The sequence below is a fragment of the Zingiber officinale genome, chromosome 2A (assembly GCF_018446385.1).
Source record: "Zingiber officinale cultivar Zhangliang chromosome 2A, Zo_v1.1, whole genome shotgun sequence".
NCBI classification, from domain to species: Eukaryota; Viridiplantae; Streptophyta; class Magnoliopsida; order Zingiberales; family Zingiberaceae; genus Zingiber; species Zingiber officinale.
In genome coordinates this window covers 94435946-94580124 of record NC_055988.1, presented here as the reverse complement: position 1 = coordinate 94580124, position 144179 = coordinate 94435946, and the positions used below count along the sequence as shown (strand labels likewise).

The 144179-nt window shown below is 37.7% G+C and overlaps 6 protein-coding genes across 15 annotated transcripts; 5 read left to right on the top strand and 1 right to left on the bottom strand.

Annotated features, from left to right (window-relative positions):
* The first annotated feature begins 50311 nt into the window (after nt 1-50311).
* LOC122041589 (GTP-binding protein OBGC, chloroplastic-like) lies at nt 50312-75392 on the top strand. 6 transcript variants are annotated; one of them, XR_006129014.1, is made up of 8 exons: nt 50312-51589; nt 52923-53196; nt 53982-54273; nt 54771-54930; nt 55654-55762; nt 55982-56090; nt 74140-74247; nt 74385-74423. XR_006129014.1 is itself a non-coding variant. In XM_042601328.1 (7 exons), the coding sequence occupies exons 1-6, from the start codon at nt 50352-50354 to the stop codon at nt 56072-56074; spliced, it is 2166 nt and encodes a 721-aa protein (XP_042457262.1). In that variant the 5' UTR covers nt 50312-50351; the 3' UTR covers nt 56075-56090; nt 75275-75392. The 6 variants fall into 6 exon arrangements, 4 of the variants coding, with proteins under 4 accessions (XP_042457262.1, XP_042457260.1, XP_042457261.1 ...); XR_006129015.1 differs by having other exon boundaries at nt 74364-74423; XM_042601328.1 differs by lacking the exons at nt 74140-74247; nt 74385-74423 and adding an exon at nt 75275-75392.
* On the top strand, nt 74779-76654 carry LOC122041590 (bidirectional sugar transporter SWEET12-like). The gene is made up of 5 exons (XM_042601330.1): nt 74779-75196; nt 75275-75519; nt 75608-75769; nt 75999-76118; nt 76189-76654. Exons 1-5 carry the CDS (start codon nt 75145-75147, stop codon nt 76363-76365), a joined length of 756 nt encoding a protein of 251 aa, XP_042457264.1. The 5' UTR covers nt 74779-75144; the 3' UTR covers nt 76366-76654.
* An 838-nt stretch (nt 76655-77492) lies between these two features.
* LOC122043815 (ARM REPEAT PROTEIN INTERACTING WITH ABF2-like) lies at nt 77493-92450 on the top strand. Its single transcript, XM_042604391.1, has 35 exons — nt 77493-77877; nt 77998-78170; nt 79056-79228; nt 79313-79433; nt 79531-79605; nt 80945-81039; nt 81419-81494; nt 81612-81719; nt 82319-82447; nt 82546-82614; nt 82695-82754; nt 82883-83006; nt 83113-83252; nt 83990-84053; nt 84181-84260; nt 84400-84466; nt 84792-85088; nt 85209-85381; nt 86266-86438; nt 86523-86643; nt 86741-86815; nt 88155-88249; nt 88629-88704; nt 88822-88929; nt 89529-89657; nt 89756-89824; nt 89905-89964; nt 90093-90216; nt 90323-90462; nt 91188-91251; nt 91379-91458; nt 91598-91662; nt 91731-91848; nt 91925-92049; nt 92125-92450. The coding sequence occupies exons 1-35, from the start codon at nt 77595-77597 to the stop codon at nt 92213-92215; spliced, it is 4020 nt and encodes a 1339-aa protein (XP_042460325.1). The 5' UTR covers nt 77493-77594; the 3' UTR covers nt 92216-92450.
* Nucleotides 92451-93078: 628 nt separating this feature from the next.
* On the top strand, nt 93079-96704 carry LOC122041588 (uncharacterized isomerase BH0283-like). Of its 5 annotated transcripts, none has more exons than XR_006129012.1 (6): nt 93079-93264; nt 93351-93581; nt 95357-95665; nt 95819-95980; nt 96071-96385; nt 96467-96532. XR_006129012.1 is itself a non-coding variant. In XM_042601322.1 (6 exons), the coding sequence occupies exons 1-6, from the start codon at nt 93097-93099 to the stop codon at nt 96572-96574; spliced, it is 1062 nt and encodes a 353-aa protein (XP_042457256.1). In that variant the 5' UTR covers nt 93079-93096; the 3' UTR covers nt 96575-96704. The 5 variants fall into 5 exon arrangements, 3 of the variants coding, with proteins under 3 accessions (XP_042457256.1, XP_042457259.1, XP_042457258.1); XM_042601322.1 differs by having other exon boundaries at nt 96302-96385; nt 96467-96704; XR_006129013.1 differs by having other exon boundaries at nt 93108-93274.
* Nucleotides 96705-97355: 651 nt separating this feature from the next.
* On the top strand, nt 97356-101406 carry LOC122041587 (serine incorporator 3-like). The gene is made up of 6 exons (XM_042601321.1): nt 97356-97694; nt 99133-99372; nt 99932-100043; nt 100131-100305; nt 100441-100681; nt 100867-101406. Exons 1-6 carry the CDS (start codon nt 97511-97513, stop codon nt 101172-101174), a joined length of 1260 nt encoding a protein of 419 aa, XP_042457255.1. The 5' UTR covers nt 97356-97510; the 3' UTR covers nt 101175-101406.
* Nucleotides 101407-101432: 26 nt separating this feature from the next.
* LOC122041586 (pentatricopeptide repeat-containing protein At3g62890-like) lies at nt 101433-104334 on the bottom strand. The gene is made up of 2 exons (XM_042601320.1): nt 104062-104334; nt 101433-103986 (listed from the first exon to the last, which is right to left on the bottom strand). The coding sequence occupies exon 2, from the start codon at nt 103885-103887 to the stop codon at nt 101497-101499; it is 2391 nt and encodes a 796-aa protein (XP_042457254.1). The 5' UTR covers nt 103888-103986; nt 104062-104334; the 3' UTR covers nt 101433-101496.
* Nucleotides 104335-144179: the final 39845 nt, after the last annotated feature.

Sequence of the window (144179 nt, the reverse complement as noted above, 5' to 3'; positions counted from 1 at the left end):
TCTGTGAGTATCCAGAGGTATTTCCAGAAGAGCTACCTGGACTACCTCCCAACAGAGAAGTGGAGTTTGAGATTGAACTGGTTCCTGGTACCGGTCCAATTTCAAAAGCTCCATATCGCATGTCTCCAGCAGAGCTAAAAGAGTTACAAGAGCAACTTCAGGAGCTACTTGACAAGGGCTTCATTCGCCCTAGTCACTCACCATGGGGAGCTCCTGTGTTGTTTGTCAAAAAGAAGGATGGATCTATGCGAATGTGCATAGATTATAGAGCTCTGAATCAAGTGACCATCAAGAACAAGTATCCACTACCCAGGATCGATGATTTATTTGATCAATTGAAAGGGGAAACAATGTTCTCCAAGATAGATCTGCGCTCTGGGTACCATCAGTTGAAAGTGAAGGAGAGTGATATACCCAGAACAACTTTCAGGACCAGATACGGGCACTACGAATTCGTAGTCATGCCTTTTGGTGTGACTAATGCACCTGCAGTCTTCATGGACTTGATGAATAGAGTGTTCAGAGAATACCTTGACAAGTTTGTCATTGTGTTCATCGACGACATTCTAGTCTATTCCAGAACTTCAGAGGAGCATGACACGCACTTGAGAATAGTCCTGCAGACCCTTCAGCAAAAGCAGCTCTATGCTAAATTCTCAAAGTGCGAGTTCTGGTTGGAGCAGGTGGCGTTTCTAGGTCACATCGTTTCTAAAGAAGGCATTCAAGTGGATCCAGCTAAAGTAGAAGCGGTCAGCAATTGGAAGAGACCCCAGAATGCCAGAGAGATCAGAAGCTTCCTTGGTTTAGCTGGGTATTACAGGAAATTCGTGGAAGACTTTTCCCGAATAGCCTCTCCACTTACAGCCCTCACCAGGAAGAACAAGAAGTTTGAATGGTCAGACAAATGTGAGCAGAGTTTTCAAGAACTCAAGAAGAGACTGACCAGTGCTCCCATTCTGACTGTTCCAGAGAGTGACAAGAGTTTTGACATCTACAGTGATGCTTCCAAGATGGGCTTAGGAGCTGTACTCATGCAGGAAGGAAAAGTTATAGCTTATGCTTCCAGACAACTCAAAGACTACGAGAAGAACTATCCCACTCATGATCTAGAGCTGGCAGCTGTGGTCTTTGCATTGAAACTCTGGCGACACTACTTGTATGGAGTCCAGTGCAGAATTTTCACAGACCATAAAAGTCTTAAGTACTTCTTTACTCAGAAGGACTTAAACATGAGACAGCGTAGGTGGTTAGAGTTGGTCAAAGATTATGACTGTGAAATCCTCTATCATCCAGGTAAAGCTAATAAAGTGGCAGATGCACTAAGCAGAAAGTCCAGTGCATCCCTGATGTCCTTGTCATCATTAGCCCTGCCACTGCAGAAGGAGTTGTCAGGTTTTGGACTTGAGATTATTTATGGGCAACTCTCTGCATTGACTCTAGAGTCAACCCTGCTTGAGGATATACAGAAGAAGCAAAGTGAAGATTCAGATATCCAAAAGATCAAGCAAGGGATACGAGAAGTAGAAAATTTCGAATTTCGAGTATCAGACAGTGGAATTCTTTATCAGGGAAGTCGTCTTTGTGTTCCCAATGATGAAGAGCTGAGAAAGAAAATTTTAGAAGAAGCTCACAATACACCGTACTCTATGCATCCTGGATCCACCAAGATGTATCAAGATCTGAAACAGAGGTTCTGGTGGTCTGGACTCAAAAGAGATGTAGCTAAATATGTCAGTACCTGCCTGACATGCCAGAGAGTCAAAGCAGAACACCAGAGACCAGGAGGGATGCTACAACCTCTTTCTATACCAGAGTGGAAGTGGGAAGACATCTCTATGGATTTCATAACAGGTCTCCCAAGAACTACGAATGGATATGATGCAATATGGGTAATAGTGGATAGATTGACCAAGTCTGCCCATTTTCTAGCCATCAAGGTGTCTCACTCTATAGAGCAGTTGGCACAGCTGTATGCTAAAGAGGTGATCAGACTTCACGGAGTTCCCAAATCTATTGTTTCTGATAGAGATGAGCGCTTCACCTCTCACTTCTGGGAATGTATTCAGACTGCACTAGGCACCAAACTCAAGTTCAGCACAGCTTTCCATCCTCAGACTGATGGACAGACAAAGCGAGTAAACCAGATTCTAGAAGATATGCTCAGAGCTTGTGCACTAGATTTCAAGGGAAGTTGGTGCAAGTTCCTGTGCTTAGCTGAATTTGCCTACAACAACAGCTATCAGGCCACCATCAAGATGGCTCCTTACGAGGCGTTGTATGGCAGGAAATGCAGATCACCCATTTGCTGGCAAGAAGTAGGTGAAAGGAAAGAAATGGAAGTAGAGCTGGGCATTCAGACAGAGCTGATTCGGACAGAGAATTGAGACTGCCCAGAGTAGACAGAAGAGTTATGCTGACACACGTCGTAGGCCATTGGAATTTCAAGTAGGAGATTCAGTTTTTCTCAAAGTTGCTCCTATGAAGGGAGTGATGAGATTTGGCAAGAAGGGCAAATTAAGTCCTCGCTATGTAGGACCTTACCTGATTACAGACAGGATTGGGAAGGTAGCTTACAAGCTGGAATTACCACAAGACATGTCAGCAATACACCATGTGTTTCATGTCTCCATGTTAAAGAAGTGCCTCCATGACCCTAGCCAAGTGATTGAGCCTCAGTCGGTGCAGATCCAAGAGGATCTTAGTTTTGAGAGTAGACCTACACAGATAGTGGACAGAGCAGTCAAGAGACTAAGAAGCAAAGAAGTACCACTAGTGAAGGTCGTCTGGCAGAACCAGAAGCACGAGGAAGTCACTTGGGAGCGGGAGGACAGTATGAGACAGAAATATCCGGAACTATTCAAAGTTCGAGGACGAACTTTTTATAAGGTATGGGGAATTGTAACAACCCAATTTTCCATATTTCCAGTTCCAAATGTCCATAAAAATATTTGGAAATACTTTTAAAATATTCTAGAGATTTTTAGGAATTTTTAGAGTATTTTTACGTAATTTTTGGAGGTCGTTTGATATTTTTACAAAACGAAAGGAAGTTGACAAAAAAATTTGTCAAAACCGAAGCTCGAACCCACGACCTCGGGTTGGACTGACCCAACCGGACACGGCTCAACCAGCTGAGCTACATGGGCTTTGTTAACTAAGTATGGGGAGAAATAAATTAAAACATAGTTGGAATCGGATTAAAACTAGGTTATAAAGGGTTAAGTGTTGTTCCCGTGACCTAAACCAAAACTTTCCTCTCCTTTTCTCTCCCGACGGCGCGATTCTTCTTCCTCGGGCGAAAAGGGGGTGACGGCGCTAGGGCTCGTTTCCGGTGGCCGGCGAGGACTTCTCTTCGGGAGTTATTCGCGGATTCGTGGTCTCCTCGTCAAGGAGAACACGCGGATAGGAAAGGATAGCCGAAACCTTCACCTCATCCGAACCCTAGATCTCTTTCTCCGGTTGTAAGTCCAAGAACCCATTGTAAGTGCTTCTCACCTGTGGTAGGAGTAGCTCTCGGGTTTTATTTTGTGTTTTGTTGTAAGATGAACAACAGTAGCCTTTCATCATAGTATGTGGTTTCGGATTTTGACCTTGATCTAGCAAATTGGTTTAGGTTTTTTTTGGTTTAAATCTGTTGATGTTTTTTTAGTGCATGGGCAGAAGTTTTTTTTTGGGATTTTCCTTGATTACCACAGCATGCTAATTAGATGGATTACCTCACATTTCAAGCATGATTAAGTAGTTAGATTTTTCCTTCAAGTTACAGTATGATTAAGGGTCTGTTAAGATTCAAAATGGGGTAGTTTTTACAACTTGTTGTGGGGAAAACTGTTACTGCCGTGAGCTGATTAAAAGTTGTCCTTATGACCCTGTATTCTCCTTTTAGTGGCTGTGGAATTCTGTTGAATTCGGTTTGAACATATCCTGTTACATTTCAGTGATATAGTTGTTCTTTTTTTAAATTATTGTGGAGTTTTGTTTGAATATGTACTGGTTAATATTTTTATATCAGTGTCATATAGTTTAGAATCTCTTGTATGCTGAATAAATGAGAGAAGTACAAGTAAAGCAATACTAAGTCACAATCTGATCCTAAATTTCAGAATTTAGAATCAAAGCACACTAAGTGCTTAAATAAATGCCAAGGCATTTTATTAGAAGAAGTATTTAAAGAAGGATATAAAGAAAAGTATTTTACTTTTAAAGGGCATGTACCGGACACAAGGTCCAAGGGATGGGCTCCAAGTTGCCCCTAGACATAAGGTCTAGAAGTGTCTTAATGGTTTTGGGATTAGCTACCTCAATTCTCATTAAGAAAGGCGCGCAAAGTGGTACAATGCCGGGCCCAAGTAAAGTTGAATATTATTTTAAAGTATAAAAGTATTAATTTGGAAACAAATAGAACAAGTTCCTTTATCTAAGTTGCAAATTCTAGCAAGTTAAATTGTTGTTTCCTTTAGAGATGCATGATGTAGTTTTATTTGCTATTTTTCATGTGGAGCGTGTATTCTCTGCTTTCTTTTATGCTTATGCATTCCTTATCGAGTTTTGTGAGTAGAAAGCACTTACTAAGCTTTTAGCTTATAGATACTACCTTTCCTCCTACTGCAGATATAGATAAAAATAAAGGAAAAGCTAAAGTGGTATAGAAGAAGGCGACAAGGAGACGTTGATGGTGTGTGTGTGGTGGCTGTTATGGAAGCTTGGGATTCTTGCTGAAATGTTATACCTGCTAGTGGTCTTTTAATTTCTGCAAAAAGGGAATTGTTTTGAAATGCTAAGATGTGTCTTAAATTGCTTCATTTATGTGTTAGAATCAATAAATTGGTAAATTCATATGCTCAGTACTTCTTATCACTGTTGGAATGTTAATTCTGCTGGGATTATTCGGATTGTTAGATGCTCAGTATGTTTTGAGTGCATGCTAGTATTCTGTGAGAGTTTTGTTTTATGAATGGAGTTGCATATGAAGTTCGGTTTTTTTTTAAATGCTCAGTAGTCTTATGTGAATGCTACTATTCTATATGAGGTTGCTTTAATGGAAAACTGTCACATGATTAACTTCTGTTGTAGTGAAATTATTCCACATGCAGTGAGTAGTATATATGAATAGCTAGTAAATTCTTATGTTTGCTGGAAATCACAATCCGCCGTGAACTAGTGTGTTTGTGCTGTTCGGTTTTGTTTGAAATGAATGAGCAGTAGATTTAATTAATTTCCTTTAATTTCTGTTAAAATGTAGAAATGTTATACTGGTTGATACACTCAATTGCATGTTTAATCTTGTATAAAAAGAAATGAACAAGAAAGAAAGATAAAGAAAAAAAAAATATCTAGAAATTTTATGCTGCTATTTAGAGGCATGTTCTGATATGTGATATGTTTCAAAAATTTAAAGTATCTCTAGTGTTAAAGTAAGTAGTACAAGTTAGGTGTAGTTATCAGTATCAGTAGCGGTCACCCTCAGGGTAATAGTAAGGAGTGTGGTCGCTACAAAAACGAGGAGTTAAAATTAACCTTAACAACATCTTGTCTATTAGAAGATTTCGACAAGATAAAAATTGAAAATAAAAAATTGAAGGTAGAAATAGAAAAGTTTAAAATTTTTGCATGCTCACATGTTCAACAAGTTAGAAATTATGAAGGACTAAATTGACATTTTAGATATTATAAAGGTTAAATTAGAAAATTATCATCCAAATATATCTCTAAGAAATTTTTGATTAATCTTGTTGAAACGAATTTATATTGGGTTCCAAAATCGTACCTAAATTAAAAAAAAAATTGCATGCCCTATTTTTAATTGAATTAATTTTTTTAATTGTATAATGCCATCAAATAAATTTCTTTGCATGATTTCTTTTAAAAATTAATTAGAATTTAATTTTTTTTCAAGAAAGAGGATTTTATTACTCATTTAGAGAAAATTTTTTTGATCGTTAGAATTATTTTTCTATGATTTCTTTTTAAAAATTATATTTTTCAATTTAAAAATATTTTGCAGTGCTATTATTTGAAAATAATTTTTCCATCTAAAATAATTTTTCTTAATTTTTTTTTATTGTTGTATCATATTATATGAATTTTCTAACCAATATATAATTTTTTAATATTTCATAGAGTTATTTTTGAAAAAAATATTTTTTTGAAAGATTATCATCGTCTCTATCCATGGAAAAAAATTTAATTTTTTTTACCATTATAGAATTTTATTTGAATTATTTATCCAAATGTTAACTCTTAATATTAAAAATTCTTTAAAAGTTAGGTATTGAAAATTTATTGTTTCTACAATAGTACTCACTCTAATATATTCTCAAAAAAAATTCAAAATTTTTTTAGCTTTAAAATTATTTTAAGCATTTTTTTAAAAAAAATTAGATCTCGTCGAGGAAAAGAATTTATTACTGCGTAAATTCATTTCAATTTTTCATGAAAATTTTATCTCTACTTTAGATATGTCTATTAAAGTGTTATAAAAATTTTCAAAATTTTCCAATAAATAAAAATATTTTCTTCAAATTATTTTACAGATTTAAAAAAATCCAAATTTTCAAATTTTAAAGCTCTTAATTTTTCTGGATGATAGTAGTTTTATCCCTTAAACTCTGTGTTAAATTTATATCATGAAATACCTCTATTTTTAATGTGATCAAAAGGGAAGAATTATAGATTAAGTCTAGAGGAGGGTATATTTTAATTTTTATAATTTTTTTAAAATTGTAATTTATGTACTTGCTATTTTCTGTTAATTGGTTTTGGTTTAGCCTAACTTAACATGAGGTTGTTCACATCAAAAAGAGAGAGATTGTAAATATCCTGTGGTAGTTTTGATGTGATCAACCAAGTTAAGTTAAGTCCTATTGTGGTTTGATTTTTATGTCTAAGTGTGCAGGAACTTAGGAGCACAAGAAGTCAAAGGAAAGACGCAGCTAGCGAGAAGGACAGTATGGGAGAGAGTTGACAGGCTTGGTGCTTTCGAGGGATGAGGCATTGCGGAAGAATACGGTGGTGGACAAGAAGGAGGTGTGCGGTGTTTCCAAGGGACAAGAAGTCGGAGCGCAAGGTTGCTCGAGAAGGTCAGAAAATGAGTTCAGGTGAGCCCTGTTCTGGATGGCCGAAATCATCCAAGCGAGCGGAGTCGGAGCGGAAGCCGGACAAAAAGTCAACTTGCTGTTGACTATGGTTAGGGTAACTGGACCACTTCGGTGTCGAGGGCGCCCTCGATTGTGGATCAGGTTTAAGTGGGTCCGGACACCCGAAGTGGGCCCAAGCACCCGGACCAGAAAGTTTATCGAGACGCCACCTGTTGCGATCTTGTGCAATGTGGATAAAGTTCTATCCAGATCTAGGCATATGGAACCTTTCCGGACACCCCAATCAGGGTTATAAATACAATACTGATCTTAGTAGCTAAAAACAACACTTGTAAACGATATACTTTCAGTTTGGCTTTGTAATTCAGTGCTTTTACTTCTGTAAGAGGTTTCTCCGCCCAAAGAAGACTTTAGTGAGATTTTCAATGTCTTGGATTAGCAATCTCCTAATTGTTGGTGTAATCGACCCAAGTTTTGATCGGTATGATCATGATTTTGATGTGTGTGTCAAAGAGTTTAAGTTAGGCTTTCATATGTGTTTAATATGTGTTTGAGTTTTGCAGGACTTGGTGAAACACATGAGGAACTTGGTGCGGCCAAGATTGGAAAGCTCATCCAAGGGCTCAGATCCTTGAGTCGATGAAGGATGGTGTGGAAGACATCCGAGGGACCGCCGAACGAGGAGCAATGGAGTGGAGCTGAGGGAAGCGGACTTCTATTGGTTGGTCCTAGGAAGATCGTACCAGTTCCACTGTATAAAAATTTTGTACAAGTCCTGAACATTTCCTAACAACCTATTGTGTTCTTTAGAAATTAAATTCGGAATCGCAAACGGAACTTAACATTATTGATTCCAAATTTAACTTATCTGTTCTTAATGGTTTAGACTTGGATCGCAAACGATGCTTAACATTATTGATCCAAATCCACCTATGTTATAAATTTAATTAAATATTAATTTCTATAATTGGCTTCCAGGATTGCATGGCGAGACACTAGGCCTTCTTGAGTATGGGATCATCCACTATGTCTAAACAAAGCCTTTTAAAGAAACCTAATATTTAATTTCCTTATATAACTCTAGATTTAACCAAAAAGAACAATCGAATAACAAATTCAAAAAAATAAAACAAAAGAAACACGACTTCAAATATCTAATTCAAAAATCTAGAATCACTAAGCTCTTGTGTTTGGAATTCATACAAAGAAAACTAGTATGATGCAGAAAATAATTACTAGTTATACCTTTCTTTTTAAGCAATAACCTCTTGATCTTCTACCGTATTCCTCTTCTTATCTCGGACATTGTGTGGACAACGATCTACCAAGATGAGAACCACCAAGCCTCCTTTCTTCTAGCAAGATTCGGCCACCAACCAATAAGCTCTAAGGGATGCAAGAGCAAAGCCTCATTTCTCTCCTTCTTCTCCAAGCTAGAATTGGCCACCAAAAAACCCTCTAGTATTGATGTCGCCGACCACCAAGGAAAAAGAGAAAAGGAGAAGAGCAAGGACTAGGGCCGGCCACCACCAAAGAAGAGAAGGAGGAAAATAGAATAGAGTTGTATCTCATGAAGACACCCCTTCCCTCTCTTTTATAATCCTTGGTCTTGGCAAATAAGGAAAATTTAAATAAAACTTCCTTATTTTCTTTGCCATGAAAAGGAAAATTTAATTGATTAAAACCAATTTCCTTTTGTTATATTAAGTGGTCGGCCACCTCATAGCTCCAAGCAAGGAAAGTTTTAATAACACAAGAATTAAAACTTCCTAATTTGCTTCCGAAATTTTAATAAAAATTTCTCTAATAATTTTTCCCTTCATGGTTAGTTGTAAAAGGAAATTTTATAAATTAAAATCTCTCTATTAAAACATGTGGTTGATTTCCAAAAAGGAAAGTTTTCTCTAAAATTAAAATCTTCCTTTCAATCTACAAATAAGGAAAGATATCAAATCTTTTCTTAATCTTTTGTAGAAACTTATAAAAGGAAATATTTAATTTTAAAACTCTCTTTTAAATCATGAATATGGTTACAAAGAAGGAAAGTTTTGTCAAAAATTAAAATCTTCCTTTTAACTACAAATAAGGAAAGATATCAAATCTTTCACTTAATCTTTTGTAGAAGAAAAGATTTAAATTTTAAACTCTCTTTTAAAACCATGATATCCACATAAGAAAAGATTTTAAATAAAATCCTTTTTATTTTTCTAGAGGTCGGCCACCTAAGCTTGGGATCCAAGCTTTGGCCGACCACCTTAAATTGGCTCCACCCTTAGCTTTGGCCGACCCTAGCTTGGGATCCAAGCTAGCTTGGCCGGCCACCTCAAGGTGGGTAAAAAGGTGGGTATGCGGTGGGTATAATTCTCTATATTCAAGAGACTACGATAGGGATCAAGAGGAGGAATTGGTTTTGATCTCTCGATGAAAATAAGCTTCCCGTGTTCGCCCCGAGCACCCAACTTAATTTCATCAATAATAATTCATACCACTAAAGAATTATTATTGAACTACCGCACCAATCCCAAATTACATTTTGGGCTCCTTTATTATGAGTGTGTTAGACTCACTGTGTTTAAGATATCAAATGTCCACTAATTAAATGAGTTACTAACAACTCTCTTTAATTAATATCTTAGTCCAAGAGTAGTACCACTTAACCTTATTGTCATGTCGGACTAAGTCCACCTGCAGGGTTTAACATGACAATCCTTATGAGCTCCTCTTGGGGATATTATCAACCTAGATTTCTAGGACACAGTTTCCTTCTATAATCAACAATACACACTATAAGTAATATCATTTTCCAACTTATCGGGCCTTTTGATTTATCGAGTTAAATCTCACCCTTTGATAAGTTAAAGAAATGAATACTAAATATATATGCTTGTTATTATATTAGGATTAAGAGCACACACTTCCATAACAACTAAGGTCTTATTCTTTTATTAAGTTAGCACAAAAAGAACTTACCTTAAATGGTCTCATAGTGTACTAATGTAATTTCATAGTTAAGATAAACTAATACCAAATTACACTACGACTATTCCAATGGTTTGTTCCTATCCATCTTAGTCGTGAGCTACTGTTTATAATTTATAAAGAACCGATAACATGATCTTCTGTGTGTGACACCACACACCATGTTATCTACAATATAAATTAATTGAACAACTATACTTAACATATAAATGTAGATATTTTTGACCAATGTGATTCTTTATTTCAAAATAAATATTTACAAAAGCTAGGTTTTTAGTATACACTCTAACAATCTCCCACTTATATTAAAAGACTAAGCTGCCATATCTGCTGCCATACATCTGATTCTCATCCCCTCCACATGCCGATCAAAAGCTTTCACCGGAAGGGCCTTAGTGAAAGGATCTGCCAGGTTATCTGTTGATGCAATCTTGGCGACGACAACTTCTCCTCGCTTGACGATGTCTTGTATCAGGTGGTACTTACGCTCTATATGTTTGCTTGCCTTATGGGCTCGTGGTTCCTTTGAGTTTGCAACTGCGCCGCTATTATTACAATAAATTGTGATGATTTTAGGCAAACCAGGAATCACATCTAAGTCCATTGCGAAGTTCCTAAGCCATACAACTTCTTTGGCTGCCTCAGAAGCTGCCACATACTCAACTTCCATGGTTGAGTCTGAAACGCATTTCTGCTTAACACTCCTCCATGCAATGGATCCACCTCCTAAAGTAAACACATAGCTGTTGGAACCCCAAGGTTGTTTTGGTGTGATCAACAAGTTAAGTTAGGTCCTGTTTGTTTCTAACCTTGTGTCTAAGTGTGCAGGAGCTTAGGAGCACAGGTACTCGAGCGGAAGACGCAGCTAGCGAGAAGGACGGCACGCTGTGCGTCCGAGGGACGAGGCGCTGCGGAAGAGTACACCGGCGGACGAGAAGGAAGTGCGCGCGATGGTTCCAAGGTACGAAAGCCGGAGCGGAAGATTGCTCGGGGAGCAAGAGACGCAGCTAGCGAGAAGGTCGACGACCGAGGGACGAAGACTGCGGATGAGTACGCTGGCGGACGAGAAGGAAACACGCGGTAATTCTGAGGGACGAGAAGCCGGAGGGAAGCACGCTCGAGAAGACCGGAAGTTAGGTTCGGGTGAGCCCTTTTTCCGGAAGGCAGAGATCACCCAAACGAGCGGATCCGGAGCGGAAGAACCGGACCGAGGCGGGACTGAACCAGAGAAGCGGTCCCGGATAAAAAAGTCAACTGTTGAGGTCCGGGGCGCCCGGAACTGACCGGGGCGCCCGGACCCCTCCGGGGCGCCCGGAACCCTTCCGGGCGCCCGGAACAGTAATTTTGACCAGATCGAGAATTATCTCGATCTGAACGTTGGGGGATAAATTTTATCCCCCCCAGGGCGCCCGGAACCCTTCCAGGCGCCCCGACCAAGGCTATAAATATAGCCTTGGTCCAGAAGCTTTGAATCAGTTCAGAAATTGTAAACAACACTTGTGTGCTTCCACTGCTTTGATTAGCTTCCTTCTTTTTGTGCCTACACTGCTGTAAACGAGGCTTCTCCGCCTGAAGGAGTTCTTAGTGCAATCATCGTCCTTGGATTAACAACCTTCCCGGTTGTAACCAAGTCAAATCCGGTGCCTTGTTTTTATGCTTTATTTTCTGCTTAATCTATTTTTCAAGTGTTAGCTTAATTGTTCGAGAAAGGGTTGTGTTTAATTCAGGGCTATTCAACCCCCCCCCTTCTAGCCGGCCCAACGGTCCTACAAGTGGTATCAGAGCCGAGGCGCTTCAGGAGGACTAACCGCCGAACGAAGCAACGAAATGGCTAGACCAAGCATCCACCCGCTGAAATACGAAGGGGATTTCACCACATGGAAAAAACTGATGCAGGTATTTCTTAAAACCGATATTGAACTATTTTTAATGATGAAATTTGGCTTTGAAGCTCCAGAGGACAAGGAAATAGATAAATGGACAAAAAGGAGCAGGCTGACTTCGTGGCGAACGGCAAAGCAGAGTACCATCTGCTAAGCGTCAACAGGATCGGTAAATACAACTCGGCAAAGGAACTTTGGGAAAAGTTCCTCGAGCTGCACGAAGGGACGTCCGAAGCCAAGCTCGCCAGAAGAGATCTGCTTCGGAATCAGCTCACAAACCTGCGACTTGGGGAAGACGAGACAATCGCACATCTGCACTCCAGAATTAAAGAAATAATCACCGGACTCACGAATCTCGGAGAAGAGGTAAGTAACCGAGATTCGCTCAGGTACGCGTTAAATTCATTTCCGAGAAATTCAAAATGGACATCACTAGTAGATGCTTTTTACATTTCTAAGGACTTAGAAAAAATTTCATTAGAAGAATTTTTTTCAACATTTGAAGTCCATGAGTCAAGATGTGCAGGGATGAAGGAGCCCAAGAACAACGTCGCCCTCAAAGCTTCGAGAGACGAACCTGAGTCGGAATCCTCTCTCGACGACGAGGAAATGGTAATGATGGTAAGAAGATTCAAGAAACTTTGTAAATCTAGATCTACTAACCATCCGCAGGGGAAGAAGAAAAGGATGATCCGCTGCTACCACTGCGACGAAGAAGGGCACGTCAAGGACAACTGCCCCAAGCTGAAGAACAAAGACAAGGAGAAGGGAAAGAAGCCTATCCAGAAACGAAAGGCCCTGAAAGCGACGTGGGACGATACGTCGTCCGAATCGGAAGTCGAAGCATTCTCCGGACTCGCACTGATGGCGAGCCATCAAGACGACGACTGCGATTCAAGCTCTTCCGAAATGAGCATCGAGAGCATCGATGAAGGGGGAGACACGTCGGAAGAAAGCAGCAGCTCAGGGGGAGAAACGGACAACGAGATCGACAAGGTAAGTCAGGTACGATCTCTTCCTCCCGATAAAATGTTTAAGTTCGTTAAACTTTTAACAAAAGACTGCTGCAAATTAGAAAGTGAAAATAAAAATTTAAAAGTAATTCTAGCTAAGTCTTGTCTCTTAGAAGAATTAGATAAATTAAAATTGAAAAATGAAAAATTGGAATTCGAAAATCAAAATTTGAAAATTCAAATAGATAACTTAAAGAACTATGCATGTTCATCTAAAATCAGTTTTAGAAGATTTAATAATTTAAATTGGTACTTTAAATATCACCCGGGACAAATCAGGAACATCTCAAGAAAACATGTCCCTAAAAACCTTTTAGTTAATCCAGTAGGTTGGAACCTGTATTGGGTTCCTAAATCATGCTTAAATTAATTTTAAAATTAAAATTAGCGCTTTAAGTGAGAGAATTAAACAAATAATTTCTTTATGAGGCTTTGTCTAAGGAAGTGGTTGTTGCTCCAATAACCAAGAAGGCCTAGTGCCTCGCCACGACCTGGAAGCCAAAATATTGAAATAAATATTTAATTAACTTACTAATGAAGCATTAATACAAGAATTAATTAATGCTCGAAAAAGGTTATTCAAAACATTTTATTTCAAATTAGAAATTTACTTAGAATTTTTTTTATATATTCTCAAAAATCATTTTTGTAAGTTAAGAATCTTTCTAAACAAGAAATCTCAGCTTAAATGACTTAGAAAAATTTTCTAAATTTCTTAAAAACTTAGAAATTTTTTTTACTTTTTCTAAGCATTTAACCCTTAGATTGTTTTTTTTGGAACCCCATTTTTTGTGATCAAAGGGGGAGAAGGGAAAGTATAAGTCTAGGGGGAGGTAGATAGATTTAATTTGATTTTTTCCTTTCTCTATCTTTTTGCACTTAAATTAAAAATTAAGTTAATTTACTTAATGTTATTTAATTTCTATTTTTAGCCCTAGCTTAACTTGGGTTGATCACACCAAAAAGGGGGAGATTGTTGGAACCCCAAGGTTGTTTTGGTGTGATCAACAAGTTAAGTTAGGTCCTGTTTGTTTCTAACCTTTTGTCTAAGTGTGCAGGAGCTTAGGAGCACAGGTACTCGAGCGGAAGACGCAGCTAGCGAGAAGGACGGCACGCTGTGCGTCCGAGGGACGAGGCGCTGCGGAAGAGTACACCGGCGGACGAGAAGGAAGTGCGCGCGATGGTTCCAAGGTACGAAAGCCGGAGCGGAAGATTGCTCGGGGAGCAAAAGACGCAGCTAGCGAGAAGGTCGACGACCGAGGGACGAAGACTGCGGATGAGTACGCTGGCGGACGAGAAGGAAACACGCGGTAATTCTGAGGGACGAGAAGCCGGAGGGAAGCATGCTCGAGAAGACCGGAAGTTGGGTTCGGGTGAGCCCTTTTTCCGGAAGGCAGAGATCACCCAAACGAGCGGATCCGGAGCGGAAGAACCGGACCGAGGCGGGACTGAACCAGAGAAGCGGTCCCGGATAAAAAAGTCAACTGTGTTGACTTTCGGGGTCTGGGGCGCCCGGAACCCTTCCGGGCGCCCGGAACAGTAATTTTGACCAGATCGAGAATTATCTCGATCTGAACGTTGGGGGATAAATTTTATCCCCCCCAGGGTGCCCGGAACCCTTCCAGGCGCCCCGACCAAGGCTATAAATATAGCCTTGGTCCAGAAGCTTTGAATCAGTTCAGAAATTGTAAACAACACTTGTGTGCTTCCACTGCTTTGATTAGCTTCCTTCTTTTTGTGCCTACACTGCTGTAAACGAGGCTTCTCCGCCTGAAGGAGTTCTTAGTGCAATCATCGTCCTTGGATTAACAACCTTCCCAGTTGTAACCAAGTCAAATCCGGTGCCTTGTTTTTATGCTTTATTTTCTGCTTAATCTAATTTTCAAGTGTTAGCTTAATTGTTCGAGAAAGGGTTGTGTTTAATTCAGGGCTATTCAACCCCCCCCCCTTCTAGCCGGCCCAACGGTCCTACAATAGCCTGATGTAGACTTACTATTGTCCCTATCTGATTGGAAGTCTGAATCCTTGTAACCCACAGGGAGCAAATCATCTGCTTGGTAAACTAGCATATAATCTCTAGTCCTTCTCAAGTACTTCAATATATGTTTTACAACAGTCCAATGTCCTTGTCCAGAGCTACTTTGATATCTGCTAACCATGCCCACGGTAAAACAGATATCCGGTCTCGTACACAGTATTGCATATATTAGGCTTCCCATAGCCGAAGCATAAGGAACTGCCTTCATGTCCTCTATCTCCTTTGATGTCTTCAAAGACATCTCTTTAGATAGAGCTACTCCATGCTGAAAAGGTAAGAAACATTTCTTGGAGTTTTGCATGCTAAAACGAGCAAGGATTGTATCTATATATGAAACTTGAGATAGGCACAACATCCTTTTCTTGCGATCCCTTATGACTTTGATCCCAAGAATGTGTGCACATTCTCCTAAGTCCTTCATATCGAATTGTTTGGACAACCACACCCTTACGTTCGATAACACCTTAACATTGTTGCCAATTAATAAAATGTCATCTACGTATAGTACAAGAAATACCACCACGTTTCCTAGGGATATCAAAAATAAACCCGACCCGACGACCCATCCCGAGTCGACCCGAAAAAAATCGGGTTCGGGTTGGGCATTTTCGGGTTCAGGTCGGGTTCGGGTTGGAGGGTTGGAGAGTAAAAAAGTTTCGGGTTGGGTCGGGTCGGGTTCGGGTTGACCCGGGTTGACTTAAATATAGGGTTTTGTGGATTTTTTTGGGGTTAAATCAAATTTTATTTTAAAAATTTAGATGTTTTTATGTATATTAATATCATGTTTGTATGATAATGATGGAGTATTGAGATAAAAGTGAAGAATTATAGGGAAAATAGTCCAAAAAAGTCGTTTTGAATCGGATTTTCGGATTATATAGGTCGGGTTCGGGTTGATCGGGTTGGTCGGGTTCGTGTTCGGGTTGAGGTGTTTTGGGTTGAACTTGGGTTCGGGTTGGGTTCGGGTTGGGTTAAAAAAAAACTCAACCCGACCCAACCCGACCCACCCGAATTGACACCCCTAGCATTTCCGTTACACTTCTTGTATATACAAGACTCATCCGGACACTGAATAAATCCATATGACTGGATTACTTCGTTAAACCAGATGTTCCAAGATCTTGAAGCTTGCTTCAGTCCATAAATGGACCGATTGAGGTTGCACACTAGATGCTCTTTGCCTTTTTCAATGAACCCCTCTGGTTGCTTCATATGGATGTTTTCTTCAAGACTTCCGTTAAGGAAAGCTATCTTGGCATCCATTTGTCAAACCTCATAATCCATATGAGCGGCAATGGATAAGAGTATCCGGATAGACTTAAGCATAACTACCGGTGAAAAGGTCTCCTCATAATTGATTCCCTCTTTCTGAGTATACCCTTTCGCAACAAGCCTTACTTTGAAGGTTTCTACCTTCTCGTCTGTCCCTCTTTTCCTTTTGTAGATCCACTTGCATCCAATGGCTTTTACACCGTTTGGTGGTTCTACAAGCTCCCAGACTTTATTAGAATACATAGATTCTATTTCAGAATTCATCGCCTTTTGCCAAGATACTGCATCTTTATCTTGGAGTGTTTCCTCATATGTCCGGGGATCAGGTTCATGTTTACCCGGGATCAAGTCCGAAGACTCTCCCAAAAATATGAATCTCTCAGGTTGCCTCACAACCCTCCCACTACGACGAGACACTGTTTGTAACTGTGCATCATTTGTGACACGTGTTGCAGTTTCTTGTGGTACTTCATCTTGTACTGTTGGTACTAAAGTAGACGTGCCCTCTCTAATTTCTTCTAGAGCAATTTCACTCATGGGCTTATGGTTCATTACATAATCTTCTTCTGAAAATCGAGCATTGGTGCTAACAATGATTTTCTAATTTTTAGGATTATAAAACAAACCACCTTTCGTTCCCTTAGGATATCCCACAAGCAGACAAACTTCTGTACGTGATTCCAACTTGTCAGTATCTCCCTTCAGCACATGTGTTGGACTACCCCATATCCGGATATGACTCAGACTAAGCTTATGCCCATTCCACAATTCCATAGGAGTTGAAGGAACTATTTTAGAAGGTACCATATTCAGAATGTACACTGTTGTTTCCAAAGCATATCCCCAAAACGTATTTGGTAATTCTTAATAACTCATCATCGATCTAACCATTTCCATAAGAGTCCTATTCCTTCTTTCTACCACACCATTTTGTTGGGGTGTACTAGGTGCAGACAATTGGGATTGAATCCCGGCTTCTGATAAGTAATTCCTAAACTCTCCAAAAAGGTATTCGCCACCACGGTCAGACCGTAGTGTCTTGATACTTTTACCAAGACGTTTCTCCACATCAACCCTATATTTTTGAACTTATCAAAGCATTCAGACTTGCGGCGCATCAAGTAAATGTATCCGTATCTTGAATAATCGTCTATGAAAGAGACAAAATATTCATAACCACCTCTTGCCTAGATAGACATAGGACCACACAAATCAGAATGAACCAGTTCTAACACATCTTTGGCTCTATACCCCTTGGCCTTAAAAGGTCTCTTGGTCATTTTTCCTTCCAAGCAAGATTCACATGTTGGAAAAATTTTCAACACTAATGAACCCAAGAGTACATCGCCTATAAGCCTTTGAATCCTATTTAAGTTAATATGACCGAGCCTTAAATGCCAAAGATATGTTTGGTTCATCTCCGAAGGTTCCTTTCTCTTATTGGAATTAGAAGATGTGTTATTAATTTTCATTTGTTGTTTTGTGGGAGAAATTGGATTTAAAGTATATAAATTGCCAACCAATGCACCAGAACAGATAATAACCCTATTTTTCTTTATAACCACATTGTTATTAAAAAAATAGAATATCCATCCAAATACAGTTTAGAAACTGAAATTAAATTCTTTCTAAAACTGGGTACATAAAGACAATTTCTTAAAATCAAACTTCTATTTCTATCAAAAGATAAGTAGACGTCTCCCACTGCGATAGCCGCCGCCTTAATAGCATTACCGATGTAGACTGTTATTTCTCCTTCAAATAGTCGTCGGGTTTCCTTGAACCCTGCAAAGAGTTGCAGACATGATCAGTGGCTCCCGTATCTACACACCAGGTGCTGGTAGATAACACCGCTAAACATGTTTCAACTACTAGAGAATGAGATATACCTTTATTGTTCTCTTTCCTATGAGGACAGTCTACTTTCCAATGTCCAGTCTGCTTGCAGATCAAGCACTTGCCCTTTGGTTTCTTCATTCCAGCTTTAGGTCCAATACCTAGAGATCTATTCACTTTCTTTGCTGAGCCAACTTGTTTCTTCTTCTTCTTGCCTTTCGACTTAGAAGAGGAAACATTTTCAGCAAAGTGAATCTGAGAACTATGACCAAATATTCCTTCTGCTGTCTGAAGTTATGTCAGAAGTTCCGCCAACGTATACTCTCTTTTGTTCATGTTATAGTTCAGGCGGAACTACTCAAAACTTCTGGGTAGCGTTTGGAGAATTATATCGACCTGGGTTTCCCCATCGATTTCTCCTCCAAGGACTTGTATTTCGTTCAGATAAGCCATCATTTTGAGGATATGATCCCTTACGGGTGTCCCCTCAGACATGCTGGTTGTCATTAACTTTCTCATTGCCTCTTGCCTAGCAGTCCGACTCTGGTGCCCAAAGAGTTCTTTGGGATTGTTCATTATATTATAAGTCGTTGGTAAATCTTGATGTTGATGTTGCAATACATTTGACATTGAAGTCAAAATGTAACACCGTGCCATCTCATCTGCTTTTACCCATTTCTTATGAGCCTCAATCTCCTCTTCACTAGAATCACTATTAGACACATTAGAGCAGACCTCCAACAGTACAAACTTATAGCCTTTAGCAGTTAGGACAATGTCCAGGTTTCTTTTCCAATCTATATAATTGGGACCAGTAAGTTTGTTCTCTTTCAATATAATGGCCAGTGGATTGAAAGTCATCCTAAAAATCACAAAACAAACTTTAGTCAAGACTCTAAATTTAGAATAATATTGATTCCTCAAACAATACTATTTAAATTTACCAACACCTCAAAACACCGTGAATTTTGCATGCCACGTTAGTGTGGACGTATACAAATTCAACATTTGTAAGAGAAGGGTCTTACCCATTAATTTTATTATCTTGTCATTCTAACTTTATGACAAATAAAATTAATAGTTGGTTTTCCTTTGGTCACGCAAAACAATAGCAGTGACTCCGTTGGGGAGGATACTATTGAATGTGTCTAAGTGTATACCATTACTGAATACTTAGTCCATTAACTAGGATTGTGCCCCTTCAGTTGGAGAAGATCACACGCTCCTAAATAATTTCTTATAACCATCCATAAAGGAAGTTTTATCTAGTGATCTGCAATAAACCTATCCGTTGTGGAGGGAGGCACTCAGAGCCAACACGCAAGCTTGTTGCATCACTTACAAATCAGTAATAGAGACCGTGGAATTTATTTAAAAATCCCGCTCCCACTTAGTTATTTAAGGTGAGAAATTTTAACCTAGCAAGCACACATCACACACACTACAGTAAATAAAAGTAATAAATATGGAAATTAATTTTTCAACTATTATGGTATTTTCCATCACTGTCCTTCGCGTGCTGCCAGCTCTAGGGTTCATACTGTCGAGTCCATCGAGCTTCCTTTTCTGCTGCGCTTCTGGTCCTAAAAAATACCACTCCTTACAAGGATACGATCCGCGACAAAAATAGAATTTTACATATATCGATCCTATATTCCACAAAGGAATGTACATGTAATCTAGATCGAAACAAAAATATAAAATCCTAAAACTAATACAGCTCCTGCTATATGTAATATATACAATCATGCACACAAAAAAATGCCCTTGACATGTCCAAAGGTCCAAACTCATATAATATCTATAAGCCATAATAGTTGGAGCCTGCGACTACAGAGTTAGCACATCCTACTATTATCCTGCCTAAATTATGTATGACATGTGCATAATTAAACTGAAAACCAAACACACAGAGGTAAACCCTAGCTCTGATACCAATTGTTAGTTGGTCCTAGGAAGATCGTACCAGTTCCACTGTATAAAAATTTTGTACAAGTCCTAAACCTTTCCTAACAACCTATTGTGTTCTTTAGAAATTAAATTCGGAATCGCAAACGGAACTTAACATTATTGATTCCAAATTTAACTTATCTATTCTTAATGGTTTAGACTTGGATCGCAAACGATGCTTAACATTATTGATCCAAATCCACCTATGTTATAAATTCAATTAAATATTAATTTCTATAATTAGCTTCCAGGACTGCATGGCGAGGCACTAGGCCTTCTTGGGTATGAGATCATCCACCACCGCCTAGACAAAGCCTTTTAAAGAAACCTAATATTTAATTTCCTTATATAACTCTAGGTTTAACAAAAAAGAACAATCGAATCACAAATTTGAAAAAACAAAACAAAAAAAACACAACTTCGAATATCTAATCCAAAAATCTAGAATCACTAGCCTCTTGTGTTTGGAATTCATACAAAGAAAACTGTGATGCGGAAAACAATTACTAGTTATACCTTTCTTTGTAAGCAATAACCTCTTGATCTTCTACCGTATTCCTCTTCTTATCTCGGACATTGTGTGGGCAACGATCTACCGCCTCATTTCTCTCCTTTTTCTCCAAGCTAGAACCGGCCACCAAAAAACCCTCTAGTATTGATGTCGTCGGCAACCAAGGAAAAAGAGAAAAGGAGAAGAGCAAGGACTAGGGCCGGCCACCACCAAAGAAGAGAGGGAGGAAAATAGAATATAGTTGTATCTCATGAAGGCACCCCTCCCTCTCTTTTATAATCCTTGGTATTGGAAAATAAGGAAAATTTAAATAAAACTTTCTTATTTTCTTTGTCATGAAAAGGAAAATTTAATTGATTAAAACCAATTTCCTTTTCTTATATTAAGTGACCAGCCACCTCATAGCTCCAAGCCAGGAAAGTTTTAATAACACAAGAATTAAAACTTCCTAATTTGCTTCCGAAATTTTAATAAAAATTTCTCTAATAATTTTTCCCTTCATGATTGGTTATAAAAGGAAATTTTATAAATTAAAATCTTTCTATTAAAACATGTGGATGATTTCCAAAAAGAAAAGTTTTCTCTAAAATTAAAATCTTCCTTTCGATCTACAAATAAGGAAAGATATCAAATCTTTTCTTAATCTTTTGTAGAAACTTATAAAAGGAAATATTTAATTTTAAAACTCTCTTTTAAATCATGAGCATGGTTACAAAGAAGGAAAGTTTTATCAAAAATTAAAATCTTCCTTTTAACTATAAATAAGGAAAGATATCAAATCTTCACTTAATCTTTTGTAGAAGGAAAGATTTAAATTTTAAACTCTCTTTTAAAACCATGATATCCACATAAGAAAAGATTTTAAATAAAATTCCTTTTATTTTTCTAGTGACAGCCACCTAAGCTTGGGATCCAAGCTTTGGTCGACCACCTTAAATTGGCTCCACCCTTAGCTTTGGTCGGCCCTAGCTTGGGCTCCAAGCTAGCTTGGTCGGCCACCTCAAGGTGGGTATGCGGTGGGTATAATTCTCTATATTCAAGAGGCTACGATAGGGACCGAGAGGAGGAATTGATTTTGGTTTCCCGATGAAAATAAGCTTCCCGTGTTCGCTCCGAACACCCAACTTAATGTCATCAATAATAATTCATACCACTAAAGAATTATTATTGAATTACCGCACCAATCCCAAATTATATTTTGGGCTCCTTTATTATGAGTGTGTTAGTCTCCCTGTGTTTAAGATGTCAAATGTCCACTAATTAAATGAGTTACTAACAACTCTCTTTAATTAATATCTTAGTCTAAGAGTAGTACCACTCAACCTTATTGTCATGTCGGACTAAGTCCACCTGCAGGATTTAACATGACAATTCTTATGAGCTCCTCTTGGGGACATTATCAACCTAGATTTCTAGGACACAGTTTCCTTCTATAATCAACAATACACACTATAAGTAATATCATTTTCCAACTTATCGGGCCTTTTGATTTATCGAGCTAAATCTCACCCTTTGATAAGTTAAAGAAATGAATACTAAATATATGTGATTGTTATTATATTAGGATTAAGAGCACATACTTCCATAACAACTAAGGTCTTATTCTTTTATTAAGTCAGCACAAAAAGAACTTACCTTAAATGGTCCTGCTCAATACACTCAGAGTGTACTAGTGTAATTTCATAGTTAAGATAAACTAATACCAAATTACACTACGACTATTCCAATGGTTTGTTCCTATCCATCTTAGTCGTGAGTTACTGTTTATAATTTATAAAGAACCGATAACATGATCTTCTGTGTGTGACACCACACACCATGTTATCTACAATATAAATTAATTGAACAACTATACTTAGCATATAAATGTAGACATTTTTACCAATATGATTCTTTATTTCAAAATAAATGTTTACAAAAGCTAGGCTTTTAGTATACATTCTAACAACTTCAAGGCAATGTGAAGGATGACACAGAGAGGAGTCGCGGGCTCGAGTGCATCTGAGGGGCGAACGCTGAGGAAGAGGGCTTCAAAGGCGACTCCGGAGAGGATGAGTGGGAGTGAATGTAAGGTACCAGTCGACTGGTACTTGGACCAGTCAACTGGTCCAAATTCACAGAAAGCACAGAATGCTTCTATGCTCTTCGGCTAAGAGGACCAGTCGACTGGTCCCATGACCAGTCGACTGGTACATAGCCGTTGGTAGAAGATAGCTTCTGCAAAGAGCCGTTGGCTGTGTCTAACGGCTACATCAGTCGACTGGTGCATGGACCAATCGACTAATGTCGGGTTGAGTTGATTTGTTGATCAACTCTCTCCACTTATAAAAGAGGAGCTTTGGGGCATGAAGAAGACTACTCGTGCTTATTGAATAACTCCTAAGTCATTGCCCAAAGCTTCCAAGCCATGCTTTTTTTCCTATTCTTAATCTCCATCTTGTAAAAGAAGAAGAGTGATTTGTGAGAGGTTGTACTCCACTGAGAAGGAGTAAGCTCTAGCCAGAGATTGCCGGGGATTGATCCACTGAAGAATCAAGGGTTCATCCACCTCAAGGACACGCCGTGGAGTAGGAGGAAGCAATCTCCGAACCACGTAAAGGATTGTGTTAGCGTTTGTATTCTTGCTTATCTTTATTGTTTTAGTTTTTGTATTCCCGCTTACGTAAACTAACCTTGTAGAAAAGAATCGAAAGTTGGGGTGACCTAGCTATCCAACCCCCCTTCAAGTCGTCCACCGATCCCCTACACTGATTGCAAACTAAGTACAAAATCTGCCTCTTCCTTTTTAATTTGCTTTTTAATTTTGTTTATGCAAGTATTTGTTAAATTAGCTTGAAAAGTTAAGAAAGGATTGCATTTTTATTTTCAGGCAATTCACCTCCCTCTTACCGATCGCAAGGGACTAATAATTTGAATTAACAATTTACAATCTATTCAACACCTTCTCGTCGGTCCACCCGATCTAATAAGTAGAATCAGAGTCCAACCGTCTTAGAAAGACTAATCGCTGACTAAAACAACAAGAAAGATGGTCAGTTTAAGAATCCACTCACCAAAGTTCCAGGAAGAGTTCACGCTTTAGAAATGTAAAATTGAGGTATTTTTTAAAACATTTTGAAATATTGTTAATTATTAAATATGGTTTTGAGATATCGAAGGATGAGAACGGAGAAGAAAAGGAAGAGCACCAATGGAAGAAGAAGCATCAAATCAAATTCATGGCAAACGGAAAGGTTGAGTTCCATCTTATAAGCATGATATTGCCCCAAGAAGTCAACTAGATCAGCGCCTACAAGTCTGCCAAAGAATTTTGGGAGAAGTTCTTAGAGCTGCATGAAGAAACCTTAAAGGCCAAGCTACCAAAACGATATTTGCTCATAAATCAGCTGAGCAACCTCTGGATGGAAAATGGAAAAAAGGTGACACAACTACATGCCAGATTGAAGGAGATAATCAACAGACTCAACAACTTTGGAGAAATGGTAACAAATAGGGATTCACTAATGTACGCATAAAATGCATTTCCAAGACTCCCGAAATGGACATCGATTATAAACTTCTATTACATCTCCAAGGACCTCGAGGTAAGTAATTTAAAAAATTTGGTGTTAACTTTAGAACTTCATGAATCTCAATGTACAAGTCTAAGAAAAGAACAAGACCTGAATCAGAACCTATCGCTTAAAGCTAAGAAGAACTAGATTCAGAGTTATCCCTTAATGAAGATCAGGAGGCTTATATGGTAAGAAAAATGAATTAATTTTTTAAAACTAATGGGTATGAAAAGAAACAGGTGATAAAAGCTACTTCGGAGGAAAAAGAATAGAAAAATAAGATGCTACAACTGTGACAAAAAAGGCACATCAAGGACAACTACCTCAGATCGAAGAATAAAGAAAAGAAAAGGACAAAAGGTTCAAGCAAAAGAATCTCAAAGTAACATAGAGCGAGTCATCATCAGAAGTGTCCGAGACTGAGGAATATATCGGACTAGTACTAATGGCTAACTACCAAGAAGTAGACGATGAAAGTGCTTCAAAAGAAAGAAACAATGAAGGGGGAGTCTCAAACGACGAATCTGACATGGTAAGTGAGGTAAAAAATTTACCCTCAGAACAAATGTATGATGTAATAAAAATATTATCTAGATCTTTATGCAAATCTAGGAGCAAGTTTCTTGAATTAAGAAAAGAAAAATTAATAGCAGAAACAAAATTGGAAAAATGCATGATTAGGACTAGAAATGGTCAAAAATAAACTAAAAAAAAAATTAAAAGATTAAATAGAAATGTTTAAAAAAGATTTTGCATAGTCAAATTCAATTTTTTTTATCAATTTCAAATTTTAGATATTCTAAAGGACTAAATTAGTATTTGAGAAACATAAGGGTTAAATTATAAATATTTCAATAAATAATATTTCAAAAAAATTCTTGATATATTCGGTAAATAGGAAAATCTGTATTGGGTTCTCAAATCATTTTTAACCTATTAAATTATCATTATTTGCATACTCAAAATTAATTTGTTTGAATTATTAATATTTTTGACAAAATTAATTTTTTAAACTTTCTATTTAATTTTCTTCTGATTTAATTTTTTGTGATAAATAAATATATTAGCAGAAAATTTTTTACAAATTTTCTGACCATTACATAAATTTTTATGATTTTTTACCAAAAATTAAATTTTTAAAATTAAAAAATTTAGGAGAATGATTTTTGAAAAACTTGATTTTTCTGTAGATAATAATTTTATTTTGGATGTTTAGAAAAATTAGCAAGTTGTTTTAATGTAGAATTCTATTTTTAAGAATTTAATTTCAAACATAACTATTTTTTGTTAAAAAATATTTATTTTGAATATAAGAAAAATAATTTTCTCATGATTTTTTTATAATCAATTTGATTATATGATTATGTTTGCTAATAACATATTTTTTTTAGTATTTTTCAACAAATATTTTTTAAAAAAATATTTATGATAAATCTGATGTTTAATTCTTAAAAAGTATTTTATTTATAAATTAATTACGGTAAAAATACACAACCTTAGGTCACCCGTGTACATCCCCTAGAAAAATTTCCTTTTTCAAATCGTTCTCTGCTAATTTTCATTTGTTTTATATTTTTTTATGTGATCAAAGAAGGAGAGTAGTGTTAAATTAAGGGAAGAACTTAATTACAAAACACTTATGTTATATAATTGTTTTTAATTATTTTTTCATATATAACTTCTTGTTTGTTTAACCCTAACTTTAACTCGGGTTGATGTACATTAAAAAAAAAAGAGATTGTAAATATCCTGGGTTAGTTTTGATGTTGATGAACTGAGTTAAGTTAGGTTATGTGTATTTGATGTCATGTGTCTAAGTGTGCATGAACTTAGGAACACAAGAAGTCGAGCAGAAGACGCAGCGAGTGAGAAAGATGGCTCGGGAAGGGAGTCAATGAGCTCGGTGCATCCGAGGGACGAGAAATTACATAAGAATACACTAGTGGAGTAAAAAGGACTCGCACGATGCATTTGAGGGACGAAAAGCCAAGAGGAAATCTGCTCGAGGATAAGGTCAGAGTTGGGTTCAGGTGAGCTCAACTTCGGATGATCGAATCATCATCCAGGCGAGCAAAACAAAGAGTCGAAGAATGGTCAGCTATTATGGTTAACCATTCAAGGCGCCTCCATTGACTGGAGGCACCCTAATGACTCAAAGCGCCTCAATTATCTTGAGGAACCTCGGAATCCAGACACTAGAGGCGCCTCAGATGGCCATGAGTCATTGCGGTCTTGCGGAGCGGATAAATAGTGGAGTCCATAGCATGTTAGAACAGTTGAATGTTGGTCATAATAAGGATAGAGTTTATCCAATTAGAGGTGTCTCCAAGCGTTTGAGGTCCTTCGAAGTGCCATGTTAGCAACAGTCACTTTCGACCAGGAGATTATAAATAGAGTAACACACTTTGTATTAACTTCTGTAATCTTGTTTTGAACTTCCAACTACTATACGGGGCTACTCCGCCTTCGTTAAAGAAGAATCTTAATAATGCTTTCCAAAGTATTGGATTAATTGTTGGTGCGGTTAGTACTAATGGTCTAACTCAAGTTTTGATGAATGACAAAATATGTTAAAGTTAGTTTTCTTATTATCTAACACTATGATCGAGTGTGCAGGAGAAGCCCAGACAGGTCGACTAACTGACCTGTTGTCTGGCACGAAGCCCATCTAGGTCGACGGGCCGACCGAATAGCTAGCATGTGTTGGTTGCTACTCGGAAAACCTATAGGTTCCACTGTACAAAAATTTTGTACAAAGGTCTGAACCTTTTCCTAGCTACCATGTGTTCTTTTAAATTAAATTTTGGATCGCCTGCAGAACTTAACACGTTTGATCCAAAACTTAATCTATTTGTTCTTTTAGGTTTTGACTTGGATCTCCTGCGGAACTTTACACGTTCGACCCAAGTCTCCTTAAGTTATTAATTCCATTAAATATTAATTTCCATAATTGGTTCCCAGTACTGACGTGGCGAGGCACATGACCTTCTTGGATATGGGAGCAACCACCACCGACTAGACAAAACCTTTTATAGAAAGCTAATATTTAATTTCCTAAAATAACTTTAGGTTAACCAAAGAGAACAATCAAATCACAAGGAAAAGAAAAACAAAAGAACACAGCATCGAAAAAACATATTCGAAATTCTAGAACGTAAGCATCTTGTATTTGGTATTATTTCCATAAATAACTAGCATGATGCGGAAATAAAAATTACTAGTTATACCTTGTAGAAAAACCTCTTGATCTTCTACCGTATTCCTCTTCTAACCTCGGACGTTGTGTGGGCAATGATCTACCGAGATGAGAAACCACCAACCACCTTCTTCTCCTCCAAGCAAGGTTCGGCCACAAAGGAAAACTTCACCAAGGAGAAAAACCAAAATACTAACCAAGCTCCAAGAGATGCTAGCTTTCTCTCCTTCTTCTTCTTCTTCTCCAAGTAGTATCCGGCCACCACAAGAGCTCCAAGGGGGAGAGAGAGGTTCGGCCACCACAAGAGGAAGAGAGGGAGAGGATGGCCGGCCACACCAAGGAACAAAAGAGGGAGAGAAATAATAGATGTTGTTATCTCATGAAGGCACCCTCACCCCTTCTTTTATATTCCTTGGCCTAGGCAAATTAGGAAATTTAATTGCAATAAAATTTCCTCAATTTCCTTGACATGATTTAATTGAGAAAAATAAAATAAAATTTCCCAATTAAATCTACATTGGCCGGCCACATCATTGGAGAACAAATTGGACAAGTTTCAATCAACAATTAAAACTTCCTAATTTGTTTCCGGAAATTTTAAAATTAAAATTTCTCTTTAAAAATCTCTACATGGTTAATAAAAGAAATTTCTATAATTTTAATTTTACAACATGTGAATAATTTTTAAAGATAAAATAAAATATCTCACCAATCTACAAATAAGGAAAGAGATCTAATCTCTTTCTTTAATCTTTTGTAAATTTTACAAGAGAGATAATTTAATTTAAATTCTCTTTAATAAATTATTTCTTCCACATAATAAAAATTAAAATTAAAATTCTTTTTAATTTATTTTGGCCGGCCCTACTAGCTTGGGTTCAAGCTAGGGCCGGCCACCCAATCTTATACCTAGGCCGGCCCTAGCTTGTTCCCAAGCTAGCTTGGCCGACCCCTACGGTGGGTATGAAGGTGGGTATAGGTGGGTATAGTCCTCTATAATTAAGAGGCTACGATAGTGACCGAGAGAAGGAATTGGTTTTGGTCTCCCGATAAAATTAAGCATCCCGTGTTCGCCCCGAACACACAACTTATTTTTATCAATGATAATTCATTCCACTAGAGAACTATCATTGAACTACCGCACCAATCCCAAATTACATTTTTGGGCTCCTTCTTATTATAAGTGTGTTAGTCTCCCTGTGTTTAAGATATCGAATGTCCACTAATTAAGTGAGTTACTGACAACTCATTTAATTAATATCTTAGTCCAAGAGTAGTACCACTCAACCTTATCGTCATGTCGGACTAAGTCCACCTGCAGGGTTTAACATGACAATCCTTATGAGCTCCTCTTGGGGATATTATCAACCTAGTATCTCTAGGACACAGTTTCCTTCTATAATCAACAACACACACTATAAGTGATACCATTTTCCAACTTATCGGGCTTATTGATTCATCGAACTAAATCTCACCCATTGATAAATTGAAGAAATAAATATCAAATATATGTGCTTGTTATTATTTTAGGATTAAGAGCACACACTTCCATAATAACCGAGGTCTTTGTTTCTTTATAAAATCAGTATAAAAGAAACGACCTCAAATGGTCCTACCTAATACACTCTAAGTGTACTAGTGTAATTATACAGTCAAGATAAACTGATACCTAATTACACTACGACCTTCTAATGGTTTGTTCCTTTCCATTTTGGTCGTGAGCTACTGTTTATAATTTATAAGGTACTGATAACATTATCTTCTGCATATGACACCACATGCTATGTTATCTACAATATAAATTAATTGAACAACTACAAACAAATGTAGATGATTTGACCAAATGTGATTCTTTATTCAAGACAAATGTTTACAAAAGCTTAGGCTTTCAGTATACACTCCAACAATCTCCCACTTATACTAATGACTAAGCTGCCATATCTTCTACCATACATCTGATTCCCATTCCCTCCACATACCGATCAAAAGCTTTCGCCGGAAGGGCCTTAGTGAAAGGATCTGCCAGGTTATCCGCTGATGCAATCTTGGCGATGACAACTTCTCCTCGCTTCACGATATCTCATATCAGGTGGTACTTGCGCTCTATATGTTTACTTGCTTTATGAGCTCGTGGTTCCTTCGAGTTTGCAACTGCACCGCTATTATCACAATAAATTGTGATAATTTTGGGCAAACCAGGAATCACATCTAAGTCCATTAGAAAGTTCCTGAGCCATACTGCTTCTTTAGCTGCCTCAGAGGCTGCTACATACTCAGCTTCCATGGTTGAGTCCGATACGCATTTCTGCTTAACACTCCTCCATGAAATGGCTCCACCTCCTAAAGTAAACACATAGCCTGATGTAGACTTACTATTGTCCCTATCTGATTGGAAATCTGAATCCGTGTAACCCACAGGGATCAAATCGTCTGCTTGGAAAATTAGCATATAATCTCTAGTCTTTCTCAGGTACCTTAATATATGCTTTACTGCAGTACAATGTCCTTGTCCAGGGTTACTCTGATATCTGCTGACCATGCCCACGGCAAAACAAATATCAGGTCTCGTACATAGCATTGCATACATAAGGCTTCCTACAGCCGAAGCATAAGGAACTGCTTTCATGTCTTCTATCTCCTTTGATGTCTTCGGAGACATCTCTTTAGATAGAGTTATTCCATGCCTAAAAGGTAAGAAACCTTTCTTGGAATCCTGCATACTAAAACGAGCAAGGATTGTATCTATATATGAAGCTTGGGACAGACAACATTCTTTTCTTGCGATCCCTTATCACTTTGATCCCAAGAATGTGTGCACACTCTCCTAAGTCCTTTATATCAAATTGTTTGGACAACCATACCCTTACGTCTGATAATACCTTGACATTGTTGCCAATTAACAAAATATCATCTACGTATAGTACAAAAATACCACCACGTTTCCGTTACACTTCTTGTATACACAAGACTCATCCGGACACTGAATAAATCCATACGACTGGATTACTTCATTAAACCAGATGTTCCAAGACTTGAAGCTTGCTTCAGTCCATAAATGGACCGATTGAGCTTGCACACTAGATGCTCTTTGCCTTTTTCAATGAACCCTTCTGGTTGCTTCATATGAATGTTCTCTTCAAGACTTCCATTAAGGAAAGCTGTCTTGACATCCATTTGCCAAATCTCATAATCCATATGAGCAGCAATGGATAAGAGTATCAGGATAGACTTAAGCATGGCTACCGGTGAAAAGGTCTCCCCATAATCGATTCCCTCTTTCTGAGTGTACCCTTTCGCAACAAGCCTAGCTTTGAAGGTCTCTACCTTCCCGTCTGTCCCTCTTTTCCTTTTGTAGATCCACTTGCATCCAACGGCTTTTACACCATCAGGTGGTTCTACAAGCTCCCAGACCTTATTAGAGTACATAGACTCTATTTCAGAATTCATTGCCTTTTGCCAAGATGTTGCATCTAAATCTTGGAGTGCTTCGTCGTATGTTCGTGGATCAAGTTCATGTTTACCCGGGATCAAGTCCGAAGACTCTCCCAAAAACATGAATCTTTCAGGCTGCCTTACAACCCTCCCACTACGACGAGGCACTGTCTGTGGTTGTGTATCATGTGTGACACGTGTTGCAGTCTCTTGTGGTACTTCATCTTATACTGTTGGTACTGAAGTAGACATGTCCTCTCTAAGTTCTTCTAAAACAACTTTGCTACTGGGCTTGTGATCCATTATATAGTCTTCTTCTAAAAACTGGGCATTGGTGCTAACAATGACCTTCTGGTCTTTAGGACTATAAAATAAACCACCTTTCGTTCCTTTGGGATATCCTACAAACACGCGAACTTCTGTACGGGATTCTAACTTATCAGCATCTGGTTTCAGCACATGTGCTGGACTACCCCAAATCCGAATATGTTTTAGACTGGGCTTTCGCCCATTCCACAATTCTATGGGAGTAGAAGAAACTGATTTAGAAGGTACTAAGTTCAGAACATATACTGCTGTTTCCAGAGCATATCCCCAAAACGAATTTGGTAATTCTGAATAACTCATCATTGATCTAACCATCTCCATAAGAGTCCTATTCCTTCGTTCTGCCACACCATTCTGTTGGGGTGTACCAGGTGCGGACAGTTGGGATTGAATCCCGGCCTCTGATAAGTAATTCCTAAACTCTCCTAAGAGGTATTCGCCACCACGATCTGACCGTAGTGTCTTGATACTTTTACCTAGTCATTTCTCCACATCAGCCTTGTATTCTTTGAACTTATCAAAGCACTCGGACTTGCGGCGCATTAGGTAAATGTATCCATATCTTGAATAATCGTCTATGAAAGAGACAAAATATTCAAAACCTCCTCTTGCCTGGACAGACATAGGACCACACAAATCAGAGTGAACCAATTCTAACACTTCTTTGGCTCTATACCCCTTGGCCTTGAACGGCCTCTTGGTCATTTTACCTTCCAAGCAAGATTCACAAGTTGGAAAATTTTCCAACTCAAATGAACTCAAAAGTCCATCGGCTATAAGCCTCTGAATCCTACTTAAGTTAATATGACCAAGCCTTAGATGCCAAAGATATGCTTGGTTCATCTCCGAATTTTTTCTTATTAGAGTTAGAAGATGAGTTATAAATTTCCATGTTTTGCTTTGTGGAAGAAATTGGATTTAAAGTATACAAATTGCCAACTAATGCACCAGAACAGATAATCACTTTATTTCTTTTAATAACTACATCGTTACTGAAAGAAACTGAATATCCATCTAAAAACAGTTTAGAAACTGAAATTAAATTCTTTCTAAAATTGGGTACATAAAGATAATTTCTTAAAATCAATTTTCTATTTCTACTAAAAGATAAGTAGACGTCTCCCACTGCAACAGCTGCCACCTTAGTAGCATTGCTCATGTAGACGGTAATTTCTCCTTCAGATAGTCGTCGGGTTTCCTGGAACCCCTGCAAGGAATTGCAGACATGATCAGTGGTTCCCGTATCTACACACCAGGTGCTGGTAGATAACACCGCTAAGCATGTTTCAACAACTAGAGTATGAGATATACCTTTGTTTTGGTTCCTACGAGGACAGTCCGCATTCCAATGTCCTGCCTGCTTACAGATGAAGCACTTGCCCTTCGGCTTCTTCATTCCAGCTTTAAATCCCGTACTCTGAGATTTATTCACTTTCTTTGCTGAACCAGCTTGTTTCTTCTTCTTCTTTCCTTTCGGTTTAGAAGTAGAACCATTTTCAGCATAGTGAATTTGAGCATTGTGACGAAATAATCCTTCTGCTGCTTGAAGTTCTGTTAGTAGTTCCGCTAATGAATAAACCCTCTTATTCATATTATAGTTCAGGCGAAACTGCTCAAAACTTCTAGGTAGCGTTTGGAGGATCATATCGATCTAGGTTTCCCCATCAATTTCTCCTCCAAGGATCTGTATCTCGTTCAGATAAGTCATCATCTTTAGGATATGATCTCTTACAGGAGTACCCTCTTGCATGGTGGCTGTCATTATCTTTCTCATGGCTTCTTGCCTAGAAGCCCTATCCTGATGACCAAAGAGTTCCTTGAGATTGTTCATAATATCATATGCTGTTAGTAAATCTTGATGCTGATGTTGCAATACATTTGACATTGAAGCCAAAATGTAACACCGCGCCATCTCATCTACTTTTACCCATTTCCTATGATATTCAATCTCCTCTTGGGTAGATTCACCAGTAGGTGCATCAGGGCATTGCTCAGTCAGTACAAATTTATAGCTTTCAGCAGTAAGAACAATGTCCAGGTTTCTTTTCCAATCTATGTAGTTTGGTCCAGTAAGTCTATTCTGTTGAAGTATGATGGACAGTGGGTTGAAAGACATCCTAAGAATCACAAATAACTTTTGGTCAGAACTCTAAATTTAGAATAATATTGATTCCTCAAACAATACTATTTTAAATTAACCAACACCTCAAAACACCATGAATTTTGTATGCCACGTTAGTGTGGACGTATACAAATTCAACATTTGTAAAAGGAGGGTTTTATCCCATTAATTTTATTATCTTGTCAACCTAACTTTTTGACAAATAAAATTAATAGTTGGTGTCTTTTGGTCACACAAATAATAGCAGTGACTCCGATGGGGAGGATACTATTAGATGTGTCTAAGTGTATACCATTACTTGACACTAAGTTCATTAATAAGATTATGCCCCTTTCGTTGTGGAAGATCACACGCTCTTAATTAACTTCCTATAGTCATCCAAAAATGGAAGTCTGTTCTAGTGATCCACAAACAAGCTCATCCGTTATGGAGGAAGGCACTCAGAGCCAACGCGCAAGCTTGTTTGCATCACTTACAAACCAGTAATGGAGACCATGGGATTTATTTAAAAATCCCTCTCCCACTTAGTTATTTATAAATGAGGAATTTTAACTATGCTAGCCTACTAAAACTTGTAAACTAACATGCACACATAGCATAATATAAAAGCAATAAATAGAAAATTTAATTTTCAACTATTATGGCTTTTATCACTAATTGTCCTCCGTGTGTTGTCATCCCTAGCTGCTGCCATATTTGGCCTATTGCATCCATCTTGCTCCTAGTTCCGCTGCGCCTCTGGTCCTTAGAAGGTTCCACACTTTGCAAGATTCGATCCGCGACATAAATAGAATTTTACATTTTGATCCTATATTACATAAAAGGAATGTACATGTATCTAGATCAAAAATAAAATCCTAATAAAACTAAATACAGCTCCTGCTGTATTTTAATACAATCATGCACACACAGATAAATGCCCTTGACATGTCCAAGGGTCCAATCACACACATAATAACTAAAAGCCATAATAGTTGGATCCTGCATCCACAAAGTTAGCACATCCTACTATTAACCTGCCTAAATTATGTATGACATGTGCATAATTAAACTAATACCAAATACACAGAGGCAAAACCTCGCTCTGATACCAATTGTTGGTTGCTACTCGGAAAACCTATAGGTTCCACTGTACAAAAATTTTGTACAAAGGTCTGAACATTTTCCTAGCTACCATGTGTTCTTTTAAATTAAATTTTGGATCGCCTGCGGAACTTAACACATTTGATCCAAAACTTAATCTATTTGTTCTTTTAGGTTTTGACTTGGATCTCATGCGGAACTTTACACGTTCGACCCAAGTCTCCTTAAGTTATTAATTCCATTAAATATTAATTTCCATAATTGGTTCCCAGTACTGACATGGCGAGGCACATGGCCTTCTTGGATATGGGAGCAACCACCACCGACTAGACAAAACCTTTTATAGAAAGCTAATATTTAATTTCCTAAAATAACTTTAGGTTAACCAAAGAGAACAATCAAATCACAAGGAAAAGAAAAAACAAAAGAACACAACATCGAAAAAACATATTCGAAATTCTAGAACGTAAGCCTCTTGTATTTGGTATTATTTCCATAAATAACTAGCATGAAGCGGAAATAAAAATTACTAGTTATACCTTGTAGAAAAATCTCTTGATCTTCTACCGTATTCCTCTTCTAACCTCGGACGTTGTGTGGGCAACGATCTACCGAGATGAGAAACCACCAACCACCTTCTTCTCCTCCAAGCAAGGTTCGGCCACAAAGGAAAACTTCACCAAGGAGAAAAACCAAAATACTAACCAAGCTCCAAGAGATGCTAGCTTTCTCTCCTTCTTCTTCTTCTTCTCCAAGTAGTATCCGACCACCACAAGAGCTCCAAGGGGGAGAGAGAGGTTCGGCCACCACAAGAGGAAGAGAGGGAGAGGATGGTCGGCCACACCAAGGAACAAAAGAGGGAGAGAAATAATAGATGTTGTTATCTCATGAAGGCACCCTCACCTCTTCTTTTATATTCCTTGGCCTAGGCAAATTAGAAAATTTAATTGCAATAAAATTTCCTCAATTTCCTTGACATGATTTAATTGAGAAAAATAAAATAAAATTTCCCAATTAAATCTACATTGGCCGGCCACATCATTGGAGAACAAATTGGACAAGTTTCAATCAACAATTAAAACTTCCTAATTTGTTTCCGGAAATTTTAAAATTAAAATTTCTCTTTAAAAATCTCTACATGGTTAATAAAAGAAATTTCTATAATTTTAATTTTACAACATGTGAATAATTTTTAAAGAGAAAATAAAATATCTCACCAATCTACAAATAAGGAAAGAGATCTAATCTCTTTCTTTAATCTTTTGTAAATTTTACAAGAGAGATAATTTAATTTAAATTCTCTTTAATAAATTATTTCTTTCATATAATAAAAATAAAAATAAAAATTCTTTTTAATTTATTTTGGCCGGCCCTACTAGCTTGGGTTCAAGCTAGGGTCGGCCACCCAATCTTATACCTAGGCCGGCCCTAGCTTGTTCCCAAGCTAGCTTGGCCGGCCCCTATTGGGTGGGTATAGAAGGTGGGTATAGGTGGGTATAGAACTCTATAAATAAGAGGCTACGATAGGGACCGAGAGAAGGAATTGGTTTTGGTCTCCCGATAAAATTAAGCATCCCGTGTTCGCCCCGAACACACAACTTATTTTTATCAATGATAATTCATTCCACTAGAGAACTATCATTGAACTACCGCAGCAATCCCAAATTACATTTTTGGGCTCCTTCTTATTATAAGTGTGTTAGTCTCCCTGTGTTTAAGATATCGAATGTCCACTAATTAAGTGAGTTACTGACAACTCATTTAATTAATATCTTAGTCCAAGAGTAGTACCACTCAACCTTATCGTCATGTCGGACTAAGTCCACCTGCAGGGTTTAACATGACAATCCTTATGAGCTCCTCTTGGGGATATTATCAACCTAGTATCTCTAGGACACAGTTTCCTTCTATAATCAACAACACACACTATAAGTGATACCATTTTCCAACTTATCGGGCTTATTGATTCATCGAACTAAATCTCACCTATTGATAAATTAAAGAAATAAATATCAAATATATGTGCTTGTTATTATATTAAGATTAAGAGCACGCACTTCCATAATAACCGAGGTCTTTGTTTCTTTATAAAATCAGTATAAAAGAAACAACCTCAAATGGTCCTACTCAATACACTCTAAGTGTACTAGTGTAATTATACAGTCAAGATAAACTGATATCTAATTACACTACGACCTTCTAATGGTTTGTTCCTTTCCATTTTGGTCGTGAGCTATTGTTTATAATTTATAAGGTACTGATAACATTATCTTCTGCATATGACACCACATGCTATGTTATCTACAATATAAATTAATTGAACAATTACAAACAAATGTAGATGATTTGACCAAATGTGATTCTTTATTCAAGACAAATGTTTACAAAAGCTTAGGCTTTCAGTATACACTCCAACAGCATGAAGTTCAAACGGGTCAATGGGCTGACCGGACGTTTGGCATTAAGTCCAGCTAGGTTAACGGGCTGACCGGATAGCTGGCACAAAGTCCAGACGGGTCGAAGGTCTGACTGGACTAGGGATATAATCGAGCCGAGCCGAACTCTTGGATGTTTGAGTTTGGCTCGTTTATAATCGAGTCGAGCTCGAGCTTTATTTAACGAATATATTCATGACTTACGAGCTTATTCCAACTTTTATCGAGCCTAAACGAGTTTAATAAATATAAATTATAAATTTAAATATTCATTAAAAACTAAATTATATATTTTTAAAAAAATATAATATTCTTGTTAAAATTTATAATTTTATTCTAATAAATAAATTTAATATATTTGTTTATATTTTTCATAAGTAGAGTGTAAAATCTATAAATTCAATATCAAAATTATTATTATTTTTATTTAAAAGTTGATTCATGAGCTTAACGAACATGTTCACGAGCTAACGAGCCGGATATTGTGAAGCTTGAGCTTGGTTTGTTTATCTTAACGAGCCTCATTAAACGAGCTCAAACGAGCTTTTATCGAATCGAGCTTCGAATAGATCACAAGCGGCTTGGCTCATTTACATCTCTAGACCGGACGTCTGGCAGGTAAGTGAAGGTAAGTCACTGGAAGAGAGTGACTGTGAGGACGCATTCCCGAGAAGGGAACTTAGGCACCGATCCGACTTAGAACCATTTCGGAACTCTAAGTCGAGATCTTGACTAGATTCCGGTCTCGGAAAGACGAAATCTAAGTTATACTCTACTTGTTAAACTTAAACTGTGCTAACATCTTGTTTTACAGGATATATATATCATATGTTTGCCTCCAGACTAACGTTTTCTTGCAGGAAGGAAGCTGCTGGAAAACTGGGGTCCGGGCGCTCGGGATGGTTCCGGGCACCCGAGAGGGATCCGGGCGCCCGGGAGGCGAAATTCTATCCCAACGTCGCCTCGTCAAGTGGAGCTCACTAATTGGCTTGACTACGTCACATCCAGGGCACCCTAAAGGTTTCAGGCGCCCCGAACCTCATATATAAGGAGGGTCAAGGCTGGAGTCAGAAACACAACTCTCAATTCGATCTCTGGTACTCCTGCGACGCTACTGACAACGCTCTGCTTTTTCATTCTTCATTTTTGTCAGTATTATTTTCTTTATTAGCGTTTGTGTATTTTAAATTGTAAACATTTTCAAATTGCTAGTGAATTGCCCATCGAAAGCACCCTCGTGTGCGGGCCTTGGAGTAGGAGTTGACACAAACTCCGAACCAAGTAAAAAAACTACTTGTGTCACTTCTTTTTTGTTCATTCTTTTTCCACTGTGCACTTACTCTATGAATTTTTTTTTAATTCGATATTCACCCCCCCCCTCTATCGAACGCTTACGATCCAACAAGTGTTGGGGTTGCAAGGTTGCAAACATAGTCCCACATTGAAAACACATGGGAAAGATCATGAGTTTATAAGAGAAAAAGATATCTCCATTGGCATGAGGCATTTTGGGTAAAGCCCAAGAGCAAAACCATGAGGACTTAGGCCTAAAGTGGACAATATCATGCCATTGTGGAGAGATCTAAATTCTTTTCGATCCAATAATTAGTATCAAAGCCCAGATTGCCAAAAGGTTTAACCGTCGACTGTGCAATATTAACCTCGAACAAAGAAAGTGGAAGCTGGGGGCTCCTATGTTCGGATCAAGAGGACCAAACACCAGGCAGGAAGTCCTAGTAGGTCGGGTGGACCGAGGGGTAGGAAGACCTGGTGGGTCGAGGATCAGACGTGGGAAGCCTGTGGTCCTTTGTTTGAGGGGGGATTGTTGGGGTTGCAAACATAGTCCCACATTGAAAATACATGAGAAAGATCATGAGTTTATAAGAGAAAAAGATATCTCCATTGGCATGAGGCCTTTTGGGTAGAGCCCAAGAGCAAAACCATGAGGACTTAGGCCCAAAGTGGACAATATCATGTCATTGTGGAGATATCTAAATTCTTTTCGATCCAACATTAACAACCATCCAAGTTGTAACAAGTAAACCTTCGCTTCTTATTTTAATTTATGTTATTGTTGTTTTTAATTAATTAATTTGCCCTTGCTAAATAGAAAGCAAGAGAAATTTAAATTAACAATTTACAGGATATTTACCCCCTCTAGTTGATTCATTTGATTCAACACTAACAACTAACTTATACAATTGTAAAAGCTAGATGCTAGCTTCTACAACATGTAGAATCTAACAACTAGCTTCTATAACATGTAGAAGCTAGTTGCTAGCTTCTATGACAATGACTTTATATTATTTTGATTTTACTTATTTGAGTGATGATGTGGTTAAAATAACATTTTAATAAGCAAAAATGATTAGGATTCCATGACATTTACTACATTTCAAATAAATATTATCTAATCACGATAGTCTGTGTAGAAGTTAGCATATAACTTATACAACATGTAGAAACTAGTTGATGTCTTCTATAATATGTAGAAACTAGTTGATGATTTCTATAATGTGTAGAAGCTGGTTGCTAGCTTCTACAACGATGACTTTATATTATTTTGATTTTATTTTTCTAAGTAATAACTTAATTAAAATAATGTTTTAACAAGCAAACCAAACGATAGGGACCCTATGACACTCACTACATTTCAAATGAACATAATTTAATCATAATCGAGCTTATAGAAGTTAGCATGTAACTTCTACAATGTATAGCAACTACCTGACAACTTTTGCACATTGTGTTAGGATTGTCGTACTCGGCTAGAGAGGGGGGGGTGTGAATAGCCGCCCCAAATCGTTCGTTTCTTTCTACAAATCAAGGTTAGCGCAGCGGAAATAAACAATAGAAATGACAACGGAGAATAGCAAACCTCAAACTCGTCGATGTAACGAGGTTCGGAGATGAAACTCCTACTCCTCGGCGTGTCCGTAAGGTGGACGAAGCCTATCAATCCGTCGGTGGATGAGTCCCCGGAAAACCGGCTAATAAGAACACTCCTTCTGGGTGGAGAAACCTCGCCACAGAAACTTCTTGCAACAGCAAGAAAGGTGTACAAAAATACAGCACAAAATAGAAGACAATATGAATGTACAAAACAAAGCTTGCCTACTGTTCTTGTCGACTGGAATCCGAAGCAGCAACTTCAGGAAACTCATAGCAGCAGCTGATCAGTCGAGGAAAGCTCACCTGAAGCTTCAAGAAGGAGCGAGCTCAGCAAAGCTCAAATCACAGCAGTGAAGAGGAAGAAGCAGAAGCTTCGGAGAGAAGTAGGACTGTAGAAAGCCCTCGATCTCCTTTTATAACCTGCGCAAAGAAGACAACGAAGAAGACGGAGATAGCCGTTGTCACTCACAACGACTATACCTGGACCGATCAGGCTCCACCCTGATCGGTCCAGGGTGCTGCTGATCAGTCATGGGGACCGATCAGGCTCTATGCTGATCGGTCCCCAGACCGATCAGAACGCTTACAGAGAGTTGCCTGCGTACCCTGATCGGTCCAGGGACCGATCAGCACCCTTTTCTCCCAAACTTCTTGCCTTCTGATCGTTGTTTCCTGATCGGTCTGCAGACCGATCAGATAACACTCAGTAGGCTACTGTTTGGTTACTGATCGGTCACCAGACCGATCCAGATACCCAGTGTATCACTGGATCGATCCACTGATCGATCCAGAGCTTGGTTTTTGCCTAAACCAAGTCCCAAGCCTTCCAAACCAACATCCAGTCAACCTTGACCTGTTGGTACATCATGCTTAGCATCCGGTCACTTCCTTGACCTGCTAAGACTCCCCACCAAGTGTCCGGTCAATCCCTTTGACCCACTTGACCTTCTCAACACCAGATATCCGATCATCCTTGATCCATCTAGATTTTTCCTTGCCCGGCTTCACTCACCAGGACTTTCACCTAGCTTCACTCACTAGGATTTTCACCTGGCTTCACTCACCAGGATTTCTAATCTGCCTGGCTTCACTCACCAGGAATTTTCCGTCTGCTTGGCTTCACTCACCAGGGTTTTCACAACTGCCTGGCTTCACTCACCAGGACTTTCCCACTGCCTGGCTTCACTCACCAGGACTTTCCACATCCAGTCCAGAGAACGAGCTACCGAGCCCTCTCTGACCACAGTTCGGAGAACGAGCTACCGAGCCCTCTCCGACTTCCATCTGGTCCAGAGAACGAGCTCCCAAGCCCTCTCTGACCTAATCCGGAGAACGAGCTACCGAGCCCCCTCCGACTTCCACTTCCGGTCCAGAGAACGAGCTACCGAGCCCTCTCTGACCTAGTCCGGAGAATGAGCTACTGAGCCCTCTCCGACTTCCACTTGCCAAGTTCCCATACTTGGACTTCTCCGTGCCAAGTCTCCATACTTGGACTTTCTCCCGTGCCAAGCTCCCTGCTTGGACTTTTCCGAGTCAGGTCAACTCACCTCGGGTCAACCAGGTCAACCTTAACCAAGGGTTGCACCCACAACCTCCCAAGTTTCTGTTCTTGTCAAACATCAAGATACTACTTGAGTCAGGTCAATTCGAGTCAGGTCAACCAGGTCAACCTTGACCTAAGGTTGCACCAACAATCTCCAATCAAAATACAACTCTTTTGTTCTTGTCAAACATCAAAATACAACTCGAGTCAGGTCAACTCGAGTCGGGTCAACCAGGTCAACCTTGACCTAAGGTTGCACCAACAATCTCCCCCTTTTTAATGTTTGACAATACCTTTAAGTTAGGCTAATCCAATAGCCTCAACTTTCCTCATGCCACTAGGTAATGAAACATAAGTTACAACCTTACATTCTCCTTCTAAGAAGGCAACCTCCTTCTTAGATAATGAAGGCCTAACTTAAACCCTTCATTCTCCCCCTATTGGCACACATCAACAAACTCTCCCCCTGAAGAGTAAGTTATCGTTGTTCACAACTTCACTCGTCGTGATCAACAAACTCTCCCACTAACTCTAATGTTCTTCCTTGAACATTCTCTAGACATTCTCCCCCTTTTTGACACACATCAAAAGGAGTGAATCAAGGTCAAGAGTTTCTTCCTAATGAAAGTCCCATACCTTTCATTGAAACCCTTAATTCCCCCCTTGATACTAAATTCAACAATCAACTTAGTGATAATCCCATATCACTCATCCTAAAAAATTTCGACGAGTAAAAACGCCCCTAAAAGTCAACTCCTCCTTGACTAATAGGTAAAACTCCCCCTAAAGGTCAACTCCCCCTTGACCATTGCACCAACAATGTCTTGGAGAGTTTCAAACCTTTAGAAATCCAAAACACCAACTCCCAGCTGAAATTTCAGACAAAAGGTCGAAATTCAGCAGGTTGGCACGCCCTGATCGGTCACCAGACCGATCAGGCTCCCTCTGGATCGGTCACAGTGACCGATCCAGGCTCCCCTGGACCGATCAGAAACCCTTCTGATCGGTCCACAAACCTCTGATAAGTTCTGATTTCTCTCCACGAAATTCAGAAACCTCTAGAAAATTACAGAAAATTACAAAAATTGTGAAATTTTGAGGATACATTCCTCATAACATATACTATCATGGAAAAATAGTTTTCTATGAAAATAACTTCCATTTTTTAATCTTGATACAAAGTTCAAAAGTCTTTGAAATAGCTCAAAGTTAACTCATATTTGTATCACTTTGCTCAATGATGAGAGCTATCACTAGAAAAGCTTCATCAAGGTTTTTCAAATTAATTTTAAAATGATTTTAAACCCTTTAATTTAGGACCACAATCTTTGGGCTAAATGTACATGACTTGTACATAAGCTTTCCCTATGATCCCTAATTAGAATTAGGCTCATCTAGGTACAAGAACTATGCACCTTGATCCTAACTCACAATCTTAATATCTCACACACATCTAAGGTGTATCAAACACATCCAAGTCAATTTTGATGTGAGATATGTGTTGGTTGCTACTCGGAAAACCTATAGGTTCCACTGTACAAAAATTTTGTACAAAGGTCTAAACCTTTTCCTAGCTACCATGTGTTCTTTTAAATTAAATTTTGGATCGCCTGCGGAACTTAACACGTTTGATCCAAAACTTAATCGATCTATTTGTTCTTTTAGGTTTTGACTTGGATCTCCTGTGGAACTTTACACGTTCGACCCAAGTCTCCTTAAGTTATTAATTCCATTAAATATTAATTTCCATAATTGGTTCCCAGTACTGACGTGGCGAGGCACATGACCTTCTTGGATATGGGAGCAACCACCACCGACTAGACAAAACCTTTTATAGAAAGCTAATATTTAATTTCCTAAAATAACTTTAGGTTAACCAAAGAGAACAATAAAATCACAAGGAAAAGAAAAAACAAAAGAACACAGCATCGAAAAAAACATATTCGAAATTCTAGAACGTAAGCCTCTTGTATTTGGTATTATTTTCATAAATAACTAGCATGATGCGGAAATAAAAATTACTAGTTATACCTTGTAGAAAAACCTCTTGATCTTCTACCGTATTCCTCTTCTAACCTCGGACGTTGTGTGGGCAACAATCTACCGAGATGAGAAACCACCAACCACCTTCTTCTCCTCCAAGCAAGGTTCGGCCACAAAGGAAAACTTCACCAAGGAGAAAAACAAAAATACTAACCAAGCTCCAAGAGATGCTAGCTTTCTCTCCTTCTTCTTCTTCTTCTCCAAGTAGTATCCGGCCACCACAAGAGCTCCAAGGGGGAGAGAGAGGTTCGGCCACCACAAGAGGAAGAGAGGGAGAGGATGGTCGGCCACACCAAGGAACAAAAGAGGGAGAGAAATAATAGATGTTGTTATCTCATGAAGGCACCCTCACCCCTTCTTTTATATTCCTTGACCTAGGCAAATTAGAAAATTTAATTGCAATAAAATTTCCTCAATTTCCTTGACATGATTTAATTGAGAAAAATAAAATAAAATTTCCCAATTAAATCTACATTGGCCGGCCACATCATTGGAGAACAAATTGGACAAGTTTCAATCAACAATTAAAACTTCCTAATTTGTTTCCGGAAATTTTAAAATTAAAATTTCTCTTTAAAAATCTATACATGGTTAATAAAAGAAATTTCTATAATTTTAATTTTACAACATGTGAATAATTTTTAAAGATAAAATAAAATATTTCACCAATCTACAAATAAGGAAAGAGATATAATCTCTTTCTTTAATCTTTTGTAAATTTTACAAGAGATAATTTAATTTAAATTCTCTTTAATAAATTATTTCTTCCACATAATAAAAATTAAAATTAAAATTCTTTTTAATTTATTTTGGCCGGCCCTACTAGCTTGGGTTCAAGCTAGGGCCGGCCACCCAATCTTATACCTAGGCCGGCCCTAGCTTGTTCCCAAGCTAGCTTGGCCGGCCCCTATTGGGTGGGTATAGAAGGTGGGTATAGGTGGGTATAGAACTCTATAAATAAGAGGCTACGATAGGGACCGAGAGGAGGAATTGGTTTTGGTCTCCCGATAAAATTAAGCATCCCGTGTTCGCCCCGAACACACAACTTATTTTTATCAATGATAATTCATTCCACTAGAGAACTATCATTGAACTACCGCACCAATCCCAAATTACATTTTTGGGCTCCTTCTTATTATAAGTGTGTTAGTCTCCCTGTGTTTAAGATATCGAATGTCCACTAATTAAGTGAGTTACTGACAACTCATTTAATTAATATCTTAGTCCAAGAGTAGTACCACTCAACCTTATCGTCATGTCGGACTAAATCCACCTGCAGGGTTTAACATGACAATCCTTATGAGCTCCTCTTGGGGACATTATCAACCTAGTATCTCTAGGACATAGTTTCCTTCTATAATCAACGACACACACTATAAGTGATACCATTTCCCAACTTATCGGGCTTATTGATTCATCGAACTAAATCTCACCCATTGATAAATTAAAGAAATAAATATCAAATATATGTGCTTGTTATTATATTAGGATTAAGAGCACACACTTCCATAATAACCGAGGTCTTTGTTTCTTTATAAAATCAGTATAAAAGAAACGACCTCAAATGGTCCTACTCAATACACTCTAAGTGTACTAGTGTAATTATACAGTCAAGATAAACTGATACCTAATTACACTACGACCTTCTAATGGTTTGTTCCTTTCCATTTTGGTCGTGAGCTACTGTTTATAATTTATAAGGTACTGATAACATTATCTTCTGCATATGACACCACATGCTATGTTATCTACAATATAAATTAATTGAACAACTACAAACAAATGTAGATGATTTGACCAAATGTGATTCTTTATTCAAGACAAATGTTTACAAAAGCTTAGGCTTTCAGTATACACTCCAACAATATGGGTTTAGGTTAGCTTAATCTAAGTTCTCATGCATTTTTCTAAATAACAATTTGATCTCCATATCAAATTGTGTTTTAGTTCTTAAATCAATCTCATTGATCATTAATGCACAAGATGATGACATGGCATATAGCAAACAATATATGGCAAATAACATGTCAAGGTATAGAAAATACCTAATTCTACCTTTAGTTGCCATTTTTGATAATTTTGATCATTTTGCCATAAATTCTATATTCCTAAGTGTAATAGACCTAAAATCATATCCTCAAGACTTTTAGATCACTGTGTGCCAACTAGATTGACTCTAGAAAATTCCTCAAATGTGGTTGGCACATTCTAATCACCTTAGGAATAATTGTTAATTTCATTTTCAAGGCTTGATTATCCCTTGAAAATTCCTCAAATGCCACCTTTTGCTATGAATAGATTAACTATCTATCCAAATAAGGTTGGCATACTCTAATCCATCTAGCGTGATGGAATCACGCTCCTAGGAACCCAATACCTATTGGAGCTCATTGGGTTCACTAAATATTCACTAGGGATGACTTCCCTAGCAACCCTCCTAATGACCCTCCTAGGCTTTAAAGCCTTGGTCATTTGGGACTCATCAAGATCAACTCTAGGGGTGACTCCCCTTGTGACCTTGGTGATGGTCTTCCTAGCCCTAGATTTTGTTCCATAATCGAATGGAACATTATGATAAGTGGGCTTGACCACTTGGGACTTAGGTTTGTGACCCAAACCTTTCTTGTCCTTGGACATTGGTTTTTGACCCTTAAACCCTAGAGACAAATCCTTAAGATCCTTTTCTAGAGAGTCAAGTCTTGACCTCAAGACTAGATTTTCTTTTTCTAATACCTCAAGCTTTAATTTATCCTTATTCTTTGAGGTACTCCTAGGCATATGTCTAGTAGTTTTGGGATTCCTATCTAGGTTTCCCTTAGCCTTAGATGGGTTAATTCTAGGGTTGACATTTCTAGTATTATCCTTATCTAGGTTAACATGTTTGGCTCCTAAGCTCATGTATTGGTTCCTAAAGTTAACATGCTTATCATTCTTGACAATAGCAATAAGGCTACTAGCATGCATCCTACTAGAATTGCAAGAGTGTGCCTTAGAGATTACCTTAGGGTTTGCCCTAGCTCCCCCTATACATGTGCTCGATCTCTTGTCCTTGTGAGGTTGCCTCCCCCTCGGACATTGGCTCCTATAGTGTCCCCTTCGCTTGCATTGGAAGCACACCACGTGCTCCTTGCCCTTGCATATCGGGACTCCGGCTTCCTTGACTTTTGGTGCCGGTGGAGTCTTCCTAATCCTCCTTGGACAGTTACTCTTGTAATGTCCATACTCCATACACTGAAAGCACATTATGTGTAATTTATTTGAAATTGAAGTGCTTGAGTTACCTAGGGTTGAGGATGGATGAAGACTTTCTTCTTCATCCCTTCCGGAGGTAGAAGCTTCTTCCTCTTGCTCCATTCTTGAAGAAGAACTCTCCTCGTCTTCTTCCTTAGATGTTGAGTAGCCCTCAACTTCTAATTCCTCTCCTCCATGATGTGAACTCCTTGGCTCACTTGACTCCTCTTCATGGCTTGAAGTGGAGTTCCCCTCATGGAACTTAGCCAAGTTGTTCCACAACTCCTTGGCATTGTTGTATCCACCTATCTTACATAGAATGTCATTAGGTAATGAGAATTCAAATACTTTCATTACCTCATTGTTGATTGTGGAATGGTGGATTTGTTCCCTTGTCCACTTCTTCTTCTCGAGTGGTTTTCCTTCCTTATCCATTGGAGGCTTGAAACCTAATTGAACACAACTCCAATTTTCAAGGTTAGTCATAAGAAAATACCTCATTCTTACCTTCCAATACGCGAAGTCGTCGCGGTCATAGAAAGGTGGAATGGTGATGTCTTCTCCGAGTTGATCCATCTCTAGCTTGTGCTCCCTCGGGTGTTAATCCGTCGAAGAGCAACCTTGCTCTGATACCACTTGTTAGGATCGTCGTACTTGGCTAGAGAGGGGGGGTGTGAATAGCCGCCCCAAATCGTTCGTTTCTTTCTACAAATCAAGGTTAGCACAGCGAAAATAAACAATAGAAATGACAACGGAGAATAGCAAACCTCAAACTCGTCGATGTAACGAGGTTCGGAGATGAAACTCCTACTCCTCGGCGTGTCCGTAAGGTGGACGAAGCCTATCAATCCGTCGGTGGATGAGTCCCCGGAAAATCGGCTAATAAGAACACTCATTCTGGGTGGAGAAACCTCGCCACAGAAACTTCTTGCAACAGCAAGAAAGGTGTACAAAAATACAGCACAAAACAGAAGACAATATGAATGTACAAAACAAAGCTTGCCTACTGTTCTTGTCGACTGGAATCCGAAGCAGCAACTTCAGGAAACTCATAGCAGCAGCTGATCAGTCGAGGAAAGCTCACCTGAAGCTTCAAGAAGGAGCGAGCTCAGCAAAGCTCAAATCACAGCAGTGAAGAGGAAGAAGCAGAAGCTTCGGAGAGAAGTAGGACTGTAGAAAGCCCTCGATCTCCTTTTATAACCTGCGCAAAGAAGACAACGAAGAAGACGGAGATAGCCGTTGTCACTCACAACGACTATACCTGGACCGATCAGGCTCCACCCTGATCGGTCCAGGGTGCTGCTGATCGGTCATGGGGACCGATCAGGCTCTATGCTGATCGGTCCCCAGACCGATCAGAACGCTTACAGAGAGTTGTCTGCGTACCCTGATCGGTCCCGGGGACCGATCAGAGCTCCCTCTGATCGGTCCAGGGACCGATCAGCACCCTTTTCTCCCAAACTTCTTGCCTTCTGATCGTTGTTTCCTGATCGGTCTGCAGACCGATCAGATAACACTCAGTAGGCTACTGTTTGGTTACTGATCGGTCACCAGACCGATCCAGATACCCAGTGTATCACTGGATCGATCCACTGATCGATCCAGAGCTTGGTTTTTGCCCAAACCAAGTCCCAAGCCTTCCAAACCAACATCCGGTCAACCTTGACCTGTTGGTACATCATGCTTAGCATCCGGTCACTTCCTTGACCTGCTAAGACTCCCCACCAAGTGTCCGGTCAATCCCTTTGACCCACTTGACCTTCTCAACACCAGATGTCCGATCATCCTTGATCCATCTAGATTTTTCCTTGCCCGGCTTCACTCACCAAGACTTTCACCTAGCTTCAATCACTAGGATTTTCACCTGGCTTCACTCACCAGGATTTCCAATCTGCCTGGCTTCACTCACCAGGACTTTTCCGTCTGCCTGGCTTCACTCACCAGGGTTTTCACAACTGCCTGGCTTCACTCACCAGGACTTTCCCACTGCCTGGCTTCACTCACCAGGACTTTCCCACTGCCTGGCTTCACTCACCAGGACTTTCCACATCCGGTCCAGAGAACGAGCTACCGAGCCCTCTCTGACCACAGTTCGGAGAACGAGCTACCGAGCCCTCTCCGACTTCCATCCGGTCCAGAGAACGAGCTCCCGAGCCCTCTCCGACCTAGTCCGGAGAACGAGCTACCGAGCCCTCTCCGACTTCCACTTCCGGTCCAGAGAACGAGCTACCGAGCCCTCTCTGACCTAGTCCGGAGAACGAGCTACCGAGCCCTCTCCGACTTCCACTTGCCAAGTTCCCATACTTGGACTTCTCCGTGCCAAGTCTCCATACTTGGACTTTCTCCCGTGCCAAGCTCCCTGCTTGGACTTTTCCGGTGCCAAGCTCCCTGCTTGGACTTTTCCGAGTCAGGTCAACTCACCTCGGGTCAACCAGGTCAACCTTGACCAAGGGTTGCACCCACAACCTCCCAAGTTTCTGTTCTTGTCAAACATCAAGATACTACTTGAGTCAGGTCAATTCGAGTCAGGTCAACCAGGTCAACCTTGACCTAAGGTTGCACCAACAATCTCCCATCAAAATACAACTCTTTTGTTCTTGTCAAACATCAAAATACAACTCGAGTCAGGTCAACTCGAGTCGGGTCAACCAGGTCAACCTTGACCTAAGGTTGCACCAACACATTGTAGAAGTTAGCTGGTAGTTTCTAAATTTAGGGATATTTTTTAAATAAAATCATGAGAGATATAGAAGGGTGCTCATTTGATTTTTTAGAAAAGGGATATTAATTTAATATTTTTATTTATTTGGGACATCCTTTTCATTTTTGTGCATGGACATTTTTTTAATTTTCAACCCTTTTATTTTTTTTTAAATATATGTATATATATGGGAAAATTTGCATACAATCCCCAATCAGGAACAAAATTTTACATGCAGTCCTCATTGATAAAATTCTTTATTTCTACTCCCTAGTCAAACATGATGGACAATAATTTATCTAATTATCTCTGATATTTTTAGGTATAAAAAGTAAAAAAAATAAGTATAATTCTTCTTAAATTCAGCGCATTAAACTATAATATAGTGTATTTTCTATCAAATTAAACAATAATATAGTGTATTTTATATCAAATTAAACATGACTCTTTTTCCACCTCAATTGAATGAAAAATCTACTAGATTTTTTTTTAAATGATGCTTAATTGGATGAAAAATATACTATATTTTCTTTAAATGATGTTGAATTTAGGAGGAATTCTATTAAGTAGAAAAAAAATCGTGCTCAATTTGATAGAAAATATACTCGATTATAGCTTAAAGTGCTGAATTTAATAAGAATTATACCCATTTTTGGAATTTTTTGTACCTAAAAAATATGAGGGGTAATTTTGATAGAAAATATACTCAATTCTAGTTTAAAGTGCTGAATTTAAAAGAAATTATACTCATTTTTGGACTTTTTATACCTAAAAAAATCTGAGGGACAATTAAAAAGTTATGCTCAATTTGATAGAAAATATACTCAATTATAGTTTAAAGTGTTAAATTTAATAGGAATTATAGTTATTTTTAGACTTTTGTACCTAAAAAATATGAGGAGCAATTTTGATAGAAAATATACTCGATTTTTTGTTTAAAGTGCTAAATTTGAGGGGTAATTCGATAATGATATTTGCATAAAAGAGTTGAAGCAAATAAAACTTTGCAGGTAGAGAGTGAAAAGTTAAAATTATGATAGGAGATTTTTCTCTAATTTATATCTATATAAATTCAATAAAAAGTAATATCATAAATACTTTTTAGAAATTAAATGTATTTTATTATTTTTTTTGAAAATAAAAATAGAGTATAACATCATCACTCTCGCTTCCACAATTCAACCTCTCGTGCCTTGTGGCTATAAAACGATCAATGGCGTCCGCCGTCTTCGCTCTCTCTTCCCTCCGTCTTCGACCCATCGCTGCTGCCGGAGCTCGACCAAACGACAGAAACTCTAGGAGAACTTCTCGGCCCAACCCTAACCTCAAGTACCGCAAGCCCCCCGACACGCCTCCCTCCTACCGCTCCGCTGGCGGCGCTGGGGAAGCTACCACTTACACTCGGCTCCCTCCCAAGGACGATTTCTCCGGGGACCCTTCCGTCTCTGGGATCTCCTCGATCGGGGAGATCAGGTTGCGAGAGTCGCCGGTTCCAGCCTTGGACTCCGCTAAGAAGCAGCATTCCGATCGCAATCGCCGTGGAAGGCAAGAGAAGGACAGAGGTTCCAACTTTGTGGAGGACATTGACGAAGAAGAAGAAGAAGAAGAAGAAGAAGGGCAAGAGCTTGAGGAGTTTGGGGGGTTCGATTTCAATCCCAATTCCATCTTCGATCCATCCCTCGGTCCGCCCCAATTAATTTCGAGAGAGACGAAGGGTCAACGGGAAAAGAATCGTGCCCAGAATTTGACCTCCAATTCAAGCAGGAACATCTATGGTGTGGGTGTTACGGAAGAGACTGACGACGAAGATTTTTTGGATTTTGAGTCGCCGGATGATGAGGTGATTTTGGCATATGAATCCAGTCCTCCCGAAATTGAGGCATCGGGGCTGGAGTTGGACATGCAAGCCGATGGAGAAATGCAGGATTTTTTTGACGGGGAGGAAGAATTTGGAGAGGAGGAAGTGAAGGAGAAGGGGATTCCTGCGATTATGAGGTGCTTTGATCGGGCAAAAATATATGTTAAGGCCGGGGATGGAGGGAATGGAGTTGTGGCATTCCGGCGTGAGAAATTCGTCCCTCTTGGTGGTCCATCTGGAGGAGACGGAGGGAAGGGAGGAAACGTGTATGTGGAGGTTGATGGCGCAATGAATTCCTTGTTGCCATTTCGTAAAAATGTGCACTTCAGGGCTGGGAGAGGTGGGCATGGCAAGGGAAGCAAGCAGGTTGGAGCAAAGGGGGAGGATGTCGTCGTGAAGGTGGCACCTGGAACAGTGATCAGAGAGGCCTTCAAAGGCGGCATGCAAGGTGAGGTTTTGCTCGAGCTAATGCTTCCTGGGCAGCGGGCACTTCTGTTGCCTGGGGGGAGGGGTGGGAGAGGTAATGCATCATTCAAATCAGGAACTAATAAAATACCCAAGATTGCTGAAAATGGAGAAGAGGGTGCTGAAATGTGAGTGCCTACTTTTCCTCTCATGTTTTATAATTTTTTTTTTAATTTTGGACTTCAATTAAATATATTGCTCCATCTCTGAATAAGAAAAAATTCTCAGTGATAGACTCTCAAATAAGTCGACCTAGCATTTTTCAACTGTGGGTTGGATAAAATCTTGAATAGACTGCAAGTTAAATTCTGTGCAGCTTCTAGTTCTTTTGTTTGAAAAAAATACACCTTACTTAAGTCAGTTCCAACATATCTTGGCCTATTCATGAGATGGTTAATTATGCACTGCAAGTGTTTTTCATAGTATTCAGTATTCCTTTGTGTGGTCAAATACTTATAGATGTGATATTTGTCTTTATTTGTGAAAAAATTTGGAAGGGTCTTAATTTTTGGCAGGAATTAGATCGTTATGATGATTCTTAGGAATTAGGATGCACTTTCTTTCACTATGATTGATCGTCTTGAAGTAACATGGTCAAATAAAGAGACAACATTCTGTTTTGACAATTAATCTTATTTGCCTATTAGGATTTAGATGTGAGGTAAATATCAACGTGAATGGTTCTATTATAATATCATTACTTGTATTAAATAAAAGATGATCTATCTACTATAGCCGCACTCCAGCATAGAATATTGGATAAATCAATTCTGACTTATAATCTAATTCTTATTTTCGGATGTGCTGAAACAAATCACTTGGTGTCATTGACTTATACCAGGAATCAGTCATGTGGGTATTAGATGAGGCTTGCAACTCCACTAAGATACTAAAATTACTTGGACAAAATTGTGAGGGACTCAAATAACTGATAAATCCCTGCACTGATCTAATTGGCAAAGTAGGTTTTCGTCTAGGCTGTTGATATGGCCATCAAGACTTGTGATATAACATATATTATTGAGAAAGAAAAGTCTTTCCATTTCATGTATTAGATGAATGACTTCAACTTGGCAAATCAAATGAATAGTTCTAATCAAACTAAGAAAAATTGAACGATGATAATACATGATCTCCATTGTAAAATTATGTTCTAAAATAAATAGGTTGATATAACTGTTTGAATCAGATGAAAAAACTCAAAAAACTGATCGTGTCGGACTACTTGTATTACAACTCCTTGCTTGGTTATTGGCTATCTATCATGTGAATAAGCTCCCACTCTTGAAGAATTGATGTGAGGCAATAAACTGCTAGAGCAGATTAGATTTTCTTTTTTAAAAACATAGGCTAGGCATCTTCCTTTAGAAACCAGTTTAATGAAGTTAGTTTCCTTCTTTGTGTGATTTTTTTTGTTCCGCCGAGATTCTTAAATTGGTTAGGTAACAAAATATACTTCAGGTGGTTGGATCTGGAACTAAAGCTGGTAGCTGATGTTGGAATTGTGGGCGCTCCAAATGCTGGAAAAAGCACACTTTTAAGTGCTATAAGTGCTGCTCAGCCAACCATTGCTAATTATCCCTTCACAACTTTGCTTCCAAATTTGGGAGTGGTTTCATTAGATTTTGATGCCACCATGATTGTTGCTGATCTACCTGGTTTGCTTGAAGGTGCCCACAGGGGCTTTGGCTTAGGCCATGAATTCCTAAGACACACTGAAAGGTGTTCTGTCCTGGTAAGAATTCAAAGTTTAGCCACCCAGTTACTGTCACATGAACTTGGGAATTCTATTTAGGGGATTTTGTAACTTGCATATTGTTGGGTCATTCATTCTTTTTTTGCTTTCTACAAGATAATTTGCTTCACTGCATGATCTATAATTTTATTACATTGAAGCATCGATGAATATGTGAAATTTCCTTGTAATGCAATATTGACATGTATAATGTGTTTTACTCTATCCTTTTAATCCATTTCTAGAAAAGTGATGGCCATATATTATACATTCTCAATATTTCATTTCTTGCTGAGAAAAGTTCGTTATGCTGTCAGACAGTTTTTCTGACTCTCCTTTATGCATAACTATGGAAGATTGAATATATCTCTTTTAGTCTTTTCAATCTTGTGTCTCTTATGATTCCTTTCCCTTAAGTTTCAGTTATGCAGTACGATGCAGTATGGTGCACTGAACCTTTTCATTTTCAGTAAACAAAGGGTGTCCAAATGTGTTAATAGGGTGATTTCTTGTAAGGTGGTTGACTTTTTGGATATGTCTCAGTAGTTAATTCTTGGAGGCTCTTTGTGATAGTTGAGTTGGTAGCTGGTTAGTTATTTGTGCTTCAATTAAGATTCCTTTTGTTAATCATCCTATAGTCCTTCATGTCTGATTTTTTTAGTTAGTAAGAATTTAATTTGTAGTTTCACTGACCAATTTAGCGTATTAACTGTTGCTTCTAGAAGTATATGTATAATCTACTTTTATGAGTACCTAAGAAACTTCTGTGTTTTCTGGATCCTCAGGTGCATGTTGTTGATGGTTCAGGGCAGCAGCCTGTGTATGAATTTGAGGCAGTTAGATTGGAACTGGAATTATTTAGCCCAGAACTTGCTGATAAGCCATACATTGTCGTGTATAATAAAATGGATCTTCCAGAAGCATATGAGAGATGGAGCACATTCAAGGAACACCTACAAGCTCATGGTATCCTACCTTTATCTATGAGTGCAATGAATAGGCAAGGGACACAAGGTGTTATCAATGATGCCTATGGTCTTCTACAAAAAGAAAGGAAACAAAAGGAGGAACTTGAAGGTGATTATTTTACCATAGTTTACTTTCTAGTTCATACTTTGGCATTTTGTGGGGCCGTGCATTTTTTTAAGTCGTATGTTAATTAGACATGCATCATTTAGAAAAGTTCACACTCGCATTGCCTTGCTTCTTCAATAAGAAACCTGTCGCTAACTTATGTGTCTCTATGTGCATATTGTTTTTGCATTTCCAATGTGAGACTTTTCTTCATCATAAAATTACTGGCACTGAGAGATGCAATAATGATTTAGGTAGTCATTAGGATAATGCATAGTTTCTTGTAGTAATGGCAATGTATAAGTACATAATGTGTAATGGTCCTAATTATGTCTAGAGCAGATGAGTTCATCGGCCAAGTGTTTCTATTTTCATGTTGTTGTTGTTGTTGTTCAGCCACCTGATGCTGTTATTGAGCCCTCTATTTTGTAGATTTTTATTTGCAAGGTGAAGCTCACTTTTACATTGTCTACCTTTTTTGTTGCGACTTGATGCTGCAGATTGGACTGGTCCATTTAATCTAAATCATGTTGCGGATACAATACAAAAGGAAAGAAGCTCTTCCATGAACGACTTCCAAATTGTTCATGATAGCAACTCCAATATATGGCATGTTGAAGGAGCTGGATTAAGACGTTTTGTTCAAATGACAAATTGGCAGTATGTCTTCTTGGATTCATTATTATCGTATGGTATAACAAATTTATCTTCTGGTTATATAAAGTATTCTTCTTGGATAGAAGAATCCAGAATGAATAGAACGGCTCTGTTTGACCAAAGAAACATTAAAAAATTTCCTCAACTGGTAAGTTTCATAAAAAAATCTTGTTAACTAGGCAGGATTGCAGATTGCAAGAAGATTCAAACAGCATTAACAAGTTTCATAATTCATTGTGCATTATAAGCAAAAGTCCACTTTCCTATGTTTGGGCATAAATATTTTTATCCTTTTGAAACAATGCAGAAAATTAGACAAATAATGAAAGGTCTTTAGATTCAAATTAGCAAAAAGCTAAAAGAGACTAGATAAGCACACCTTGAGAAGTTTTTAAGAGGATACAATAAATAATGTACATTCGTCTCAGAAAGAAAATTAGCCATTGCATTGCATTGTTGAAGCTGACTATGAGTTCCTTAATAAGGTTTATGATACTGCTTATTTGTATAGACATTCTTAGTTGGTCATGGTGCATCATCAAGGTTTTCATATCAGCCTGGGGAATATAACATTGTATATTTGATACCACCTTACCTTCTGTGGAAGAATGCTTCACGTTGAGATTTTTTATTTTTTTTTTATTTTGGATAGGGAGGTTACAAGAATTACATAAATAATAGATCGCACTGTTGGATATCTGACAATTTTCAACATGATGGGGACAGATATTCTGAATCTTTGAGAAGATTCCGGCACGTTTTGGAGGCATGTGGTGTTTACAAATCTTTACTCAAACAAGGTGTCAAAGAAGGCGACACAGTTATTGTGTCCGGGGTATGGTTTTAAATCCTTCCAGTCATTTCACTTTTACTTTGGTAATGGTGATACGTCCAAAACTCAGCAAGTAGTAAAATCTAAAAAAAAAATCCTTTCAATTTGAACTTGATTACATGCTTCATGGAATTGTGTAATTTCATTAATTGATTTAACCTAATACTTCTTCGATTTTTGTTGGCGATCTGTTTTTTTCCTACAAATTTGCCCCTTTCAAAGATGGAGATGGTATGGCATAATGAGGCCGAGAAGAATAATCTGCCAGGCACGAGAAAACATGCAACTGGTTCTGTAAAATGGCCGCTTTGTTAGTGGAGTATGCAATATGGTATGCCGAAGATTCAATTTCTAATTAAATCACCAAATTTTTCTTTATTACAAAACTTGTTCATTGTTTGAATCTTTGATTGATAGGCTTTCTATAAATTCAGTTTGGTTTCTAAGAAATGCTTGATTGGTTACACATACTTTATAATTGGACTTCTTCGATGGAATCAAAATCTAAGAAACCCAAATTTGTTGTTTATTTTATGTTTCCTCATGACTTATCTTTGTAGAATCCATACAGTTTGTACTAAGTATTCTAGATAAATAATATCTCCCAATTTCGTTATCAGTTTGCATTTCACTCAATTTGAGAGATGTAATCCGGTCATGTTCTAGATATTATTCTTCGGTAATTGCCTGAATATGGCTCCTATAGTTCCCAAATGCCCTCAAATGCTATGACAGTATTTTAAGACAAATTTATCTGTCAGTAGAAATTCTTCCACCCCAGCCCTAAACCCTAAAACCCTAAATCATGGCCGAAGTGCAATTTGCCACCTCAGCCCTTGTAAGTAGATGACATTGTGAAAGCTGAGAAAACATAAATGACAAACTAGAGCTTGTATTAGCAATCTGAGGCGGAATTGTCAGCGTAAAATGGTCTTGATTATCACTAATGGAGATTGTACATAGTATATAACTAGGAAGTGGAGCTGTGACTGAATTACAATGAATGTCTTGGCTTGCCAAGATTTTTGATGGGGTCGGGTCCGAGTGGTTATTGACTCTACTCTCAAGGGAGGGCATGCACTATGCACGCTTGATTCAATTCAAATCTTGAGAATCTTACTTGAAGTGTGATCAAGTCCCAAGAGATGATGATTAATTATGGAGAAATTTATGACAAAGATTAATTCATGATTAAAGTGTAAACTAGAAATGTTTTGCAAGCAAGAGGAAGAACAAAATAATGTAAACTAGATCTTTTTAGTGATTACAACCCGGTTGTCTATTTTACTTTATAATTAGTTTACTAAATCCTCTTTGCCAAATTTGGAATATAATACAAGATATGCTCCTTCTCCGAAGGGCCACATTTCTAGTATGAAAGAAGGATTGGATATTCTAACCTTGGCTTTAGTCTAAGAGGGTGTTTGGTTGGTGGGTTTGGGAATGAGAGAATGGAATGATAGTAAAAGATAGTGTTTGGATTGTCGGTTTGGGAATGACAATTTGGGTATGATTTCTAGACTTATGGAATCAACCAAACCCATATAAGTGTGTGTTTCCTATTAAGGAAAAAAATAAAAATAAAAGTGCAAGAAAGATTTCTCCAACAACACTTTTCCTTTGATTTCTTTGGAGGAAATAAGAGAAGGAAGAAAAAAATTAGAGAAATCTTTCTTCAGTTTTTTTTTCCTATTTTGTTTCTATCTAATTTGGGTGTAAACACTAATTTTCACATGCAATAGAGCTCAAATTCAATATTAAACTAGTTAAAATTATTTTATCTTTGCAAATATATTTTTGATTAATATTTTTAATAAATAAAATTTTAAATTTTAAGTTATTTTTTGAAAAAAAATCCTAGCTATTTCCTTCCTTTATAAGAAACAGAGCCTAAGAGATCTTTATACTCTTAGCAAAGGAATACTTAAGAAAAAAGGGAAAAATGAGTCTGCTGCTTTTCATGCTTAAAAAAAGATGCAGCCCTGCCCTCACTAATGCCTTCACTTGTATTTCACCAAGACTCTTCTTTACCTTCATCATCATTCACAAAAAAACAAAAGAGAATACAATTACAAGAGGAAAAAATATTATCCCATCTTGAGTTTGAGACTCAGCTGTGACGTATTGTGACGAATTTTCCCCTCAATGGGTAGCGAATTCAAGAGCACTAGCTATTAGGATGAGCCTCCACGCGCGCCTCCCCGATTTATCCAAGTGATTGTTGGTGCAATTTGCACTAATGATCTAACTCATATTTTGATGAATGACAAGGTGATTAAAGTTAGAGTGTTTTGTGATCTAATTGTTTTACCAAGTGTGCAGGAGTTGACGGGTCCGAAGAACCTGATACCAAGCTGAAATTCAGCTAAGTCCGCATGACCCGATAGTTGGTGGGAAGTCTAGATAGGTCTACGGGGTCCAATATCTGGCGGGAGGTCCGGTTGGATCCACGGGACCTGATAATCGGTTGAAGTCCAGATGGGTCTGCGGGGCCTAACAACTGGCGGGAAGACCTGGTGGGTCAAAGGCAAGTCAAGCGACTGTAAATGGTAAGGGAAGGTAAGCAACTGCAGAGAGATCCGGTGAGGACACGTTCCCGTTTGAGGGAACTGTAGGCGTCGATTCAACTTAGGTCCATTTGGAAAACCTAAGTTGAGATCTTGACTAGATCCTGGTTTCGGGGAGACAAGATCTAATTACTACTCTCATTTTATTAATATTGTGTTAACTCTGTTTTGCAGGATAAATATATTTTTATTTGCTTGGACTAACTCCTTTTTGTAGGAATTCAAAGGTTGAAGAAAGGGAGTCTAAGCATTCGGAAGGGATCCGGGTGCTCGGACCGCCTGTGTGGGTGCCGCAGGCACCTTGGCAGGCGCCCGGACCAGAAAAGTTATCCCGAAGCTGAGTTGGAGCGCAACGACTGGTTGAACCCACGTCAACGGTCCAGCGCCTAGAAGTGGATAAACTTTGCGGATGAAGTTTCGACAAGAGATCGCCACGTCAGCAATGGTCCAAGCGCCCATAGGGGTTCTAGGCGCCTGGAATGGACATATATAAGGGCCTTCGACCAACAGCTTCAGAATATTAACTACTACAAGTTTCATTCTTACGTGCTGCTCCGAAAAGACTCCGACGATATCGAAAGGTTACTCCGAAGTTCAAAGAACGAGTGATTCCAATTTCCTTTATGTTTGTCGGTAACAACTAATTTAGTTCTTGTACTTAATATTTATAACTAATTATTCAAACTGATAGTAATTGCCTAACGAAAGCGATCGACGATCGTGAGCCTTGGTGTAGAAGTTGTTACAAGCTCCGAACTAAATAAAACTATCTGTGTTAGCGTGGTTTTCTGTTTTCGTTATTCAGCTGTGTAACTCATTTTAATTCGCAATTTTTAAAAAATGCTATTCACCCCCTCTAGCGTATTTACGATCTTACAAGTGGTATTAGAGCGAGACCGTTCTGAATTGGTGTAACCACCAATCGAGCAGGGGATTCCTTTACGCTTTTCATTTTTTCCCTCCAAATTTTTTTCATTGAAAAATTCTCGTTTTTCTTCCGTTTTCAAATTTTCACGGGTCAGAACTGGTAAAATATCTCATTTGGTAAAATTTGTCATAATATTTTTTATTATTATTATTTTATTATTTTTTTGAAATTGGTGAAACACTCTTATTTTTTTATCTCCTACACTACTTACCCCAAGACAAAGTTTTGGAAATTGCTTCTTGTTTATATTTTTTTGTAAGTATGGCAATGTCTCATTAAGAAGGATGAAGCATCCATGAACCACCATCATATAAGATGTACAAGAGGCACGAATTTAATTTGTGGAGGATGCAGATGGAAAGCTTCATCCTTATGAACGACTTCGATGGAGACATGACACTGAGACGATCAACCCAAAACACAGAAGCCAACAGAAAGATAATAAATTCAATTGTAAAATTATAACCTAATGAAATCACATGTAGAATTGGAGAACACCGAGATGCTTATGACTTCTGGACTTGTCTGACCAAGCTTCATGAGGAGCTGATGGAGTTAGCGGATCAAGTCAAAAGCGAATCCAGACTCGAGTTCAACTCAACGGAGAAGCTTACTGAATTAGGGGTTGTGCTTGAGGTAAGTCCAATTTACCAAAATACCCTTATCAACAGTGATTTACATAATATACATGATAAATTAGATATTATTTCTTGTAGTAAATTAGATAATGTTTTGCATGACAAATTAGACTTAAAAATTTTAAATGAAACTAAACATTTAATTAATAATTCAGAAAATAAAACTATTAATTCTGAAAAATTAATTATTTCCGAAAACTATGAAAATTTAGATTTAATAAATCCAACAAATTCAAATTTAAATATAACCAAGCCTTATCCCACTAGGTGGGGTCAAATTTTCACTGGTCAGAACTGGTAAAATATCTCATTTGGTAAAATTTGTCATAATATTTATTATTATTATTATTTTATTATTTTTTTGAAATTGGTGAAACACCCTTATTTTTTTATCTCCTACACTACTTATCCCAAGACAAAGTTTTGGAAATTGCTTTTTGTTTATATTTTTTTGTAAGTATGGCAATGTCTCATTAAGAAGGATGAAGCATCCATGAACCACCATCATATGAGATGTACAAGAGGCACGAATTTAATTTGTGGAGGATGCAGATGGAAAGCTTCATCCTTATGAACGACTTCGATGGAGACATGACACTGAGACGATCAACCCAAAACACAGAAGCCAACAGAAAGATAATAAATTCAATTGTAAAATTATAACCTAATGAAATCACATGTAGAATTGGAGAACACCGAGATGCTTATGACTTCTGGACTTGTCTGACCAAGCTTCATGAGGAGCTGATGGAGTTAGAGGATCAAGTCAAAAGCGAATCCAGACTCGAGTTCAACTCAATGGAGAAGCTTACTGAATTAGGGGTTGTGCTTGAGGTAAGTCCAATTTACCAAAATACCCTTATCAACAGTGATTTACATAATATACATGATAAATTAGATATTATTTCTTGTAGTAAATTAGATAATGTTTTGCATGACAAATTAGACTTAAAAATTTTAAATGAAACTAAACATTTAATTAATAATTCAGAAAATAAAACTATTAATTCTGAAAAATTAATTATTTCCGAAAACTATGAAAATTTAGATTTAATAAATCCAACAAATTCAAATTTAAATATAACCAAGCCTTATCCCACTAGGTGGGGTCAAATTTTCACTGGTCAGAACTGGTAAAATATCTCATTTGGTAAAATTTGTCATAATATTTTTTATTATTATTATTTTATTATTTTTTTGAAATTGGTGAAACACCCTTATTTTTTTATCTCCTACACTACTTATCCCAAGACAAAGTTTTGGAAATTGCTTTTTGTTTATATTTTTTTGTAAGTATGGCAATGTCTCATTAAGAAGGATGAAGCATCCATGAACCACCATCATATGAGATGTACAAGAGGCACGAATTTAATTTGTAGAGGATGCAGATGGAAAGCTTCATCCTTATGAACGACTTCGATGGAGACATGACACTGAGACGATCAACCCAAAACACAGAAGCCAACAGAAAGATAATAAATTCAATTGTAAAATTATAACCTAATGAAATCACATGTAGAATTGGAGAACACCGAGATGCTTATGACTTCTGGACTTGTCTGACCAAGCTTCATGAGGAGCTGATGGAGTTAGAAGATCAAGTCAAAAGCGAATCCAGACTCGAGTTCAACTCAACGGAGAAGCTTACTGAATTAGGGATTGTGCTTGAGGTAAGTCCAATTTACCAAAATACCCTTATCAACAGTGATTTACATAATATACATGATAAATTAGATATTATTTCTTGTAGTAAATTAGATAATGTTTTGCATGACAAATTAGATTTAAAAATTTTAAATGAAACTAAACATTTATTAATAATTCAGAAAATAAAACAATTAATTCTGAAAAATTAATTATTTCCGAAAACTATGAAAATTTAGATTTAATAAATCCAACAAATTCAAATTTAAATATAACCAAGCCTTATCCCACTAGGTGGGGTCGGCTATATGAATCCTTTTACTTTATTGAGCTCTATCTCCTAGTATATCATCATTTATACTTAAATAAATTTTATTTTATTGTTGCTAATCAAGTTTTTTTTAGTCTTCCTCTTTCTCGTTTGATATGCGTGTTTGTCATAGTTTCACATCGCTTAACTGGAACATTTATAAAAAAATTGTTCATCTAAGTACATGCCTGGACCATCTTAAATGTGTCTCTTGGAGTTTTCCCTCAATATATGCAACTCCGACTTTCTCTCTAATGCTCTTATTTTTTTATTTTATCCATCCTCGAACATTCATCTTAACATCCTCATCTTTGCAACTCTCATCTTTTGCTCATGTGCTCGAATTATAGTTCAACATTCAGCTCTATATAACATAACAGGTCTAACTGCGGTTTTATAGAACTTTCGTTTAAGTTTTAGAGGTAATTTACGGTCACATAAAACATTCGACACTTCTCTCCATTTCAACTGCTTGTATTCTATGTAAGACATCTCTCTCAATCCCTCCATCGTTTTGCAAAAATGATCCTAAATATTTAAAGTTCTCGGTTCTGGGCAACTCGTCCTCTCGTATCTTAACAATTATCTTATTACTTCTAATATTGTTAAACTTAAATTCAATATATTTTGTCTTCAATTTACTAAGCATAAAACCCTGCCCTTCTAGTGTTTCCAGCCAAGATTCTAGTTTAGCATTTGCTTATTCACTTATTTCATCTACCAAAACAATATTATCTGCAAGCAACATGCACCATGGTACTGTGTTTTGAATGTGTCAGTTTATCCATAATTAGTGTAAAAACATAGGGACTTAGAGCTGATCCTTGATGTAACCCTATCTTTATTGGAAATACTTCAGTTACTCCGTCTAAAGTCTTTACTTTGGTTGTTACATCCTCATATATATTCTTAATTAGTTCAATATGTGTTACGCTAACACCTCTCTTTTCTAGAATTCTCTATAATTTCTCTTGGACTTTATCATAAGTTTTTTCTAAGTCAATGAATATCATATGTAGATCTTGTTTTTGCTCTCGATATTTTTCAATTAATTGTCTAAGAAGATGTATAGCTTCTATTGTCGACCTTCTAGGCATGAACCCAAATTGATTTTCGGTCATGGTCTCATTCCTTAATTTTTTTTCTATTACTTTTTCCCAAAATTTCATGGTATGATTCATTAGTTTAATACCTTTATAGTTTGCACAATTTTTTATGTCTCCCTTTTTCTTATATAAGGGAACTAGAGTACTTATCCTCCATTGATTTCGTTTTCAATATCATGTTAAATAATTTTGTGAGTTATTCAATACCTTGTTTCCCTAGGCACTTCCATACTTCTATCGGAATATCATCTGGTCCAATGACTTTTCCATTGTGCATCCTATTTAAAGTTTGTTCTACTTCTGAACTAGCTATTATTTTCAACTTTAATATCATCTTATCCCATGTTGTATTAGAGTCATCATATATTTCACCTAATGCTTGTACTTCTATCTTCTCCTTAAATATATTTTGCTTCACATCCTTTAACTTCCACCACTTAATTTTAGGAGTTGTATTTATTTTCTGTAACGACCCGCCTTCTACTACTAGGCTATAAGGCGAATCGCTACAGTTGTACTGTGCTAAACTATACTGTGCGGAAAGCTGGGCTAATTAAAATTTTACTCTACTATAACTAAGACAGCTGATAAGAAAGGTCTAAAGACCTCCTTTGCTGGTGTACATGTGCTAAAGAGGGGAAACTAAACATCCCAACTTAGCTAGGGACTCATAATTTACTTCCCTGTCGATCGATCCACGGATCGATCGGACCTCTGATCGTCCCGGATCGGTCGGCAGACCGATCCAGGTATGTCTGATCGGTCGGCAGACCGATCCAGAACCCTGGAATTCTCCTAAGGCATTGGATCGGTCGGTGACCGATCCAGTATGTCTGGATCGGTCGGCGACCGATCCAGAACTGAATTCTCCGGTTATCGATATTGATCGGTCGGTGACCGATCCGGAGAATCTGATAGAGCATATCAGATCCGTCGGATCGGTCGGCCGATCGATGCACGATCGAGCTCGATCGGTGCGGAGATCGATCGAGTCCGATTCGCCGAAAATCGACTTGACACTTTGGCGTGCCAAAATACAATCTAACGACTACCTACTGCATAATAAACTATTCTAACAACATGTAATTAACATTCTAACATGATTACTGACATTTTAAAACATTCTTTCATAGTTCAATGCGTTCCAAATCTAAATTGCATGAAAATGAAAGTATCAAAACTAATAAGCTGAAAGTGCTGAACGTAAATGCTAACGAGTTCTAATGCATAATTAAAACTTGTTAGATCCCTGAGATCTTTCATTCCAGTTCCACACACACATCCTCATCTGCATTGACCTCCAGCCTCCACTGCTAATCCACTTTTCTTTTACCGGTATCTGCAGTATAAGAAAAGTAGTATCTGTAAGCTAACGAGCTTAGTAAGAAACCATCTACCTCACAAAATCATGCAACGATGCGGTTATGATTTGAAAACATGCTATTCGAAAATATTTTGAACAGGCTAGCATGGCATGGCATACAATCATAGAAACATGGCATACTGAACAAGTCATGGCATAGCATACAACTAATCATAAAGCTAACATAGAGAACTGAACTGAAACATAATACTGAGCTAAACTAAACTAAACTGAAGCTGAAATCAACTCAACTAACATAACTGCTTTCGAGTTTGAAAACCAGTACATAATAAGTGAAAATAATAAACATCTTTTTGGGCCCGATATTGTACCACATACGCATCCCTACTAGACCGGGGTTGCAAGTCCGAATTTAGTAGGGTTACTAGGTTGTCCGAACCTAGGGACGACTGTGGAGTCCAACCCAATGGATATCTAATCCAATACAGTGCCAAATAAAATACTGAAATAGCTAATACATGCTTTTCATACTATTCCTAGGTTATCGAACCTAGAGCTAGGTTATCTAAACCTAGAGGCGTCGGGAGCCCACCCATTGGATATCTAATCCATATAAGCTGAAATAAACTGAAAATACTGAATAGATACCTCTAAAGTATCTAACTGAGCTGTTACAAATGCCTATGGTGCATTTTTACTAAACTAGCTATTTTATCGAACACCTGGGATGCTCTAACTCTTCTTCCTATTAGGGAGACCACCTCTAGGCACCCGACAACATCTAACCTCCTATCTGAAGAGGGAAGACATGCCCGGCCCATCTAAAGGTGCTCAACTAAGTCCCTAATCTGCGAAGAGAGTTAAATACACCCTAGATATCGATAAAAATCCGCATACATCCTAACTAAAGTATAAAAACTCAACCGGAAGCTATTATACTGCAGGTGAGGGGTTTCTTACCTCTTGATCGTAATTTCTTACGATTCTATTCGCTAGAACTCCGGTGGAGATGATCCTCTCGACGATCCGATCACGTCTTCGCGTTCCTCTCGCGGAGAAGAACCTCTTTCGTGTTGGAGTCGTCGCCGGAAGATGAACCTAGGGACCTTGGGCTAGGGCGCCGAGAGAAGGAGGAGGAAAGAAGAGGCGGCGTGAGGTTTTGGGAGAGGAGAAAAAGTGGCGTGAGGTTTTGGTTGAGAGATTTCCAAACCAAAACTAAGTTAAAATAAACCAAACCCACTTGAACCTCCTATTTATATTAAGTGGTAATTTCCGCCCAAACCTAACATAAATATTATTGAATCCCTTTCCTTTCAGCACGGCCCTGCTGGGTTCACTGGTTTCTAACATTATCCGTAAACCGTAGGTCTCGGGTTCAATTCCCGCTTAGGCCGTTTTACGATTCTATTTATTTTTGCTACTTCCGCTACTCGGAAAATTCCGGAAAAATATCTAAAAACTCCAGAAAAATCATAGAATAATTCTAAAATAAATTCGGGAATTTTTCGGGCTTTACATTTTCTTTCTATTTATACTATGTTTGAGGCGTATATCTAACACTACTAACCTCTATTGGGTAGTTAAGCTTTCTCCAGGAATGACTTTGCAATCTTTACAAATCTTTCTATCCTTCTTCCTAACCATAAGAAAGTCAATTTATGATTTATTATTCCTACTTTTGAACGTGACTAAGTGTTCTTCTCTTTTCTTAAAAAATGTATAAGCTAATATAAGGTTATATGTCATCGCAAAATCTAATTTATTTTTCCCTTTCTCATTTCTTGTTCCAAATCCATAACTCTCGTGTACCCTCTCATATTCCTTATTTTTCACTATGACATGCCCATTTAAATCACCTCCTATTAAAATCATTTCATTTGGTGGAATATTTTATAATATTTCATCTAAGTCGTTTAAAAACCTTGATTTGGTAGTTTCATCTAATCTTACTTGCGGTGCATATACGCTAATTATGTTCATAGTTTCTTTCGCCACTATTATCTTAAGGGCTATAATTCTATCCCCTTTTCTAACTACTTCTACAACTTCATCTTTTAACGAACTATCTACAATAATACCCACTCCATTTCTTGTTTTACTCTTTCCAGTGTACCATAACTTAAAACTCGAGTTCTTTATCATCTTTACCTTCTCGCCTACCCATTTTATCTCTTATATACACAAAATATTAATTCTTCTCTTAATCATTGTATCTACTGCCTCTATTGATTTAACAGTGAGAGTTTCTATGATCTATGTTTAAATATAAGATTATTAGTTTTTCTATCATATTTGTTTTTATCCAACCTATGGTGTGAGAACTCTTATCTATTTAACACTACACCCAAATTCTCATGGAGATATAGCGGTCCTTGCTGATATGTTACAGTCAGACCTTATAACGCGAACTCTTGTATATTTAGCACTACACTCGAGTTTTGGAGATGTAGTGGTCCTTGTCGAGACGTTACAGTCGGACTCTGCAATGTGTTCCTTCCGGGGACCCTATACCGCTGGCTGGCAACTTAACGCAACCCTCTTCCTCTATCCGAGCTTGGGACCGACCATGGCTGATCGTCATGGGCGGAGTTACAAATTCAAATTTAAATAAAGTAATTAATAAAAATTTAATCAATTTAAACTTTAAGATAAACTTAAAACCTAAAAATGACGAAGTCAATATAGATCTAGATAAGATTAATATATTTCTTAATAAAGTATTTTGTTATCTAGATCTAGAAATTTCTACCCAAAATAACAATTTAAATATTAAAGATAAGATCTTACTTAATAAAGTATTTTGTAATCTAGATCTAGAAATTTCTACCCAAAATAACAATTTAAATATTAAAGATAAGATCTTAAATAAAGATAATTCAATTAATTAAAAATTAATAAAAATTTAAATCTTAAGGATAAATCTATAGATAGAATTAATTTGATAAAAACCAAACTAAATCATATTAATTCGAATAATAAAAAGTCAAATATTAAAGATACACCTTGAAAATAAAAAAAAAATTGAAAATAAAAAATTACTAAAGACTTAAATATTAAATATAGTTGGTTAAACAAAGATAATTCAAACAATTTAATAAGTTTAAAATTAAAAGAAATTTTAAATTTTAAGGATAATTTAATCAACTTAATTAATTCAAAATTAAAAACTTAAATTGAACGTAAAATACAAATAATTAAACCTAGTTTACCCGACTAGATAATTAAGGACTAGTTTAATTAAGGACAAAAGTTTAATTTGACAAATAACATTGAAGAAGTTTTGGATGATAATAGATTAGAGAAACCATGTCTATGCATGTCTAGGAAGATATACTTCGACTATATGCATTTGGCTTAATGGAATTAACTGAAGCTACCCCTCACTAATCCTAGCTAGTTAGATCAAAGTTTTGTACTAAATTCAGTTGAAAGGACTATTTGAAAATTTTCAAAGGCATGTCCAGGTGATTCACTACAGCTTAGAAGATTATCCAAAGAATGTCTTGTTATTGAACCCAAAGCTAAATTGAAATCTAATACAAGTTAAATCAAATTTTGAAATTCAAATTAACTTATCTCACAAAATTATATGATTTCTTTGATTAAAAATATAGATTGGGGTACATAAATAAGGTAAAAATTAAAATTAAATTTAAATAAAATAAAATTAAGTAAAATAAATTAACGAATTATATAAAACTATTTTATAAATCTCTTTAAAAATTATTTTTAAAAAATTATAAATTCATTTTAAAATTCTTTTAAAAACCCTTTAAAAAGGATTTATCTTTTAAAAATCCTTTTAAAAATACGGTTAAAAAGATATTTTAAAAATTATTTTAAATTCTTTGAAAATATATTTTAAATCCTTTTAAAAATTATTTTAAAATTCTTTTAATTTTTTTAAAAAAATTATTTAAAAAATATTTTAAAAATCCTTTTAAAAATTATTTAAAAAATCCTTTTAAAAAATTATTTTAAAATATTATTTAAACACTTAACAAAAACTTAAAATTTTTAATTAAAACTTATACTAAAACATAAATTAAATCTGACTTAAAATAAAAGAAAATCTAAAACACTAAATAAACTTACATTAATTAAATAAAATTAAACTTAAAGTTTTCTTGAATAAATTAAGTTAATTATTTTAAAAATTTCTTTAAAAATAATTTTAAATCCTTTTAAAAATTATTTTAAAATTCTTTTAATTTTTTTAAAAAAATTATTAAAAAAATCCTTTTAAAAATCCTTTTAAAAATTATTTTAAAAAATCCTTTTAAAAAATTATTTTAAAATCCTTTTAAAAAATTATTTTAAAATTCTTTTAAAATATTATTTAAACACTTAACAAAAACTTAAAATTTTTAATTAAAACTTATACTAAAACATAAATTAAATCTAACTTAAAATAAAAGAAAATCTAAAACACTAAATAAACTTACATTAATTAAATAAAATTAAACTTAAAGTTTTCTTGAATAAATTAAATTAATTAACTTTAGTTGATAATTTAACTTAAGTTAAATCTAGTACTTAAAGATGAATTAAAATAAAATTAAAACTAATACTCTCTTTAATCAATTAACTCAGTTAATTAAATAGAAATTTAAGTTGATTAATCAAATAAGTGAATTAAGTGTTAATCAATAGACTATTATTAAGTTAGTAACAAATGATTTCAATTATCTTGAAATTTAATTTTAACTTAATTAACTTAATTTGAGATTAGTTTTTGAATAATTGATTAATTTAAATAATCTTATTTTAATCAAACTTAAATAGACAATTATAATAGATATATAGAATATACTTATGTAAATAATATATTTGCTGAACATAAGTGTTATCCACACTAATTCCCCTAAACACTTAGGTAGAACATCTTATAGCTATCAAAGATAATCAAAAAGTGCTAGGCTAAGACTTTGAAATTTAACATACCCAAACCATAGTATAAATTAAGGCGGAGTGTTAAATTAAGGGGGAGTGCTAATTTAAAGAGAAAAAAAATCAAATACTTTGAAAAATATTTTCACTTTGTTCTGAAAATTATTTTACTTTAAACAACATAACTTTAAGACTTGAAAACTTATTATGAATATGTACTCTTAAAAATATTTTAAAAATATTTCTAACCTGAAAATTTTGAAAATATTTACTAAAGTTTTTTTTTTTGGGAACATTTACCTAAAAACTTTTGAAAGCATTTTTCTTAGAATTTTTTTATTTAAAATTACTTTAAAAATCTTTCTTAGAAAATTATTTCTTGAAAAATCTTTCTTAGGAAATTATTTCATTGAAATTAATTTGAAAATCTTTCTTAGAATTTTTTTCTTTAAAATTACTTTGAAAATTTTGGTTAGAAAATTTTTCTTTGGAATGACTTTGCAAATATTTACTTAGAATTTTTTTTAAAAAGTATACTGGCAACTTTTGAAAAAGCTTACTCATAAATGTTTTGAAAAAGTTTACTAAGAAAATTTTCGAAACGATTTACTTAGAAAATTTTGAAAAAGACTACTTTAAAATTTTTGAAAATTTTGGAACAAAATTTTGATTTTGAAAATGCTCTTAAAAATATTTGTAAAATTTTTCTAAACTAAACTTTTGTTCAAAACCTCTCCCTAAGTTTGAGATATACAAAGTATTTATTTTCAACTATTTTTTGTATCATTGTCCGACATTACTTCCTTATGCTTGTATTTCCTTTACCTTAGTATTTTTTTAATGAATGTCAAAGGGAGAAGGTAAGGGTTAATGTAGAAAAACAACAAATGCAAACCTAACTTAGATCATTTGGTTGCATTTTTAATATTGTCTTTCAATATTATTTTTTTTCTCTAACTTGAACTTAGGTTGCCATTGCATCAAAAAAGAGATTGTTGATGCAATTTACACTAATGATCTAACTTATGTTTTGATGAATGATATGGTGATTAAAGTTAGAGTGTTTTGTGATTTAATTGTTTTACCAAGTGTTCAGGAGTTGACAGGTTCGACGGACCTGATAACAGGCTGAAATCCAGCTTGGTCCATCAGACTTGATAGTTTGTGGGAAGTCCAGATAGGTTTGCGGGGCCCGGTATCTGGCGGGAAGTCCGGTTGGGTCCGCGGGACCTAACAACCAGCCGAAGTCCAGTTGAGTCTGCGGGACCTGACAATTGGCGGGAAGACCTGGTAGGTCAAAGGCAAGTCAAGCGACTGTAAGTGGTAAGTGAAAGGAAGGTTTAAAATTTTGACATGTGCCGAGGTTTCAGTCTCAGACCAGAATGATACGATTTTGGTATCGTATCGTGCTGTGCCGATACGGTTTCATTATTTTTGTATTTATATATGGTAATTATAAGATAAATATGTTTATGATGCGTATAAAAATAAGTTATATATTGATTTTGTATAAGTTCTCAATTAATGAGCAACTTAATATTGTTAGAAAAAACAATTAAATATAATTTTTATTAAATAAAATTGATCTATTAATAACTTAATTAAATATAATTTTCATTAAATAAAATTGATCTATCTATAATAATAAGTATATAAATTAATACAAAGATATATAATAATTATATAAATTAACTATTTATTCATTTAATTAATTATTAATTAAATAATATATATTTTAAATAGTAAAAAAATATCAAATAATAAAAAATTATCAGAACATAAATCTAAGTTATTCAAATTTTTAAAAAAAATTTAGAATTTTTGAAAAAATTTTAGACTTTTTAAAAAAATTAAAATTTTTTAAAAAAATTATAGAATTTTTTAAATGAAATTTAAAATAATACAAAATAATAAAAAAATATTAGAATATAAATAGAATTATTATATTTTTTAAATTTTTTAAATAAAATTTAAAATATTTTTAAAAAATAGAATATTAATTAATAAAATTTATTTAATTTATTTAATTTATTTTAATTTTCAATATATTTTTTATATATTTTATTAGGATAAGTTAATTACGGTTTATAAAAGCATGTTTGAAATATCACACTTATCTTATAAATTGCTTAAATTAATTAATTAAATAAATAAGAAAAAGAAAAAAAAAATCAGCGTGAGGCGAGACATGACGAATCGCGGGGGAGGACGAGGATGCTTCCGGTGGCGCCGGAAATGTCGTTGGATGCGTTCAGCGGCACCGGAGGCGTCGCTGGGCGCTTTCGCCGGTGTCGAAGGCATCCTGCGATGCTTTCGGCGCTGCGGGAGGCGTCTTGCGCCGAAGGCGTCGTGGGGCACTTCCGACGCCTCTGGAAGCGTCGCGACTCTTCGGGCGCCGCCGAAGGCGTCTTGCAACTCCTTCGGCGCCGCTTGTGACGACATCGAGACAGGGACGCCTCCAGTGCCGTGTTCGGCAGTTCGGCGGAACCGTAAAAACCGTCCGTGCCGAGTGGCACAGAACGACATTTCATTTCTTGAGTGAAGGTAAACAACTGGAGGAGAGATCCAGTGAGGACGTGCTCCCGGTTAAGGGAATTGTAGGCGTCAGTCCAACTTAGGTTCATTTGGGAAACCTAAGTTGAGATCTTGACTAGATCCTAGTCTCGAGGAGACAGGATCTAATTACTACTATTTAATTAATGTTGTGTTAACTCTGTTTTGCAAGATAAATATATTTTTATTTGCCTGAACTAACTCCTTTTTGTAGGAATTCAAAAGTTGAAAAAAAGGAGTTCGGACGCTCGGAAGGGATTTGGGCACTCGAAAGGGATTCGAGAGCTCGGAGCTTGTATGGGCGCCCGGACCAGTGTCGCCCAAGCAGGTGTTGCAGGCACCTGGGCAGTCCGAGCATCCAGAGTTGATCCAGGCACCTGGACCAGAAAAGTTATGTCGAAGCTGAGTTGGAACCCATGTCAACAGTCCAGGTGCTCGGAAGGGGTCTAGGCGCTCGGAAGTGGATAGACTTTGCGGATGAAGCTTCGACGAGTGATCGCTATGTCAGCAACGGATTAGGCGTCTGGAGGGGTTCCAGACGATTGGAATGGACCTATATAAGGGCTTTCGACCAGCGGCTTCAGAACATCAACTACTACAAGTTTCATTCTTGTGTGCTGTTCCGAAATAACTCCGACGACATCGAAAGGTTGCTCCGAAGTTTGAAGAATGAGTGATTCCAATTTCCTTTCTGTTTGTCGGTAACAACTAATTTCAGTTCCTGTACACAATATTTGTAACTAATTATTCGAATTGATAGTGATTGCCTAACGAAAACGATCGACCATCACGGGCCTTGGAGCAGGAGTCGTCACATGCTTCGAACCAAGTAAAACCATGTGTTAGTGTTGTTTTCTGTTTTCTTTATTCCGCCGCGTAACTCATTTTAATTTTGCAATTTTTGAAAAACGCTATTCACCCCCACCCCCTTCCTCCCTAACGTATTTACGATCTTGACTAGTGGAAAACTCTTGTGTGGCAGGCCAATCACCTAGGATTAGTCGGGCCGAAGGCTTGGATACCTAGTGCCAACTAAAAAAAAAACAAGAGGAAAAAATATTAGATTTTCTACTGCGATCATAACTATGCAAACCTTGATTTGGCCAAATTGATTGAAAATTTATCTGGACCTAAATTCTTGGTGCATATTTCTCACATAAATCTTCCCCTTTCATTTGAACTTTTAGACATTGTTAATGGAAAATTTTATATGTGGTATGACAAAACGTTTGATCTTGTTGGCCACAGTGTGCCAACTTATGAATAAGCGAAAATTGGTGACATTAGCTACATTCATCCTCAACGTGTGACAGTAAATTTCATCTCATCATCTATATCATGAATAATGTCGCCGAGTTGCTCTTGCTATTGAAATGAACAGTAGACTATTTTGAATGGAATTTGCTTGAATGTTGAAATAGAACCACTATAGAAGAAGCTGAGCAAAGAGCAACATCACATTTGGTGTATGACAACACCAAAATTCATTGTACTTCTCATGACACTACGATATTGTTATTTGAATAATGTCTGTGTAAATAGAAAGAAAGCTCATGTATACCAAACATTTGCTCCCATCTAAACTTATCTTCCTTTCGTTTTTGTCTTCTTAGGGTTCTTTCTGATTTAATAGTGTCATTGTAAATGGAAAGAAAGCTCATGTATACCAAACATTTGCTCCCATCTAAACTTATCTTCCTTTCGTTTTTGTCTTCTTAGGGTTCTTTCTGATTTAATAGTGTCATTGTAAATGGAAAGAAAGTTCATGTATACCAAACATTTGCTCTCATCTAAACTTATCTTCCTTTCGTTTTTGTCTTCTTAGGGTTCTTTCTGATTTAATAGTGTCATCTTATATGTTCGGTTAATGTGTATGCCTAGTGTGACCCCATACTAGCTTTAGTTTAGGTATCGGGTATGCACACTAAGATTCACATCCATCCAATGTCTATGATCCATTTGCAGCAAACACAATAGCTGGAAAACTTGTCTCTTTATCTTATATCTTATAAATCCTTGGATTTATACAATTCTCAACTGTTTCAGTGAAGGTGTATGTATCAGAAGAACATTGGCAGGCTCAAAAAAGATAGTCGATCGCCATCATCTAATTTTCTAACTATTTTCTTTTTATTTTTGGACTAAAGTATCTGTAGATGAGCCTTATCTCATGAACACTACCGAGGTTAACTTGGCAATCATGAGTAGGCCGGAGGAAAGTTGTGCTCTTCTTATCCAATCAAATCATAGTTTTTCTCTTGTGTGCTGCTATTAGGTCTACCTCTTATGATTAGACTAGAATAACATGGATAAAAGGTAGACAATGTATATTAAGTTGATCTTCAAACTCTAATTTAGAATTGATTCACCTTTGTAGCCCACTTCTTATTTCTTTTTTCGCTGTGTGTTGTATGTTAAAGTGTCACCTGAAAGATAAGTGCTTGAAGCTACTTGTTTAAGAGTTCATGGCCTTTGAGAACACTCCTTGTGGCAGCTGAGCTCATCACTTGGGGTTCTTAGTGTGACAGGTAACATTTCATCAACCACAATCCCTAACTAGTGCTTCTTACACTTCAATATCGACATGATAAGTCACATACATGTATTTTTACGAGTCACATACATGTATTTTTATGCGCCGTAGATATTTTTTACTGTATGACAGGTTCGCTCCTACATGGAAACTGATATAGCAAAATTTCGTTGGAGAAGAAGGGAAAGAAGAATAGTTGGTATAATGTTCATAGCAAATTTTAATTTAAGCTCTTGTGTTAATGCCCATTTAAATTACATCAAACTATTTTTCTATTGGATTTTTGAGAGATTGATCAAACATAATTAGCATGGAGATTGAGATGAAATTGAAGAAAAATATTTATCCTTCCATCAAATATAAATCAAAGTTAATTGCTTTGGTCTCACTTACTTTTAGACTTTCAGTTCTTTAGTGTTGATGATGTTTGAGGTGGATCTATTGAAACTGTTCTTTGTGTTCGAAGCTTTTTGTATTAGTAATAATATTAATTTTTTGTTTTTTTAGCTTTATCTTGACAAGCGGCATGGCTCTAGTCCTTCTTTCACAACTAGTGCACTTATGAAGAGCATTCATTGTTTCAATATTTAGATAATAATTGTTGGCCCCATTAAGTATGAACCACTTGGCCCCATTAAGTATGAACCACTTCATGGTTTGAGCACGAAATTAGACTCCTAACTCGATCGATAAGTCACCTTAACCTTGAAGAGTTAAGTCTCTTTTCTTCGCATGTGTGCGTCTTAAACAACTATGCCAATCCCTATAAATAAGGCCCCCGAGAAACTAAGTAGACGCACCACAAACTAACTCGACTGTTTTGGGCTTCTTCCCTTCTCTGTTCCTAACTCCAAGGAAAGAGAGGAAGAGAGAAGCTCTTAGTGGATCGAAGATGTTGGTCATCACCATCGAAAACCCTGCTCTTACAGCGGCAGGCCTTCTAGGTGATGCATCTTCTTCTTCCTCCTCGATCCGTCGTCGAAGTAGATTGGATAATGTCATTTTTGAATCTCTTCGTGCAGGCAATTTTCTATCTGCAATGGTGGTGCTGGCCCCTGTGTCGACCTTCTATAGGATCTGCAAGAAGAAGTCTACCGAATCTTTCCAATCAGTGCCATATGTGGTCGGGCTATTCAGCGCGACGATGTGGGTCTACTATGGTCTCCTCACTTCAGATGTGCTGCTGCTCACCATCAACATTGCCGTTTGCTTCATCGAAGTCATCTACCTCTTCATCTTTCTTCTTTATGCTCCACCAAAGTCCAGGGTAACTAGTCTGAACAAATTGTTGTTCATAGCTCATGAACAGCTCGGTTTCGTTCGGCTAAAGATTTCTCATTTCGTATTCGATTCAGATATATACGACGAAGCTGATAGCATTGATCAATGTGGGGGTCTTCGGTTGCCTAATTCTCGTAAGCAACCTCTTCATCAAGGAGAGCAAAAGAGCTCGTATTACGGGAGGGATATGTGCTTCGTTCGCAGTCAGTGTCTTCGGGGCTCCTCTCAGTATCATAGTAAGAAAATATATAATTTAGGTGCCCAAGTAAATGGTCTTCTTTCTTTTGAAACTGAAAAGTCATTGCCACAATTCTCCTCTAACTCACGAATTTTCCATCTGCACTACTCATCGAAACTCAACACTGTCTCATTTTGAAAACATCCAAAGCTAAACAACCGATAGATAGCACACGATAGTAGAAACCGAAAAATTGTTATTCCTTAACTTGGTCTCATGTTTTTCAGAGGCATGTAATAAGAACCAAAAGCGTGGAGTACATGCCATTCTCGCTGTCCTTCTTCCTCACACTGTCCGCAATAGCATGGCTCAGCTATGGGGTCCTTCTCAAGGACCCATTTGTCGCGGTACGTATCGACTGAGTTGGCCTAAACTGATGAAAAATTCTGAACACTAACTCTCCTCGTCTCGTGGCAGGTGCCAAATGTGTTTGGGTTCCTGTTGGGGATCACCCAAATCATCGTATACTTGATCTACATGAACTATAATAAGAAGGATGATATTGATGCAAAGATAGGTAGCCAAGAGCTCCCCGAGAAGAAGAGCAACCCGGAAGGCGAGGCGTGTGAGTGTGGTCAAATGGCAGAAGTCTAGGACCGAGGAGGAAGAAGAAGAAGGTTCAAATGTCATTCAATCCAACGACGATGATCATGAACTCTCTATAGTTTAACTTTTAATTTACGAATCGAATTTAGGGAATGATATTTACCTATTACCTATGTGTTGTCGTTCTAATAACAGGCACTCTGTTGTTGCCTGATAGATTGGGGGGGAGTATATAGGATGAGTGCTATTTTATTATGTATTGTGGTGTTATTGTATCCATGTGGTTATCGATCATCGATCGACTTTAACTTTTATCACTCGAGGTGCGTTTGGTTCATGCTAATGGTCTCTTTTTAAAAAATGATCAAAATAACATTTCATCTATAATTTTCTATATAAAATATCTTCTCTTCTAGGTTCTGTTTTACAATATCACTAGTTGATTTATACAAAATAGCTTTAAGATTGTATAATTAGTTTTAACCAACACTAGGTCAAAGAGCTCTAAGTTGGAGCAATCCAATTTTTAGTAGAAAAATTATAGACAAGACACTATTTTGATATTTTTACATTGAGAAGACAACAGCAATTATGACAAATTGAGGGGTGCCTTTAAAATTTTGACCGAAGAAATTGAGCAATGAAATTAATTTTTAATTTGATAAAAATTAAATAAATCTAAAAGTGGGCAGATCCACTTAATTTCTTAGCAAGATCACGACCGTCCATCCCATTTCCGGGCGCGGGAGACACGAATTTTAAAAATCCCTCCTCTCTTTCCGTCGCCTCTTCTTCTTTCACCGAAACAATCGCCTCACTTTCATACCCACCATAACACATCTGTCTAATAGATCGAGGAGACGGGTAGACAATCGGGTGATCGACAGGTTGGTGGTAAATTTATTTCGGGAAAACGAAAGGAAGCCCGCTTATCCAACCCGCCTCGCCCACTCCCTGCGGATTCACTGCAAGCTTATTTTCAGCGAAATCCGTTATCTAAATTATCACTACCGTTTATTTTTAATTTGGACGGTTTATAATAATTCTATGGAGACCGCCTTGCAACAATAGCTGGAGAAGATCCTTCCGTTCTAATTAATCGCGCGCGAGGCACAGGTTTGTGTGCGCCCAATAATAATCCCTTTAAATATCCATTTATGGTTGCAATAAATGGAAAAAAAATAGCCCTCGTGTAGGTCTCTCTCTCTCTCTCTCTCGCCCTACCTCCCAGTTGCTGCTTTCTCTTCGTACTATCTCGTTGAGTTCGGATCGATCCGATGGAGGCGGAGCATCAGCGGCAGCGGAGGAAGGGGCAGAAGCGGAAGCTGGAGGAGGATGGCAGCAACGGCGCCGTCGCCGCCGACGCCTCTCCGTCCTCGATGGAGGTGGAGACGGAGGAGATCGGAGTCGAGGAGATCTGCTGCCATCGCTCGCATCAATCGCTCGCCCGCGAGGTCCGGGCCCAGGTCGAGGTCCTGGAGCGAGCTTTCTCATGGCGCCTCGTAGATCGAACCGCTGCCAAGCGCGCTACCCACGTCCTCGCCGAGCTCGCTAAAAACGGTCTGACCGAAGCTCTTGTTCCCGTAGAACTTAGGTCTTTAGCGTGTAGGGTTTATATTTGTTGTCGGCGAGGCTATTTTAAGTGGCGCTAATGGATCTGGGTGTTGATTTGTTGTGCAGAGGATGTTGTGAACGCGATCGTTGAAGGAGGGGCCGTGCCGGCGCTGGTGAAGCATCTGCAAGAGCCTCCGCCTCTGCTGGTAAGGGATGTCGGTTCGGGCGGAGGAGATCGCCCTTTTGAGCACGAGGTCGAGAAGGGGAGCGCGTTTGCTCTCGGTCTGCTTGCCGTCAAGGTATTGTAGTAGCTGATTTTTATCCGATCTCCGAAATGTTTGTGATTTTGGTTACTGTTGTTACTTAGAAACGGAATGTTTTTTCCCCTGTGCCTCCGGGTAAATTTGTAAATGGATTTTTTTTTATATAAAAGAGAAGCAAGAAAGCTGCAGGAATATGGACTTTTAACAAAGTGCAATTCCAAATGTTCCACCACTCTTAACAATCGTTGAATACTATCTTCTTTGTGAAGATTGGATTCCAAGAATTTCTGCAGTCTAGTCAGTGTTATTCATTTTATGATTTTACGTTTATTGGTTTCTTAGGAAGCCCTTATATAGGTTTATTGGACCTCAATGTTGTTTGTGGATAAAGAGTAAGGTTCTGGCATTGACTCCATTACAAGAGAAATAGGACTTAGAAAATATTGAATTTTGAATAGAAAGTTAGGAAAAAGGCATGGTAAAAAGTGAAATTTAGAGTTCAACATCAATTTGATCAAGCAGAAGAGTGTTTGATAGAGAAGAGGAGAACGTGTTAGAACTGAAAGAGAAAACAAATTCAAGTAGTCTCTTTAATTATTCAATTGATAAATAAAATTTGGTATGTAAAGGCTAAAGATACAACAAAGTTTGTGCCCCCATGTTTGTTGCATGAAGCAACAAAGTTTTAGTACAAATTCTCCATCCCAATTGTCCAAAGTCATCTTTAATGGAATGCTACCTACCAGATGTTTCTTTGAGTGTCATTTTATACAGGGAGAACTGCTATACATTACTTGGTCTGATTACACAGTGAATCAGTGATGATGTGTATATATTGTGTTTTGACATAATTCATATTTAGTTGTGTTATTTTTGACTCTTTACATGATGTTCCTTGAGGTGTGCTTTTTTATTTAACAGCCTGAACATCAGCAACTCATAGTTGATGCTGGTGCCTTGCCTCTGCTTGTAAATCTCTTAAAAAGGCATAAGAAAGGTTCCAACTGCCGAGCAGTTAATGGTGTTGTTAGGCGAGCAGCTGATGCAATTACTAATCTTGCTCATGAAAATAGCAATATCAAAACATACGTCAGGTTCTTGCAAACAAAACTGATCATCAATTTTCAACATTTACCCTATATAACTTTCTGTTTATATTTGTCTTTGATACCTTCCAGGTATGAAGGTGGGATTCCACCCCTTGTGCAACTGTTGGAATCTACAGATCTGAAGGTACAGAGAGCTGTTGCAGGTGCTTTGCGGACTTTGGCGTTTAAGAATGACAGTAACAAAAATCAGGTAATATATATATATATATATATATATATTCATTTTTGATGTTGAAATACCTTTTCTGTTATATAAACCTTTGTTTTGCTCTAAATCATTGTTGCAGATTGTGGAATGTAAGGCTCTTCCCACATTGATTCTCATGCTTTGCTCAGAAGATCCTGCCATCCATTATGAAGCGGTAATCTAATGCAGAGAAACATATATTGCTTAATAACTTTAACATGGAGTGCTTGTTTGAATTACTGATTGGAGTGTCAGTTAATATGACATGTATTGGTCCTTACTCCTTGAGATAATAGGCCATTTTGATACTTGAGATGTGTTGAGATGGACCTTGATACTTCTTTATGCTGTCTCTTGAGGTTGTTGTGCCAATCTGCAGTGGTGAAGAAGTCTGTTATAGGAGTGGTAAGGGAGTGAATTAAAGGCCCTTTTTACCTCTCAGCTTATGGTAGATGGATGTGGATAATGCAAATTATAATTTAATTTTTAAGAGTTTTAGATTCTAATTTTTTATTATAAGTTTTTATTTTATTTTTCATTTTTGTTTGAGTTGGAGTCTTTCACCCTCACCCTTTCATATAATCATATCCTTTATTATAAAATATTAGTTTGAAATTTTGATTTTGGTGTGTATTAGTTGGTATCAGAGCTAAATTTTGATTCAGTATTTAACACACTACTTTCCATGTGCACTTTCTGTTGTCAAGCCATCCCTTTCTTTTCTTGCTTATTGCATTTTGTGTGGGTCCTCTCATTCCATGTTGTCCTTGTGCCCACCATCATTAGGAGCTTTTCTTCTATCTCCATCAGGTAATGCCACTTGAGTACTTCATTGTTCCCTAGGCTGTTTTCCTTGGGAGAAGGCTGAAGCTGTCTTGCCAGAAACTATCCCACAACATGCGACATATCCTTCTATTAATTTCACCACTTTCCCAGAGGCTGCTTTTGTTGCCTGCTACCAAGCTTGTTGCCAAGAACTCTTTTTTGTGGGTCTGACTTGATTGGGGATTATCTCTTACCAACTGGAAGGCTTGCCTTGTGTAATTCCATCTCCTCCAGGGCCTCAATTCTTCTTATGAACAATGAACCCTGGGTTTGGGATGTGTAAAATCAAAATCTATTGACTCAGAACAATATACAACCAGTGAAATCTGGCCCCTTGATAATTATCTAAGGGTTGTAGATTATTTTTATACTATCTCAGTTCCTACTGTAGCTTTAATTTGCATAGTTATCATCATATCCATTGAGGCTTTCTAACAAGAAATATGTGAAATTTCATGTAAGGTGTTGGTGTAAATTCTGGAGTTGAAATGCAAACTATTACTGTTGTAGGTTGTAGAGAATATTTCTATTTTTGAATGAAACGTATGAAGCAGTATTATTTTTATCTTGTATTTTTTAAGTAAATATGCACAATAAGTTGAAGATACTAGTGATAACTGTACTTGTTAAGATTAATACTATTTGTTTCCTTTTGCTCATCAGATCATATGATTATTTATGATATTTAGGTCGGCGTTATTGGAAATCTTGTTCATTCATCCCCTAACATAAAGAAAGAAGTTCTCACTGAAGGAGCATTGCAACCAGTGATTGGCTTATTAAGGTATCCTCATCATCACATAATTTGTTTGATCATGTATTAATGTTTTGTTGTAAATCTAAATTTCAAATTCTCTGTTACTGCTCTCTAAAGTGAAATATTTAGTTCAAAGCACTTTACTATAGAATATCGGGGTTCATTAATTTCAAGTAACTTTGTGATTACTGATCATCTTTGAGGCTTTGACCTGTTTGCATGTCAACTAATTTCTTAATTGATTTAAAATAACTTTTCATTTGTGCATTGACTTTTATTTACTGTTGAGTTTTGAACTAGATCTCAGTCTTATTCTACACTTGAAATGTTGAATTTCACATAGTTAAGTTTTGAGGTTATTAGACATTTGTCACACACTACCTAAATCAAGCATTCTTGCTTGCAGTTCATGTTGCACTGAGAGCCAAAGGGAAGCAGCCTTGCTGTTGGGGCAGTTTGCTTCAGCTGATTCAGAATGCAAGGTATCTTCTTTCTCACAATCTTTTTCTTTGGTTGCCTATCCTGGTGGGCAATGTTGTGATGCATTGGGTCAAGAATTCAATCCATGTGAATGTTCTGCAACCTTTACTTTCCTGCAGGTGCACATTGTGCAAAGGGGTGCACTACGACCTCTAATTGAGATGCTTCAGTCATTAGATTTTCAACTAAAGGAGATGTCTGCATTTGCTCTTGGAAGATTGGCACAGGTTTTTGAGATACTTCACCATTTAATCTCTTTGCTTTTATGTGATAAGCACAACATCTCTTAGATTTCTATATTTTTTGTATTCTTTGCTTTAATTATGTGCTTTGATTATCATTGGTTTGCCATTAACTTGCTGTCTATATGTACATCAGTGTAAAATGCATTTAAAATATCTCAGGATGTTACTTGTTACTTAATACTGTTGTGCCACTTCTTCCATTGAAATTCTGATAGAGTACCTCCAAAGGGCTATTTAACAATCGTCTAGCATTCATGCTTTCATGATTCTGTGGTATGGAGTTTTGGAGTTAGATTTTTGTTATTGATGTCCTGCTCATTTTATACTTTAGATATAACTACATTTTTGCATCTACTAAATGGAGAATATAGGAACTGATATTAAATTGTAATGATTAATTATCTTAAGGTGATTTCAGTATTGCATTGGCTTACAGATAGATGACTTCTGTTGTTTGATAATTAAACTTGGTCCCTTTATGTTATTTTTTCTTTCTATTTATATCTCATGGTTGAATTTGTTTCATGTCAATAAATAAACAGTCATGTTTGCTTAATCTGAAAGATCTTTGTTGCATGTAGGACTCACACAACCAAGCTGGTATTGTTTTCAATGGTGGTTTGGTGCCTTTGCTAAAACTTCTTGACTCAAAAAATGGATCTCTGCAGCATAATGCTGCATTTGCTCTTTATGGAATTGCAGAGAATGAGGTGAATCAACATCGAATTTTTGTTATGTGATTTGTCTGTTTTATTGTATTCATGCATTTATGGGCAAATTGAGCAGAATCTGATGGTCTCTTTTTCAGGATAATGTTGTCGATTTTGTCAAAGTAGGAGGTGTTCAGAGACTACAAGACGGTGAATTCATTGTCCAGGTGTGTTTGCTTTCCATTGTGCACAAGTTTGTACTTTGTTTTGTTCAAAGTGGTCATAAGAGATGTAAACTGAGTTGCAGGCAACTAAAGATTGCATTGCAAAAACATTGAAAAGATTGGAGGAGAAAATCAATGGACGAGTGAGTCTCTATTTGGTTTATTTCTTCAATCCTTTTATGTGTTGATGGACAATAATATCCATATTCCAAGTAATAAATTTAGTCTATATTTGTTATCAACATGAGTTGCTGTGTTTTTGTTTTTTCAGGTATTGAGGCATTTGTTATATTTGATGAGAGTTGGAGAGAAGTCTTTTCAAAGACGTGTAGCACTGGCTCTTGCTCACCTATGCCCACCTGAAGAACAAAGAAGAATTTTCATTGATAACAATGGTATTGATTTTGTTCAAATATGAGCATATTCATCTGCTCAAGACTGTTTTATTTTGTTTGTTCTCTTGTGATTTTTGCATTCATCAAAATTGTTTTTTCTTACCAGGGATGGATATTCTTCTTGAATTAGTAGGGTCTACTAATTTAAAGCAGCAGCAGGATGGTTCATTTGCTCTTTACAAAATGGCCAACAAAGCTAAGATGCTTTCTTCTGTGGATGCTGCTCCTCCTTCCCCTACCCCTCAGGTTTGTTACAATGACCTATATATATATATATATATATATTCCAAAATAGGGTAAAAAATACAAACATAAGTGAGGCTCTCATTACTTAAAATTTTTAAAGTCTCAAGAGTGACCATTTGCATATCGATTGTTTGAATCTCTTGGACAGTATTGCTTTAGGCTTTTCTGGTAACAGGACAAAAGATGTTGGCATGATAAGAGTAGATGTAAGCATGTGGAATTGATTACTGGGGTAGCTTTGCCATTGGTTATTGTTGTCTTCATAACTGATCTCCCTTGTGGCTTGCAAGGACATGGGGCCTGTCTACTATTTTTTCTCTGATGACATCAAACATTGTGAGAATTTATTCTCATTAATAATTACTTATGTTTGCTGAATCACTGAGCCTCATTTTGTAGGTTCAAATCTCGTGTTGTATCAATTGATACATGTGAGATGTATTGCTTACACATTGTTGAGAGAAGTGTTAAGTTAGGATGAGCTAATTTTTCCAGTGGTGTCTAATATGGGACTATATGAGTGATAGTGAGCCTGACATCGGAGCAGATGTGATACAAAATTCAAAGCACCAATATGTAATTATAACCTCCTGCCTAACATATGTCAAAGATCAGGAGTTAAAGATTATGTTAAATTTTTAAAGATGCTTATATTCTTGTGATTTTGGGACGTTTCCATTTATTATTACCTTTTTTGTTTCTATGATGCATGTTTTACCAATTAATCCTTTGTGTAGGTTTATCTTGGTGAGCAATATGTGAACAATTCCACACTGTCAGATGTTACTTTTCTTGTTGAAGGTTGTGGAATACTCTTACTCATCTGATTTCTTTTACACTAACATGTACATACAATGATTAATAAAATTAAATAAATTTGAGTAAGCAATTAATTACTTGCTGAAATTTCTGAGTTCTGTTCTTCTAGGCAAATGCTTCTTTGCACATCGGATTGCTTTGCTCGCTTCATCCGATGCATTTCGAGCAATGTTTGATGGCGGATATAGGGTAATTAAGGAAGCTAGTGTATGAATTTTCATTTCCCTTCACAATTTGCTGCTTGAAAAGTTTCTAAACATGAGATGAGCAAATGCTTCTTCTCTATATCTGAGGATCACTGAACGATTGGTTCTTAAATTTTTCATAGGAGAAGGATGCAAGAGACATTGAGATTCCCAACATAAGATGGGAGATTTTTGAATTAATGATGAGGTGAATGTTGTTCTGTCCCTGCGGATTCACTGCAAGCTTATTTTCAGCGAAATCCGTTATCTAAATTATCACTACCGTTTATTTTTAATTTGGACGGTTTATAATAATTCTATGGAGACCGCCTTGCAACAATAGCTGGAGAAGATCCTTCCGTTCTAATTAATCGCGCGCGAGGCACAGGTTTGTGTGCGCCCAATAATAATCCCTTTAAATATCCATTTATGGTTGCAATAAATGGAAAAAAAATAGCCCTCGTGTAGGTCTCTCTCTCTCTCTCTCTCGCCCTACCTCCCAGTTGCTGCTTTCTCTTCGTACTATCTCGTTGAGTTCGGATCGATCCGATGGAGGCGGAGCATCAGCGGCAGCGGAGGAAGGGGCAGAAGCGGAAGCTGGAGGAGGATGGCAGCAACGGCGCCGTCGCCGCCGACGCCTCTCCGTCCTCGATGGAGGTGGAGACGGAGGAGATCGGAGTCGAGGAGATCTGCTGCCATCGCTCGCATCAATCGCTCGCCCGCGAGGTCCGGGCCCAGGTCGAGGTCCTGGAGCGAGCTTTCTCATGGCGCCTCGTAGATCGAACCGCTGCCAAGCGCGCTACCCACGTCCTCGCCGAGCTCGCTAAAAACGGTCTGACCGAAGCTCTTGTTCCCGTAGAACTTAGGTCTTTAGCGTGTAGGGTTTATATTTGTTGTCGGCGAGGCTATTTTAAGTGGCGCTAATGGATCTGGGTGTTGATTTGTTGTGCAGAGGATGTTGTGAACGCGATCGTTGAAGGAGGGGCCGTGCCGGCGCTGGTGAAGCATCTGCAAGAGCCTCCGCCTCTGCTGGTAAGGGATGTCGGTTCGGGCGGAGGAGATCGCCCTTTTGAGCACGAGGTCGAGAAGGGGAGCGCGTTTGCTCTCGGTCTGCTTGCCGTCAAGGTATTGTAGTAGCTGATTTTTATCCGATCTCCGAAATGTTTGTGATTTTGGTTACTGTTGTTACTTAGAAACGGAATGTTTTTTCCCCTGTGCCTCCGGGTAAATTTGTAAATGGATTTTTTTTTATATAAAAGAGAAGCAAGAAAGCTGCAGGAATATGGACTTTTAACAAAGTGCAATTCCAAATGTTCCACCACTCTTAACAATCGTTGAATACTATCTTCTTTGTGAAGATTGGATTCCAAGAATTTCTGCAGTCTAGTCAGTGTTATTCATTTTATGATTTTACGTTTATTGGTTTCTTAGAAGCCCTTATATAGGTTTATTGGACCTCAATGTTGTTTGTGGATAAAGAGTAAGGTTCTGGCATTGACTCCATTACAAGAGAAATAGGACTTAGAAAATATTGAATTTTGAATAGAAAGTTAGGAAAAAGGCATGGTAAAAAGTGAAATTTAGAGTTCAACATCAATTTGATCAAGCAGAAGAGTGTTTGATAGAGAAGAGGAGAACGTGTTAGAACTGAAAGAGAAAACAAATTCAAGTAGTCTCTTTAATTATTCAATTGATAAATAAAATTTGGTATGTAAAGGCTAAAGATACAACAAAGTTTGTGCCCCCATGTTTGTTGCATGAAGCAACAAAGTTTTAGTACAAATTCTCCATCCCAATTGTCCAAAGTCATCTTTAATGGAATGCTACCTACCAGATGTTTCTTTGAGTGTCATTTTATACAGGGAGAACTGCTATACATTACTTGGTCTGATTACACAGTGAATCAGTGATGATGTGTATATATTGTGTTTTGACATAATTCATATTTAGTTGTGTTATTTTTGACTCTTTACATGATGTTCCTTAAGGTGTGCTTTTTTATTTAACAGCCTGAACATCAGCAACTCATAGTTGATGCTGGTGCCTTGCCTCTGCTTGTAAATCTCTTAAAAAGGCATAAGAAAGGTTCCAACTGCCGAGCAGTTAATGGTGTTGTTAGGCGAGCAGCTGATGCAATTACTAATCTTGCTCATGAAAATAGCAATATCAAAACATACGTCAGGTTCTTGCAAACAAAACTGATCATCAATTTTCAACATTTACCCTATATAACTTTCTGTTTATATTTGTCTTTGATACCTTCCAGGTATGAAGGTGGGATTCCACCCCTTGTGCAACTGTTGGAATCTACAGATCTGAAGGTACAGAGAGCTGTTGCAGGTGCTTTGCGGACTTTGGCGTTTAAGAATGACAGTAACAAAAATCAGGTAATATATATATATATATATATATATATTCATTTTTGATGTTGAAATACCTTTTCTGTTATATAAACCTTTGTTTTGCTCTAAATCATTGTTGCAGATTGTGGAATGTAAGGCTCTTCCCACATTGATTCTCATGCTTTGCTCAGAAGATCCTGCCATCCATTATGAAGCGGTAATCTAATGCAGAGAAACATATATTGCTTAATAACTTTAACATGGAGTGCTTGTTTGAATTACTGATTGGAGTGTCAGTTAATATGACATGTATTGGTCCTTACTCCTTGAGATAATAGGCCATTTTGATACTTGAGATGTGTTGAGATGGACCTTGATACTTCTTTATGCTGTCTCTTGAGGTTGTTGTGCCAATCTGCAGTGGTGAAGAAGTCTGTTATAGGAGTGGTAAGGGAGTGAATTAAAGGCCCTTTTTACCTCTCAGCTTATGGTAGATGGATGTGGATAATGCAAATTATAATTTAATTTTTAAGAGTTTTAGATTCTAATTTTTTATTATAAGTTTTTATTTTATTTTTCATTTTTGTTTGAGTTGGAGTCTTTCACCCTCACCCTTTCATATAATCATATCCTTTATTATAAAATATTAGTTTGAAATTTTGATTTTGGTGTGTATTAGTTGGTATCAGAGCTAAATTTTGATTCAGTATTTAACACACTACTTTCCATGTGCACTTTCTGTTGTCAAGCCATCCCTTTCTTTTCTTGCTTATTGCATTTTGTGTGGGTCCTCTCATTCCATGTTGTCCTTGTGCCCACCATCATTAGGAGCTTTTCTTCTATCTCCATCAGGTAATGCCACTTGAGTACTTCATTGTTCCCTAGGCTGTTTTCCTTGGGAGAAGGCTGAAGCTGTCTTGCCAGAAACTATCCCACAACATGCGACATATCCTTCTATTAATTTCACCACTTTCCCAGAGGCTGCTTTTGTTGCCTGCTACCAAGCTTGTTGCCAAGAACTCTTTTTTGTGGGTCTGACTTGATTGGGGATTATCTCTTACCAACTGGAAGGCTTGCCTTGTGTAATTCCATCTCCTCCAGGGCCTCAATTCTTCTTATGAACAATGAACCCTGGGTTTGGGATGTGTAAAATCAAAATCTATTGACTCAGAACAATATACAACCAGTGAAATCTGGCCCCTTGATAATTATCTAAGGGTTGTAGATTATTTTTATACTATCTCAGTTCCTACTGTAGCTTTAATTTGCATAGTTATCATCATATCCATTGAGGCTTTCTAACAAGAAATATGTGAAATTTCATGTAAGGTGTTGGTGTAAATTCTGGAGTTGAAATGCAAACTATTACTGTTGTAGGTTGTAGAGAATATTTCTATTTTTGAATGAAACGTATGAAGCAGTATTATTTTTATCTTGTATTTTTTAAGTAAATATGCACAATAAGTTGAAGATACTAGTGATAACTGTACTTGTTAAGATTAATACTATTTGTTTCCTTTTGCTCATCAGATCATATGATTATTTATGATATTTAGGTCGGCGTTATTGGAAATCTTGTTCATTCATCCCCTAACATAAAGAAAGAAGTTCTCACTGAAGGAGCATTGCAACCAGTGATTGGCTTATTAAGGTATCCTCATCATCACATAATTTGTTTGATCATGTATTAATGTTTTGTTGTAAATCTAAATTTCAAATTCTCTGTTACTGCTCTCTAAAGTGAAATATTTAGTTCAAAGCACTTTACTATAGAATATCGGGGTTCATTAATTTCAAGTAACTTTGTGATTACTGATCATCTTTGAGGCTTTGACCTGTTTGCATGTCAACTAATTTCTTAATTGATTTAAAATAACTTTTCATTTGTGCATTGACTTTTATTTACTGTTGAGTTTTGAACTAGATCTCAGTCTTATTCTACACTTGAAATGTTGAATTTCACATAGTTAAGTTTTGAGGTTATTAGACATTTGTCACACACTACCTAAATCAAGCATTCTTGCTTGCAGTTCATGTTGCACTGAGAGCCAAAGGGAAGCAGCCTTGCTGTTGGGGCAGTTTGCTTCAGCTGATTCAGAATGCAAGGTATCTTCTTTCTCACAATCTTTTTCTTTGGTTGCCTATCCTGGTGGGCAATGTTGTGATGCATTGGGTCAAGAATTCAATCCATGTGAATGTTCTGCAACCTTTACTTTCCTGCAGGTGCACATTGTGCAAAGGGGTGCACTACGACCTCTAATTGAGATGCTTCAGTCATTAGATTTTCAACTAAAGGAGATGTCTGCATTTGCTCTTGGAAGATTGGCACAGGTTTTTGAGATACTTCACCATTTAATCTCTTTGCTTTTATGTGATAAGCACAACATCTCTTAGATTTCTATATTTTTTGTATTCTTTGCTTTAATTATGTGCTTTGATTATCATTGGTTTGCCATTAACTTGCTGTCTATATGTACATCAGTGTAAAATGCATTTAAAATATCTCAGGATGTTACTTGTTACTTAATACTGTTGTGCCACTTCTTCCATTGAAATTCTGATAGAGTACCTCCAAAGGGCTATTTAACAATCGTCTAGCATTCATGCTTTCATGATTCTGTGGTATGGAGTTTTGGAGTTAGATTTTTGTTATTGATGTCCTGCTCATTTTATACTTTAGATATAACTACATTTTTGCATCTACTAAATGGAGAATATAGGAACTGATATTAAATTGTAATGATTAATTATCTTAAGGTGATTTCAGTATTGCATTGGCTTACAGATAGATGACTTCTGTTGTTTGATAATTAAACTTGGTCCCTTTATGTTATTTTTTCTTTCTATTTATATCTCATGGTTGAATTTGTTTCATGTCAATAAATAAACAGTCATGTTTGCTTAATCTGAAAGATCTTTGTTGCATGTAGGACTCACACAACCAAGCTGGTATTGTTTTCAATGGTGGTTTGGTGCCTTTGCTAAAACTTCTTGACTCAAAAAATGGATCTCTGCAGCATAATGCTGCATTTGCTCTTTATGGAATTGCAGAGAATGAGGTGAATCAACATCGAATTTTTGTTATGTGATTTGTCTGTTTTATTGTATTCATGCATTTATGGGCAAATTGAGCAGAATCTGATGGTCTCTTTTTCAGGATAATGTTGTCGATTTTGTCAAAGTAGGAGGTGTTCAGAGACTACAAGACGGTGAATTCATTGTCCAGGTGTGTTTGCTTTCCATTGTGCACAAGTTTGTACTTTGTTTTGTTCAAAGTGGTCATAAGAGATGTAAACTGAGTTGCAGGCAACTAAAGATTGCATTGCAAAAACATTGAAAAGATTGGAGGAGAAAATCAATGGACGAGTGAGTCTCTATTTGGTTTATTTCTTCAATCCTTTTATGTGTTGATGGACAATAATATCCATATTCCAAGTAATAAATTTAGTCTATATTTGTTATCAACATGAGTTGCTGTGTTTTTGTTTTTTCAGGTATTGAGGCATTTGTTATATTTGATGAGAGTTGGAGAGAAGTCTTTTCAAAGACGTGTAGCACTGGCTCTTGCTCACCTATGCCCACCTGAAGAACAAAGAAGAATTTTCATTGATAACAATGGTATTGATTTTGTTCAAATATGAGCATATTCATCTGCTCAAGACTGTTTTATTTTGTTTGTTCTCTTGTGATTTTTGCATTCATCAAAATTGTTTTTTCTTACCAGGGATGGATATTCTTCTTGAATTAGTAGGGTCTACTAATTTAAAGCAGCAGCAGGATGGTTCATTTGCTCTTTACAAAATGGCCAACAAAGCTAAGATGCTTTCTTCTGTGGATGCTGCTCCTCCTTCCCCTACCCCTCAGGTTTGTTACAATGACCTATATATATATTCCAAAATAGGGTAAAAAATACAAACATAAGTGAGGCTCTCATTACTTAAAATTTTTAAAGTCTCAAGAGTGACCATTTGCATATCGATTGTTTGAATCTCTTGGACAGTATTGCTTTAGGCTTTTCTGGTAACAGGACAAAAGATGTTGGCATGATAAGAGTAGATGTAAGCATGTGGAATTGATTACTGGGGTAGCTTTGCCATTGGTTATTGTTGTCTTCATAACTGATCTCCCTTGTGGCTTGCAAGGACATGGGGCCTGTCTACTATTTTTTCTCTGATGACATCAAACATTGTGAGAATTTATTCTCATTAATAATTACTTATGTTTGCTGAATCACTGAGCCTCATTTTGTAGGTTCAAATCTCGTGTTGTATCAATTGATACATGTGAGATGTATTGCTTACACATTGTTGAGAGAAGTGTTAAGTTAGGATGAGCTAATTTTTCCAGTGGTGTCTAATATGGGACTATATGAGTGATAGTGAGCCTGACATCGGAGCAGATGTGATACAAAATTCAAAGCACCAATATGTAATTATAACCTCCTGCCTAACATATGTCAAAGATCAGGAGTTAAAGATTATGTTAAATTTTTAAAGATGCTTATATTCTTGTGATTTTGGGACGTTTCCATTTATTATTACCTTTTTTGTTTCTATGATGCATGTTTTACCAATTAATCCTTTGTGTAGGTTTATCTTGGTGAGCAATATGTGAACAATTCCACACTGTCAGATGTTACTTTTCTTGTTGAAGGTTGTGGAATACTCTTACTCATCTGATTTCTTTTACACTAACATGTACATACAATGATTAATAAAATTAAATAAATTTGAGTAAGCAATTAATTACTTGCTGAAATTTCTGAGTTCTGTTCTTCTAGGCAAATGCTTCTTTGCACATCGGATTGCTTTGCTCGCTTCATCCGATGCATTTCGAGCAATGTTTGATGGCGGATATAGGGTAATTAAGGAAGCTAGTGTATGAATTTTCATTTCCCTTCACAATTTGCTGCTTGAAAAGTTTCTAAACATGAGATGAGCAAATGCTTCTTCTCTATATCTGAGGATCACTGAACGATTGGTTCTTAAATTTTTCATAGGAGAAGGATGCAAGAGACATTGAGATTCCCAACATAAGATGGGAGATTTTTGAATTAATGATGAGGTGAATGTTGTTCTGTCTGTTCTTCTTTCTCTAAGTTTCAAATTTTCTAATATTTTGCTCATCTGCAGGTTCATATACACAGGATCAGTCGAGGTTACCAACATGGTGGCACAAGACCTCCTAAGAGCTGCCGATCAGTATCTTCTGGAGGGCCTCAAACGCCTGTGTGAATATAGCATTGCACAGGTGAACAAAATTATTTCCCATTGCGTTCTTAGCTTGCAATTATTCTTGTTTTGAATGTTCTGAATCCGTTATGCAGGATATTAGCATCGACAACATCTCCAGCATGTATGAATTATCTGAGGCATTCAACGCAATGTCCTTGAGGCAAAATTGTATCTTGTTTATTTTGGAGCAATTCGATAAACTAAGCATCGTACCTGGGTACGTTCTACTAAACTTGTGAGGCATTGGGTTTCTATTTCTTCAGTCTTAACAATTCTTGTTTGAAATCTGCAGGTATTGTCATCTCATCCAACGAATCATCCCTGACATCCGCAGCTACTTTGATAAAGCTTTGAAGCCTAATCCGAGCATCACTCAATCCTAACTATTCTTTCTTGACGCTGTGTAGGGTAACTTGTGCTGATAGGGACTGTACAGTTTGAGCCTATTTGCACCATTGTTTTTTGTTCTTAGGGAGGGTGAGTTTGAGGGAAGAACATGCTGTCTGCATCGTCTTTTTTTGTTTGGTAGAAATGATTAGGAACGGGATCCCAGCTAATTACGCCTCCTGCAATTTACAATCATCTAATCTAAAAATGGGCTAACTTGTATTTGTAGAAGTATGGAGGCCTCTTATGAAATTCTTCTTTTATTCTGATTTTTTTGGGTTAAATCCCAATTTGAATTAGGTTGAGTTAGACTTTCGATTTTTTTTTTTTAATTCGAAGTCTTATTTTAATTACTTATTAATTTTATTAAAAGATCAGTTAAATTGAATTAATTATTTGAATCATTCGAATTTTTAAAGCTTAATTAATTTAAACTTTTATTTAAAAAAAAATATATTAGTTTTTTAATTTATTGGGTTTTAAGTTTTATAAATTTTTTAAATCAATTAAATTAAAACAATAACTATTTAATTTGTAATTTGGTTGATAAAAGTTTGAGTAATTTGATAATTGATTAAATTAATATTATTTTTTATCATTTTATAATAAAGTTTGAATTTAATTTGTAATAAAATAATAATTTACTATTCGAACTACATCTAAATTTATTTATTTTTGTTGGTTCAGTTCCTTATGTTATTAATTAAAATAAAATTTCAATACGGTTCAATTAATGTCAGTTAAATTAAATAAATTTTATGTAAAACAAAGTAAAGCGTATATTTTTCAAAATAACACTCTCAAATGTAGACCGTGATTAGAGAATAAGTTGTCGATGCTGCCTCCGTGAGAGAATAATTCAAAGGAAAAGTTCTTGATGCCATGCCCATTTAAAAATTTAAAATATCCAAAGATCACCGGGATTAATCAGCCGGATAACGGGTGTCAACTAGAAAAAATCAAAACGCCACTGTTTTTCATCTCCTTCGACTTGAAGCTTCGTCTCCCATCTCCTTGTTGGTTCCATGGAGAAGAGAGCCGTGAGGTACGCCGTGGTGAGCTCCTCTCCTCTTCTGTCTTCCCTAACCCCATTTTAATGAGTTGTTAGTCATCGATCTGTATTGTGCTCAGATCGACGCGTTCACCGGCAGGCCGTTCAAGGGCAACCCGGCGGCCGTGTGTCTGCTGGACGCTCCTGAGGACGCGGCGGCGGGAGACGACTGGATGCAGTCGGTCGCCAAAGAGTTCAACGCCCCGGTCACCGCTTTCCTCTCTCGCGCCGTCGATGTGGGATCCGATGGCCCGACCAATGGCGTTGCCGGCCCCCGATTCAATATCCGATGGTTCACTTCCGTCTTGGAGGTTAGTCTTTTTCCTTTTTTTTTTTAAGTTACTTTCTCTGTTTGCTGGTCAGAACCCGAGGATTGGAACACCCTTGTTCCAAGCAAAGATCAGCAGATGGCATAGAATGTGTTTTGGATCTGATGATTGTGGATCGTAGTGGATCTGACTTAATCTTAGACGGGATGGTGTAGCGGTGTCACATCACCTGCATCAATTAAGGTTAATTCCGGCCTATGAGTTGGGACTTTCGTTTTGATTGAATGCCAAGGGGTGAAATTTGACATTATATTCTAGTCTCACATGGTGGATTATGAGCTAATAAAGAAGCCTTATAAACTTGGATAAGTGACTTACTGTTAATTTGAGCTTCAACATTCTGGACTCAGTGGTTAGGTCTGATGAGTTAACATGTTTATTCTCGTATTTAAGAGGGTTGTGACAATGCGCATTTTACTAAATTTTCTCAAGCAATTGATAGTGTCAATAACCCTTGTATTATTGGTATGAGTTTTTCAGTTAATTTGTGGGGTTAATGACTCACTTTATAATTTTGAAAAAATAAGCTCTTTGTTTAAATCACCATGTTCTTCTTGTGTGTTGTATTGGTATAATGATAATTATTCGCTATAATTATTTAAGTAGCTATAATGGTGGTCTTTGCCAGGTTTGGATTGACATAGTGGATGCCAAATTTAGTCCTCTCTGAGGCCGACCAGTGGAAGCGTAATGGTTAGGGAGATTTATTGATGGTTGACAGTGCAAGGAAAGTGCATGATAGTTTAATGCATGCTGCGGGTGAAGAACAGTTTTGAGATTTACTGTGAAAATTGAAGGAGTCTCATGATACCATTGATTCACTGGATTTACAAACCTACGGTAGAGGCTTTTAGTATAGGATGGGGAGATGCTGAAGTCATGGAGATTGGATGTTGTAGGAGTGGGAATAATGCATAAATTAGGCAATCAAGGAACGATTGAAAGCCATTGGAAGGATCCAGCAACATCAAGGGATCTTGGTGCTGCTCAAGATTGGTAAGAAAAGAAGGGACTAAGAGGAAGGAATGATCTGAGGTGAGGAAAAGAATGATTGGTGCAGAGGGAGAGGAGGCCGTGCCAATGAGCACCCCTCAAACAAGGATTTGTTAGACAAGGATCGAATAGATGAACTTAAAGTTTAGATGACTTGATCAATTTTGCGTGGAAAATATTGTTTTGGATAATAATAATTATATGGTCATATCTCATAACATAATGATAATATAAATAAGAAAAAAAAAATCATATATGACAATTGTTAATGTAAAATATTTTCCTAGAAAATATGAAAACAATCGGAAGGCAATCAGGCAAGAACTGATGAAAACAGAATGTTAATAACTTTTCCTTTAACAGGTTCTAAGGGCACTGGTGATTGATAATCGAACCGCATCGGTTGTTTAATCAATTGATAATATCTTATGATTCAAACAAAAAATTGTTACTTGTTATGAATAAGAGAAAATAACAATGAAACACTGTTTGGTTCTAAAAGGAAATTCTTTAGATCAACCTGCCACTGATGTGCCTCCTTTCTAATGGAGCTGTCTTAGGCTATTGTTTAGATCCACTTCCACTGATGGGTTGTTTACTCTTTCAACTATAGTGTAAGTTTAAAAGTGTTCTATCATCAAATCGTTTACAAGTTTGAAAATTTTAGGCATATTTTGAGTTTGATGCTAGTTAATCACTGGGAAAGACAATTGCCTTCCTTGATGAACTTATTCACAACATTAACTTAGTCTTCTATTTTGCAGGTAAACATTTGTGGTCATGCAACTCTAGCAGCTGCACATTTTCTCTGGTCACTTGATCTAGTGAATGGTGGAGTAATTTATTTTTCAACAAAATCTGGATTACTGAAAGCTAGAAAAGCTATTTCATTGAATAATTCAGATACAACAAATATTTCATTAGCCAAATCTGATAAGTTCTTCATCGAGTTGGATTTTCCATTATTTCCAGTAGCAGAGTGTGATACTTCTGAGAAACCATTGATTCCAGATACTCTGAATGGTGCTTCTGTCATCAATGTTCTGAAATTTGGAGCTGATGAAGACCTCATTGTAGTCATCTTTTCTTCTCTCTTTAAAAAGTCTAAATAACTAGCATTCATTCTAAGAACTTGCAAAGTGTGCTTCGAAGTTTAACTGCCTCTTTACCTTATTGCAATTTGAAAAATAACTTGGGAAAGAATGTTAGCAATGAACTCTTCTCAGGTCGAGCTTTCTTCAACAAAGGAAATTCTCAATTTGCAACCAAACTTTGAAGAGATTCAAAAGTGTGCTCGTGGTTCCCTTGCCGTAACAGCACCTGCTCCTGCTGGTTCTGAATTCGACTTCTTTACTCACTACTTCTGCCCAAAGTTTGGAGTCTATGAGGTATATTCTATAAGCTTACTACCACTATAGAGATCAGCCAACTGCATATCAATAACATATGACTAATTGAGCTTGTTTCTCTTTACAAAGCCACAGGTACATCAATACATGTATTTGTTATCTTTCTTGTATAAAGTTTGAGAGAGTTGAAGATACTCGATACTTTAATTGAAAACTGAAGCCGACCAATCGTAGGAAACTGAGCCTTGAAACAGAAAGTCGACCAATTGTAGTCTCGAGTTTCATTTGAATGAATCCATGATATTTTAGGAAAAATCTCTACCTCTATCGTTCTTTTTACATGTACAAGATCTATCACAGGATCATGTTTGTGGAAGTGTGCACTGTGCTTTAGCACCATACTGGAGTAAAAAGCTGGGGAAGAACAACCTTGTTGCTTACATGGTACCATTCCTCATTCTTTAAACCAAAAATTATGTCCACAACATTTTATTCACTAATTCTTTTTTCTTCTTGTCGGCGTAGGCTTCGCCAAGAAGTGGGAGACTCGACCTTGAATTGATTGCTGAGGCGCGTAGAATATGCATTCGGGGAGAAGCTGTGACTGTGATGACTGGGACTTTATTAGTCTAATTCCATTTGAGACTAAGAGGTGAAGCTTCATCTTTTTCTCACTGTGTTGGTGTGGTTTCATTCCTTTGAGCAACATAAACTTCTGTTTAAAAGATAATTATGATTATGAAGTAAATTCAACTCTTTTTAAGTTGCTTGTTTTGCTTAATGATCTTTGAGTTAACTATTGTGTTTTATGTAAACTTATCAACTAAGCGGGTTTATGGATCACGATCGCGCTTAAGTATGACTAGAGCTTGGATTGGTCCGGTTAGTCTGAGGTTATTCTAGTCTGGGCCCGGCTGAGCTCTAGCTAGACCATTCAGATGAAAAATTAATTATGAAAATATATATAAAATGTAATACAAACTACTTATAAAAAAGAAGACTCAAATGAGATCCATCCAGTTGAGCTGTCGACTGTGTTTGGCGCGACACATTGGGTTTTGGCTCGATTCGTGTTAACCAATATGAAATAATTTTATTTTAGTTTTAATATATTAGCAGAGTAATAACAATATATGGATATTATAGTAATTCTTTTTTTTCAAAGTGCCTCTATAATTTTAATATAATTATTTTACCCTCTATATTTTATAACTATTATCAAATTTCTTTTATGTTTTTTATATGAAAATTGTGGAAGGTAAAATATTGAGTAAAATGATGAATATTACAGTAATACACATAAAGTATAGGGGTTTAATTGCTAATAATAAACACATATGGGCATTTTAAAAAACAGTAAGAGTTTGGGGTAAATTGTAATGATCTCAAAATAGTTAAAAAAAAAAAAAAAAAAAAAAGGAAATCGCGAATGGCATATGCTTTGACCAGTAGATGAGGCCGTGATTCCTAAGGATCGCCCTCCAACCCCGGCCAACAGACAGACAGAGGGAGCAGAGAGAGAGAGAGAGAGAGAGAGAGAGAGGTTTGATCGATCGATCGATCGCGAACATGTGGTGTGCGTCTTGTGTTACCTCTTGCTGCGCCAGCTGCACCTGCGGCCTCTGCACCTCCGTCGCCGGCAGCATATCCCGCCGCTCCGCCCGCCTCGCCTATTGCGGCCTCTTCGCCCTCTCCCTCATCCTCTCCTGGATCCTCCGCGAGGTTGCGGCCCCTCTTCTCGAGAAGATTCCATGTACGTCTCCAAAAAAAAAAATAAAGCTCTTACCTTTTCCTTTATTCGACCAAAAATTCATTTTGATCGTTATTTTTTGTGATTGCTCGGACGATAAAACTGGCTAGTTCGCTCTTGTCCGTTTTGATCATTTTTTTTCTTAGATTCGAATCTGATAGGATTGTTCATTCATGCAACATTATTTTTCAATCTTTTGCGAGGAGTGAATCCGCGGTTTGTAGAGCAATAGTGGTGTTACTCCATATGGGATTGGTTTGGCTTGTGGGCATATTGACTTGATGTTATTTCACTTTCGGGGATGATATTTACCTTTACCTTCGTTACCATACGCCCGGTGAATGACTCTAAGAGCATGAAGGGATGATTCTCAAAAATCAAACATTATGAATAGAGATCAGAGACACTGCCAGTGGTAGCTGTTGAAATATTAGTTATGTTGTAGTGTTTTTTTTAACCTTCCTCCAAGAAGGTTATAAGGATAATTCAGTAGTACTGTGCTGAGATATGTCCAGAATTGTGGAAGATTCAGATTCTCAGTGCTGTCAATAGATTGTACTTATCCTTTTTATTTAATCACAAAACGAAGTTTACACTTTCTAGTGTTTATTTAGTTATGTTTGGAGCAGTGTGAACTTTTGCCTCAAAGCCAATATACCTAATTCAGTGAGAAGATCGCCTGATGTGAATGAAGTTAAAGGTCTATTTATTTTCTTTAGTTATTCGGTTAAACCAATTGATTTGAAAGTATCTAGAGAAAACTACAAGCTTGTTCATTGTAGCAGTAGATCAAGAGCAAATGAATGGTAATGGGTAATGGTTATTCTGTGTATTTCTTTGTTGTTTGTTTTTTTGCCTGATGAGTTACTGCACTGTTACTTTGTTTCAGGTATGTGAGTCTTTATGATTTCCTTAGTCCTTTTCTAGTAAATTTATAAGGCTGGAATATTAAGAGGCTATAAGCTGAAGATGTCATATATAAATCCAGGAACACCATTTGCTGATGAAGTATTACTATCTATAATGCAAATCTTATCCCTAAGATTGAATTATTGAGATCTGACAGAGCTTGTCTTTCTAGCTGCTATGTTTTGCTAGAAATAAAGTTCCTAGCAATAGGCAATTTAAATCTGCAGGAATGTTGCAGCCATTTTATCTCAAATGCTACTGTAAGAAAGATGAAGAAGAGCAAGATAGATAAATTGGATAACTACTTTTTCATTAGTCTGCCAGCTGAGTTGTATGTCTGGAGAGCTGAGTTAATTGTTTTCAAATTTATTTTTCCCTACTAGTTATTGATATGATTCTTATCATTTAAGAACATTTCTATCTTCTGTATTTTTTTAGTTGCCTAGTTTATCTTAGTAGACCATGCCCAATAATTTGTTTTTGGATAAGATACAACAAAATTAGATGCCTTTAACTGTTTCTTTTTGTCCAGGGATAAATACTTTCACCGATGCTCCATCAAAAGAATGGTTTCAAACCAATGCTGTCCTTCGTGTCAGTCTTGGAAATTTCTTGTTTTTCACAGTATTTGCTCTCTTGATGATTGGCGTCAAGGACCAGAATGATAGACGGGATTCATGGCACCATGGTGGATGGATAGCAAAAATAATTGTGTGGATAGTGCTCATTGTTCTTATGTTTTTTCTTCCAAACATAGTGATTACAATCTACGGTAAGCTGATTTGTTTGCTAAAACTTTTCCCCCCCTTAAAAAATTCCTGTCACTAGCAGAAAGAAAAAATTGAGTTTTTCTACGAAATTTTGGATTAGCAAGGTATTGAAAGATTCTTCTTTCCTTTGTTGACCACTCATTTTATTTTTGTTTTATGATATGTGTAAATTTCATTTTTGTTCATTTAAGCGAAATTTTAAAATCCTACTATTCTATTATGTTCCATGCAAACACAACATAAAAGTTAAATCTTGGAATTGAAAAATCAAATTAAAATTTTCCTGAGTTAATAAATTATTGTGAAGTTTATGTTAATCTAAAACATTCCCCTGGATTTACATAACTGGTACCTACTTGATGACCATGCATTGTTTATGATATTGTGAGTTGTAACATGATGCCATCAACAATTTATGTTACCAGTTCTATTAGCCAGTTACAATTACTAATTTATTCTTTGATAATTTGATGTTTTGTTTTGGAAGTAAATTTGGTTCAGGCATTAACTTCCTTTTCATTCCTTTGATGTTTTTTTTTTAAAAAAATATTTCTTCTACAGAAACATTATCCAAATTTGGTTCTGGATTTTTCCTTCTGGTTCAAGTGGTTATACTTCTTGATTTCACACACTCATGGAATGACTCCTGGGTTGAAAAAGATGAGCAGAGATGGTAAGTTTGTAGCATCTACTATCACATTTTCGGAATTAAAAATCCAACATCGTGTTGATTTCTCGTCGTTCTAAATCGACTCTCCAGGTACGTGGCTTTACTGTCTGTAACAGCAGTATGCTACCTTGCTGCTTATGCACTCTCAGGATTGCTTTTCGTCTGGTTCAATCCCTCTGGTCATGATTGTGGCCTCAATATTTTCTTTATCGTCATGACAATGATACTTGGTTTCATCTTCGCCATTGTTGCTCTTCATCCTCAGGTATGTTGCATGGTAAACAACCTAATCAGTTTAAATCTAGGGAACCATGGGTTTAAGGAATCTCTTCATTCTCTCATGTATATTTTAGAATTCCATGATATTATTTTTGATTTGAACATAACTCCACATTCTTAGGTGAATGGGAGCTTGTTGCCTGCGGCTGTAATCTCAGTTTATTGTGCATATGTATGCTTCACTGGCCTCTCAAGTGAGCCGAGGAATTATGCGTGCAACGGTCTCCATAACCATGTCAAACAAGTTTCGACCGGTACACTTGTACTGGGAATGCTCACCACAGTTCTCTCTGTTGTCTACTCGGCAGTTAGGGCTGGATCATCTACTACATTTCTGTCACCTCCATCCTCTCCCAAATCAGGTATGTTGCTATTAATAGCCATGTCCATGTACTACATCGCCAACGATCCTTAATATGATTTAGGATATTTGCTTGTGAGATGACCAACCTTTAAACCAATATTCCTACACGCAACACATCATCGTAACACATTGCCATCGTTGTCGTGTGTCTTATCTATTTGGGATCTCTATACTATGTTTTAGGTTCGAGAATTCCACTGCTCGGAGGAAGTGATGCTGATGCAGAAACAGGAAAACAAGAGAAGAAAGACACTGAAGCGCGGCCAGTTAGCTACTCGTACACATTCTTCCACCTTATCTTTGCCCTGGCAAGTATGTACTCAGCCATGCTTCTCACTGGATGGTCCAGCTCAACTTCCGACAGCTCAGAGCTGATCGACATAGGTTGGACGTCAGTGTGGGTTCGGATCTGCACCGAGTGGGCCACAGCTGCTCTATATATCTGGACTTTAGTTGCTCCATTGGTCCTGCCTGACCGCGAATTCTACTAGTCAACTTGCCCTGAACAAAGCAGGTCACGTATCTCTACGTGATTTTAGTAATATTGTGCTATTAGTATGTAAATAGCAATATGGGTAATGAACAGCAGCAGAAGTTGAACACATTAAACTATTTTCGTCTATCATTGTGAAACTATTTGCTATTTTGTGATTGTCTAGATTCAGTAAGTTTGCCGCGGTTTGCCAAAAGTAGAATTCAGTTATCTTCATTCTCACTTTTACAGTTGTATTCTCGATGTCTTACAGATGAAAAATCTTATAAATAACTAACTAATCTTACCTCTGTCTCGCAGACAAGTTCGGTCTAAATTAATTACCAAAAGTCTGTACATGAACATGAGCCTTGTCGAAAGTGGTGAAATCGTTGTCGGTCTCTCACAATGATTTCACGCTGAAAAGCTCGAGAGATGATCTTCGCTGCAGCATGGCAATCGCTGCATATCCGCAGGTTCTTCGTTATTCGAATTGGCATTGGTGGAAGTGTGTCGATGAGACCAAAGGCAATGGCAAGCTTCTCGCTATGCCGATAAACTGAAGTTTCCTTTTCTTCTTCTTCTATGTCGTAAGTAACATCAGCGGTGTTGGGCTGATAACCCTCGATTTTCAATCTCGATGCCATCTCGTCCAGCATTTTGTCAATTTTTACAATCTGAGGATGGTTTCTGTCACCTGCTAAGAATTCGTGAACCACACCATTGGATTCTATCATGCTGCAGCCGGGTATCTTCGTGACCCCTCGTTCTTTCATCGTACATCTAAGCTTCATGACATCGTCCCATCTCCCTTTCGACGCATATATGTTCGCCAACAACACGTGGAACCCGTCGTGCTGGGGTTCAAGCTCAATGAGTTTTTTCCCAATCCGTTCTCCTACTTCAATGGCACTGTGCTTCTTGCAAGCGCCTAGAAGTGCACCCCAAGTAGCTACATCAGGGGTCATGGGCATGCTTTCCACAAGTTCTTCGGCCTCTTTAAGCAGACCTGCACGGCCAAAAAGATCGACCATACAACAATAGTGTTTAACATTTGGTAAAATCCCGTACGTCTTCTGCATAGAGCAGAAATGTTTACGGCCCTCTTCCACTAGACCAGCATGTCGACAGGCACTGAGAACTCCCACAAAAGTAATTTCATTCGGTATCACTCTGCACTTCTCCATGTCTGCAAATTTCTCAAGTGACTCCTTAATGAGCCCATTCATTGCCAATCCTGATATCATCGCGTTCCATGTCGTAATGCCCCTATCTTTCAATGCATCAAAGACCTCGAGTGCGGTCCCTATGGAACCGCATTTCATGTACATATCGATCAAAGTTGTCCCGAGGAAAATGTTTATGTGAAAGCCATTCTTCTTGATGTATGCATGAACCCATTTGCCTTGTTCTAGAGCAGAAAGGTGTGCACAAGCTGAAATAACACTCACCAAGGCACTCTCGTTCGGCATAATAGGTCCATTCAGCATCTGACCAAACAACTCTAGTGCCTCCATGAACCGATCGTGCTGAGCACAACCTGCGATCATAGTACCCCATGTAACTACATCCTTCACAGGTGCAGCATTAAATAACATTCTCGCTTCGCACAAAAGCCCACATTTTGAGTAGCCAAGTATCATAGAATTCCAAGATATTTGGTCTAGTAAACTACAACAATCGAACAATCTCCGAGCTGCAACTATATCACCATGATTTGAGTACAAGTGAATCAATGCATTTTGTGGATTAACATACGATTCAAACCCTTCCTCAATAACGATCGCATGAATGGCCTCCCCCATTTTTATCGCCTCTAATTTGTTGCAAGCAGAAATAGAACTTACCATAACAACCTCATCCAATGGAACTGCCTCTCTCTTCATTCTACAGAACATCTCCAATGCCTCGGTGAACAATTCATTCTGCTCATAACAAGAAATCATAGCGGTCCATGAAACAACATCCCTAACATCCATTCCATCAAAGAGCTTGCGGGCATCACTAACACAATTACTCCTACCAAACAAGGCAATCATGGAGTTTGAAGCAATGATGTTATGCTCTGGCATCTGTTCATATATTCGTACTGCTTCCGCGACATTCCCAGCCTGAACATGTGCTGCAAGAATTGAATTCCAAGAAACTGAATCCAGAACAGGACTTCTATCGAACAGAAGTTGCGCATCGTCCAAATTCCCGCATACAGAATACATGTTTATCAGAGTGTTCAAGGCATAGACATCAGTCTCAAAACCAAATTTTACGACATGGGAATGGATCTGCATCCCTTCAAGTTCTGAAGACCTAATACCGGCAGCACCGATGAGTATTGGATGGGTGTAATTGTCTGGCACCATATTCCTTCCGAGCATCAAACTATACAAAGGCAGGCAAAACTGTGGGTAGTGCCGCTGGATGTATCCCCGCATGAGGGTGTTCCAAGTAAATGCATTGGGGGTGTCGATTTGCATCAGGAGCTGGTAGGAGTAGTCGAGATTGAAGAATGGAGAGGCAACAGCAAAGGAAAGGAGGCGGCTGGCGGCAAAAGTGTCCTTTGTGAAGCCAGTGGTGACCATTTGGGCGTGGATCTGTAGGAATTCCTTTGGTTTTCGGCATTTTTGAAGTGAAGATTCAAGGATGGAGAGGGTAATGGTGGATCTTGTAGATTGCCCTGCATCTCTAGTAAAAATTTCGAGAGATCGGAAGAGAGATTTGCTCACCGTGTTCATAGACCGGAGTAAATGTCAACGATCGTTGGAGCAAAAAATCATCTTCATTCCTTACATCTAATCTCAAAATGGCGACGCTTGATGCTGAAGAATTAGGCACTGCGAATCAAATTTGAAAGAATGAATAACCGCAAGCCGAACAACTAAGTTGAGTTCGTCGTTGATCTTAATAACTGGTCGTGTCGATCGGAATATTCCAATAGAAGAGACGAGTGCCCTAGCTTGTGGGCGGCTCCTTCCGTCGTCCTAGCAATAGGATGCGTAAGTCCGGACCTAGCTGGCCTCCGAAAGCAAGATGATAAAGCGGTTAGGTCGTGGATAGGAACGAGAGAGCGTGGTGGAGCGCCGACCGTGATTGCCGCCGCCGCCGGCGACGAGAGTGCGAACAAGCGGATGGACGCGGAAGAAACAGGGAAATGGGAAGTTTGAGAACAAGGGTTAATCTCAAAGGGCAAGTATACCCTTTCAAATAAAAGGTTTAATAATTGTTTTATAAAAAAGAACTTTTTAGTATCCGCTTTTTTACCAAACAGAATAGATAAAATCTCGAAATTATAAAATCACGAGGATAATTTAAAAATGACCAAATTAAGTTGTCACTTCACGATTTTATTCTCTAATAAATAAAACCAGTCAAATTAATTTCTATTTAAAATTCAATGGACTGATTTTTAACGTAAAAGTTTGAGCAATCAATCCACTAATGATAAAAATTAGGACTAAATTATTTATTTTGATATCAAAATCAATTTTAAATAAAATTGATTGATGGATGAAATAATTTTAGATTGACATGAAATTAATTTATGTGTTCGTCTAGTTCTTTTAATTATTTTTATATTCTTAAATGCCAATTTGATCCAATATAGTAAGAACAATGAATTTTTTAATATGAATGTATTTAAAAAATCTAATTCGTGTTAAAAATAATCATTGCTCTTAATATATTAAGTGAAATTGAGATTTGAGGGTATGAATAAATCGGTTGATGAATCAAACGAACTCGGATTGACATGAAACTAGCTCCTATATATTCGGCTAGTTCTCCTGATTAAATTCATGCCCTTAAACTTCAATCTAACTCAATATATTAAGAGTAGTAATTTTTTAATATAAATTAGATTTTTTTGAACATATTCGTATTCAAAAAATCACTGCTCTCAATATATTGTGTTTAATTGACATTTAAGGACATTGATATAATCAAAAGAACTAAATGAATACATATAAATTAGTGTCATGACAATTCGAGGAGGTTTAGTCCATCAGTCGATTTTGGACAAAACAGCTTGACAAACATCCTCGGATTGACATAAAATTAGTTCCTATGTATTCGTCTAATTCTCCTAATTATTTTCGCCCTCATACATCAATTTGATTCAATATATCGAGAGCAATGATTTTTTGAACATGAATTAGATTTTTCAAACATATTCGTATTTGAAAAAAATCAATACTCTGAATATATTGGGTCAAATTGATATTTGAGGGTATGAATATAATTAGGAGAACTAGCCGGATATATAAAAGTTTATCTCATGTCAATCTGAGGTCGTTTGGTCTATCAGTCGGTGATACAGGCTATAACGAGCGAATCCAGAAGATGACATCGTAGTCAAGGTCAAGGTGATGTGGCAGTCAAAGTCAGGATAGAGGGGCATTCCACACTTGGTCCTGTTAATCACCCAACCTCAAAATTCTCGGGTCTTGCCTACGCGGCTCTAAAGCAAGGCGCTCATATAAGGTTGGACGGGTACACACCCAATCGAGTATAAGGATGGTAGGGTTTTACTCTGAAATTAAAGAAATAATGTGCTCGGGCGGTAAATAGTTGGTCGGGTTCAAAGGAGGCCGACCAGCTAAAAGGTCGTTCGAACTCTATGCACTTGAGTCTTATAAAAATCTTAATATACACGATCGACTAGATAAAGGTCGGTCGAACATAGGACTCTCTGTATATGCCCGGTCGGACAAAGGCCGACCTAGCTCAGAAGCATTTAGCCTCACAAAAATCTTAATATATGATAAAGGCTGATCGAACATAGGGCTCTATGTATACGCCCTACCGGGCAAAGATCGGTCGAGCTCATAAACACTTAGCCTCACAAAGATCTTAATATACGATTGGCCAGATAAAGGTCGATCAAACATAGGGCTCTTTGTGTACGCCTAACCAGGCAAAGTCTAGCCGGGCTTAAAGATACTTAGCCACACCAAGATCCTAATATACAATTGACTAGATAAAGGTCGATTGAACATAGGGCTCTCTATGTACGCTAGGCCGGGAAAAGTCCGGCCGAGCTTAAAGACATTTAGCCTCACAAAGACATTAATACACAATCGGCTGGATAAGGGTCGGTCGAACAGAAAGCTCTATGTGTACGTTCGGCCAGGTAAAGACTAGGCGGACTTAAAGATACTTAGCATTATAAACTTCTTTATACTAGATCAGGCGGATAAAGGTTGGTCGAACAGAAGACTTTATGTGTACGCCCAGCCGGGCAAAGATCGGATGGGCTTAAAGATACTTATCCATAGGAAACTGTACATATACGTTCAACCAGGAAATGGTTGATCAGGTCTAAGTTAATTGATGTTATATTGTCTCTAAAATAAAGACTTTAACATGCATAACTTATCATATGGTTTCTTGAATAGATCTTTTGCATACTATGAGCATCATATTAGTATCTGAACAGGTCTTTCCAATACTTAGCACATGACAGAGCAGATCGATACCAATACAGGTTAATGGTGTTTCATTTTATAGGGCTTACTATAAATGCCTGGCCAAATACAAGATTAGCTAGAAATATATTCAATGAAAGACATTTTAATTAAATGACCAGCTTAAGGACCGACCGAGATATATTTAGTAAACAAGCAGCAGACAATATTCTAACATGCTGTCAAAGTTGTTGAGGAATATTCCTTGAGGATTCCTCACTAATTCATCTATTACAATAGTATATATGAACAACCTTATCAAAGGCCTAATGCATAAGCGACAAAAGAGGTACATCTGTGGGTAAAAAAAGATTCCTCAGACTATCATTACCGATCACTCATACTATACTCTTGCCATCACATAATAAACTCTGACGCAGGGGACCACCTCACGATCACGGAGGTTGTAAGAGGTGGTATATAAAGGGGGATTCTCTCCGTTGGTGAGGTACACAATTCACATCATCTACACCTTACTCTGACATATATCCATTATGATTCTCACCCTCTTGCCGAAAAGTGTATTGACTTGAGTGTTGGAGGGCCTTCCCAGGGATCCCTTCCCTGGTCATTGGTCACTAACGCTTTGTCGGATCGTCTGACTGTGTGCAGGATTGGAGGAAGATTCTATTTTAAGCTAAAGAAGTTTTCTGTCGGTCAACCAAGTATCCACCAGAGCCAACACGCCATCTTCCTAACCTTCAGACATAATTAAATTTAGTGCCATCTGTGGAAACTTTTGCTTGAATTTGAAGCTTCGAGATGGAAGAGGTTGGAAAATTAACTACTGCCATTTTAACATAGGAAGATTTGGAGTTGCTCATCAACGCTAGAGCATAAAATAACTACAGCAATGATGTTGGCCATTTTACATGCCACTAGGCACTGTTGGTACGGTTAGCACTAACGGTCTAACTCAGGTTTTGATGAATGAAAAATCGGGTTAAGTTAGGTTTGTCGTGATCTAACACTCTGACCGAGTGTGCAGACGAAGTCTAGACAGGTCGACGGACTGACCGGATGTCTGACACGAAGTCCAAGCAGGTCGACGGGCTGACCGGACGCTTGGCGAGAAGTCCAGTTAGGTCGATGGGCTGACCAGATAGCTGGCGAGAAGTCCAAGCAGGTCGACGGGCTGACTGGACGCTTGGCGAGAAGTCCAACTAAGTCGACGGGCTGACCGGATAGCTGGCGAGAAGTTCAGATGGGTCGAAGGGCTGACCGAACGTCTGGCAGGTGAGTAAAGGTAAGTCATTGGAAGGGAGTGACTGTGAGGACGCGTTCCCGGGAAGGGAACGTTAGGCGTCGATTCGGCTTAGATCCATTTCGGATATCTAAGTCGAGATCGTGACTAGATTCCGGTCTCGGAAAGACGGAATCTAAGTCATAATCTTCTTTGATTAAAGTATAAACTGTGCTAACATCTTATTTTGCAGGAGATACATATTGTTTGCCTCGGATTAACTCTTTCTTGCAGATAAAGGAGCTTTTGAAGAAAAAGTGGTCCGGGCGCCCGGAAGGCAATTTCTATCCCTGGCGTGCGTCGACACGTGGAGCTCATTGGTTGGGCGGGCTATGTCACACCAGGGCGCCCGGAAGGGATCCAGGCGCCCCGAACATCCTATAAAAGGAGGGTCAGAGGGGAGTTTCAAAAAAAACTGAAAAAAGAGATCTTCTACTGCTTGCTCTACTGCTCTGCGCTCTTACGACGCTAACGAAGCTCCGACAACACACGTTTCTCTTTTCGATTCATTCCGTTGTCGGTATTGCTGTCATTTTTCATTAGCTTTTTCTGTACTTAGTTTGTAATAAAATTTGAATTGCTAGTGATTGCCCACCGAAAGCGATCAACGACCGCGGGCCTTGGAGTAGGAGTCGACACAGGCTCCGAACCAAGTAAAATTGGTTTGTGTTAGCATTGTTTTTCTATTTTCGCTGCGCCTATACTCGAACGAATTTTTACATTCGATATTCACCGCCCCCCCCCCCTCTATCAAATGTCTACGATCCAACAGGCACTTCAAAATTAATAAAGATTGGAACCCATTAAAACTAAAGATAAGAGTTGTAGTAAGGAGTCTCAAGTCATATTTTTTTCCAAGGATAACTAATAAGTGTGTGCGAATTCTAGATTCAAATCTATTTTTTTTGGGTTTTCTTGTCACTTTGAATTAGTGCATCATTGAATCAAGTTCATCAACTAACAAATTATCCAATTACAATCATGATCAACCACATATAATTGAGGCTAACAATTAACAACTCAAGTAAACCTTCAATTTTCAAGCATAATCATAGTCACAACAAATCAATTAAATAGAGCAAGGACTTACTAACTAAATAACCAAAACTAAACAAACTTGTAGTAAATGGAATGACAAATTCAAAACAAAAAATAGATTGCAAACTAAGCTATCAGATCATCAGATCTGAGCAAGTGATTTTGAAATCAAAAGTAAAGTAAACGTTCAACATCTGAAATCCTAGATTCAATCACTCACTCTGCCGTGAAATAGATATGCTCCAAGGAACCTCCCTCCAAGCATCTAACTAAAAATGGCCAAGCTTCCAGCTATTATCAAACGATGATCATGGCTCCTGGATACCTCCCTTCAAGCTCACTATCAGCTGGTAATCACATCACCCAAGAATAGAGGTTGAATTCTGGAATTACTTAACCAGATCAATTGATTAAATCGATCTAGTTTTGCTGCGGACTGAAGATCAGAATGGCATCGGAAACTTCAATAAAATTCCCTTCATGCTCCATTGAATGGCGAAGATCGCAAATTGGGAACCTCCCTCGATCTGGAATGCGACAATGAATAGAATCCAAATCGCGGACTGGGGGTACCTCCCTCTGTCGTTCTCTGACCTTAGATGATGAACGCCGGTAGCTCAGAGATCACCGTCAGTGAGGGTGACGAGCTCTCGGATCTGGAATGGGGGCGAGAGCATCGGGGACGAAGATGAACAGTGCCAAAATCATGAGAAGAGAAAAAACGACCGAGCTCCCGTATCACTGTAGCTTCGCACGCCTTTTAAATCTCATCAGATCTCAATCAACAGCTAAAAATGCTTCATATCTCATCTAATGGTTGGATAAATTCAGATCTGGATCAAAAGCTTCGGATCTTGATCAATGGTTGTGATCTACTTCCCTTTGACTTGGATGGATCAGGTCTTCAATGGATAATTCAGATCTCTCTTATTCTTGATGAACGGTCCAACTTGGTTCTGGATTGACTTTCTTTGATTAACCCCAGATTTGAGCCCAAATTTGGTCTGATCTAATCAAATCCATGACCCTTTTGATGCCTACAAAGAATATATCAAAATATTAGCATCAAATATCATGATTATAAGACAATTTGTAATTAAGTCTAAGATTAAATGTAATTTATAAAATATGATGTAAATATGAGTTTAACCTATGAGAAGATCATTAAAAGCATGCATTATGAATCAAAATATTGTCATCTCGTTCTCGTAGCGGGTATTGGAGGATCTATTGTCAAAACACTATCAGAGTCTGAACAATGAGAATATTTGGGAATAACTGACACGAAGGATTATCTCCTAAAATTTGAGAATGCTGCCCTTCTTTAACAATTTATGGACAGTGTGAAATGTCGAATGTTCCTCACCACTTTTAGCGGAGCAGCTCAGCGATGGTTTAAATGGTTGCCAAACAACTCCATTCGTCATTTTAAGGACTTCCGTAAAGTATTTCTCCACCACTTCTCCAGCAACCGACGTTACCCCAAAACCCCTTGGAGCCTCTTTTTACTCAAAGAAGGGCCCAAAGAGACACTTCGAGCATACATTAAGAGATTCAATCAGGTGGCTATGGATGTCCTCACAGGCACTACAAAGATTTTAGTGAGCCCCTTTTCTAAGGGACTCACCGATAACGATTTCTTCCACAATCTGGTCAAGAGACCTCCAACATGTTAGAGTGTATACTAAAAGCCTAGATTTTTGTAAACATTTATTTTGAAATAAAGAATCACATTGGTCAAATGTCTACATTTATATACTAAGTGTAGTTGTTCAATTAATTTATATTGTAGATAACATGGTGTGTGGTGTCACACAAAGAAGATCATGTTATCAATTCCTTATAAATTATAAACAGTAGCTCACGACTAAAATGGATAGGAACAAACCATTGGAATAGTGTAATGTAATTTGGTATTAGTTTATCTTGACTATAAAATTATACTAGTACACTCTGAGTGTATTGAGTAGGACCATTTAAGGTAAGTCATTTTTATACTGACTGTATAAAAGAACAAGACTTTTGTTATTATGGAAGTGTGTGCTCTTAATCCTGATATAATAACAAGCGCATATATTTAGTATTTATTTCTTTAATTTATCAAAGGGTGCGATTTAGCTCGATAAATCAATAGACTCGATAAGTTGGGAAATAATATTATTTATAGTGTGTGTTGTTGATTATAGAATGAAATTGTGTCCTAGTAATCTAGGTTGATGATATCCCCAAGAGGAGCTCATAAGGATTGTCATGTAAATCCTGCAGGTGGACTTAGTCCGACATGATGATGAAGTTGAGTGGTACTACTCTTGGAGTTAGATATTAATTAAGTGAGTTGTCAGTAACTCATTTAATTAGTGGACATTCTATATCTTAAACACAGGGAGATTAACACACTCATGATAAGAAGGAGCTCATATAGTAATATGGGATTGATGCGGTAGTGTAATAATAACTCTTTAGTGGAATGAGATATTATTGATGAACTCGAGTTGGGTGTTCGGGGCGAACACGGGAAGCTCAAGTTCATTGGGAGACCAAAACCAATTCCTTCTCTCGGTCCCTGTTGTAACCTCTTATTTATAAAGTGTTATACCCACCCATACCCACCTTCTTATCCACCTTAAGGTAGTCGGCCAAGCCTCGCTTGGAGCCCAAGTTAAGGCCGGCCAAACCAAGGTGAGATGGTTTAAAGAGGTGGTCGACCCTAGCTTGAACCCAAGCTTGGTGTGGCCGGCCACATTAAAATAAAAGGATTTTATTTTTTAAAATCTTTTCTTATGTGGAAGCCATGGTTTTAAAAGAGAGTTTAAAATTTAAATATTTCCTTTTATAGTTTTCTACAAAAGATTAAGAGAAAGGTTTGATATCTTTCCTTATTTGTAGTTAAAAGGAAGATTTTAATTTTTGATAAAACTTTCCTTTTTAACCATCCTCATGATTTTAAAAGAGAGTTTTAAAATTTTAAATCTTTCATTCTATAGTTTCTACAAAAGATTAAGAAAAGATTTGATATCTTTCCTTATTTATAGATTGAAAAAAAGATTTTAATTTTAGAGAAAAATTTCCTTTTTGTAAATCATCCACATGTTTTACTAGAGAGATTTTAATTTATAAAAGTTTCCTTTTATGACCAACCATGAAGGGAATTTTTTAAAGAGAAATTTTTATTTTAAAAATTTCTGGAAACAAATTAGGAAGTTTTAATTTGTGTTTGAAACTTTCCTTGATTGGAGGGATTAAGGTGGTCGGCCATGTGTAGTTTAAAAGGGAAATTTTTATTAAATTTTCCTTTGATTGATAAAGAGAATAAGGAAGTTTTAATAAAACTTTCTTTATTTGCCAAGACCAAGGAATATAAAAGAGAGGGTAGAGGTGCCTCACCTCACAACATATAATCTAGTATTCCCCTCTTCTATTCCTTGGTGGTGTGGCCGACCCTCTCATCCTTCATCTTCTCCTATTCTTCTTCCTTGGTGGTCGGTGGCATCTCATCTCAAGGAGCTTGGTGGTGGCCGGATGTTGTTAGAGGAAGAAGGAGAGATATGAGGCTTTGTTTCTAGCATCCCTTGGAGTTTGGTGGTGGCGGTCGAACCTTATCTTCTCTTGGAGTTCTTGTGGTGGCCGAAACTTGCCTGGAGAAGAAGGAAGCTTGGGTGGATTCTCGTCTCGGTAGATCGTTGCCCACATGACGTCCGAGATAAGAAGAGGAATACGACAGAAGATCGTGAGGTCTATAAGCTATAAAAGGTATAACTAGTTATTAGTTTCCGCATCATAACTAGTTCATCCTTTTATTTAGATCTTGAAATACCAAACACAAGAGGCTGATGAATCTAGGTAATCAAATTTATATTTTCGATTTTGTGTTTCTTTTATTTTTTGAATTTGTGATTCGATTGTTCTTTTTGATTAAACCTAGAGTTACTATAAGGAAATTAAATATTAAATTTCGTTGAAAGGCTTTTCTAGGAAGTGGTGGATGCTCCCATACCCAAGAAGGCCTAGTGCCTCGCCATGTTTAACCTGGAAGCCAATCTCTGAAATTAATATTTAATTGAATTTGTAACATGGGTGGATTTGGATTAATAATGTTAAGCATCATTTGTGATCCAAGTCCAAACCACTAAGAGCAGATAAGTTGAATTTGAAATCAATAATGTTAAGTTCCGTTTGCAATTCCAAATTTAATTTCTAAAGAACACAATAGGTTGTTAGGAATGGTTCAGGACTTGTACAAAATTTTTGTACAGGAGAACTGGTACGATATTCCCAGTAGCAACCAACACAACAACCTTTGACCTACTGATCAACCGGGAAACTGAATTCATCAACGTCAAAGAAGCGCAAGCTGCCCGGAAGAAGGAAGTTGCCGCCCTTGCACCTACCCCAGCAGTTGATTGACCGACACAACCTGCTCCCCTACCAAGAGAACCTCGAGCAGGTCCCCAAATTCGCCATCAAAAACCACGCCCTCAGGCCGTACAACATGTGGAAGCTCCTTGGGAAGCTCCAGGAAGGTGGTGGACATACCAATGAGCGTCCACTCACAATATTGAAGATTGTTACACTTTGTTGAATCAACGAAATAACAACCCCAGATATCGTCGACGTCCCCCAACTCCAAATTGTCGACCATATCGATGACAAAATAGCCTGCTCAAGATTTAGTATTGAGTGACTGATCCGCAGCAAGGAACATTTCATCCCCAAGTCGAGCAAGTTCAAGCGCCAGCCCAAGTTTAGCAGGAATAGTCCTCAACACGGCAAGAGAAAAACTACAATGCCACCCGAGGTAATATCAACATGATAGCTGGAGGGCCAAACGATGGTGATTCCAAACGACCGAGCAAGTCACACGCTCGGCTTCTGGCCATTCATGCGATCGGATGTAGTGCAGAGCGGGTAGCTGGATTAGAGGGGGTAGAGATATCTCATGATGATGCATTAATAATTAAGGTTGCCATAGCCAATTATAATATTTCTCGTACTTTTATTGATACAAGCAGCTCAGTTAATATTATCTTCAAACAAGCATTCGAGCAGTTGCAAATAAACTCGAGCGAGCTTCAGCCCATGGTGACTCATTTATACAGATTCACAGGTAACGAGATTCAGCCACTCGGCCAGATAAAGTTGGCCATATCTTTAGGGGAGGAGCCCCTCATGAGAATGCGTCGATCAATCTTTATGGTGGTGGGTGCGCCTTTCATTTATGTCATTTTGGGTCGACTTACCCTAAATGAATTCTGGACAGTAGTTTCAACCTTCTGCCAAAAAAATAAAATTTGCCTTAGATGACCAAGTGGGAGAAGTCAAGGGAGATTAACTGGTAGCATGCAAGTGCTATGTGGAGATAAAGAAGACGGAGGCTTGTGCAGCTCGAAAAATGTAGAGGATGGAAGTCAATACTATTCAAGAAAAGCTGCCCGTTCTGGTATATGAGGAAAAAGAAGTCTAGATTCAACCCGGTCGGTCGGAAGCCACCACTCAGATAGCCGCAGACCTGGCTCATGAGCTTAAGGCCGAGCTGATAGAGTGTTTGATAAGCAACAGTGACGTGTTTGCCTGGACGTCCAAAGAAGTAACGGGCATATCTCCCACAGTCATGGAATATGTATTCTATATCTATCCTGATGCTCGTCCGATTAAGCAAAGGAAACGAGACTTTGGGGGTCGACCAGAACAAGATCATTTAGGAAAAGGTGGACAAGTTACTAGAGGCAGGCTACATTCAGGAGGTTCAATTCCCTAGTGGTTGGCCAATGTTATCTTGGTATCTAAACTGGGAAACAAATGATGATTTTGCATTGATTTTTGGGATCTCAACAAGGCCTGTCCAAAGGACTAATATCCTCTATCCCACATTGATCAGGTGGTTGATTCCACTTCCGATTGTGAATTCATTTGCATGATTGATGCTTATCAAGGATACCACCAAGTGCCGATCGCCAAGGAGAACCAGGAAAAGATCAACTTCATAACTGCCGAGGGTACTTATTGTTATAATATTATGTCGTTCGGACTAAAGAATGCAAGGGATATCTATCAACGACTTATAAACAAGGTCTTTCAAAAGTAAATCAGACGAAATATGGAAGTTTACATGGACGACATCCTCATCAAATCTCTTTAAGCTAGGCTTGTGTGCGGACATAGAAGAAACATGTAAAACCCTGAGGTAGTATAGGCTCAAGCTCAACCCTTGCAAATGCTTATTTAGGGCCAGGAGTGGAAGATTTCTAGGCTACATAGTCACTGAGCGAGGGATTGAAGTCAATCCTAGCAAAATACAAACTCTACAAAACATGGCTCTCCACGCAATTTAAAGGAGGCACAAAGACTGACCGGTCGAATCACCGCTCTGTTTCATTTCATCTCTCAATCGACTGATCGGAGTTTGCCCTTCTTCAAGATACTTCACCGAGTGACCAAGTTTCAATGGAATGTTGATTACGACAAGGCGTTCAAGGAGCTGAAGAATTATCTGGTTGCTCTGCCCATATTAGCTAAACTAATAGTGGGTGAAACTTTGTGGGTTTATTTATCAGCTAATGGGTATGCTATTGGTTCAGTGTTGGTGAGACAAGAGGAAAAAGAATAACAACCTATATACTTTCTGAGTCATTTATTAAAAAGAGCAGAGTGTTGTTATACCGCACTCGAGAAAATAGCATATGGATTGTTCTTAGCTGCTCGAAGGTTGCGTCCTTATTTTTTATCACATTCAAATATCATGTTAACTAATAGAACTTTGGGTCACGTGTTTATCAACCCTGAGGCACCTGAAAGATTGATCAAATGGATAACTGAATTCAGTGAGTATAACATACAATATCAACCTTGAGCAGCCATCAAAGCTCAGGCCCTAGCTAATTTCATCACAGAAGTGCATGGTCCTGAAACTGAGGAGACTTGGAAGATATATGTTGATGAATTCTCTACTCAACAGGGTTGTGGGATAGGTATGCTCATTATATCACCCAAGTAAGATTGAATGCAATTATCCATTTGGTTAAATTATTGGGTCACTAATAATGAAATAGAGTATGAGATATTAATAGCTAGATTACAAAATGCTTGACACATGGAAGTTGCCAGGGTCTTAATCTATTCAGATTCTCAACTGGCAGCTTAGCAACTATCCAATAATTTTGAGATCAACAATGCATGGTTCAAGTTATATGTAGAGACAATTGATAAATTGAAGGCCGAATTTCAGGAAGTAATTATATAGAAGATTTCCCGTTCAGACAATCAAACAGCAGATGAGTTAGCTAAATTAGTCTCTGTCGTAATTTCTTGGAATTTGGATAAGTCTGTTGAACAAACATTATTAGTATCTTGCATTGAGTGGTAGGCCAATTTAGAGTTACAAAGCGACTGGAGAACGCTAATCATCTTATTCTTACAGCAAGGTACTCTACCAATTGACAGGGAACAAACACATTTGTTTAAGAAAAGGGCTGGTAGGTTCACTATGATTGTAGATCCGTTTTATAAGAAAGTCTTCTCCTGTCCTTTACTCAAGTGCATTGGGTTAGATGATATATATACAGTACATTTTATAGGAAGTGCATCAAGGTTTTTGTGGTTAAATCATATAGGAGGTCAGTTTCTTGCTCGTAAAATATTATTGGCAGGGTATTTTTGGCCTACTTTACATACTGATGTAGCTCAACTAGTAAAGACTTGTTCATCTTGTCAAAAACATCAAAATATCCCACATCATCCTACAGAGTTGCTTAAAAGCTCTATTATTTTTTGTCAGTTTGATCAATGGGTTATGAATATACTAGAACATTTTCCCTTGGCACTTGCTTAGAAGAGATTTTTATTAGTAGTTGTGGATTATTTTTCAAAATGGGTGGAAGCTGAGCCTTTAGCCAAAATAACTGAGCAAATGGTTATTAAATTCTTATAAAAATATATTATTTGCATATTTGGTATTCAATATAAGTTGGTCTCTGATAATGGAAGGTAGTTCCAAGGCAGAAGGATTCGAGAATGATGTTTGGGATATGGTATCGCGTAGGCCTTCACTTTTGTGGCTTATCCACAGAGCAATGGTCAAACTGAAGTAATAAATAGAGAGATTATCAGAGAGCTTAAGACTAAATTAGATCATGTTGGTGGCAGTTGGGCGGACAAATTTGTCAGTGTCTTATGGCCATATCGTACAACTCCTCGAGAATCGAGAGGCATGACTCCTTTCCACCTAGTTTACTGCATTGATGTAGTGGTCCCAGTCGAAATTAGCATGGAATCTGATCGAAGACACTTATATGACAAGGATAATGTTGATTAATGTCTTATGGAGCTCAACTTAATACAAGAAGTGCGGGACAAGGCGATAGCTCGGCTTGTATCATATCGCCAGTGAATGAGGAAAATTATAATAGAAGAGTTATCCTTAGATTTTTTTAGGGTACATGCCATCATTGTGGCAAGATGGGATACTAGTAAAGAAACTATAAGATTTATCTTGAATCCGTGAAGAAGAATAAGGCATCTGATGCCCCATCCTCTTCAGGTATTTTTGTTATTGATTGTCATACTATTTCCTCAGACACTTGGATATTGGATACTGGGTATGACTCACATATATGTAATGACATACATGGGCTAAGGAATAGTAAAAAACTAGTCAAGGGAGAATCAAGTCTGTGAGTTGGGAATGGAGCAAAGGTTGCTATAGTCACCATCGGAACATACTTGTTAAAACTTCCTAGTGGACTTATCTTAGAACTGGATAATTATTATTTTGTTCCTGCATTAATAAATAACATTAATTATTTCTATTTCTTGTTTAAATTAAAAAGGTTTCCATTTGACTTTTAGTAACAATTGTTGTTATATAACTTTGAATGACATTCTTTATGACACTAGAACTATATGCAATGACATGTCCACGTTAGATATATCTAGTGACGTACTCAATATCGAAACGAACAATAAACATGGTTGAATTGATAATTAATTAACCTCTTACTCGTGGCATTGTCACCTTGACCATATAAGCAAGAAATGTATGTTCGAATTGCAAAAGATTGTAGTTCTTGTATCATATTTAAAAGGCAAGATGATAAAGTTATCTTTTTCTGAAAAGGATAAATGAGTTAATGAGTTACTTAGGCTCATACATACCGATGTATGTGGACCAATGTCAACTCATGCACTAGGAGGTTATAACTACTTCATTACTTTCATTGATGATCACTCTCATTATGAGTATGTGTATCTAATGAAACACAAGTCTGAAGCCTTTGAAAAGTTTAGAGAATTCAGAAATAAAGTAGAGAAACAACTTGGTAAAAGTATTAAGTGTTGGCTGGTCCTAGGAAGATCGTACCGATTCCACTGTACAAAAATTTTATACAAGTGTCGAACCTTTCCTAACCACTTATTGTGTTTTTTAGAAATTAAATTCGGAATCGCAAATGGAACTTAACATTATTGATTCCAAATCTAACTTATCTGTTCTTAATGGTTTAGACTTAGATCGCAAACGATGCTTAACATTATTGATCCAAATCCACCTACGTTATAAATTCAATTAAATATTAATTTTAGAAATCGACTTCCAGGTTAAACATGGCGAGGCACTAGGCCTTCTTGGATATGGGAGCAACCACCACTTCCTAGACAAAGTCTTTTAATAAAATCTAATATTTAATTTCCTTATATAACTCTAGGTTTAACCAAAAAGAACAATCGAATCACAAATTCAAAAAATAATAAAAAAAACACAAACTCGAATATCTAATCCGAAAATCTAGAATCATATGCCTCTTATGTTTGAAATTTATACAAAGAAAAACTAGTATGATGTGGAAAATAATTACTAATTATACTTTTCTTTGTATGCAACGATCTCTTGATCTTCTACCGTATTCCTCTTCTCATCTCGAATGTTGTGTGGGCAATGATCTACCGAGATGAGAACCACCCAAGCCCTTCTTCTTCCTCACAAAGTTTCGACCACCAAAACTCCTCCAAGGATATAGAGGTTCGGCCACCACCACCAAGCTCCAAGGGTTGCAAGAAACAAAGCCTCCTTTCTCTCCTTCTTCTCCAAGCAATATCCGGCCACCTTCCAAGCTCCAAAGGATGAAGAGTTTCGGCCAAGGAGAAGAAAGAAAAAGGAGAAGGGAGAACTAGAAGGGCCGGCCACACCACCAAGGAAAAGAGGAGGAGAATAGAATAGAGTTCTTCACCATGAAGGCACCCCTACCCCTCTTTTATAATCCTTGGTCTTGGCAAATAAGGAAAATTTAAATAAAAAACTTCCTTATTACTTTGCCATGAAAAGAAAAATTTAGTTAATTAAAACTTATTTCCTTTTCTTAAAACAATATAGTCGACCACCTCATAATCCCAAACAAGGAAAGTTTTAACAAGAATTTAAACTTTCTAATTTGTTTCCGGAAATTTTAAAATAAAAATTATTTATCCCTTCATGGTTGGTTATAAAAGGAAATATATAAATTAAAATTTCTCTATTAAAACATGTGGATGATTTTCAAAAAGGAAAGTTATCTTTAAAATTAAAATATCCTTACAATCTACAAATAAGGAAAGATATCAAATCCTTTCTTAATCTTTTGTAGAAACTTATAAAAGAAAATATTTAATTCTAAACTCTCTTTTTAAATCATGAATATGGTTAAAAAAAGAAAAGTTTTATCAAAATTAAAATCTTCCTTTCAATCTACAAATAAGGAAAGATATCAAATCTTTTCTCAATCTTTTGTAGAAAGCTATAAAAGGAAATATTTAAATTTTAAACTCTCTTTTAAAACCATGGAATCCACATAAGAAAAATTTTAAAATAAAAATCCTTTTAATTTTCTTAGGGACGACCACACCATGCTTGGGCTCCAAGCATTGGTCGGCCACCTACTTGGCTCATCCTATTGGTCTTGGTCGGCCCCTAGCTTGGGTTCCAAGCTAGCTTGTCCGGCCCCATTAGGATGGGTATAAAGGTGGGTATAGGTGGGTATAATACTTTATAAATAAGAGGCTACGATAGGGACCGAGAGGAGGAATTGATTTTGGTCTCCCGATGAAATTAAGCTTCCCGTGTTCGGCCCGAACACCCAACTTAATTTCATTAATAATAATTCATACCACTAAAGAATTATTATTGAACTGCCGCACCAATCTCAAATTACGTTTTGGGCTCTTTCTTATTATGAGTGTGTTAATCTCCCTGTGTTTAAGATGTCGAATGTCCACTAATTAAATGAGTTACTGACAACTCACTTTAATTAATTTCTTAGTCCAAGAGTAGTACCACTCAACCTTATCGTCATGTCGGACTAAGTCCACCTGCAGGGTTTAACATGACAATCCTTATGAGCTCCTCTTGGGGACATTGTCAACCTAGATTACTAGGACACAGTTTCCTTCTATAATCAACAACACACACTATAAGTAATATCATTTCCTAACTTATCGGGCCTATTGATTTATCGAGCTAAATCTCACCCTTTGATAAGTCAAAGAAATAAATACTAAATATATGTGTTTGTTATTCTATTAGGATTAAGAGCACACACTTTCATAATAACTAAGGTCTTATTCTTTTATTAAGTCAGTATAAAAAGAACTTACTTTAAATGGTCCTATTCAATACACTTAGAGTGTACTAATGTAATTTATTAGTCAAGATAAACTAATACCTAATTACACTACGACTATTCCAACGGTTTCTTCCTTTCCATCTTAGTCGTGAGCTACTGTTTATAATTCATAAAGAACCGATAACATAATCTTCTGTGTGTGACACCACACACCATGTTATCTACAATATAAATTAATTGAACAACTATATTTAGCATATAAATATAGATATTGACCAATATGATTCTTATTTCTAAGTAAATATTTATACAAAAAGCTAGGCTTTTAGTATACATTCCAACATTAAGATACTTCGATCAGATCGAGGTGGTGAGTATTTAAGCCAAGAGTTTCAAGATTATCTAAAAGAAAATGACATATTGTCTCAATGGACTCTGCCTTATATGCCACAATATAATGTTGTATCGGAAAGGTGTAATCGAATCTTATTGGACATGGTTAGGTCAATGATGGATCATCCAAATCTTTCCAAAACCTTTTGGGATTATGCACTCATGACAACTGTTTACTTACTAAACAGAGTTCCGACAAAGGCAATCTTACTACTCTATATGAGGTATGGATTGGTAAGAAACCCCTCATATCTTATTTTAAGATATGAGGATGTCATTTTTATGTGAAGAGGACTATATTAGACAAGTTAGACGCTAAGTCTGATAAGTATTTATTCATTGAATACCCTAAGGAAACTAAAAGTTACCAATTCTATCACCCCTTGGAACAAAAGGTGTTTTCTCAAGGCATGTTACCTTCCTAGAAAAAGAATTTCTCTTGTAGGAAGCAAGTGGGAGTATAGTTGACCTTGATGAAGTTCAAGAAACTCCAATAGACATTAATGAGATTCTTAGTCAAGAACCGCAATCGATTATGACACAAACTCCTCGTAAATCAAGTAGGACACACAATATTATTGAGATATATGGATCTCCTATAAAAGAATTGAATGACGTGTTACTCATTGAGGATGAGAAACCTACCACTTACAAAGAGGCTCTGAATAGTTTTGAAAATGACAAGTGACTTACAGCCATAAAATCAAAAATGGATTTCATATATGAAAATCAAGTTTAGAATTTGATGGACCCACCTAAAGGCATTACGCCCATAGGGTGTAAATGGGTTTTCAAAGAAGAAAATCGACATGGATAGTAATGTAATTACCTACAAGGCAAGGATGGTAGCGAAAGACTATCGTCAAAAGCAAGACATTGACTATAACGAAACCTTCTCACCTATAGCCATGCTTAAATTCATTTGGATACTCCTAGTCATATCAGCTCATCATGATTATAAGATATGATAAATGGATGTAAAAATAGCTTTCCTTAACGGAAATCTGCTCGAGGATGTGGATATGACACAACCCAAAGGTTTCACATTTGTCTACAAAAGTAAAGTATGCAAGCTTCAAAGGTCCATTTATGGACTAAAACAAGCATTCAGGAGTTAGAATATCTGTTTTGATAAGGTGATCAAATAATTTGATTTCTGACAAAATTTAGGCGAAACTTATGTGTATCAAAAGGTTAGTGGGAGTGTAGTCATATTCCTAATATTATATGTTGATGACATATTAATTATAGGAAACGATATATCAGTACTACAGTCAATTAAAGTTTGGTTGTCCAATACGTTCTCCATGAAAGACATGGGAGAAGCAACTTACATCCTCGAGATGAAAATCTATAGAGATAGATCGAGAAGGTTTCGTGGTCTTTCACATTCCACATATATAAACAAAGTGCTAAAACTGTTTAGCATGTCTGAATCTAAGAAAGGTTTCATAGCTATGAGGCATGAAATTCACCTTTCGAATCTATGTGCCCACACACATAACATGAAAGGATTTGCATAGATAAGATACTTTATGTGTCCGCGATAGGATCTATCATGTATACCATGTTATGTACAAGGTCTGTTGTGTCGTATGCTATGAGTATTACGAGTAGATACCAGTCTGATCCAGGAATGGACCATTGGGCGGTTGTCAAGATGATCCTTAAATACTTAAGAAGAAATAAGGTTATGTTCTTAGTTTATGGAGATGGTGATAAAATCATATTTGGATATACAGATGCTAGTTTTCAGACGGACAAGGATAACTCTAAGTCCCAGTCTAGATTCATATTCATAATAAATGGAGGCGCAGTTATTTGAAAAAGTTCCAAGCAAGACACTGTTACAGATTCTACTTGTGAGGTGGAATACATTGCAGCTTCAGAAGCAGCAAATGAAGCAGTTTAGATCAAGAAGTTTGTTACTGAACTTGGAGTGGTTCAATCCATTGCTGAAGCATTACCTGTTTACTGTGACAACACTGAAGCCATTGCATAAGTAAAGGAACCTAGGTCTCATCAGCGATCAAAACATGTGCTTCGCCGCTATCATCTGATCAGGGAGATCATTAGTAGGAAAGAGATACAGCTCGAGAAAATTCCCACTGAAAGGAATCTAGCAGATCCTTTGACAAAGGTTCTACCACAAAGTAAGTTTAAGAGTCACGTCTGTGCTTATAGTTTATGACACCGTGGCGATTGACAATAGGCCAAGTGGGAGTGTTAGATTTTGAGGGATGCTCTAAGGTAATCGTCTTATATTTTACTATTTATTTAATAAATATAGATTCACTATTTGAGTGCATATTATATGTTTGATAGTCTTAAACTCATTTACTGAATGTCCATAAAACAATTTATAGCATGAGAGAATTTGTGATTGGATCACAATGTGTGATTATATCTACATGTGCAATTATGAACATATTAGAATTTTCCTAGTCGTCGAATTAATGCATTCAGACATCATCAATTCTATAAGACTATCATGAGTTATAATCCTTGGTTCGCCAAGTAGCTATTTTCTCACTGCTAGAGACACTGGGATGTCAAGAGTTAAATATGGATGCTAGTTATGGTAACTAGTTCATTGAAGTGACTCGCTGTAAAACTTCATATGATTATCTACATATATGGATATGTTTGTGAAGCTCTTACTGCAGCTTGAGTGCAAGTTTCCTTCAACTTGAAGTATACAAGTCATCTTGGTCATGGAGACTTATACTTTGACCTTTTAAGCAAGCATTTCATCGAAGTGTGGACCTGTGATTATTGAGTATAAGTTGAAGTACCCGAAGGTATTTGGATATCCCACAGAGGATTTACCTCTTCTTGTGAGGAGACGTATATCCTATGACCACTTGTTAGAATTATTACTCAAAGTCTTTGGCCAAAGCATCATATCTTAAGAGTATGAGACTCTTAGACACATGTACGAGTAATTTGAATTCGTAGAACAAGAAAGTATTACTTGGGATAGGTATGACGTAGTCAGTCTAGTGGGGACTGACACATAGACAGTATCCTAAACTAAGTAGGTATAAGACGAGTGAAAGGAACGAGACACGACTCACAGTAGCTATTGAAGAGTTCAGAATTAATTCTGAAATCAATTATGATTTTTTGGCTAATTGGGGATCATGATGTACTACTAGATGCCACTCATGATCATTCCATAATTAAGTAGTTAATTATGGATGACCAAGATAAATCGAGAACCTATTGGATCACACATACTACGAATCTTTAAAAGATGTAAACAAGTTAAAGAATAGAATTCTTAGATCAAGAAATAAATGTTTGGTTGGATCATACATAAGATAAATTTGAAAATATTTGTCGAATCGAAAGTGTGGATAGCCACATCTCTTATGGAAGAGTTAGACTTTATTTGGATTAGTCATGAACCAACTTGGTTTAGTTGTGAATCAAACAAAGAGTTAAATGAGTTAATTTTTGGTAAAAGAATAATGGGTTTATTTGGGTTTTCTAATCCAACTCATTAATGAGGGCTATATATTGATATGGTTAAGAGAGAAAAATACACAATTTTCATTATTGGTTGATTGGATTTTTAGAAACCAAATCTTCCTCTCCTCTTTCACTCCTCTCTTTCTCCTGCCGCCAACAAGGAGAATTCTCTCCTTGTTGTCGTGACCACTAAGCAAGGAAGAAAACTTCTTCCTTGTTTTCTTCCTCTTGATCCCTCTTCTTCGCTCGTCGCTAGTAACTTCCGAACGAGAGACTTGTACTCATGGAGTTGTCTTGAGGAGCTTGACATGGATACAAATAGAGGCGATGTTCGACAACATCACTATGGTTGATGCCCTTCTCATTACAAGTCATCCATAAGGTATACCTAGAATAATTGTTATTCGCTTTCATTTTTATTTTATGATTTTGTCTAGTGTGATTATATCCTGCATGCATGTGGTGTGTGTTGTAATAAATTAGTTTTATTTATGTTTAGTCTTCCGCTGCACATGTTTACGAAACATGTTTTAGCACACACTTCATTAGGCATATCTTAACACAAGGTGGTGCAAAAGCTCGCCTCCGACTCTTATTATCTCTAAGATGCAGAGGGAAGGAACCTAAAGCGACCTTAGATTGCTAACCATCTCCAACTTTATAAAGCTTGCCAAATACGTTGTAACTTACTTCTTTACCTTGTTCAATTTTTTATATACATAATAAAAATGTAGGCGGATTCATCTGAGAAATTTATTTAGCATCCCGAGTAATCAGTTATATTCTATACAATCGAATTACGACTTTAAACCATATTCAGTCGATCTGCGACTTTAAACCATCTACAGTCGAACTGCGACTTTAAACCATCTACAGTTGAACTATGACTTTAAACCATATTTATTGGATCGAGTCACACATGGGGGGTGGGGGGGGGGGGGGGGGGGGGGGGTGAATCATGTGGTTTTTAGAACTTGTCTTTTCTTTTCAAATTTAAAAGTAAAGTACACAGCGGAGAAAAGAAGTTAGAAAGCGAAGTAAAAGAACAAGCAAACAAATACTCAAACTCGGTCGGTTTACTTAGTTCAGAGTCTTCGACGACTCCTACTTTAAGACCTATGTTTCACAGACCTATCAATAGGTAATTCACTAAAATACCTTTTCCAACACCTCCGGAAAAGGGAATCGAGTATACTGAAAGACGGAACAAGTGCAACACACTACACTTGTCCTTTTGCAAATAATTAAGTACATAAATTACAAGTTTGTTACCCAACACCTTCGAAGATTGTCAGCTTAGGCTCGGTGTCAGTCGGCTCCTTGACTGTATTCAGGTGCAACCGTGTTGTAGCAGAGTTACAGCAGGAAACTGGAGTTGTCAGAACCTTAAATGGACATGTAGAAACTTGTATGGAAGTTATTGTAGAAGCTTAGATCGAGAAGCCTTTATAAAAGTCGTGGAAGGCACCTTCAAAGGCCTTGAAGGTGCCTCCAACCCGACAAATTTGATCCTGAACAAATTGGCCCTTATTTGCGATGAGGTCTGATTTTTATTCTACGGAAGGCACCTTCCATACATTGAAAACACCTTCTATGAACAGTGCCAAGGCGCCTTCTATAGTTTGCAGGCACCTTAGGTACTATTCACCAAAGGCTTTTGGTGCTCTTCTTGTCTTACAAAACATGTTAGTCCCATAGACTAAATAATAACCTGTAAGACAAGTGTTAGCATAATGATATTGAATGGTAATTAGACCCTGTCTCTCCCGAGACTAGAATTTGGTCAAGGTCTCAGTTTAGGGATCCGAAAATGGACCTAAACTGGATTGACGCCTACTGCCCTATAACTAGGACACGCCCTCACTGAATCACTCTCCTCTAGTGGCTTTCCTTCACTTACCAATTTGCAGTCAGTTGATTAGCCTCACGACTCACGAAGTCTTCATGCCAGTTGTCAGATCCGCAGACCCAACGGGACTTCTAACGGTTGTCTACCGGATTTCCTACAGATATCAGGTCGGCCTGTTAACCTATTTCAACTTCGCACCAGCTATCCGGTTTCGCAGTCCTAGCTAGATTTCAGCCTGGTGTATGGTTCTCTAGACTCGTCAATTCCTACACGCTTGGTAAAGCACTTAAATCACAAAGACACCTAACTTAACTAACTTATCATTTATCAAAACCTGAGTTAGACTGTTAGTGTAAATCGTACTAACAACTACAGTCGAATGATGAATTTAACCTCTACATAGTCGAACTGCGACTTTAAACCATATTTAGTCGAACTGCAACTTTAAACCATCTATAGTCGAATGACGACTTTAAACTCTACACAATCAAATTGTGACTTTAAATCATATTCAATCAAACTGCAACTTTAAACCATCTATAGTCAAACTGCGACTTTAAATCATCTATAGTTGAACTGCAACGTTAAACCATATTCAGTTGAATTGCAACTTTAAACCATATTCAGTCGAACTACGACTTTAAACCATCTATAGTCAAACTGCGACTTTAAACTTTATCCAGTCGAACTAAAACTTTAAACCATCTATAGTCGAACTACGACTTTAAACTCTATACAGTCGAACAACAACTTTAAATCCAAGTATGAATATCCAGCCTGTTTATTTCGTTCGGTAGTATATGCTCGTCTAGCTCATTATTCAGTTCGGAATTTTTTTTTATGAAAGTTGTTTATAAATATTTGGCCTGTTTATTTTGTTCGATAGTATATGCTCGTCTAGCTCATTATTCGGTCCAGGAATTTTTTATGATAGTTGTTTATAAATATTTAGCCTATTTATTTTGTTTGGCATTATGTGCCCGCCCGACTCATTATTCAGTCTGAGAACTCTATATGAAAGTTGTTTATAAATATCCAACATGTTTATTTCGTTTGACATTATGTGCCCGTCTAGCTCACTATTCAATCCGAGAATTCATTATGAAAACTTATAAAGGTCCGGTCTGTTTATTCCTCTCAACATTATGTGCTCGACTGACCCATTATTTCGTTTGGGAATTCATTATAAAAATTGCTTATAAAGGTTCGGTCTATTTATTTTGTTGAGATTGCAAGGTTGCAAACATAGTCCCACGTTGAAAATACATGGGAAAGATCATGAGTTTATAAGAAAAAGATCTCTCCATTAGTATGAGACCTTTTGAGTAGAGCCCAAAAACAAAACCATAAGAGCTTAGGCCTAAAGTGGACAATATCATACCATTATGGAGATATCTAAATTCTTTTCGATCCTTCAATTGATATCAGAGCGATGTTGCTCTTCACCAGCCCTAAGTAGGTCAAGGTGACCTGATGCTCAAGGGGAGGCCCTGAGTAGGTCAAGAGTGGCTCGATACTTGAGGGGGACCCTATGGTCCGTTAAGGGGGGATTGTTGGGGTTGCAAGGTTACAAACATAGTCTCACATTAAAAACACATGGGAAAGATCATGAATTTATAAGAAAAAGATATCTCCATGCCATGAGGCCTTATGGATAGAGTCCAAGAGCAAAACCATGAGGGCTTAGGCCCAAAGCAGACAATATCATACCATTGTGAAGATATAAATTATTTTTGATCCTTCATATTTCACTCGATATTATGTGCTCGACCGACCCATTATCTCGTTCGAGAATTCATTATAAAAACTACTTGACAATATATGGAAGATACTATTGCTCGGCTCAACTATTCAGCTTGGCATAAATAATTCGCTTAGCAATGTATTTAGTCCAAGAATCCTTTATAATACCATTCATCTACTTAGCTGGGTTATTCTATTTGGTGTTATTGCCTCGCCTGGCATTTTATGCAGACTAGTGTATATTTCATGAGGAATACACATGAGGTCTAATCTTATAACTGATATTGGTGATTCTGAAGATGCGCAAGGAGAACAGGTGCTACCTAATACTGCTTAATACATAGCTTAGTATTTAATTGTGATTTTCCTTTGATAAATACATATAGTTACATATTAGAAAATACAAATATATCATTCAAAATCATCTAGAAGATCTTCTGGGAGCTCATTGAGAAGTTGTTGTTGATCTATAAAATGCAGAGAAGGTTCCGTTGGTAGATATCCTCCCTTTCGTAATTATTGAATTACTCCCCCGGCTACATGGTTGGGTGTTCTTGAAAACCTCTTGGCCAACTTTCCTTTAAACTAGATAGAATTTAAATAAGCTTCCCTCCCGGCCTCAAGGCGTTCATTCTCTCTAGCCTGATAAGAAAATAACTCGACCTGAATAGCGTCTATTTTAGCTTTTACAGAGTCCAACTGGGCCCGTAGGGATTCTATTTTGACTTCTCGTACATTTAATTCTGTTTACTGCTTTAGTAGTAAAAAATTCTTAGTAGATAGTTCTTGAGTTAGTTCAGGAAATCTAGATGCATGTGGAAGCCTTATCTCTTCTAACAAAGTAATCTTGTGAGTTAAGTTTGAAAGGACTTTATCTTTCATTGCTCTCTCCACCCAAAGTTTGGACTCACTACCTTGCAACTAGAGCTCTTTCTATTTGTCCATCTCTTGAGACTTCAATAATCATTGGCAATCTTGTAAAGTCTTTTCCATACCAGAAATGAGCTCAGAATGTTCCTCAATTTTTCCCTACAAGTGGGGCATCTCGCTATTGGGAATAGTGGATGTAGCCTGTAATTCTTCCACACGATCTTTCAAAACTTTGTTGGTCATCTCTAGATCCACAACCAATTGGCCCAAGTGTAATCCAAAAGCATAGAACTAGATAGAATAACTACAAAGTTATAGTCCATAAAAGTAGCTTAAGAAAACTTAGTCATAAACTTACTGTAGTAGTATTTTGGTTGTATTCTTCAACACACTTTGAAATTGTAGTCCCTTGCACTTGTTTGTGTGCTTACACCCATGACTCGGCTAATGAGTCCTTCAACTTAAGTATCCCATGAGGTAAGGGAGAAGTAGTGTCCACTCCCTGTTAGGATGGTAACTCAAGGGATTGCTTGAAAAGATATGAAGAGCTAGTGGAAGGCATAGGCACTGAAGGAAAAGCAAGAGGGAGCTCGAGAAGTTGTGAATGAACAAGAGTTGGTTGGACGAGTAAAGATGCTGATGTTTGTCCAGTTGGCTTGAGACTTTGCCTGGGTATTGATCCTTCAGACCCCCAACCAGCCGATCGCCTACTAGGAGTTCGCTTGGAGCCGGGAGTGGTTGAAGAAATACTTTAAGGCTGGTAGGGGAATTGGTTGCATAGTTAGAGGGGCATTGTCTCGAGGAGCAAGATAATTGGGGGAATTGTTGGTTGCTACTCGGAATATCATCCTAGTTCCCCTATATAAAAATTTGTACAAGCATAGAACTATCCTAGCTACCCATGTGTTCTACTAAAATTAAATTTGGATTGCAAACGATGCTTAACATTATTAATCCAAAATTTTCCTTTAGGAGTTAAACTTGAATTGGGAATGAAACATAACATTCTTACTTCAAGTTCAACCGATGTGATCTTCCTAAGTTAAACCATATTACAGAAGTTGATCAAATATCCATTTCAAGGATCGGCTTCCAGGTCAAACGTGGTGAGGCACTAGACTTTCTTGGGTATGGGATCATTCACCACTGCCTAGACAAAGCCTTTCAAAGAAATCAGATATTTAAACTTCTCACAGTAAACAAGGTTTAACAATAGAGATCTCAATAGAAACACATTATCAAAACATGAAATCGAAACGAAAATCGATAACAAAAATGATAATTAAAATCGATAACCTCTTATGTTTTGTTTTACAAGATCTATACAAAAGGATGCACTAGTTATGATGCGGAAACTTATAACTATTTATATCTCTTGTAACTTATAGACCTCTTGATCTTCTATTGTATTCCTCTTCTTATCTCGGACGTTGTGTGGAAGATGATCTACCAAGATGAGAATCCACCCAAGCCTTCTTCTTCCTTTCAAGTTTCAGCCACCAACTTTCTCCAAGAGATGATGAAGTTCGACCACCAACTTTCCTCCAAGGGATGCTAGACAAGAGAACCTCCTTCTCTTCTTCTTCTCCTTCAAGCAACCGACCATCAATGAACCAAGAGGGAAAACAAAGGAGAAGAGAGAAAGAGTAAGGGCCGGCCACTACCAAGGAAAAGAGGAGAGGAATAGAAGATGTATTGTTGTGAGGTGAGACACCTCTACTCTCTCTTTTATATTCTTTGGTCTTGGTAAATAAGGAAAGTTTTAAACATAATTAAAACTTCCTTATATTCCTTGCCAATGACTAAAAAGGAAAGTTTTAAAATAAAAAAATTAAAACTTCCTTTTCTTCTTGTCATGGCCGGTCACATGCTTGTTCTCCAAGCAAGGAAAGATTTTAAACAAAAATTAAAATCTCTGTTTTAAAAAACTCTTTTGTTGATAGTTCTAAAAGAAATGTTTTATAAATTAAAATCTCTCTCTTTTAAATCCTTTTATGGATATCCATAAAAGATAAGATTTAAAATAAAACATGGTTTGAAGAAAGGAAAGTTTTATCAAAAAATTAAAATATTTCTTTCACATTATAGATAACTACAAATAAGGAAAGATTTCAAATATTTCTTTTATTCCTTTGTAAAAAGCTATAAAAGGAAAGATTTTAAAATTTAAAACTCTCTTTTAAAACCAACATAAAAGGAAAGTTTTCAACAAAATAAAAACTTCCTTTTATTTCCTTTTATGACCGATCTAAAAAAGGAAAGTTTTATATTAAAATCATCCTTTTAAATCCTTTTAATGGATCTCTATTAAAGGAAAGATTTTACAAAATAAAACTTCCTTTTGAATTCAATGTGGCCGACCACCCTTGCTTGGGCTCCAAGCTAGGGTCGGCCACAACTTGAACCCATCTAACCTTGGTTTGACCAACCCTAGCTTGGGCTCCAAGCTTGGCTTGGCCGGCCATCTTAAGGTGGGTAAGAAGTTAGGTTTGGGTGGATATAAGACTTTATAAATAAGAGGCTACAATAGGGACCGAGAGAAGGAATTCGTTTTGATCTCCCGATGAACTTGAGCTTCCTGTGTTCGCCCCGAACACCCAACTCAAGTTCATCAATAATATCTCATTCCACTAAAGAGTTATTATTGCACTACCGCACCAATCCCATATTATTATATGGGCTCCTTCTTATCATGAGTGTGTTAGTCTCCCTGTGTTTAAGATATTGAATGCTCACTAATTAAATGAGTTACTGACAACTCACTTAATTAATATCTAGCTCCAAGAGTATTATCACTCAACCTTATCATCATGTCGGACTAAGTCCACCTGCAGGGTTTACATGACAATCCTTATGAGCTCCTCAAGGGGACATCATCAACCTAGATTACTAGGACACAGTTTCATTCTATAATCATCAACATACCATATAAATAATATCATTTTCCAACTTATCGGACCTATTGATTTAACGAGCTAAATCACACCCTTTGATAAATCAAAGAAATAAATACTAAGTATATGTGTTTATTATTATATTATGATTAAGAATACACACTTCCATAATAACAGAGGTATTGTTCTTTTATATAGTCAGTATAAAAAGATACTACCTCAATTGGTCCTGCTCAATACACTCATAGTGTACTAATGTAATTTATTAGTCAAGATAAACTAATACCTAATTATACTACAACCACTCCAATGGTTTGTCTCATTCCATCTTGGTTGTGAGCAACTGTTTATAATTTATAAGGATCTGATAACATGATCTTCTGTGTGTCTCCTCACACCATGTTATCTACAATATAAATGATCCTGTCCGAGCGCTGAGTCGACGGACGCTGGGGACGTGGCACGCTCCGCTGTCTCCGACTGGTGGTGTAGATCTTCGGCGAACCTGCAAAGAAGCTGAGCCGGGAGGGGTTTCCCGGCGACGGCCCTCCGACGCTCAAGTCAGGCAACGAGAGAAGCAGCGTAACTGTGGCTACAGTAGAGATTTGCGCATACCTTCGTCGACGTCTGGGGGTCCTTATATAGGACCCCGGGGAGGCGCGAGCATGCTTTTCGATACGTGCACGCTTCGCCAAACATACCTTAACGAGCATGTGTCAGAAAAGTACCCCTGACGCCATTCAGCAATCGTCCGAGCATATCCCGGATGTGACGGTGGAAGCTTCCGTCGTATGATCCTTTGTACGGCTCGGCTGCCAACTCTGCTGCTTGTCGGTGGCAGGTGTCTCGAGGATGATGTTATCCCCTGTCTGCTTTGTCCTCTTGCGTTCCCTGCCTGTTCCAGGGCTGAGCGGGCAGGCCGTTCGACATGCGTATCACTTCTGTCGCCGGTTGTAGGTATCGTCCGACCGGGAGGACTCCCGGTCGTATGCTCGGATGAGATTGCTCCTACCTCTGTTGCCTTGTGCCCCGGCCGAATGGACATACCGGTCGGCCTTGTAACCTTCTTACCTTGAGCATCAAAAACCCGACCCCTAGTCGGGTTGTCTTTCGTTCGGCCCGGGGGATTCACGGTCGGTCGGCCTGCTTCGTCCGGTCGGTCGGCCTACCATTTACGGTCGGTCGGCCTGCTTCGTCCGGTCGGTCGTGTCTCAGGGTTGAATCTCTTGACCTTTGACCTCCACGTGTCGTTGACCTTCCGCCAACGAGGATCCCCCGTCCTTATCACCGGATCACATGCCTCCCCTTCAAGTCTAGTCGAAGGAGGCGCTAAGTCCGACTGACTGGACCATGAGTTTGATCGAATGACATCCACTCTGCCGCTCCTGAAAGTGTATCTCCGTTCGGCTCTTGTGAGGTCCATCCAGCCGGACGGCGAGTTGATAGTTGTGCCTTGGTAGTTTTGATTTCTATTTGCCGCTTGTTGCGCTACCACTCCGAAGGATGGTCGAAGTCGATGGATCTCTTCGGAATTCGTGCCAATCCTCATTAAGCTGCTCACGCGCGAGTAATGACGCTCATTAAATGCCGCCCAATCGCCGATCGCCACTTGGCAAATCCGCCGTCATCGTACGGCGAGGGCGTCAGCTTCGATTGGACAGGCGTCGGTTCAAATCTGACGGTCTGATGCTAATGTTTGTTTCAATGACCTTGATCGGATGGTTGTGGTGGACCGAGTCGGGGGTTTATGAAGCACCGACACAGATTTCTCTTCCATCGTTCCTGTCTTCGTGCCTTTGGTGCCTTCTCTCGTGCCCAGCTTCCTGACACTCGCTTGTCTCGGTGCTCCGACGAACTTTCGACCTTCTCCTTCACGCTTTGTTTCCAGTAAGCCTTCTTTTATCACTACTTTCTTCTGTTTTCTCGCTTCTGGTGGTCTTTGCATCCGTTCAATATAGTTTCGGTCTCCTCCATCAACCCTTTCATTCTTCTTTCCTCGGTCCTTTATTCATTGGTACTGTTCCGGTGATGGCTAGCACTTCGTAGCCTTCTGATCCTTCTCCTGGCCTATGGTATATGACCATGGTAAGCCGGTTTGACGAGAACGACGCGGGACGCTTCCTTAACGAATTTGAACTCCTTCCTGACCATAGACTAGCTTTGGCCACCTCTTCCGATCGGCCCCACAATCTGCCGACCGACACTGTCTGCTTCTTTCGCGACCAATTTGTGGCCGGTCTGCGCTTCCCTCTACATCCCTTTATCCGTGAGGTTTGTAATTATTTCCGCATCCCGCTCGGCCAACTTGTCCCCAACTCTTTTAGGTTGCTGTGCGGCGTAGTAATCCTTTTCAAGCTACATGGCATTCCCTTAGTCCCCAAAATTTTTCATTACTTCTACTATCCCAAACAATCCGAGTGGGGTACTTTTCTCTTCCAATCGCGGATCGGTCTTATCTTCTTCGATAAGATGCCAACCTCGAACAAGCACTGGAAGGAAAATTATTTTTACCTTCGCCTTTTTGAACGACCCTCCTTTCGTACCCAATGGCAAACTACTGTGCCGAGCCCGCCGGATCTCAGAAAATACAAGAGCCAGCCAGATTACCTTCATGCAGCCAATCTGTTAGCCGGCCAGAGGTTCAGCATCAATAAGTTACTTCACGAGGGGGTGCTATACATATTCGGATTGAGCCCGATCCGAACGAAGCTCCCGAGCAGCATGGGTAAGTGCTTTCTCTATCCCCACTCCTTTTGGTCTAACTGATTTATTCTTCTTTTATGCAGGTGAAATCATGTGGCGTGCCAAGGCTACCGAGCGGATGAAATTGAAGGCTGCCGAAATAGACGTAGCAGCGGCTAAAGAGATGACCGATCTGGGGATTGTGCCGGTCGGCTCGCGTGAGGGCGAGAGCGAAGAAACTCCAACAGAAGCCCGCGAGTCTACCGGTTGGATCCCTGCAACCCGAGTGATCGGCGATGCTATATCATCAGCTGGTCAGCCTACCTCCGAAGGCGCGAGGCAGTCGGCCAGCGACTCCCCCTTGATAACTCGCAAGCGGCGCCAAACGGATCTCATAATTATGGAATCAGTGGCCGAGCCAGTTGACGCCCCTTTTGAAGTGGTCAACCCGGTTCCTGCTCCAACAGAGGCCATCTCTTCGGACCGCACTCCTTCCCAGCTCGACCAACCAGTGGCCTCCCTCGAAGCAAGACCCGTTAGCTCCCTGACCTGGGTTCGTCTCCGACTTAGGCGCTCAGGAATAGCCTCTGCTCCGCTCGGTGATTCATCAGGTCGATCCACCTCTTCTCAATCTGATCCGAGCAGACGCCGAACGATCAAGGTCGTCCTCCATCTTCCCACCGAAGAGTTCCTTTTGCCCGCCGATCAGCCAACTGCTCCGGAACATCAAATCACCATCCGAGGACCGCTCGCCAAAGTATGGGAAGATGCGAGGGCTCGCGTTGCCCTGATGACCCCCGGAGCCATATGCAGCAAGCAACCGGGGTATGCCCTTTAACCTACTTTATGCTTAATCTTGGTTTTTGACATTATTGCGTCCGAACAGTACTGGGTGGAAAATATTGTGGTCAGCAATCGCCTGGCCACCCTGGAAGAAGAATTAAAAAGCTTCAAATTTCTAGAGGGGCGCCAGCTCAGGGCCCATCATATGCGACACTTCGAGCCGAGCTGAGTAAATCGGAGAAACTATTGCAGGCCGAATGGCACAAGTCTTCTGGTTTGGAGACCAGGGTAGCCGGCCTTGAGGCCCAAGTCAAGTCGCACGATCAGGAGATGAATCTGGCTACCAATAAGAAGAATACAACCATCTCCGATTTAGAGGCCAAAAATCAGTAGGCCCGAGCGCTGGAACAACACGTCCAGGAGTTAGTCGATCTGCTTTCTACTGAGCAAGAGGGTCGATCAACGACTGAAGCTAAACTGCGAGGAGACATTAAAGATCTCCAAGATGCCTTAGCAGCCGCCCGAGCCACTTTCAAAGAATATCAAGATGGCGAACCAGGGCGCTTTGCAGCGATGAGGCACAACTACTTTCGGTCTGAAGACTTTGGCAACAAGTTCAGCGATCGGCTGGTCCTTGCTTTTGAAGAAGCCATCAAAGCTACAACAACGTACTTGAAGGCAAAGGGCCAACTTCCGGAGACGGCTTCTATCCCTCCCCCGGATCTGGCCGGGCTGCTGGAGCTTATTCCCGAGCCAATCTTTGACGTCCTTGAATGAAGTGTTTCTCGTAATTACTCCGACCGGCTCTAATGGCCTTACCTGTAATGAAGACTTGCTCTTTTCCATATTTATCCTGGTCGGCTTAAATGGCCTTGCTTCGATGAATGGCATCCGTAACTTCGCTTTCTGTCGACGATATTTTAAATGTAATTTTGGAATGCCCACTTTTGCTCTGTTATCCTTTTATTTCGAGTGCTTCTTCTAACTGCGCCGACCGGTCGGTCGACCTTTTTCCCACAGGGAATTTTTTTTAAATTTCGCCGTTCGGTTAAACGACCTTCCCCTCCGCTTGGGCTTTCTTTGAGCTTTTTCGCCTAGTATTTCCCTTTAAGGCGCCGATCGAACAGATGACCTTCCACTAGGGATTTCTATGAGCTTTTCGCTTAGCGTTTCCCTTTAATGCGTCGATCGGTCAAACGACTCTCCCTTTTTTCATGCATTCTCTGCTAATGTCTCGCTGAAGTGCTTCAACGCAACGCTACTGTTAGGATGTATACTAAAAGCCTAGCTTTTGGTATAAACATTTATCTAGAAATAAAAATCACATTGGTCAAATGTCAACATTTATGATAAATGTAGTTGTTCAATTAATTTATATTGTAGATAACATGGTGTGTGGTGTCACACACAGAAGATCATGTTATCAGTACCTTATAAATTATAAACAGTAGCTCACGACCAAGATGGAAAGGAACAAACCATTGGAAGGTCGTAGTGTAATTAGGTATTAGTTTATCATAACTATATAATTATACTAGTACACTTAGAGTGTATTGAGTAGGACCATTAGAGGTCGTTTCTTTTATACTGACTTTATAAAGGAACAAAGACCTCAGTTATTATGGAAGTGTGTGCTCTTAATCCTAATATAATAACAAGCACATATATTTGATATTTATTTCTTTAATTTATCAATAGGTGAGATTTAGTTCGATAAATCAATAAGCCCGATAAGTTGGGAAATAATATCACTTATAGTGTGTGTTGTTGATTATAGAAGGAAACTGTGTCCTAGTAATCTAGGTTGAGAATGTCCCCAAGAGGAGCTCATAAGGATTGTCATGTTAAACCCTGTAGGTGGACTTAGTCCGACATGACGATAAGGTTGAGTGGTACTACTCTTGGACTAAGATATTAATTAAATGAGTTGTCAGTAACTCACTTAATTAGTGGTCATTCGACATCTTAAACACAGGGAGACTAACACACTCATAATAAGAAGGAGCCCAAAATATAATTTGGGATTGGTGCGGTAGTTCAATAATAGTTCTCTAGTGGAATGAATTATTATTTATAAAATTAAGTTGTGTGTTCGGGGCGAACACGGGATGCTTAATTTTATTGGGAGACCAAAACCAATTCCTCCTCTCAATCCCTATCGTAACCTCTTGTATATAGAGATTTATACCCACCACATACCCACTTTCTTACCCATCCAATGGGGCCGGCCAAGCTAGCTTGGAACCTAAGCTAGGGCCAGCCAAGACCAAGTGGATGAGCCAAGTTGGTGGTCGGCCAAAGCTTGGGTCCCAAGCTTAGGTGGCCGGCCACTAGAATATTAAAAAGGATTTTTATTAAAAATTATTTCTTATGTGGATATCATGATTTTAAAAGAGAGTTTAAAAAATTAAAATTTCCTTTTATAGCTTTCTACAAAAGATTAAGAGAAGAGATTAATCTCTTTCCTTATTTGTAGATTAAAAGGATGGTTTTAATTTTTGGTAAAAACTTTCCTTATTTGTAAATCATCTACATGTTTAAAAGAGAGTTTAAAATTTGAAATCTTTCCTTATTTGTTAATTAAAAGGTGGATTTTAAATTTTAAGAAAACTTTCCTTTTTAACCATGTTCATGATTTAAAAGAGAGTTTAAAAATTAAATATTCTCTTTTATAAGTTTCTACAAGAGATTACGAAAAGATTTGATATCTTTCCTTATTTGTAGATTAAAAGAGTTTTTAATTTTTTAGAGATAACTTTCTTTTTATCCACATGTTTAAAAGAAAGATTTTAATTTATAAAATTTCCTTTTTACTAACCATGAAGGGATTAAAATTATTGGAGAAATTTTTATAAATTTTTGGAGATAAATTAGGAAGTCTTAATTAATTAAAACTCTCCTTGTTTATAGCTTGTGGTGGCCGGCCATATTATGAATTGAGAAAAGAAAATTGTTTTTTAATTAATTAAATTTTATTTTTCATGGCAAAAGAATTAAGGAAGTTTTTATTATAATTTCCTTATTTGCCAAGACCAAGGATTATGAAAGAGGGGGTAGAGGTGCCTTCATGGAAAAACGACTCTATTCTATTTTCTCCCTCTTTTCTTCCTTGGTGTGGCCGACCCTTCTCCTTTTCTCTCTTCCTCTTGTGTGGCTGAAATCCTTTATCTCTTGGAGCTTTGAGGAGGTGGCCGGATCTAGCTTGAGGAAGAAGGAGAGAAAGCTTGCATCCCTTGGAGCTTGGTTGGTGAAAAAAGTTCTTCATCCTTTAGAACATATGCTTGGCCGAAACTTGAAGGAAGGAAGAAGAAGGTGCCTTGGTGGTTCTCGTCTCGGAAGATCATTGCCCACACAGCGTCTGGGATTAGAAGAGGAATACGGTAGAAGACCTAGAGGTTTTTGTTTGCAAAAGAAAAGGTATACTAGTATTTAATTTCTGCATCATACTAGTTTTATTTCTTTGTAAAAATACCAAATACAAGAGGCATGCGATTCTAGTATTTCGAATTAGTTTTCGATGTTGTGTTCTTTTATTTTTATTTTCCTTGTGATTTGATTGTTCTTTTTGGTTGACCTAAAGTTATTTAAGGAAATTAAATATTAGCTTTCCTTAAAAGGCTTTGTCTAGGCGGTGGTGGTTGTTCCCATATCCAAGAAGGCCATGTGCCTCGCCATGCAGTCCTGGAAGCCAATTTTGGAAATTAATATTTAATGGAATTAATAACCTAGGTGATTTGGATCGAATGTGTTAAGTTTCGCAGGAGATCTAAGTCTAAACCTAAAAGAACAAATAAATTAAACTTTGGATCAAACGTGTTAAGTTCCGCAGGCGATCCAAGTTTAATTTAAAAGAACACATGGTAGCTAGGAAAAGGTTCAGACCTTTGTACAAAATTTTTGTACAGTGGAACCATTAGGTTTTCTGAGTAGCAACCAACAACTGGTATCAGAGCTAGGGTTTTGCCTCTGTGTATTTGGTATTAGTTTAATTATGCACATGTCATACATAATTTAGGCAAGATAATAGTAGGATGTGCTAACTTTGTGGATGCAAGATCCAACTATTATGGCTTATAGATATTGTGTGTGTGATTGGACCCTTGGACATGTCAAGGATATTTTATTGTGTGTGCATGATTGTATTATAAAATACAGCAGGAGCTGTATTTAGTTTTATTAGGATTTTATTTTTGATCTAGTTACATGTACATTCCTTTTATGGAATATAGGATCGATGGATGTAAATTTTATTTTATGTTCGATCTAGTTTACATGTACATTCCTTCGAGGAATATAGGATCGAAAAATGTAAAATTCTATTTATGTCGCGGATCGAATCTTGCAAGGCGTGGAACCTTTTGAGGACCAGAGGCGCAGCGGAACAAGGAGCAAGATGGATGCGACAACTAGACCCGGTGGCGGTGGTCAAAGATGGCAGCAGCTAGGGTTGGCGACACACAGAGGACAGCAATAGATAAAAGCCATAATAGTTGAAAATTAGTTTTTCTATTTATTGCTTTTTATGCTGTGTTGTGTGTGTTTGTTAGTATGCATGCTAAGTAGGCTAGCATAGTCAAAATTCCTCACTTTAAATAACTAAGTGGGAGAGGGATTTATTTTTTTAATAAATTCCACGGTCTCCATTACTGGTTTATAAGTGATGCAACAAGCTTGTGTTGGTGCGGGAAGCATCCGACGATCGAACTCGTGTTTTGATAATGGCAAAGGATTCAAAGTTAAGGTGTTTTGTATTCTAACAAGTCTACTTGAGGATTTCAGGAAAGTCCTAGCTGCCGTTAGGCAAAGGGAAAAAACCCTAGGGGTGGTAATCCTAGGTCATAGGGGGTGGTAACCCTATGCGGAAAGTCTTGGTAGGTCGATGTCTTCAGGCAAAAGTCCTAGGGGGTGGTAACCCTAGGTGGAAAATCCTGGTGTCGCGAACCAGGTGAAAGACTGGACTAGTCGGGAAGCGGATGTCTAGCAGAAAGTCCGGAAGCATCGAGTGCTGAGCAAAAGTCTAGTCGATCTGGAGGATCGACTGGCAACAGGTAAATCTCCTGAGTGGAGTAGGTGAGGACGCGTTCCCTGTAGAGGAAACAGTAGGCGTCGGGTCGACCTAGGGTTTCCGGTTGGAAACCCGAAGTCAGACTCGGACAGTCCGGAGACTGTCTATACTTCATTTATCATATTTATTGTGCTAACTTTGTGTTGCAGGATAGTGTTTGAGACTAACGTATCTTGCAGGTGCAAAGGAGCAACCTAAAGTCTCGGATGAACAGTGTCCGAGGCGCCTCCATGGAGCTTGGAGGCGCCTCGGGTGTAAAAGCTGATCTGGCTGCGAAGCTTCAATGGAGACGCCTTGAAGGGGGTTTAAGGCGCCTTGGAAGGCGCCTTGAGCAGGGTATAAGGCGCCTTAAACAGATGAAGTTCGACCAGTTCAAGTTTCATCCACGCGGAGGACTCGGCAACATGGAGGCGCCTTGAACAACCTTCAAGGCGCCTTGAACACCCTTTATAAGGGGGTTTCAACCAGCACTTCAGCAATCAAGTTCTGAGCTTTCCCTCTTCAACATGCTGCTAACAAAGTCATTCCAAAGTGCTGCTGCGACATTCCGACGACCCGGAGCTTCAATCTTCTTCTTTCTTAAGTTGTCGGTACAAGTTTATTTCAATACTTTCAGTGTAATTTGTAATTTCTATCGTGATTATAGTTGTTGCCCACCGGAAGCGATCAAGGATCGCGGGCCTTCGAGTAGGAGTCGCCGTAGGCTCCGAATGAAGTAAATCCTCCGTGTTCTTCTCTTGGTGTGTTTTGTTTACTGTCTGTGTTTGTCTTTTCTATTTCCGCTGCATTTACTCGCACGTTTTAAATCGAACGATTCCGATAATTCAAACAATATAGCCGCGAGCGCTATTCACCCCCCCTCTAGTGTGGTCTCGATCCAACAATTGGTATCAGAGCGGGGTCGTTTTGAATCGGTGCAACCACTATTCAAGATAATTTTCTCGTGGTATTTTCAGATTTTGTTCGGAGTCGATTAGAATTTAGCCTCATAGCTATATTCTAATTCTTTTTCTCGAATCGATTTTTTGCTCAAAGTTGGTCAATACCACTTGAGCTTGTTATTCTTTCTACTTCCTCCCGCACTACTAATCCAAGACACAGTCTTGGAATAGATCTTTTTGTTTTTTCTTATTTAGGTCTAAAATGACTCAACAAGAAGGATATAGCACTGTTCGCCCCCTACTATTTTCCGGAGAAGACTTCGGATATTGAAAGGGGCGAATGGAGATATATCTGAAGATCCATTTCGACACCTGGATGATAGTCAAAACAGGACTGCAACTACCAACTGATACAGACGGTAAGCCTACATCCTGCGAGAACTGGGAGCCAGTGTTTATAAAAAAGGTGGAAGCCGACGCCAAAGCTACCTGCACCATCTAGTGCGGTCTTACCAAAGAAGAGCTCAATAGAGTCGGTCCATTCTCCTCCGCGAAGGAGCTTTGGGAGAAACTGATCGAACTTCACGAGGGCACCTCGGAAACCAAGGTAAGTAAGCGTGATTGGTTACTTAATAAACTATACAATTTAAAAATGCAGGAAGGCGAGACGGCAAGCTCATTACACGCTCAAATTCAAGATATTCTGAATTCCTTTCATGGAATCGGGCAGAAGGTAGAAAACAGAGACATAATAAGGTATGCTCTTAACTCGTTTCCAAGGAGTACATTGTGGGCATCAATGGTAGATGCCTACAAGGTCTCCAAAGACTTATCTTCTTTAAAGTTAGACGAGTTATTTTCTGAATTTGAACTTCATGAACAAACTAATACACAACCATCCAAGAAGGGTATTGCTTTGGTTGCAGGTACGAGTCGAACACGGGAATCAAGAGTACGGCGAAAAATTGAATCGGAATCAGAAGACGAATCCGACTCAGAAGATTCAGAGGATGAACTGACCAGCGAACTCGTAAACCTTGTGAAGAAGCTCTACAAGAAGAAGAAGGGCTTCAACAAGAAAGATCTGAAGAAGGCAGTTCAGTCCAGGGAGGCCCAACCGAACTCAAAGGTAAAGTTCGAAGTCACTTGTTACGGGTGCAACCAGAAGGGGCATATCAAAGCCAACTGTCCCAACCAAAAGGAGGGCAAAAAGCTAAGAAGAAAGAAGGCCCTGAAAGCAACCTGGGACGAATCTTCTTCAGAGGACGACGACGATGAACTTGATCAAACAAGTCTACTCGCACTAATGGCCCGGGACTAGATCATCGAGAGTGAGTCAGAAGCCGAGTCCGAGCAAAGCCACGGATCCGCATCCGTTTCAGAAGGGCCAGACTCCACTGTAAGCATTCCAAGGCTTAATAATTTAGTTAATTTCTTACTTCGCAAACTAGATAAATCAAACCTTAGGATTAAATCACTTCTAAAGGAAGTAGCCGTCCTTAAAGAAGTGGCAAACACTAATTCTTTACCTGGTCAAGCTCAAACTGGAAATTCTAATCAAGTTCAAAAACTTGAGGAAGAAAACTCTAGTTTGAGAAATCAGGTAAAAGATTTAAAAAATACTTTAGAACGGTTTTCTCTGGGATCCAAGAATTTGGACCTAATTCTTGGAACACAAAGAGCCGTCTACAACAAAACTGGGCTGGGATACAAAAGTAAAAAGAAATATAGATCTTATTTATCCTTAATAAACAAACAAGGTAGTAAATTAGTCCAAGCATGGGTCCCCAAGCCTAAATTGATCAATCAAGTTGGACTTGGCCAATACTGGATTCCGAAGGATCAAATACACTATCTCGATAGACCAATTCGAGGCTATGATCCAGGGAAAGCTAAAAGGAAAACGATCTTCAAAATTCGAAATCAAAATTAAAAATTCAAAATCAAAAATCAAAATTCAAAATCAAAATTTAAAATTCAAAATCAAAATTAAAAATTTGACATTAAATTTTAAATTCAAAATCAAAATTAAATTCGAAATTAAAAATTCAAAATTCAAAATCAATATTAAAAACTCGAAATTAAATTTAAAATTCAAAATCCAAAATCAAAATTAAAAATTCGACATTAAATTTTAAATTCAAAATTCAAAATCAAAAATTTGAAATTTAAAATTTCAAAATCATAAATTTGAGATTCAAAAATAGATGGTGGATCCAAACTAGCTGGCACCTCCAACTAATCTACCCGACAGGGTAATTGAACCTAATTTACTCGAAATGGGTAAAACAAGAGTAGATTACCCGGCAAGGTAATTAAGGCTAGTTTAAAAAGGGTTGAGCTTAACTTGAACCACAGTACCGGTGAAGTTTTTGGATGATAGTACGTTAGGGAAACTTGGGCATCGCATGTCTAGGAAGATATGGTTTCGACCTGGTGCATTTGGCCAAGTAGAACTGACCGAAGCTACCCTTAAATGGATCCTAACTAGTTAGACCAAGGATTAGTATTAAGTTCAATGGGTAGGACTATTTGAAAAACCTCGAAGGTATGGTTACTTTAATGAGCTCCGAGTGACTCACCATAGCCCAGAAGTTTATCCAAAGAATGCTTACTTGTTGAACCCAAAGCTAAACCAGAATCTAACACAAAGTTAAACCAGACCCTTAAACTCAACAATAATTCATCTCACAACAATTATAGGATTCCCTGACTAATAATCTAGATTGGGTGAGATGACTAAGAAATTAAAAAAAAAAAAACTTAAATTTCAAAATTATTTTAAAAACTTAAATTTTAAAATTATTTTAAAAACTTAAATTTCAAAATTATTTTAAAAACTTAAATTTCAAAATTATTTTAAACTTAAATTTCAAAATTATTTTAAACTTAAATTTCAAAATTATTTTAAAAACTTAAATTTCAAAATTATTTTAAAAAACTTAAATTTCAAAATTATTTTTAAAAACTTAAATTTCAAAATTTAAAAACTTAAATTTCAAAATTATTTTAAAGACTTAAATTTCAAAATTATTTAAAAAAAAACTTAAATTTCAAAATTATTT

Excerpts from the sequence above, each read along its gene's own strand:
- LOC122041586 (XM_042601320.1), bottom strand. The coding sequence starts at position 103,887 with ATGAACACGGTGAGCAAATCTCTCTTCCGATCTCTCGAAATTTTTACT.
- LOC122043815 (XM_042604391.1), top strand. The coding sequence starts at position 77,595 with ATGGAGGCGGAGCATCAGCGGCAGCGGAGGAAGGGGCAGAAGCGGAAG. Across the intron at positions 89,825-89,904 it reads ACGGTGAATTCATTGTCCAG|GCAACTAAAGATTGCATTGC; the intron begins GTGTGTTTGCTT and ends ACTGAGTTGCAG. Across the intron at positions 90,217-90,322 it reads AATTTTCATTGATAACAATG|GGATGGATATTCTTCTTGAA; the intron begins GTATTGATTTTG and ends TTTTCTTACCAG.
- LOC122041588 (XM_042601322.1), top strand. The coding sequence starts at position 93,097 with ATGCCATGCCCATTTAAAAATTTAAAATATCCAAAGATCACCGGGATT. Across the intron at positions 93,582-95,356 it reads GGTTCACTTCCGTCTTGGAG|GTAAACATTTGTGGTCATGC; the intron begins GTTAGTCTTTTT and ends TCTATTTTGCAG. Across the intron at positions 95,981-96,301 it reads CAAAGTTTGGAGTCTATGAG|GATCATGTTTGTGGAAGTGT; the intron begins GTATATTCTATA and ends GATCTATCACAG.
- LOC122041587 (XM_042601321.1), top strand. The coding sequence starts at position 97,511 with ATGTGGTGTGCGTCTTGTGTTACCTCTTGCTGCGCCAGCTGCACCTGC. Across the intron at positions 97,695-99,132 it reads TCTTCTCGAGAAGATTCCAT|GGATAAATACTTTCACCGAT; the intron begins GTACGTCTCCAA and ends CTTTTTGTCCAG. Across the intron at positions 99,373-99,931 it reads CATAGTGATTACAATCTACG|AAACATTATCCAAATTTGGT; the intron begins GTAAGCTGATTT and ends TTTCTTCTACAG.
- LOC122041589 (XM_042601328.1), top strand. The coding sequence starts at position 50,352 with ATGGCGTCCGCCGTCTTCGCTCTCTCTTCCCTCCGTCTTCGACCCATC. Across the intron at positions 51,590-52,922 it reads GGAGAAGAGGGTGCTGAAAT|GTGGTTGGATCTGGAACTAA; the intron begins GTGAGTGCCTAC and ends AATATACTTCAG. Across the intron at positions 54,931-55,653 it reads GTTCAAATGACAAATTGGCA|ATATTCTGAATCTTTGAGAA; the intron begins GTATGTCTTCTT and ends TGATGGGGACAG.
- LOC122041590 (XM_042601330.1), top strand. The coding sequence starts at position 75,145 with ATGTTGGTCATCACCATCGAAAACCCTGCTCTTACAGCGGCAGGCCTT. Across the intron at positions 75,520-75,607 it reads ATGCTCCACCAAAGTCCAGG|ATATATACGACGAAGCTGAT; the intron begins GTAACTAGTCTG and ends TATTCGATTCAG. Across the intron at positions 76,119-76,188 it reads TCAAGGACCCATTTGTCGCG|GTGCCAAATGTGTTTGGGTT; the intron begins GTACGTATCGAC and ends GTCTCGTGGCAG.